Source organism: Panicum virgatum, chromosome 9K (genome assembly GCF_016808335.1).
Source record: "Panicum virgatum strain AP13 chromosome 9K, P.virgatum_v5, whole genome shotgun sequence".
Classification (NCBI taxonomy): domain Eukaryota; kingdom Viridiplantae; phylum Streptophyta; class Magnoliopsida; order Poales; family Poaceae; genus Panicum; species Panicum virgatum.
In genome coordinates this window covers 56,995,911-57,133,841 of record NC_053144.1, presented here as the reverse complement: position 1 = coordinate 57,133,841, position 137,931 = coordinate 56,995,911, and the positions used below count along the sequence as shown (strand labels likewise).

Genomic DNA, 137,931 nt, shown 5'->3' with positions numbered 1-137,931 from the left:
GGACGGGCCGGGCTGTTTTCTGGGTTTTTGGGCTGGTTTTCCTTTTCTAATTCTAACTCTATTTCCTATTTCTATTTCAAACAAAGTTTGAATTCAAATAAAAATTTGAATTCAAACCACATTCAAACAATTAAAACTATGCACCAGCATGAATGCAACACAAAAATTTAAACCTTTGATAAAATTTTAATTACTTATAGAACAAAATTTAGATTAAATGCAAGTCTAACACAATAAACCTTAGAAATTTAAATAAATCCAATTAAATTTATTAATAAATGCTGAAATTTAAATTAGGGTGTTACAATTTATGAGAGGGAATGGCACGATTAAATGTGCACGTTGTCCCTCGAGGCTCCAGTCAAGTGTTGAACGTCCAATCCACTCTGCAAGAAAGAATCAAAAAAGCCCAAAGATCGGACAAAGGACTGATGGAAATCCAGAGGCAGACTGGAGAAAATAAGGCACCAGACTTTAGAGTGGATAATAGAGGAACGCTATGGTATAAAGATAGAATTTGTGTGCCCCAGAAAGGAGATTTCAGGCAAATAATCATGGATGAAGCCCACAACTCGGCCTACTCCATTCACCCAGGATCCACCAAAATATATATGGACTTAAAACAGAAATATTGGTGGAATAGGATGAAGGCAGATATTGCACGATTCGTCGCCCATTGCGATACTTGCCAGAGAATCAAAGTTGAACACCAAAAGCCGGCAAGATTGTTGCAACCCCTACCCATTCCGGTTTGGAAATGGGATGAAATAGGAATGGATTTTGTGGTAGGTTTGCCCAGAACCCAGAAAGGACACGATTTCATATGGGTAATAGTGGACCGACTCACTAAAGCGGCTCACTTCATACCCGTACGGACCAACTATGGCGGAGAGAAGCTAGCCAAGCTCTATGTGGAAAACATAGTGAAGTTGCATGGTGTGCCCAGTCGAATTGTCTCAGATAGAGGGACCCAGTTCACCTCTAGATTTTGGAAGAGTTTGCATAAAGCCATGGGCACCAAGCTAGACTTTAGCTCCGCTTATCACCCGCAGACTGATGGTCAGACAGAAAGGGTAAACCAGATTATGGAAGATATATTGAGAGCATGTGTCCTCACTTATGGCAAAGATTGGGAGCAGAGTTTACCCTATGCCGAGTTCTCATACAACAACGGGTATCAAGCAAGCTTGGGCATGTCGCCTTTCGAAGCTCTTTACGGAAGAAAATGCAGGACCCCTCTGATGTGGTCAGAAGTTGGAGAACGTGCCCTAGTCGGGCCCGCACTCATAAAAGAAGCAGAAGAAAGAGTTGCAGAGGTTAGAGAAAAACTGAAAGCAGCCCAGTCCCGACAGAAGAGTTACGCCGACAAGAAAAGACGGGAAATAAGTTTCAACCCAGGAGATTTCGTGTATCTTAAGGTATCACCCATTCGAGGAACCCGAAGATTTCAGGTACAAGGAAAATTGGCCCCTCGGTACATTGGACCATACCGAGTTCTGAAGAAAGTTGGAGCAGTAGCATACCGTTTGGAGCTACCAGAAGAAATGTCAGATATACATCCAGTTTTCCACGTCTCGCAGCTAAGAAGATGTTTGAGGGTACCCGAAGCAGAACATGTGTCAGTAGAAACGATAGATCTACAGCCAGACTTACGATATCAGGAAGTACCGGTCAAGATTCTAGACACTGTCACTAGGAGAACCAGAAACTCCGAAGTACGGATATGCAGAGTTCAGTGGAGCAGACACGGAGTGGAAGAGGCTACCTGGGAACGCGAAGACGCTCTAAAGAAGGAGTTTCCCCACCTGTTTAGGAGCCAGCAGAATCTCGAGGACGAGATTCATTTTAAGTGGGGTAGGTTTGTAACATCCCGAAAATTCACCAAATTAAATCGTGCGCTAAAACTGTTTTTCGTCGTTGAGCTCGACTCCCCCGTAAACCCTAGTCCCAGAATTTCTCCTGAACAACCCGACACCCGAATTCAATTCGCGTCCCATCTTTTCCCTTCCAACGCGACGCGTCGCGACCGGCCGCCGCGAATATTGCCCCCTCTTTTTCCTCTCTCCCCTCCGACCGCGTGCCCCATCTCCCGTGGCCCGCACGCCACGCGTGGCCGACCGCGGCCACGGTCGCCGCTGGCGCGCACCGCCCCCTCCTTTTCCTTTCTCTTTTTCCCCTTTTTCCCCATTTCCTTTTTCTTTTTCCTATTTTCTTTTTCCCTCAGCCCTCTTCTTTTCTTTCTTTTCCTTTCTTCCTTCTCCTCTCTTCCTTCTTCCCCGTCGCGCGCCTGAGCCGCTCCCAGCCCGGCCCGCCTGCCCCGCGCGCGCCTCACCTCCCTCCCGCACGCGCACCACCCGCTCCCGGCCGTGCACCGCGCCGCACCGAGACGCCCTGAGCCACGCCCCCTTCCCCACTTCGGCCTGCCCTGCTCCGCACGAGCACCTCGCTCCCAACCGCCCCTCCCGCGCGCGCCCCGGCCCGAGCTCGCCTGCCTCGCCGCTGTGCGGGCACGCACGCACCGCGCCCCGGCACGCCGAGCCGTGTGCGCGCCCCGGGCCACGACGCCCGCCCATGCACGCCGTGACACACCCCGCTCGGCCGCCCACGCCACCACGCTGCACCGCTCGCTGCCCCGCCCGCTCAGCGCTGTCCACGCGCACGCGCACGCGGAGCACCGAGCCGTCGCGAACGCACCAAGCCGCAACGCCGTGAGCTCCGCCGAGCCCACGTGCGCACCTGGCCGCGCCGCGCATCGCCCGCCACTGCCTCCCTGCTCGCCCACGCTCTCCACATGACGCGCGCCGCCCGCCGCGCAGCTCGCTGCTCCGCGAGCGGAGCCACGCGCGCCGCCCGGCGCTGGCGCCCCGCTCCGCTACTGCTCCACGTGCGGCGCCCCGCCACCATTGCTGCCGCCTTCCTGTGCCGCATAGCCCCACCGGTCCCGCTCGCCGCCTGCCCGAGCGGTCACATCGCCGCTGTGCCACCTCGCCGGCCGCACCGCCACGTCCCGACACAAGCAAGCGCCCGCACGCCATTACTTCACCCCGCGCCGCTCGCCGGACCGCCCCACTGGCCGCACCTACCCACTCCACCTCACCGACCTAGCGCGCCTATAAAAGGCCCTCGGCGCCGCTCCTCCACACCCCAAGCCGTCACAGCCGCCGCCCGCCTCCTTCTGAGCCACAGCAACGCTGCCGCCGTGAACCGCTCCGCCCTTTGCCGCCCGCTCCCGCCGAGCCGCCTCTGCGCAGCACCCCAGCCAGAGGTGAGGCTGGGGATCGATCCCCCGCAACCCTCTCTCCCTTTTCCCCTCGGTCCCGGCCGCCCCCGAGGCCCGGAGCGGCCGGATTGACCGCCGCCGACGCCCCGAAGCCGCCTCCTCTGTTCGGCGTCGGGAGGAAGGGGGTGAATGGCCGTTTTACCTTTAGGCCCCCCCTCTCCTCCCATTTTAGTAAAGAAACCTTTCTTTTTTTGCCATCTTACAAAAAGAACCTTGCCCTTTGTTCTAATTTCAAGTAAACCCTTCCACATAAAAACATAATTCTAAAGTATACCCTTGACCCTTCCAGTTTAGTCCAAATGTTTCTAGAAATTACAAATAGGCCCCTGCCTTCTCGAGAGATAGCTACAACTAGGCCCCTGACCCCTTGTCCGATCCCCGAACCTTTACTAAACCTATTATTTCATGCACGAAACGAACTCTGACCGACCCGAAACTTTACCACGCCTCTTATAACTTAGTTTCGGCCATGCCATTAGAAAACCACTCGAAAATATTACTCCGTACTCCATATTTTATGTGTTTCTGTTTCGAGCTCAACGATAAATCTTTAAGTTCTGTGTCTTGATTGAGTACTTGTTTGTGTGCGCTGTAGACCACGGAGTGAACGAAGGAGAGCCCGTCAACGAGCAGTACTGTGAGCAGGAGATCGAGGACCCGTTCCGCGACCCCGAGCCCGAAGGACAGGACCTCCCAGAAGGCTTTGAAGACGGCAAGTTCAATCCCATCCTTTGATGTATGTTTCTGTCCTAGTTTTTATAAACACATCCCAATGGCCTGCTATATAAAATTGCATATGTTTTGCTTGCATGAAAACACGGTTGGATAGCCACCCCTTGATTTGTGATAACCGTTCCTTGACCACCTAGACTAATGGGCCACTAGTTCTGGTGCACATGCGCACAAACCAAATCACCTATCACACGCGACATACTAATCCAGTATGCACTAGTCACGTCATTTTAATTTTCGGAATTAAATGGTAGCTACACACTATAAGCCATATCTCACACAAATAAACTCTGATTCCATGGATTCTTTTCCCTAAATTCCTATAAAATCATATACTACCCACTCATCCTATTTTCGACTCTCCCTAACCACAGTTTAGCCCTTAAACACCTCCTTAACCTATCATTTCATGCGCCAAAAAAAAATTCTCCGAGTGCCTCCAAATCCGATCACGCCATTTCTAATATAGTTTTGGCCGTGCCATTAGGAAACCACCCAAAAATATTACTCCTATCTTCATATCTTAATTATTTCCGATTCGAGCTCAACGATAAATCTTTATTTTTCTGTGTCTTGACTGTGTGCTTGTTTGTTTGCGTCGTAGACCACGGTGTGATCGAAGGAGAGCCCGCTAACGAGCAATACTGCGAGCAAGGGAACGAGGACCAGTTCCGCGACCCTGAGCCCGAAGGACAGGACCTCCCCGAAGGCTACGAAGACGGCAAGTTCAATCCCATCCTTTGATGTATGTTTCTGTCCTAGTTTTTATGAACACAACCCAATGGCCTGTTTTATAAAGTTGCATATGTTTTACTTGCATGAAAACACGGTTGGATAGCCACCCCTTGATTTGTGTTGACCATTCCTTGACCACCTAGATTAATGTCTGATTTTGCTTGGACGTTAATCGATATTAGAACGCTTAGGACTCTACTCATAATATAATTTATTTGATAAAGAAAATGTGTGCGTGTGGGAAGGGAATAAAATGTGGATTTTCGAAAGATGAGTATGGACGGGATGGACGGCATTTCTGTGTGAACTGCCGATTGGTGTGCTTATGCCTGTGTGGCAGGGCAAAGAAGGGAGATATCCATCTTGTCGTGTCTAAGGACCGAGTTGGTGTGTCATCTCACCTAACTCCACTATCGTGCAAACCACTCGACCGTTGAATGGGCAACGGCGTAGCATAAATCCCACTAGTTGGTGTGATAGCCATCAGGAGGGCTGAGAGCAACGGGTGACCAAGGAGAAGGGATATGCTCAGTGTGACTTATACCCCGATTATACCTCAGAGTCGGGTCGATGACCCCTTGGTGAATCCCGTGATGGCTAGTCAGGCTTAGCTAAGGTGGGTAATGGCTATGTTGGGATCTACACCGATACGACGGTGTTCGAGTTGTGGTATCCTACTTATGGGTAAAGTTGCACACCTTTGCAGAGTTAAAAACTATTCGAATAGCCATGCCCACGGTATTGGGCGAGTTACGGTGTGGTCACATAACTAGTGTTTCATTGGGATAGGCTGGTGTGAGTTGTTTTGAAATTGTGTCCGGCAGTTGTGTCGTGTGCTACGACGGACGGGGAGTCCGGTAGCAGTTTAAAACTTGAACTCCGTGTTACTACAAAAACTAATTTTTCTAAAAAGGTTTTCTATTAAATGAACCCCTGCATAAAGTATTGTTTTTTTGTAAATTAAACCGTAACCTTATCCTTGGTTTACCTATGCATATTATTCTGATATAACCCCCTCCGTGGGTGTGGTTGGACTTGCTGAGTACGTTTGTACTCACCCCACTCTTACTTTTTACAGAAGAAGACCCAGACTTCGTGCCAGACGACGCTGAGTAGGGTTATCGTTCTACACCCAACCTTGCCTGTGGAATCAGCCCTGTTCGAGATGCCTTCGCTGTCGCAATACTCTAAGCCCGTGCTAGACCCCATGTGGTTTGCGGTATGGTGTTATGTCGTAGCTTGGTTACTTATTATTATTATCTGTATCGAGTGTCCTCTAAGGTTTGTACGGTTTTGAACCATTTGATGTAATAAATGTGGCATCAGCCTCCTGGGACTGGTGTTTTGTATCACATTTAAGTCTTCTCTTATGAGGGGACGCTTCAGAACCACACGTAGGCACCACGTTATTACAAGGATGTACTCCCTTAGTCCTATTTAGGGGTAACCTTCGGCCGCCTTCTGTAAGCCATGCACATTCCCAGCCGGAGTGGAATTGCCACCTTTGAGTTCTCCACAGTTGTCGGAGGCGAAGGCATCCTGGACGTGCCTGAACTGCATCATCCAGCATCACCTCGGGAGCTCGGGGGGCCCTTCCCTGCCTAAGAACTGTCATATGCCTAGGTAGCATAGAGACGAATTCTTTGGCTTTGAATGGGAGTGGCCCAGCCGCCGCCGTCTGCCGCCGGAAGCCAGCCCGATGATCGCTCATCACGAGCTGGGTGCTCATTTGGATGAGCACAGAGCGTGGAGAAGGGAGGTCGTTCGCCGGCTCGACCTTGGTGCTGGTGTTAGGCCCCCGCGCCTGGTGGCGGGATCCTGTCTGCAGCAGCACCGAGAGAGACTCGGTCCTGGCGAGGGAGGAGCCGACGGTAGACTTCCCCCGGGCCACAGCGGTCGGCTCCAGGCTTCACATTGAGAGAAAGCCTTGAGCCGACGCCATGCCGTCGCAGGGGAGTCCTTGTGGTTGCTTGAGAGAAAACCTTGAGCCAACGCAGAGGTGTTGTAGGGCGACGCACAGCAGGTGTCTCCACTGCGCGCCGCCGCGTCGGCTCTGAGGTGTCGCAGTGGCGACGCACAGCAGGCGCCGCTACCGTGCGCCACCGTACCGAGGGCGTCGTCGTCTCGGCGCCGTGGCACGCGGCGTTGGTGATGACATGCCCCTCTTCATCTTCTCGTCGAATACGTTGCAGAGGATGAGCTCAGCCTCAAAAGCCTGGAGATCTAGCCAACGCCTGCACCTTCCCCACGGTCGGCGCCAAATGTCGTGGGCTTTTGGGGGTACCCACAGCCGGGTGGCGGAACGCACCCGCCTATTCCCCAAGGGGAAGTACTTGGGGAAGTACAAAGCGATTAGGCCAATCTAGCTTGGGGGCAAGAACGCAAGAACACACGGATTTAGAGTGGTTCGGGCCGCCGGAGCGTAATACTCTACATCCACTGTGTGATGTATTGCTCTTAGTATGAATGAGTCTATCCTCTGCCCAGCCGGGACTGAGTCCTTCTCTAGCGGGCGCCCCCCTTTTATAGTGCAAGGAGGACGCGTACACAGTCGTCGGACCCCGACAGGTGGGCTCAACAAGAATGTATAATATACTACGTAGGAAGTTTTAATGGAGTCTACAGCGGTTGAGAATATCTTCTCGGATACGCTTTATTGCCCTGTAGACTCTCTAACCGAGGGGGGTTTCTCAATTGTCCCATCGGCGAGGCGCCCGTTGGGGCAATGTAGTTTGCGGCGTAGTCTGTCGAGGCTGCCGTGTAGGCGTCATAATGGGCGAAGCCGAGCCGCCGCGTCCAACTGGCATAGTAGACTGACATAGGCGGCGTGGGCGGCGCCAACGACTGCACTGCGCTCCTTGGTAACACGCGACCAATAGTGCAACCTGGCAAAAGCCGCCTCGGGCTCTGCTGTGGCAGAGCGCACTCCCGCCTACCGCATTGAATGCGGTAGGTAGGCGAGTCTCCCAGTGGAAGCCACGCGGCCCCGCGCAGGTGCCCGCACCTACGGACATGTGGCGGCTCCGGACCAGCCCCAGGCAGGGTGTCGGTTCCTCACTGCTGAGGGATCCGGATAGTATATGGGGGTCCGGGACCCGGCGGGGGTCCGAAACTCCTTGGGAGGTCCGGGGCCCCCAGCTATTTTGGCTGAGGGCTACCTCCTCCGGGACATGTGGCGTCACCGGACCCTCCCCAAGCGGGGAGCGGGTCCGGGGCCGTTTGCTAAGAGAGTAGGGCTCCGGACCACAGGGTCCGGCTGCTCGACCGTCATGACGTAGTTAAGGATAATTACGAGACTCTTGCCTAGACACAACAAGGAGTGACGCTTTCTGGTCCATCACATCAGATCATTTGAGGTACAACTACTTCAAACCCATGAGTCCATCATGAGGCTGACTTTTTTTAAAAAAAAAAGAAACAACCACCTGCTTCTCTTCGATATCCAAGAAAACCCACTTAAAAAAGATAGGACATCCCAAGAAAACACGGGTCAGAGCGGTTATCCTACTCCACGACACCCCAAATCCCCGTTCCGTTTCCGTTACACCGGCCGCCCTCCTCCTCGGCCCTCGCCTCGCCGCTGCGGCTCCGCCTTCATTACCACGCCAGCCGCACGGCTCGCCATTGCAGCACCACCAGTTGCTTCCTGCCCCGCGGCCGCGGACCGTAGAGCCTGGCGATGGAGAGGCAGAGGAGATCCTCCTCCTCCTCCTCGTCATCTTCCTCCTCGTACCACCTCGTGAGTCCCAGGAGCCTCCTCCTCCTCTCCTTCGCCTCCTCGTCGCTCCTCTTCTCGTTTCTCTTCGCGCTCTTCGCCCTGCGCCACGGCCGCCCGACTTACCTCCCCTTCGCTTCTGCCCCCATCGGCGTCAATGCCTCCGCTGTGGCCATTGCGGGGGCGCCGGCTCTCGGGGGTTCCGTGGGCGGCGCGGAGGCGGCGGAGGTCGACGAGGCGGTTCGCGGTAGGCGGAGCAGGGATTGGGTAGCGGAGGGAGCACGCCGACAGGTTGCCGGAGACCTGTCGCCGGCTCCGGCCGAAGGAGGAAATGGTGGAACACCCGCGAATGGTGAGGTTTTGGAGGGGCAAGAGGCTGGGAGCTATTCGATTGGAGCCTTGGATTTGGCCATGGAGGCTAAAGAAGTTGTTTATGTCGACGGATATGGCGAGAAGTTGGTGAAAGATTTAGTGTCCGAGAAGCCGAACTCCGCGGAAGGCAAGAATCTTAGCAAAAAAGATGTTGGTTCAGCAACGGAGACTCCTGTACATGTTGGCAATGCTTCTGCTTCCCTGGAAGTAACTGCGACAGCAGAGAAATTAGAAGGAACAGAGCCTGTGAGAGCTATCAATCTCTCCATGGAAGCCTCAGGTGCGGCAATGGATGTGAGAGACGAATCCTTGCAAGATGTTCATGCGGGGAATAAATACAATTCCTCTGCACAAGCAGCTTATGCTTATCACCTAGGGGAGCAACGGGAAAACTCAGATCATCATTCAGCTGGGAAGAACAACTCTGGAGCAGCTCCAGCTGATACAAATAAGCAAGATCCTAATCTGATCGAGGAAGCAGTCATGAACAAAACAGATTCTTTGCAAAGCGATGCAGTACATTGTGATGTTTATGATGGGAGTTGGGTGTTTGATGAGACCTATCCACTTTACACGAATGATAGATGCCCGTTTATAGATGAAGGATTCAGCTGTGGAGCAAATGGAAGACTTGATCACAGCTACATGAAGTGGAGGTGGCAGCCTAAGCATTGCAATATCCCAAGGTGCTTGTTGTATAGTTGTATTAGTTTATTTGCTCAGTCCTTTGGTTGCTTAGAGTTTGAAGGTAGCTCTATGTTGCTAACTTCATGCAACAAAACTTAGGTTTGATGCTAGGAGAATGCTTGAGATGCTGCGAGGAAAGCGACTAGTGTTTATCGGGGACTCCATAAACAGGAACCAGTGGGAATCCATGATGTGCTTGCTAAGAACAGCAGTGTCAGATCCTTCAAGGATTCATGAGAGTCGTGGCCGGAAGATTACTAAAGAGAGAGGAGATTACAACTTCAAGTTCTTGGTTAGTATGATCTATATCTGATGTAGAACTAGTGCATCCATCAATATCTATGCTTCTAGATAGTAATATTCTTGGTATGGTTGTTACAGGACTATGATTGTAGTGTGGAATTTCATGTGACACATTTCTTGGTGCATGAAGGCAAGGCAAGAATTGGCCAAAAGCGGACAAAGACATTGCGGATCGATACCATTGATAGGAGCTCATCAAGATGGAAAGGTGCTGATGTGCTTGTGTTTAACACTGCTCATTGGTGGTCTCACCACAAAACAAAATCTGGGTGAGTATTGACTAATGTGAATGACAGTCACTTCAAATTAACCATGGAACAAGTACAGCCATCGTTGTTCTCAGTTCTTACAAGACCAGTAACTATATCATGCTATTGCTATTAAGCATCTGGTTGTTAAAACTACTTTGCAGGGTGAATTATTATCAAGAGGGGGATCATGTACATCCCCATCTTGATTCCTCTACTGCATTCCGAAGAGCACTAACTACTTGGGCATCGTGGGTTGACCGTTACATCAATCCACGGCAAAAAGTGTTTTTCCGAAGCTCATCCCCATCACATTTCAGGTATGTGACTGTTCAATATATATAACACGAGTAAATTTCAGTGTTGGTGCAGTCTCCTCTGCGCAAGCAAGTTAATGTAGCAATTGATCACTAATTTCAGCGGTGGAGAGTGGAATTCAGGGGGGCACTGCAAAGAGAGCACGCGCCCCCTTAATGATACCCGCGCTAGGCAGGTGCCTGAGATAAATTTAATCCTGGAACAAGTCACAAAGCAAATGACGACTCCTGTAACAATTCTGAACATAACCAATCTGTCTGGGATAAGGATAGACGGTCACCCATCTGTATACGGCCGGATGGTGGTAGATTTAACAGCATCAAGCGTTCAGGATTGCAGCCATTGGTGCCTCCCGGGAGTCCCGGATACATGGAATGAGCTGTTATTCTACCATCTTGTATTGTCGCAAGAAAAGGATGTAACAAGTTAATAACTGAATTAATTGACATATTTTTTTGTTTAGGTAGGATCTTTATTCTCGTCTGTAAATGTAAATTTGATCTGGAAATAGAGCACAAATGTGCAATCATGCTTGTCCCTGCCATGCATTGCTGTCAGGTTCAGAAGTACCTGCAACAATAAACTGAAAACCTTCTGATTGAACTGGTCAATGAATTTGCAATGAACATTTGGCTCATAGATTTCATTTTAAATGAATATATTTAAAAAGCCATGGATATAACCATCTCAGCTATTAGTTCCTCAAGCGGCTCGACAAACTTTTCACTAACACAGTAAAGGTTGTCACCTTCCAACCTTTCACGAATGTTTATATTCGTTTCTCTCTCTCTCTCTCTCTCTCTCTCTCTCTCTCTCTCTCTCTCTCTCTCTCTCTCTCTCTCTCTCTCTCTCTCTCTCTCTCTCTCTCTCTCTCTCTCTCTCTCTCTCTCTCTCTCTCTCTCTCTCTCAAACTTGATGCCTGAGTTTATTTACTAAGGAATATGAATTATGCTTACCTACCAACAAAGCCCTTGTTAAGGATCTAGGCCTAAATCACGCATTAATTGAAGTACTGATTTACAGCAGATTGTATCCAAGGCCACTCTTCAACTATCGAGCAACTTTATGTGCACGATGGTGAGAGACAGATGCTTCGTCCTTCTTTGATCCTTCTGGCCTCCTAGCCCAGGCTGGAGCCTGGTCAGGCCCGTAACGATAATCATAAAAGAGTTCTTCGCTAGCCTCAATATGTTCTTTTGCATAGATACCAACACGATGGTCGCCAGCCACCAGCATCACCTGGAAAGTAATATGAAGTTAAAACCAGCAACACGATAAAGAATTTTCGGACAGCTCTCAGTAATTGCAAATCTTACCTTTGCATAGCAATTGGGGTTAGAAGAGTGGTTTGCAAACTTCAATTTGTCCCCCTTGCGATAAGCATCCAATACATACTGTGTGGATGTATTGAATTAAAGTTTACTTCTTTGAATTAAACAATATTCCAATACAATTTGAGAAGAGGGGCAAGAGGTACCTGATCATTTAAATCAAACAGAAATGACGAGTTTGCCCGGTCATATATTTTCCCACGCTTGTCGGCTTCCTTGTGAGAGATCAATTCGCCCGTATATTCCCCAAGATAATCATTTTTATTTACAGGGTTCTACATATAGCAACAAAAATAATAATAAACTAGCCAGAATAAGAAAGTGCATATCACACTCAAAGGTTCTTTCAGTTATCTGACCTTAATGAATGCACCCCAACCTGCAATATCAGATCTTCCTAACAAAATCTGATCCATGGTCAACAATTTACGCAGTTAGGGATAGTCGAGCACAATGCTTAAAAAAAACACCCAAACTCCCAAAGTACACTCTGTCTCACCCTTTGCTGTTGTTTCAAGAGGAGCTTCATATTTCCGCACTGATAACCATCGCCCCTTGAAGGTGGCTCACCTAATGAACCATCTCCACAGCTGAAGAAAATGAACATCAGGTCATGCGTGATACACTATAATAATACAGATCAGAAATCTGAATACAGAATAATAGAACAAGATAAGCAGTTAACAAAACTTAAAGTTTCTCGAGTCTGGACCCGATTTCAACATCTTCATGAATGCATAGAGATCAGTTGTTAATTAGCCAGTGCCGATTACCTCACCCAGCAGTTCCTGCAAACATCAGGATCACATTCACGATTGGCAGCAAAACAGGGGCACTGTCTGCTTCTGCATTGACTTTTTGCACAATGGCAGCCTCTAAACTTGTTTTTGCAGCTCTTCGAACACCTATTGATTAAACAATCATGACTAATGAGAATTCAGAAATGAAATCAGTATCATTTTTTGCTTTATATTTTCATTAGTAAGGATATGAAATCAGTGTAAATTGATAATAATCACTAGGCAGGTTAAAGGAGGGATAGAATTCTACTCAATAGAAAGGGAAAATTAAGCATAACTTCTAACGTACCCACAGTACTTCTCACAGCAAGTTCCATTTTCCACACAGGGGCAATCTTTGCCACACATTTGCTGGCACCCACACGGGTTATATTGTGTGTACCATTGCTTCCCATCACCAATTCTTTTTCTAACAGTTGGATGCCCTGCAGACTTCCAAGTATATTTCAGCTTTCGATTTCGGCCCCTCCGACGGTAGATTCTTGTTCTGGTAGCCATGTCTTGCTCCTAGAAGGCATGGACAAATAATCATGTTTCTAGTGTAACAATGCCAACAAAAGAACAAAGCTTGATTCTTTTCGAGCGAAAAGCTGAAAAAGAAAACCCTTACTGTGGTAGGAACTAGGAATATATCAAATTTATAAAAAAGACTGAACAGGGGCTTAAAGCTAACAAAAGAAAAGGAAACTGTACAAATGGAGAGGAAAAATTAATCGAGGGTAGCAAGCCAATCTAAGAAAAGACTCCCAGCTGGTCATATATTTACTTTTTGCTTGTCAGTTTTTCTTGTGCAGTAGTAGCAAGGCTATATCTTAATCGTTTCACTGTGGGACCAGGGTCTTAAAGCTGATCTACAGCATGGTGGTAACCAGAGTTATCAGAGCCAGACCACCAGGTGGTTTAATCAGGGGAAATGAAACTCGATAACAAACCACATTGAGCTGATCTACACCAATGGAATCAGAACAAACCGGGTTTGGATTTTGAGAGAACAGGAACCAGTCCAGCTCAAGCAGATGCTGCTTACTACAGCTTCATAAAAGCATCTGGAGATGGGGTTCAAAACAAAGCAAATCCAGATTGGTTAGCAAACCAGCTAAGCTTAGGCTGTTATGTGCGCAATAGGGAATATCAATTTGTAAGACCTTGGGACATGCACATATGATTATTGGCTAGTTCTTTTTTTTCTCATCTATTTATTATATAATATATAAAATAAAACTCTCTTTTTTTCACGGATGTGCCTGAGCACGTATTTCATTAAGAGGAAAGCAATACGACCGAAACAAATCTTAATAGACAGAGGCTATTGTTACGGCTTGTATATTGGATTGATGAACACAATAACAGGGAGATAAGAACCAACTCGCCCTCCCACAGGAGGCTCTGAGTTTAGGGTTCATATTCTGCTTAATCGTCATTCTTGCCAAAGGCTAATACATCTAGGAATCCTAGAGCACCTAACACACTACCAACCAAATATCTTACTGGCCAGCTAATCCAGTCCAGTGATCCAACAAACTAAATGAAAACTCAAACAAACTCCCAAATCGAATCCTAGCCACTAGCTGTCACCTGGGCCTTCTTCTTGCTGTGGAATTTCCTCCCAAAGAACGTATCCACAACAGATCCAACTGCCCCAGTTTGACCTGATCAATCATCAGTTTGGATCTGATAACATGGGTGGCGACAGGTCTGATTCCATGTTTGAACTGTTTTCTATCACTGTATAAACTAGCAATTTCTTGGCTTTTCTCTAGTTGGGTCAAAAATATTACAATTTTGTTCCAAAAAAGCAAAACAATTCTTTATCCTGATGAAATACCCTAATTTGCAATCCTTATCGACCAGATAGCTGGCAACCCGGAGCCATTATTACCAGTTCCAAGTACCAACTTCAATTGTTTTACAAAAAATTAATAACTTCAAAATCATGCAATAGTTCTATAGCAAATAGTAATAAATACCTCACAACAACATAGTAATAGTATGAATTACGAATAATATAGCTACATACACTTCACATACTTTTAACCTTTCTGATCTGAGCGCATACCAAATGGTGAGATAAAGCATAAAAGCTAACAGTGCAAGTCATCGCATACCATGTAGTCTTGTTCGGTTTCTGCAAAGTCACCCAAGGTGGATTTACTCAAGAGAGGTCTCTTTGCCATCATTGCACCATTGTTATACATGTAGTTGGCCACTTCCGTGCAGGTCTTGAGCCCAGATAGTAGGTTTCTTGCTATGAGACAACTGTGACCAATGCACAAAAAGGTCATACGGCTAGGGGGCTTAAATTAAACTAATAACGAAACTTTGTTTCAATAATCTCAGAAAATAATAACACTACAAGAAAAGAAAATGTTTTGTTATAAACACCATATGCTTACCTATTCTTTCCAAATATCTCTATGCCCTTCAAGTAAAGATCTCGCTCCAAGGAACTCCAATGAGAAAGACTGTGCTCCAAGAAATTCTTTCTTGAAGATAATTTATTACTGTCACTTCCCACATTTTCAGTAGTACTAGTTGTGCTTCCCCCACAGATATCTTTGTTTGATGTCTTCTTAGTGGACTCATCAAGGATTCGTAGTTTATCACCTCCAGATTCTCTAGGCTCTAGCCTTGTGTCACGAATCTCCGGAATGGAAAGTTTATTAAGTATATTGCTTGCAAATGAAATATCAGAAGTGAAAACCTTCTGCCTTTTGCCAGGAGAACGCTCCCTATACCTGGGTCCATGTTTTGAAATCTTGTGCTTCCCTAAATGACTGAGAGGCAAATCAGAGGACACATTTTCTGTTTCAGAGGTATCAGCAGAAGGTGGTGTAGTGCTTTTTTCAGCACTAGCAGAAGAAATTATATTTAATCCGCTAGTTCCAACAAATGCCATGGACATAATGTTGTCTTCCTCTCGGTTTGAATCTTCAGATTCAGACAAGATGTTAACATCAATTTTGTGTGAGACAGATCTTGATTCCATAGTATATGTTGCGCAGCCACCATCATCATGCATATCTTGAAATCCTTCTCTCTTCTGGGGAAACTAAAATTAGAATTAGCCTGGCACATAATATTGTCGCTACTATTTACAAAAATACATATAAGCCCACTTGGGCAAATGTACTAACAGTTGAAAAGGTATTAGATATCAATCAGTGAGCAGATTTAAAGCATACTATGTCAATGTTCCACACCAAGAAAACTGACAGTTCTCAGAATCGACGACATGGGAAAAGAAGCAAGTTTCAGTGCAAACTTACTTGAGGATTACCAAAAAGAAAATGCTACTCACAACACTTGCTTTAGACGTGGGCACAAGACCTATGGGGGTCGATAAATGACCAGCTTAACCTTGACTAATCTTCTCTAAATTGTGTATATATGGGGAAAGAAGTTAGTTGATTATGCAATTAAGGAAGGGCGTGACTGGAAAAAATAGGTCAAAGTTGTCTAGAAGTTGAAAAACCATTTGAAGATTACAAAAAAAAGGCTAAAACGGGTATTTTGAACAGGAGGGAGTAGTACATATGGTAGTAAATTTTGTGAGGAGACATACTCGAAGGTAGCAGTGATCACCACATGGCCTCTTGTTTTCATCAGGCTCAAAGCTGTAGGGTTGCTTCTCACACTGACAAGCAAAATATTTCCAAATACTTAGAGCAGGGACAAAATAGAGATTGCAAATGCAAATGGTCAGTTACTTACTGGGAATACCAAATTCTGCGAGCAACCATGGAGACGGCAGTCAAAAACCTGAGCGAACAAATGTCCAAAGTAAATCTCAGCCTTGCAACTTTAGTTGAACCAATTGGCAAAACATAGCTGTGGCAACAGGAAGTGAAGCAATAGAAGGCCAGATGTGGAACTATACCAAGCATCTGCGGCAGAAGAGATTATCAAAAGAATCCAGAATGGCATCCATAGTTTTGTCAAGAGAAAATTGGCTCTGTATCTTATCAGAAGATCCAGAGAGCTTCTCATTTTTCTCAAATAGGAATTCGGATCTTTCCTGTCATGTTAAGGAAAGAGCAGGGTCACTATCACATTGTGTGCATCTTAAGTACAAAAAAATATAACTGTACTGTAGGTAGATTTAAAAGTGACTTTACTGACTTAAAAATCTTATTAAAAGGTAGACGACCTCAATTTCTGATGGTGTTGCATCAATAAACTGGCCGAGAACATTTACAACCTCTCGGTTTAACCCATGCTCCTGAGTAGCTTTCCTGTAGCAGTTGCATAAAATCAGATAAACACGAATTAGGAAAATAAAGTTCACATTCTCATTCCAGTGTGCAAAACTAACTAAACTCCATGTTTAGACACCATAGGAACTGTAACAGTATAGCTTGTAGGCTTTGTTCCACTCGCACCATTTTAAATAGACTGTATTGCATAACCCTACAGGGTATGTAGGGTACTCAAGGAAACCAACAAGTGTAAATCTAGGATAATTATGCAAGTTGTGCAACTGACTGTATAAACCAGTTGCAACCAATCTCCACACGCATAGCACAGCTGGTTTCTTCTGTGAATGTAGTGATAAGGTTCTGATATGTGACATATTTTAGATCTAAGACATCTTACTTTAATCTTACAACTCTGATGAAAGAAACTAAGAACGTGTTCAAATTTTTAAATATTTCAAAATTTAGCTGCTTGAATATGTTATTATATTTTTTGCGAGGTTATTACCATATCAATTGGTCTTCGCCCTCAGTGAAAAAGTGTTTCTCTTCCTCTGGTTCTGGAATTTCATCATCGCTGTCACTGCAGATCAGAGCCTCATTTCCAACTGGATCATAGTAGATTCTTCTCCTACCAACTGACTGATCATCGGCCATTCTTTGGTTTCTGCGCTGTTTTAAACAAGAGTAAAACATCAAAGGTAAAAAAAAAGATGCAATACTTATTTTGACATGTTATATCAACAATATTGCATGCACATAACTACTCATGGAGTTAATCAAGCAAATAAACTCAAGTGGACTGCATGAACCATCACCCATGCAGTCAAATCTTCTTAGAATGATCATGAATATCACAAAAGTAGTGGCCTTTGTCATCCACTATTCAAGGCGTCGTATTTGTGATGGTAAACATATATAATGAATATCGCAGATGCTCATGGAATTCCCAAAGTAAAATCGGGAGAGGAAATTTGCTCTTTTTGTACAAAATTTTATACTTTATCAAACGACTAAACTACTCTCAAATTGGTTTCGAGCATCATATAAGCACATGCATCATCGACTATCCAATCCATAACCACATCCTAACATCAACTTGGCACGTGAAGCCATGAGCTCCAATAAAATTTGCAAGGCAATTTAATAATATGTAATCAAAAGGGGGGCAGCAGCACTGTACTTGTCCAGGAAGATCCAAGTGGTGTACGGAGGAATCCTGTCAATCGACGGCAGCTTCACGAACCGTACGACTGTCCTCTGTGCGGCACCGCCGGAACCGGAGAGCACGAGCGTCCCGGCCGCCGGGTTCTCCTCCTGCACGGTCACCACGTCCCTCTCCCCCAACCCGTTCGCCAGGTCCGACTCGACGGGCCTGGACTGTAACTCCGCTGCGCGCCGCGACAGCGCGTTCCCGCCCTCGGAGCCCCTGGAAGATACCTCCGCCGCCGCGGCCACGTCGAACAGCGCGCAGGTGTGCCTCTGCAGCGTCTTCCTGTTCACCTCCACCTTCTCCTGCAAAGGGGACAAAACCCCCAATCCAACGCCGCCGCCTGATTGAGCAATCCAAACCCACCGCTCCTCCGCGAAACTCCAGCAACATGATCGGGTCGGGTGTGGGCGCTCACCTTGATGTTCGCGAGGCGCTCGGACTGGATTTGGCGTACCAGCTGCATCAGCTTCCCGTGGATCGCGACTAAGGAGGCAGCATCGGCGTCCCTGCCCATCCCCTGATCCGGCCGCTGCAGAGCACCCAAAACAGGGAAACATGAAGCGGAAGAGATCGACCAATTGGATTGGGGAGATCGGGCCGGCGAAGCCGGCAAGCGTGGAATCGAGAGGCCACGCTCACCTTAGAGCGCTGGGAGGAGGAGTCGGAGGCCTTTGAGGACGACGCCATGGCAGGCGCTGGCGCGACCTGCCTGCGGCGCCCCACTTCGCCTTCGTCTCCACACCTCGCGCTACAATAACCCCCTCTCTGTTCTGTTCAGCCCCTGTCCCACGCGACTCTTGCGATTGCGAGCAGGAAAAAGGTAGGGGCCGAGGCAACGCGGGCTGCGTGTATATGGGTCGGTGACAAGTGGGGAGGACCGGAGGATGGGCCCAAATATCAGCCGCAGGGTGGCCTCTGCCGCCTGCGGACGCGTTGGGGCCGTTCCCGGCGCGGGGCGTTTCGGTGCGCTCACGTGGCTCCGCGGCGGGGCTAGCTGACGGCTGCCGGTCCGAGCGTCACGCGCGGCGCGGGTGCGCCTATTTATTGAAAAGTTTGCAAATTAATAAGTATTTCTCTCTCACATCGCTCCAACACTAGTCTCCAGCCAACAGCTAGTTAACAATATTTTTCTCCCACACCACTCTAGCTCCAGCCTGCCGAACGCAGTGAATAGAAGAAAGTACTGATAGGCTCCGTTTGGATGTTGGTATTGGAGAGCTTGGCATTGAATTGGATCCAATGCCAAATCAGTCTAGGCATTGAAATGGACACAAATGCCAAAACGATTGTTTGGATGTGGATGGAATTAATAGATAGAATTGAACTAGAGACAAATGCCAATTCTTGTTTGGATGTGCATACCATAAATTTGGGACTTCACCATCGTCCCATCCTCATCTCCTCTGCACTGCTCGTCCTCACATTGTCACTCTAGGCCTCCAAGGGAGCGGAGCAGCGGCGGTGCAGTGGAGCGGCAGTGGCGCGGGTGGAGCAGGGGAGCGGCGCGGTGGTTGAGCAGTGCAGAAGAGCAGTGGAGTGGCGCGGTGGCTGAGCGCGCAGAGGAGCATAGCGGCGGCGGAGGGAGTGGCGCGGTTGGCGAGGGACGAGGAGGCGCAGGAGGGGTGGGAGGGGAGAAGCGGCACAGCGGCACAGGGGGTGGAGTAGAGCAGGGCGGAGGGCTTGAGGGAGCGGAACGGCGACGGTGGGCTCGGGGGAGCGGCGTAGCGGCCGATGGAGCAGGATGGGCGTGGGGGAGCGGAGGGGCACGGCTGTCGGCGCAGCAGGAGGGCCGTGGGGAGTGGAGGCTCGGGGGAGCAGCGCGGCGGCCGGCGCAGCAGTAGGGCGTGGGGAGTGGAGGACTCGGGGAGCAGGACGGCGGCCGGCGGAGCCGAAGGGGCGTGGGGGAGTGGCGGCCGGTCGAGGGGCCGCCGGTGCCGAGGAAGATGAGGGACGGGCCGGCACCGAGGAAGAAGAGAAGGGGCCGTCGGCGCCGAGGAAGAAGAGAAGGGTCCGTCGGTGCTGAGTCGACGATGGAGATGAAGGGGACGCCGAGCCGTCAAACATGGGGAAGGGGGCGCCGAGCTGCCGGACACGGGGAAGAGGGCGCTCGCGTCACGCGGTCGCCTGCCTCATCTCCAATTCCGCCCAATACGGAGGGTTACGGCTCTGTATTGAGCGCGAGGGGGCGCAGTGTTGCGAATACCGCTTCGGCATTGATGGTGAATTCCAATTCCAAAGTCTATGCCATCCAAACAGCAGCATTTGATGCTATCCAATGCCAATTCCAATTCTGGAGCCTCAATGCGAACATCCAAACGCAGCCATAGATATTTTCGATTATAATAGGCTTTTCGGTGAAAATCAGCTAATCCACCTGACACCTTGTTTGTTTGTTTTTTTATTATTTTCTCATCTATGGTAAAACTGTATTAGAAATATGAACTACGAGAAAAAATGATAAGCGAGAAAATTTTCACTTATAACCTAAACGTGGCTCACAGAAAAAGAAAACGAACAAAATCATGGTAAACCACTTCAGAGATTTAAACGGCAAAAAATGAAAAGCGAAAAAGTCTTCATTAAGCTTACAATGTAAATGTGATTGAGAGAAGCAGAAATAAACTAGACCTTAAACATTTGCTGCATATTATATGTTCACGGCATATATCTAGTCTAGTCACTTGGATTCCAACAAAATTAGATTTTTATTTTATAATTTTTATATGATTTATTTTGATTTTCAAAAATTTAGCTAGAATAAATATAAAAGAAAAGGAGAAAAATCATTTATTAAAAAAACTAGTTAGAAAGATCATATGTCCGGTATTTCGAGTTTTTTTTATAACAGTCCGGTATTTCGAGTTGGATGAGTCCAAGTTGGATGAGTTCAAATGGATGGCTTTGCGATCTATATGGAGAAACGCGGACTTGTAGTCCCCTAGTCCAGATTCCTCTAGCAAAATAGGCACAGCGCAATACAAACGGCAGCCCAACGAATTCCAGCCCAGTAGCCCGCTAGACGGACACCCACCCCACCATACGCCGGAGTGATGTGAAAAAAAAATACTATTAATTAGTTGGTGGCTGAAAGTTTACGCTAAAGCAGCTAAAGCGGTGAGCGGTGTGAAAAGAAAATAGCCCGAGGTTGCTTCAGCTGTCCAACAGAGTGCAATCCGCCTAGGGGTGGTAATGGGCCATGGCCCTAATGGCCTCTTCACAGCCCAATAAAGCCCTTAAAATTTTTAGTTCAAAAATACATATGTTTAGAGCCCGGTCTTTTTAGGGTCCGATTCTTAGATTTTCTAGTTCAAAATGTTGGGCCGTTTGCCACCCCTGAATCCGCCCGCGCTTCTCCAACCAATAGCAACACTCCACGTATACCCATCCACATCATCTCTCACCTCATCCGTCACCGATAAGTGGGTCCAATTACTCGCCTGTCCCACGGCCAGAGACCTAACCGGCTCCATTAATATCGCCCACGCGCTTCCACTACCTCTCGTCCTCTCTCTCCTCTCTTCGATTCCCAATTCGAAGGCTACCCAACCTGCGCCGGTTGGCGGCGGCGCCGAGGCTAGAGGGTTCCCTGAGGCGGCAGCGATGGCGGCCACGGCGAAGTACAACCGGAGCAACCCGGCTGTGAAGCGGATTCTGCAGGAGGTCAAGGAGATGCAGTCCAACCCCTCCCCCGACTTCATGGCCCTCCCCCTCGAGGTCCCCATCTGAACCCCATCGCTTGCCTTATCCTCAAGATTTGCCCGATCTGATCTTATCTCGGCCTTAGTCGAACGTAAATTGGATCGTTGTCCTCGTATTGTGCTATTCGGTGTTTAGGGTCTCGATAAATTGGTTGAATGTGAGTTTTACATACATTTTTGTTCTAGATCTGTTAGCTTTAATAATTCACTTGCTAATCTGATCAATTAACCATAGATCGATCTCTGTTTGGTCCTTGCCGTTGTAGCAGTAGTGGGAGGTGTAGCTATTGTATACATTCCGAGCATTTTGGAGGGGTTGGGTGGGGATCGAGTGTAGTAGGTAATACATTTTATATCCAACTTAGGAGATTGAGGTTATACATTTTATATCCAACTTAGGAGATTGAGGTTATACATTTTATCTTCAAATTAGGAGATTAAATATAACCGTTTCTTTGGCACTCATAAGTCAGCTGTAACATAATTGCATTTGAGCAGGAGGACATCTTCGAGTGGCAATTTGCTATCCTGGGCCCTCGAGACAGTGAATTTGAGGGTGGAATCTACCACGGCAGGATCCAGCTGCCCTCCGACTATCCGTTCAAGCCACCTTCCTTCATGCTGCTCACAGTATGTAATCTCGGTGTTCTAAGATCCTTCTGTTATCTCACCATGTTTGTGACCTGCTGCTAATCTTATATGTTTCTTTAATCTATGTGATGCAGCCAAGTGGACGCTTTGAGATTCAGAAAAAGATTTGTTTGAGCATATCCAATTATCACCCTGAGCACTGGCAACCATCATGGAGTGGTGAGTAGCCTTAGGCATTTCTTGTAAATGACTGCTGAAGTACTATGGAAGGTTCCCAAAGGGCCCTTCTAGTGAGCTGAAAAGCACCTTTATTCATAGTCCACTCTGGTATAGTCTTGTGGGCTATACGAGCATGGTGCAAAAGAAATTACTTTGTTTTTCTTTTGGTCTTTGGAATCCCCATGGGGCAAATACTCACCCTATGGATGGGTCAAAAGTGAACACAGATTTCTTCATTCTTAAGTTTTTGTTTGCTTGTATGCATAGAAGTTTGTAATGCTAATAGGTGGCCGTTGCCGGAAGCCGTCACATGAGGCCAAGGGTGTATCTGTGTCTCAACATAACATTGGACTGTTTTGCAGTCTTCCTTTGTCTACTCACTTATGCATTTAACATTTCTTGTGCTCACGAGCAAAGACAGCACAGCAGTATTTTACTTCTCCTTCATATGTTGGCACCATTTTTTTCATAGTGCACATGCATATTTATGTGCACTATACGAGCATGGTGCAAAAGCAAATGATTCTTTGGTTCTTTGAGGAATTGTCATATGGCAAGTATTTATCCGCATGACCAGGCCAAAGGAGGATCATTTACTTACTATATGTGTGCTATGTTTACTCGTTAGTTGGAAGCTAAATGCAGGCTGGAGTATGCTGTAAATTCCCTAAATTAGTATAACCCTGATTAGGAACACTACAAGGACTCTATGTTTTTGACGTTCTGTTTGCAATTGTGCTTAGTTTTATTTGTATTCTATTGGAACATCTTCTCTTATTAAGTAAAGAAATAGGCTGAATAGTTAAATATGTATGAATTTTGCATGCTTGTTTGTAGATGAGGTTGGCATTATATTTGCAAACCAATTGATGATTATAATTGTGGAATTGCTTTTGGTTGCCCAATGGTGACAATGGTTTTTTTCTATGTTTTCTTTTCTTTCATGGCTTTGTGTCCAGTGTTTCATTGCTAAAACTAAACAATTCTTTTTGCAGTGCGAACAGCGCTAGTAGCCCTGATTGCATTCATGCCAACAAACCCTGGTGGGGCATTGGGCTCACTGGACTACAAAAAGGAAGATAGACGAGCACTTGCTATAAAATCACGTGAAGCAACACCGAAATTTGGCTCCCCAGAACGCCAAAAACTAATTGATGAGGTAAAATTCCCTGCCCAACCTCAAGCTCAAGAATGCATGCCATTTTTTTTATCTCTGACAATGTACTTGTTCATCCACAGATCCATGAGCAAATGCTCAGTAAGGCTCCTCCTGTTCCCCAAGCACTACCGAATGGGCCAAACGAGGAGTCTAACCAATTACCTGCACCTGACTCTTTCGTTGAGAATGCAGACAGGGCAGATGAAGGTGGCAACACAGTTGGGTCTGTGTCAGACTCGTTGAATGACCTTACTGGGCCTGAATCTGAAACAGGAGTTGCAGAAAACACTGTTGAACCCCCAGTAGCTGAGGTTACCCACCGTCATCTGCCTGAAGCGAGCCACAGAGAAAACAGTCCAAGAGTTCCTTTGGCGCCGCAGAATCCTGTTGTAGCAATCCAGAAGCCAAAGCATGACAGGCTGTTGACCTTGGCTGCATTTGGGCTTACCCTTGCTATTATGGCCCTCGTGGTCAAGAAGTTCTTGAAAATCAATGGCCTGGCAGGTTTCATTGAGGGCAAGTTCTGAGTAGGTTTGTGCATACGTTGGATAAGAGATGCCCCATTCCTTGTGAGTGGCTATGCTATCCGCCGCTATAATTTATATAACCCCCTTAAGGTTTGTAAATGGCTGTTGTCTAGTTATAGATGAAATCAAAGTGGGATGGTGCCATCAATACCCCATTGTATGTAGTACACTGATTGAAAATTGCTGAGGCTTTGCATCATCTGTTGGTGTACTAGTGGATTGCGCGCTCGTAGATTTTTGGCATTTTTTTGTGGTTTAATTATGTAATTATAATGATTGATGTTTCAAATGCATGATGCGATTTTTCTTGTATCACGTGTTGTTTTCTTACCTTGTTTCATTCATTGGCATTCGAAGGAAGATTTGTTTGTAGTAGAAGTATCATGCTTTTCTAACAGCCATAAATGAAGAGAAATTTGGAATAGTTGGCACCCTAGAATATAAATTCAGGAGTTGATATGTTGGTTCGCTGATATCCGAGAACTGGTACATAAGGTTCATCAGCTCATTTACCGTAAATGACAAATCACACAGGTAATACAACAAGAAGATACATTAGGAACCAAGGTTGCATATAGTACAAGGTCTAGGAAGTTAAAAGGTGCAAATAAATAGAAGTCATGGCAGCTGGTAACCATGTTTAGCATCAGCATGGCATACTAAAGGAAATGCTGGTTACGTGGTAAGCTAAGCACGTAAGCTAAGTTGCTCAATATGTAGTCCAAGAGGGCATTTTAAAATGGACGAAATCTGATTCCACAGATGATTGCTCTTGTCATCCTGTTTCATCCTGCATAAAAATGATGTTCTAAATATAAGATCTTAGTTTAGGTAGCATAAAGAAGATCAATTTTTGTGTTCTTTTTCTGGTGTTAGAAGTACCATTGGAGCAAGCTATTCTGCAATCTACAAAGGATACTTGGTTTAATAGTTTGCAAAGAATCTTCGAAGGAACAGGCATAGAATCACCAGGTAGCGTCCAGCTAGGAACACAACAGCTTCAATCGTTTGGATTATTGTTAGTACGACAGGGGGAATCAATTGAAGCATCAAGGTCCTGGACGCTCTTTCCTTCAAACTTGTTTCTGTTTGGGGTAGACAAAGGATAAAGACGACTACCCATAAAAGTGTTCATGGTGTGACGCAGTCTTAGTTCATAATAAAAGGTCAACCACATTTAATCGCATACGGGGTGGTAGAAAGATGTAACTTTATGTATGCGATAAGAGCACACATCCATTGTGGTATATGGGGTATTTCCAGACCACAGCAGTTGAAGATGAAGTGAAGCAACCTTTTCCAGATAAAAAATGCTGCTGTGGCCACTACAAAAGCTTGGAAGACATACCATTTCTCCACGGGTATATAACTGAACGGGATCTGAACTGACAAAGCGAGGAAAGTGTCCACCAATGGGATTGTCATCTCAAGGGAAGGGAGCTGAAACATGACTGGAGCAGTAAAGCCAGTTGTTTCTTCAACTTGTTCAGTAGTTCCAAGAGGCAACTGGGAGTTGTCTTCTGCAGTTATGGTTAGGGATAGCTCAGTAGCTCGGTTTCTTCCAATTCTGTTGATGAGCTGTGGGATGGGCAGACCTAAAAAACAGCGAAAACAAATAATATGGTCATTTCAAAAGCAAGTAGTATGAGCAGTGAAAGTCAAACGCTAGGCTGCACAGGTAGTGTCTGAGTAGTGGGTTAGAGAAATGTAGTGTTCAGTTTGTTTTAAAATCATTTGCTTAGCAGGGTAAGCTGTGGTGGTAAGTAGTTGAATATGAATGTCTTTTGTCAAGAAATATTAGGTGGTAGTAGATTTCTAAAAAATTTCATTGTATCCTAATCAAATATACATGCAGCAAGAACCAATATGTATCTGTAGCGCGGTGTGGAACTAAATAGTTCTGAATAAGACGGAACAAATAAGGTTTAGACAGCATTCATGCATTTTCTAGTATAACATCTAAGTACAACTTTGCGTAACTAATAGAGATGCCACTTACAGAGTAACTTTGGACAGTGCAGTTTTTAAGTCAAAGGAAAGGCTTTACTGTGCAGGTAGCTAATGATTTATATGCATGTGGTTGACAGGTTTCTTGTACCCCCAAAGTTGTCAGATTTAGATAAATTTTAGGATGATTTGCTGACAGGGTAGGCACATATATTTCATCCTCTGGAAACTGAATAATTGGTGTAAATGGCACATAAAAAAGTATGTAACAGGTATTTGTTTGTTTCTTAGTGGACAAACCTGGCTATTGGCCTGCTGTGATAGTAGCTACAGATGTAGCTTGGTGAGGTAACGGTCCGCTAATCATCGGAGCACACGACGAAGTCTGATCACAAAGATTATATCCAGTTTCTTTGTTCACCTTGCATACACCACCTTCTTTGTTGTTGTGAAGTTGAGCAGGGGTTTTGGCCTGATTGATGAAAGTAATTAGTGTTGGGAAATGGATTTCTGTGAAGGAAAAAATACACAGTTTATTTATTGAAGTTTGTGCAGGTCCCTTTCGTCAGATTTTGAAGGGGCTCAACCATTAACAGATCATGACCTGCAATACTACTTTAAATCCTCCACATGTTAATATGAAAGGGTAAGTTATGAACAAAGTATCGTATGGATAAGCTGCAGAATCCTATATTCAATTAAAATAACAAACCCAATTTTAGAATAAACCCACCAAAGAAAAAGGCATAATAAGCTATTAATGCAATCACATGGCATTGTCTACATAATGCGAATCAAATTAGTAGAAAATTTTACCTTCTCTGCAGCCGATTGAAGCTCCTGGATTTCATTTTCATGTGCTTGCGCTTTCTGGTTTCTTTGGAAAGATCGAAGAGATGGTAGACTTTGGGAAATGAAAGAAGCATAACATACCTTTGCATAAGCTGGGAAATGAAATTTAGCATTCTTCTTTTAATGGCAGTAATAACAGAACGAGGTCGGGGATGCCAAAAACTTCTGTATTTATGCAGTCAGCCACATAAGTGGGGGGAAACAACAAATTTGCGGCAGAGGATCTGTAAAATCCCTTTCAGTGCTTAAAAAGAAGTTTTGCTGGAATACCATTGGATTTCCTAGAGAGAGGGGTACCTCGGATTCCATTGCAGAAAGAGGGAAGAAATGGGAAGACCATATTCTGTAACTTAATCTTTGGAAAAACTCTAAGGAGAAATTGGAAGAAGGCACAATGAGGAGAAACATCAGATCGAGATTGAAATCAAAGAAAGAAGAAAATACAAAACCAATCTAGATGTGAAGAATCTGTTATAAAAAAGAAAAGAACATAGAAGGAGGGTGGGGGGGAGTAATTGGAAACCGCATGAGCACAAGCAAAATCGAAAGGACGGAAACTCGATCTGAGCATCCAAAGATATGGGCATGAAACACACGTTGCAGAGCGCCTGAATCAATGTTCGAGCTACATAGGAGCAGCCAATCGAATGGATCCTCATATCATAGAAAGAAGAAGTGAAAGAGGAAACAAAGGAGAAAGCGACAGTAGTAGTAAGAAAGAGGAAGAACTTACCATAGAAGCCAAGCGAAGCAGGATCCCCCGGCCAGATATGGTCGCCGACCACATACGGCGTCGAGGCGTCAGCTGCAGAGGGCGACGGTGTGTAGGAGAACATGGCCGATGAGGCGGACGCAGCCACGACAGTGGGTGTGGCGCGGAATTCCTTGTGGCCTGCCCATCACGGCGGCGACGGCGCACAGGGAGATTACACCTAGCTTGTGGGCGCGTAAAGGCGACAACCATCGGTTCACGCGTGGGCACAGCACAGTGGCAAACTCGTCGTGTACCTAGGCGATGGCAGCGGCGGCGAACTCTCCCACTGCGACGCAGAGGTATGGTCGCGGCCCGCGGAAGTCGCTGTGCGGTGTGCACGCAGCAGGGCGCGCCGAGAAGGTGCGGGTCCGGGTCGTCGACTGGGCCGGGGCTGGAGCACGGAACTGGGTATCCGGGCGGCGAAGCAGAGGCCGCAACCGCGCAGGAGGAGGTGGGCGTGTGGACTGCGCGGCGGCAGGCGATGAGGCGAGGCGCAGCAGGGCACGCCAAACAACTGCGGGTCCAGGTCGTCAACTGGGCCGGGGCTGGAGCACGGAACTGGGCATCCGGGCGACGGAGCAGAGGCCGCAACTGTGCAGGAGGAGGTGGGCGCGCGGACTGCGCGACGGCAGGCGGCGAGGCGAGGCGAGGCTGCCGCCGTGAGCCACGAGGACCGCAAGACGAGCTCAGAGAAGAGGGCGGAGCTTGAGACATCAGAGGAACTATCGGGAAGGAGAGGGAGGAAGACGGAAATTTCCCGGAAGATGGGCTTCCCTAGCACTGCAGTGTGTGAACGGAAGAAATCTTTTGGCGCAGCTAGTCAAGGAGAGGAAGGAAGACGAAAACTCTCTAGAAGATGTGCTTGACCTGCACTGCAGCATGTGAACGAAAGAAATTTTGTCCAGCAGAGACGAGCAGACATCGAGACCATCGGAACGAGATCGCATGGCCAAAAAAATTTGAGCCGCCGTGGCCACATCGAGAGGCTACGGAGTCCCGCACGAATCATATATAGAAATACTGTGGTACGGCTTGTTTATATGTTGCATTTTGTTTGGCTGCGGTGTGGTGTTCCATTTGATTTCGATGAGGTCATTATATTCTCATACTCCTATCTAGAATGTCTGTTTGCGTTTTCACCAAATGAGCCAGGCAAACCAGCGGAGTCTATTTATTGCGTGCGGCTCTGCGCGCAGTGGTCTTCCTTCGAGCTCGCGATGGTGATGGCCGGCGAGGTTAGTGGAGGGGGACTGCCGGAGGATGTGATTTTTTGCTAGGGGTGCAAATGGATGACTTTTAGGTGTATTTTTAATTTTTTTAGTTTAAAATTTTGTACTATTTTTTTAAAATAAAATTAGAAGTGCACTAAGAGTATCTCCAGTCGGGCTTTCAAATTTAGGCTCTTAAAATTGTATTTGCAGACCGGCCTGGATAAAATAGAGGCTCAAATTGAGGCCCAACTCCAGCCGGGCCTGGAAATAAACCCTAAACTCCTACTCCAGCCACCTCCGCGCCATCCCAGCCCAGCCCAGCCGCCACGCCCGGCCGCCTCCGCGCGCCCGCCCGTCGCCGTCGCTCGCCACGCTCGGCCGCCTCCGCACACTCGCCTGTCGCCGTCGCCGTCGCCCGCCACGCCAGGCCACCTCTGCGCGCTCGCCCGTCGCCGTAGCCCGCCACGCCAGGCCGCCCTCCGCGGCTGCGGCCGCGCCCCTCCCCGGGCTGGCGTGCCGGCCCCGCCATGGACGCGCCCTGCTGTCCTGCCTCCGGCGCCGTCTCGATCTCCTCCTCCCGAGCTGCCTCGGCAGCCTCTTCCTCCAGGTCGTGACCAGACTTGGCGCCTCTCCTCCCGTTACTATCTTTGACAGTACTATGATTAATCAAAACTGTCTCAATCTTGTGCAGTTATTGACAGGATATCTCTACTGTCATGATGTGGTATCTAGGATGCTCATTTCAGATGCCATAGGCTGTTTCCCCTCTCCCTCAATCCTGCAACCTGGACTCCTACTTGAAAGGTAAACCTTGGAATTTGATTTGTGCATCTAGTTGTCGATTGAGGGAGGAAGGTAGTAAATTTCTGATAGTGAGCGAGGGAGCGTCCTTGCCACCAACTTGTTGGCTGAGGGATATGCGATGTGTTTTATCCAAGATATGCACATGTTCAGATGTGTGAAAACAGTGTACTCTGTTTTGTATCATTCATCTCATGGACTAGACAACTATCTGGCAATGACAACCATGAGCATGGAATTGTAAGCTCTGTGGCTCAAAATTAATGTTGATGGTTCAATTTCAGAGGCGTCTGTGGAAGCAAGAATTGGAGTTGTCATCCGTGACCTTCTGGCCAGTGTCAAGCTGACAGCATCGAAGACAATATTCAACGCTTTGAATGCTGAGGAGATGAAAGCTTTGGCATGTAAAGATGACATTGGCCTGGCTGGTGAATGGTTCCAGGAGCCAATCATCATGGAATCAGACTGCGCGGCGGCTGTCCAATATTTGAAGGAGGTGAAGGTATTGAAGCCTGCATGTGAGCATGTCTCCATCATTCAGGAGGCTTCTCATGCGGCTAGTAGATTGCTAGGTTTTGAGTTGAATCATGTAAAGAGAGAAATTTAGTAGCCGATGATCTTGCACAAATGGTGAAGCGTCTGAACCACAGTGCTGTGTAGCGAGGCTGTTATCCTGCTTGTATCGAGCCATTGATTGCTCTTGATTGTAACATTTCCATGAGTAATCAATAAAATTTCTCTTTACTCGAAAAAAAAAGCTTTTGCAAGCTCCTCTTATGCTCAAGTCATACTCTAAGCTGTCTGAGTTTGTTTGATAAAGTAGGAATTTTGCTGGAAGCTGTATGCCTGTATGCCCGTAGTGGCGCTTGCTTGTACTCTTGTACTCTAACTCATTCATTCAGACTTGCATAGGCACAAATAATTCAGACATTCAGCATTTGTGCATGGCCACAGTACCACTACTGTGGACAAAATACTGAGAGCTGGGACAAAATACTGATGGTGGACTGAAGTGTTGTATTACACTTTTTACTCACAGGACAGCAAGAGCCTGCATGAGGCCAATCACTTCTGTAAAAAAAACAATGCAAATATCTTGCTTGAGCTGTATTCTATCCAGAACTCTGTAGGAACTTTTCCTGCTTGTTCTTACATACTGTTGCAAACTAAAAAAAAGATGGTCGTAGTTCTGAAATAGGATGCCATTTTCCAGAGGTTGTTAGTGTTGGCAGTTTTTTAAAACTATGGCATAATGCTGTTAGTGTTGGCAATGCATCCATTGGCTGTTACTGCAAAGTTCAGATATGGAGAAGTATAATTTCCCGGGAATGCACTGTTTACAGCAGAAACTGAACACACTCACACACTGAACACAAACTCCATTCAAATAGAACTCCATTCAAATAGACACGCCTGCACACCCACACAAATGTAGTACACTGACAGATGTAAACACTTGCCATTCATTCAGCTGACAGAAGCTAAAAAACTCATTCAGCTGGGAATTGCCATCAGATGTAGTACACTGACAGAAAACTGGATGATCAGATATTTTCACCATCAGGTCCAAAGGTTGCAGAAAATTATTGAACTCAAGCACCAATGCCTGACTTCTTCACTACTCCTGATTCCCGATGCGTCATTTTCTTTCTCCATGACTTGAATCCGGCGACCTATCGCAGACGATGCATATAAAGTTACCGAGCTGCCCACCATCGCCTCTTGGACTTGAATCTGAATCTCATACTGCAGCAGCCATAGGGTCTGGAAGCAAAAAGGGCTATGGCCGGCGGCATCAAGATCAAGCTCGCCGTGGACAGCTCGCGGGACCTAGATGGTTTTTGGCTGGCCTTGCTGGCGACATCTTATTCTGCAAGCATGCCTCATAAGCTTTGCCTTTCCCCGGCTGGCCGCTGCGCCTGCGCCCGGCCGCGGCCGCGGCCACGCCGTCGTCCTCGTCCTCGTCGGCCGGGTCCGCCAAGTCGCCGGCGCCGGGCAATGCGGCTGCGGCGGCCGTGGGGAGAGGCGGCGGCCGGGTGGAGGCGTGCCGGGCAGGCGGGGCGGGGCGGAGAGGTGATGGGACATGGGCGGCGGGGTGGAGGAGTGTCGGGCCAAGGGCGGCGCGGCGACGCGGGGAGGTGTCGGGGGAGGGCAGAGCGAGATGGGAGGGAGGAACGGGCCCTCCCCTGCCACTGTAGTAAGTTTGGGAGCTCATCTAAAATGAAAGTCCATTTATATGTTCTATTAGAGTTGAAATTTCTTCTAAACTATTAAAAAATAGAATAGAGGCTCAAACAAGAGCTTGGGTTGGAGTTGATCTAAGAACATCTCCAATAATCCCTATTTCTAGTCTCTACTTTTCTAAATAAAGACTCTTTTTATTTTTAGGGGCTATAATTTTTATCATCATCTCCAACAATAATTTTAAAATTTCAGCCCCTACTCTCTTATGGTAGATGGGACTCATCTGTGGAGTCTCAACTATTTTTCTCTTTCATTTTTTTTCCTTCTCTGCTCATTTCTCTCCTTTTCCTTTTGCTCCCGATGCATCTCTCTTCTCTCCCATCAATCTGTCTCGCATCTCTTTCTCTTCCCCCGATGTATCTTTCTCCCTCTCCTCCCGATTCACCTCTCTTGGCTCTAGACTCCATGGACCATCGCCTGTGGGGGCAAGCCTGTGAGGCTCGGGGACAGGTTGCGCTCCATGCCTGAGCTCGCGCCGCTGCCTGGGTGAGGCCGAGGCTCCATGGACAAGCTCGGGCTGTGTTCGGCTCCAAGACTGAGCTTGGCATGCTGCATGGGGGAATGCCAGCGGGCCTCCATGGTCGAGCTCAGAAGACGGCGGAATCAAGCTGTTGGCGACGGAATCGAGCAGACTGTGACAGGAGCAGCGCAGAAGAGCTCGAATCGATGGGCATGCACTCCATGGCCGAGGTCGGGCGGCTGGCCGCCGCCGTCGCCGGCACCGGCGGGGCGTACGAGCCGCAGCAACGGTCCTTCCCGGCCTCGTCCTCCGCCGCCGCGGCCGCGCTCGCCGCCGAGGTCCTCCCGCCCCCGCAGCCGGCCAAATCCCTGTGGAGGACGACTCCCAGCCCGAGCCCGAGCCCGACGGCCAAATCGGCGGCACCGGCGCGCCGTGGCGCGGAGGAGTGGGGCAACGCCACTGCCACGGTTCGGAGCAGTAAGAGCACGGGATGCACCCAAGTTCACCTAACCGGTGGGAACCGGTCCGGACCGGCCCGGTTAGTGAACCGGCCGGTATCAAACCGGCCATAATTCAAAATTTGAATTTGAATTCAAAAAAATGAAAAATCTCAGAAAATCCCTAAAAATACTACACGGTGTGAAGAATCTAATGATGTAAAACTTTCTCAAAAATTCGTTCATTTAGCCTAATTTGAGGAATTTTAAAGTAAATTCAAAAAATAAAAATAAAAAAAAGAAGGCCCATTAAGACCCATGGCGGTATGCATGCTTAGATAGGGTTCCTTGTGACCCGGGGGTAGCACCCCAGAATACCTCCCTATCCGGCCGCAGCCGGTGTCTGTCCGCCACCCCGCCGTCCCCCAGGAGGCGACCGGCGTCCGCGGCCGGTTAGCCGCGATGCGCGCCCGGTTAGGCCGGTGCACCCCCGGATCCGGCGCGTACCGGTGCCCGTGGCCGGCTTACCGGCCGGTAAGAGCGGTTTACCGGTCGGTGTCGCCGGTTACCGACCCGACCGGGAGAGAAGGTAAGAGCTCCAAATTTTTGAGTAGGATGCTTGGTTAGGGCATATTTAGGTGTATGATTTAGAATATTAGATGATTTGTTTTAGGATTTAGGTTACATTTAGGTGTATGGCTGAAAAGTTATAGGTTTTAGGTAAGATTTAGGTGTACTAATTTAGGATTTAGATAAGATTTAGGATTCTATTTATCTGATTGAGATGTTTTTGTTGTCCATTTATGTAGGTAGAAAATGTCTGGGAGAGATAGAGATGTTGTATGGGAACATGGTGAAAATCTTTATCCCGGATGGCGATGCAACTATTGTCGTACGCAGAAAGGAGAAGGTGGTGCAATAAGATTGAAGCAACATTTAGCTCACCGCGTGGCGGAGGTGGTCCATTGCAGGAATGTGCCACCTGATGTGCGGGACTTCTTTCAGCGTGAGTTGGATAGGGCAAAGAAGGCAACTGCTGACCGGGCCCGAGAGAGGTTGAGACGGGAGAAGGCTGCAGCAAATGGGCGAAGACCGAAGAAGGTAGATATACTCATGGAAGTTTTTCAAGTATGGAGTGGTGGGATGCATTGAAATATATCATCGACACGGTTCAACCAATATACAAGTTCCTTCGCTTCGCTGATCAGGACAAGAAGCCGAACATGTGCGAAGTCGTGATTGCCTACCAGACTATGAAACAGGAGCTGTAGTCTTTCTTTGGAACAAATGTTTCCACACTGAAAGAGTATGTTGAGGTGGTGGACAAGAGGTTGGGTGACGTGTTCATAGGCACTTATGTGGGTCCAGGTAAGCACGTATGTTCGTCTATTTTTAAAATCTATTGACATAATGCTTATTTGAAGTGATTTATTTTTTGCAGCTGCTGTCCTAAATCCGAGGTATGCATATACGATGGATCCAACTCAACAAATGTTTCGTGGACTCAAAGATACGTTTCATCGCATGACGGATCTCGAGAGCGCCGTTCAGGCATTGCAGGAGTTTGACGTGTTTCGGCAGAAAGTTGGTGAGTATAGTAGTGAAATGGCAATGTGGATGGCGATGGACCCAAAGACATCCCCATGTAAGAGTTATTCCATATGAAATTGTTGTTTTCTCTATTCAAATATATTGCTTACATACTCGGTTGCACATGCAGCGTCCTGGTGGATGATGTTCGGATCAAGTACTCCAAAACTGCAGTACCTTGCCATGAGGCTTGTTTCACAATGTTGTTCGTCCAGTGGATGCGAGCGGAACTGGAGTACTTTTGCCTTGCTGCATACAAAGGTTCGCAATCGGTTGTCGCACAAGAAACTTAATAAGCTTGTCTATGTCAACTACAACCTTCGTCTCCGACTTGAGGAGGTCTCCGGCCCACTGATGCGTGAAGAAGGTGATTTCATTGACCAGCTAGCCCATCTTTCTTTCTATGATGAGAATAATCCGGTGCGGGAATGGATGGAATATGGTAGATCTAACCGGGCTCCAGTTCTGGACGAGGATGATGATGACGGCGACATCCCTCTCCCGTCCCATATTGTCAGAGATCAAATAAACGTGTCAGATCTACATGAGGCTACGGGGAATGATTCCATCAGCGATTGCGCACGTCAAAATATAGGTGACACTCACCTAGGGAAGAGAAAGTTGCAGAAGGGGCCTAAGAAGGGTGACTCGAAGCGTCGAAAAGGCAAACAAACAGCAAAACCAGTGAGCAGCGACACCGAGACTGATGATGGAGAAGGTGAGCGTAGTCCTCCGTATCAGGAGTCCGAGGATAGCAGCTCGGCCGATGATGGTGATGATGGTGACAGTGCTGATCCTAATGCTGGTGGTGGTGGTAGTGGTGCTCACGCTGCTGCTGCTGCTGGTAGTGGTGGTGTTCGTTTCACAGGTATACATTGCACATATAAATAGACACATATTTCTGACTATGAGTATTGACTACTAATTATGAAATTTGGTTGATTGCAGGGGAGACTCAGTTCACACATGCTACTCAGGACACCGACCATGGAGTACCGCACTCGCAGAGAAGAACAGGTGGACCAACGGACTATGACAGTCCACAACACTCTTCTTCCTCCTACAGCGATTCCAGGCACTCTTTTTACTACCCCATTCCTGACATCAGCATGCAGCCACCGACGAGATGGGTGTACGAATGGGAAGACCCCCATTTTTATACTATGTTAGTTCAGAAATGGCAGACAACATCGGCGTGGACGGGCCAAACTTGGCAACGCTACAAGGCTGAGCTGCTTAGAGTGCGAGGTATCGCTTTGATGTCCACCGCCGAATACCAAACCGCGTCCCAAATGGGGGTCTTCCCATTCCTACGTTGAACTTTCATTTCATGTGTATAGGTGTATGACTCCGTATTTGTATGCACGCTTATTACTATTGTATTTGTATGCATGATTATATATTATTGCTTTGGTAGGGTCATTTACGTTAAAATGTGCATGGCTAATGCCGAAATTTCCTTTTATTTCACACCGTGGATCCATTTTTTAAGCGTCGGAAAACTTCTCGAAACCACCGGTATACCGGCAAAACCGGCCGGTAAACCGGTCTAACCGGCCGGTATACCGGTCGGTTTCGCTTCCCCGGAGAAATTTGAATTCAAATCTGGGTTTGTCCGGTATTCACCGGTTACCGGTCCAACCGGTCCGGTAAACCGGAACCGGTGGCCGGCGGTTACCGGAATCCGGTTGGGAAAAAAACCCTGGATGCACCACTGCCACAAGATCCGGTTGTGGAGTTCCGTCTCCTCCACTCGCAGGCAGCGGAGCTCGGGGTCGACGATGTGGGCGCCGGGGCTTCGGGCGGGCGGCGGGGATGCTGCAGCTCGGGGCCATCGGCGGGGGCGTTGGAGCGCGGGGCCGGCGACGCGAGCGCTGGAGCTCGGTTGCCGCGGCTCGAGGCCGCCATGTGCCCGTTCACGGCGGTGTCTTTGCATGGGCAGTCCTTCTTGCCAGTCAAGGCGGCGTCGGCTGACGGGGAGGCGAGGGCGGCGGCGCGGGGAGGCGACGACGTCGGCGCGATGTGGCGAGGGCCGCGGGGTGGAGACGCGCCGGCCGGCGGGTGCGGGGCAGCAGGGGAGAGGAGAAAGTGGGGGTGGGACCCACAGATGAGAGGGGGGATACGAGGATCCTATTCCTAGGGCCTCGAGACTATATATTTTTGAGGGTATGAAAAATAAGAAGCCATTTAGGAGGTTCACTGGAGTTGGTTTTTTATCTAAACTTCTAAAATTTAGAGTAAGGGCTTGAGCTGGAGATACTCTTCACCCATTTACACCCGTAATTTCTGCCGAACGCTGTGTTTAGATCCGCGAAAAACGGGTAGAAAAGGACACACCGGACACTGTAGCATACTGTAGCACTTTTCGTTTGTTTGTGGTAAATATTGTCCTATTATATGCTAACTAGGCTCAAAAGATTCGTCTCGCAACGTATATTAATATTATGCAATTAGTTTTTTTATTTACTTATATTTAGTACTTCATGTATAGGTCATTTGTTATATTTAATGTTTCGATGTGATTTTGATGTGATGGAAAGTTTGGAGGAACGGGAGGGAAGTGAACACAGCCGAACTTTGAAAGGGAGTAGGGACTGGCAGTGAAGGCCGGCGTTGTCAGGTTTTGCAGGGCAGTGGCGGTGGGGACAGCCGGCTGGGGACGGCCGCGGGCGGTGGCATGAGCCGCTGGAGACCAGCAAGATGCGGGTGGCGGCGTGAGGGTAGTTCAGCAACAGCCGCCCCTAGCAAACCAAAGGAGCTGGGAAAGCGGTGCGTCCAGATAGTTTCATTGTGAAGGGGGGGAGAAATACAGATGGCCCCGTTGCCTGTTGGGCAAAAAGGTTATATCCCCAGTTGCCAACGTCATTACATTATGCCGAGCGTAAACCAACATTTAGATACTGCTAATGTTAATTCAATTGCAATAGCTATCGCAAAAGATGGACATCCGACTGTAAATCTTGTTTTATACAGTACAACCTTTGAATCCTCGGGGTGCAAACTTTGCAACATAATCTAGCCAGACTAATAGAAACAGCGTAGTGGAAACCTTCTAATGGATACAACAAAAATGTTTGACAGAGATCTAGCACTTAATGACTAGCTGGAAGCTGGAAGCGGTTGAAGGGCCTTGAGGGGATTCATAATTACTCCATCAATGAGGCCATACTCCTTCGCTTCTTTCGCACTCATAAAGTAATCACGGTCAGTATCTTCGTTGATCTTATCCAGGGGCTGTCCAGTGTGGTATGCCAGGTATCCATTCAAGTTAGCCTTGTGGTGCAGCATCTCATTAGCCTGAGGAAAATAATCAGAAAATAAAAGGTTGGCAACCGCTGGTGATTCAAATAACAGTTTTGCATTAATTGTTTGCCAAAAGCGGGCCTCATTAGCTTGTAAAACTATGCAATATTTAACAGGCGTAAACCAGCTAGGTAGGAAAAAAGAGAAATAGTATGGGCAAAAGTTCTTTGCGAGAAATGGGAACAGGAATATCTTCATTGTTCAAGATGATGTCCTGGTCTAGAAAAAGTATGGGCATTATCCACTTCACAAGTTTACCTGGATCTCAAGATCAGTCTCTTGTCCTTGGGCTCCTCCAAGAGGTTGATGGATCATTATTCTTGAGTTAGGTAAGCTGTATCGCTTTCCTGCATTACATTCACCAGTTCTATGACTTGTACACCCAAGCATGGATGTTACTTGTAATGCAAATAAATATTAAATAGCAATTGCTAAATGTTACCTTTAGTCCCAGCGCTAAGTAGAAAAGCTCCCATACTGTCAAAAACAAATATAGAAAAGGCAGAAAGGAGTGTTTACGAATCTCAATTAGATAGTGCAAAATAACATCATGTGAGGCATTTGAAGCTAAGCCCAATAGTAAGACATGGTCACAGAATATCAGCAATGAATAATAGGCATGTTTGCACCAAACAACCCTAAAACTGAAGCACAAATTAGGTATCCACTATATCGAAGCCATTATTCTATACCTATAACTAGTTACACTGAATACTAGGAGCTGTGATTCATATCATACAATATAAACTAAGCCTAGTTCAGGAGAGCATTTCTCACTCCTAAGTTTTGTTTATAGCAGAAATATGTGTACCAACCAAATTTAATTTGTATGCATTTCTGCGCAGATAATTACTGAACTGCTCGATACAAAAGGTCAATTTGCAGAATAGCATAGCTTCAACAAAGGCTGCGTGCAAAATGGAGCTGGTCGCTACTTTCAATCTATCTGGAGTTGACAATCATACAATTTGAGACTCCAATCAGCTAAACTGAAACTATACAAGTTTAAAAACTCAAAGCATATGCGAGTTTGCTTTGCAGACAAGACCTTTTTAAAAAAACAAACAAATAAACAAGATTTAAACTTGCACAGACAAGCCATAAACATTCCAGGTATCACAACCCAAAATTTCAGACCAGGCAGGTTAACTAAATTGAACATTCCCACATTTTAGGAATACACCGAAAAAAGGGTACAGAATCACATTGGGATCCAAACAGGAACTGAAACCCAGACTTAAGCAATCAAACATGAATATCAAGATTATAGCACGCAAATCTGAATCAATTACTGATCATTCAACAGAAATATAGGTTTCGTACCTTGCAGCTAATCCGATACAAACAGTGGAAACATCAGGCCTGATATGCTTCATTGTATCAAATATAGCCATTCCTAATGGGAAACCAAAAAAAGAACATTTATGATTTAACTGAAACAACTGGTGCAAGCATATGATATAGTAATGGTAACAAATGTGTAAGATGAGATATTACCAGCTGTCACTGACCCTCCTGGTGAATTCACATACATAATGATATCCTACATTAAAATCGACGAGAATCAAGCACTATTGGAAGTAAGAAACCATATTTTGGATATAAAATATCATGGAATTGAGTCCCTCGCTAGATGAAATGGCAAATATGCTCCACTTAGAAGTTCAGTGGTCACAATTGTATAACTAAATTACAAAACTACCTAGGTTGGTAGAAGCACACTAGAACTAACAAATTAAGTTTATTGGTGGTTCACTGTCTGGTATCAACAAAGGTTCATTTTAGCACAATCATACTCTATATTCACATGGGAATTAGAGCAGGAAACAGATTTCTTCTTCATTTTCACCTTAGTGGGATCGACGGCGTCAAGATAGAGCAGCTGGGCAACAATGATGTTAGCCATATCATCCTCCACAGGGCCACCGCACCGGATAATCCTCTGCGCAAACACAGATACATGGTCAATGGTCATACAGATGGTACATTGCATACAGTAAAACCCCTCCTAGTTAAGGACGCTAAACACTTGCACAGAATATAGTACTGTCGCACATGCTGGAAAAGCTGGCTGACGACGCTCTGGAACCGCTCCATCACCATGGGCGATGGCCCACGTTCCTGCCCCGCCGCGTACTCCACTGGGAAGTAGGGCGACCTCGGCACCACCAGATCATCCCTACCACACGGATAAAAGCAGCATCAGAAACCCCACGGCCCTAATAAAGCCCATTCCTAGCACAAGACGCAAAGCTCAAGTCAAATTCCACCTGATCGACCAAATCCCACGCCGCTGAACAGTCCCGTACGCCCCCGCGCCCCCTGCGACGGCGGCGGTCACGGCGCGAATGCACCTCCTGTTCCTGCGAGAAGCGCATGGAGACGGGTTAGTGCCGGCAGAGAGGACGGGAAGAGGAGGGGGAAGGCGAAGGGAGAGGACGGGAACCTGAGGAGAGGCAGGGATCTGGTAGCGGGGTTGGTTTTGGGGTTCGGGCGGAGGAGAGGGGCGGTCAGCGAGGAGGAAGAGGCGGCGGTGGCGGTCGCCATGGATGGGGTAGGAGCTCGAGTGGGGTTTTGGGCGGAGGGGGCTTTGGTTTGGTAGTGCCTCGTCTTATCCGCGACCGCGAGGCGTGCGAGACTGTAATAGAGGAGACCATGGGTGGAATCGCTCGGGAAGGGGGGTTTAGATTTGCCCGAAACCGTGGGCTTCGGCTTTTCTTAACTCGGAAGGCCTATTATGAGATTTTTACGAGACGAGGGAGGATCAGGGTTTGGAAAGGAATGTGGCCACTTAAGCATTGCAATTCAACTTTGTAAGCAATACTTATGACTCCATTGACGTACTACTTCGGTGACAAAAACTAGCGGCAAAGGCTTCATGCAGATCATCAAATAATGAGTCTTAACTGCTTGCTTTGTTGGGCAGGTGTGCAACACCTCTTTCGTGGAACTCACAGCTCAGCGACATTATTTTTTTTAGAAAAAATAAAACATGGCATAACAGAACATTCGACAAACATAACGATTCAGTGTTCTCCTACATCTCATAGTCTGAACAAACAAGAGAGCTTGCGACTGACAACTACAGAGGTACAGATGATCATAGATACGCATACACTACAGCATTTGGTAAATATAAATGAGCAAATACATATACTACTACAGCTAAAACGACGCTACAGATAATTACGCCCAGAGTGGCCAGGTGTTCCATTAGATGACCTAGTGTACTATGCTTTGGTACTGCAGTCTAGCCCTCATGAAGAGGGTTGGTTAGGTGCTCTGCAAGGCTGATCACAGCTCCGGCTGGGTGCGATAGGCAGCCTTCAGGAAGTTATCGAAGGGGCTGGCTGGTGGAAGCTTCACAATGGAACTTGGCTCTGCTGACATGTGGTGGATGCTCTCGAAGCCACAAGAGTTTACCTGGACAAATGTAGATTGTGTGAGAACAAAATATAGGAAGACGGCATTCTTGTGGACATGTCTAGAATGCCTCCATCTCTATACCTTGGGAATAATGGAATGAGGGGCAGTGGGAAGACTTGGCATAGGATTGTCGGGAGTCGATTCATGGCCATTGACAAGCCAGCTTGATAGCTTCTTCCTCGTGCCCAATCCAAGGGCTTCACACTGACTAGTCATTGTATCGTATGGAAGGGGTGAGGTTGAAACAGATGCACCTGCAACCTGGCCAGCCACATGCAACGCCTGGTAACAGAGTGATATTCAGAAACTGGTACAAAAATTCAAGAACAAACAAATCCTTACAGTAGTTACAGATAGCTTGGCCGAGTGATAAAGTATACAATGATGCCTAATCACAAATACTTCAAAAAAAAGTGCAATGTGAACTAGCTAACAAGTAAACTGAACTAGAAGTACTTACTGATTCCAGTAATTGACCAACACCTAAAACATGTGGAACAGACTGTGGTAGAGTAATCTTTGAGATGGAGCTAGCTGTGTTGGTAATTGGTGATTCGTGCAAGCCGCAATCTACTGAAGAGGTTCTTGAACACTCCTGCGATTGAAAAGGACCTGTGAGGTGATCTAAAAACAATTTTTTGTGACACAAAAACAATAAGAAAATGTAACATTGGATCATTCCTGACTTATGCAATACCTTTATCCAATGAATCATAACGTAAGCATTTAATGTAAGCAACCTACCTCATCAAAAGAAAGGGATTCATCAGAAAATGCCTGCCCATTGAAGTTTGCCCAGTCCAGTACTGAATTTGACCCAAACAAAGGCATTTCTTCAGGTGTGAACATCTCAGTGAGCTCCTTTGCTAGTACATCCCTGTCCATCTGGTAACACAAATTTCACTAAAAATTGCATGGCAAAACAGGAAAAAAGGGAGGAAATAGTGCATTTGACATTGTTTTCAATAGCATGCAATCGCATTAAGACTAGAACCCAGGAAATTGGGAAAATTACACCACTCACGTACAAGACTAACCTCAGAGAAACTAGAAAGTGCAGAAGCAATAACATCAAGCACTCGCTGATCATTAATCCCTACTTTTGTCCTGCAGTCAGAAAGTATGGATCTGGCAACCTCCTGGTCACTTTCAGAACCATAGCTGCCCAGATCTGAGTGCAACCTTACATAGAGTTGCAAGTCTTCACCAATTCTCAGGTATGGGTCAACCTGCAACACATTCAATGACACATTTTCACTAATCAGACGTGAAAAGTGAAAGCATTTCTATTTGCTAAATAGCACAGAAGCATAAACTGGCATACAGATAGCTAGAAAATGGGGAACGTGCCAAAAAAAACATAAAAGATAAATACAGCATGAAGTGTTTCGTGTGAAAGGACATATATCATACTATTCTCTGCACCAGAACTTACTTTGGGAGACGTAAAACACCTTAGCAAGTCTGACAGTTCAGTGATGTGACAAACTTTTCCAGTAAAAGCCAGCATGCTTGTTGATAGGATAAAAATAGAGCGTTGGCAAGAAGCAGGTAGGACTCCTGGACAGATTGCACAAAGAAAGACATGTGACTTTGCATGAGAAAGACAAACAAGTAGGGTTCAGAAATCCATAAATTTTATAAAGCAAATCATACCACTTGGGGTTAAAGCAATACTTTGAAGCGATAGTGGCAATTGGAAAAACTGGACGATATTACTGTTGCTTGAATTCTGCAGCATCAAGAAAAATATAAAATAACTTGGTCATAATTATAAGGATTTTGAAAGCAAATGCAAGGATGCTTATTGTGGTTCCAAAAATGAATCACTGACATGTCTATCAACTCTCTTATAAAACAAAATTGGTACCCAAAATGTGAAGAGAGAAGATAGATGTCAACTTTGTGTCTTTGTGAACTTTTTATGTCCATAGACTTCAAAAGGATATTTTTCTTCCAATGAATTCGTACCTTAAGGCGGGAAGAAAGAACTGTGAGGCTGTATGAATGACCAATCGCCTCATAATTGAAAGGAGTATTATCTGTTTGATTGGCCTGAATCCAGAATGCAGACAGCAATTGGTTGGTTTGATCTTCAGTTAACATGGCTATGTTGGCCTCCTGAAACATTTGTACGAGGAAAAAGGTGGTGATACACCTTAACAAATACAACTGATGGCAAAGGGAAAATTTTGTAAGAAAGGTAAAGAAACAAAGGATGACCACTTTAATCAAAAGTATACCTCTACAGAGCTGCTTAACTTTGCATATCTTTCAATGATAGAGAAAATTAACTTTGAGAAATAAGCTGAATTTTTCTGCGACCAAACATATTTGTTATCCTCTTCATGTGTGTTCCTTTCCTTTACATCATCATGCATCATATTTCGAGGCTTATCTGAACTCAAACTATCCTTTTCCCTTCTTAGCTTCTCCAGTAGAGCGGTAGCAGAAGCAAACACAGATGTATTCCGAGACTGCTTTTTTGTTTCATATAGGTACTCTGATTCACTCCTCAGATGGCTTGGTCCTTGGACAATAATAGCAGAAAACATGTGGTGCGCTCCCACACGAGTGTCAATATCAGGATGTACCATGGACTTCAGTATCTGCTGGAGGAGTGCTTCTGGAAATACCTACAAAACAAGCAAAATGAAAGTTAACAGCAAAGATCTTCAAAAAGCAGGATTCCGCAAAAGATAGAAAAGGAGATTAGGCAATGGGAGCCAGGGAGGGGATATTATTTGATCCATAGTAAGATATATACACAGTTATGAACTATTGCATTCCCTTTTATTCTGAGACATCAAGAATCTAATAAAAGTGGATACTTAAAGATGGTAGCATAAATTCAGAACTGTCAACTGACCATAGGAGTGTTAGATGATGCTGATGTCAACGAGATTATGTGTGAAAGGATCAGCAAACTTCCAAGTGTTGCTCTGGCAACAGTTGGTATTGAAGGCAAATTCTCCAATGTGATTGCCATCATGTCATAGAGTGGCCGCACATCATTGATCTAGTAGAAATTCCAGGAAATAAGAAGTAAATAAGAGATGGGGAAATTTATGATAGAAATGGGAAGTATAGATACCAAGAAAGAAATAGAGTGGAATAAAAACAACATACTCCTCTGACAACTTCCATGAGACAGTCCTCCAAGAAATTCTGAAGAGATTCATTCGAATTCAGATCTTCAACACTGCCTAACTCCACAGCCTCTAGTGTTTTCCTTAAGTGCTTGCACAAGTCACCTGCTACTACAAGTTCAGCAGCATATCCTCGGGATCGCAGCTGTCGTGCCAAGGATGTTGCTGTTTGAATAATATCTGATTTTGTCTGCACATCACGTGAAACATTTTTGTGATCCAAATGCCGGATGACAGCAGTTAAAATCAATTGCTCATTGCCTGCAAGAAAAGAACACATTAGCAAGCAGGGATAATACCATGAAAAACAGGGCATGGGAAAAGGATATGTGGTGCCAATTAATAATGTATTCGATATAAGGTCACAGCATGCAGGGTTTTGAGGATAATGTGATACGGAATGTGGATGCTCCAGATCTTCCATAAAGCCCAATTTGTAACGAGATAGATAACCCATTCCAATAAATAATAATTAAGCTGTACTCTCGGAAAGATGATTGCAGGTTGCCATTGTAAGAAACAAAGGAAACCAGAAAGATACTCTAAAGTACCAGAATAAAAAATAAGAAATTATGTAAAAATGTTTGGCAGAGATTTCATATAGGTAGTAATGTTGGTTGGTATTTTTGTTATGCAAGCAATTCTAATTTCTGAAACAACTCTTTTGGGGAATAAACAAAATACCTGAACTCTTCTCTGGATAAGCCATATCAGACAAAACAAGCAAAGCCAATCCATGTCGAGGGGTCCACTGTTTCTTAGTATCAAAATATGAAAGCATTGGATCTAGGACGCGTCGCATAGTTGTACTCTCTTTGGCCAACTCTGCAAGCTTCTGCACACAAATATGTGACCATACTTCTGGAGACTCGCGTTCATCCCTGCATTTCCATTAAAGGACATCGCAATCTATTGTGTAAACTATAATGGATCAGGTGAAAATGGAGTTGCATGATTACACGTGACAAAAAAAAGGTATAAAAAGGAAAAGTAGAAGGGCATGGCCCAAAGTTCAACAGCATGGCATGCAACAGCATACATTTTCAGCACAAAGTTCAAGAAAGGAGATAAAGAAGCATGCATAAAGAATTAATAATAGCCTACCTGGTAAGAGCTGAGGAATTCCTTGCTGGCCGCAGCCTAACGGTTGCACTGCTGATATTCACATCATTACCACCACCTATGCCAGGTCTACCCTCAGATCTTGCTATTTCATCAACCCAATTGTGTTGTGATGCATGTCTGTCACCACCAACAACAGATTCCTCCGTTCTATAATTTTCCAAGACCGATTTCACTATCTGCCAAATCCAAATGAAGTTAAATCATGAACTGCCATCATTGCATTGAACCACTCAAAAAGTTTCAAAAAGAATTTCAAGAACAAGCCAAAAGTCCTATTCGCGTCAAAAAGAATTTTCAGGAACACACAAAAAGCTTGTGTATCAAAAAGAAGAGCATCAGCAAAGTTGGCCAGTTTGGATTTCTACATGTGCCACAAAATCAATTTAGCATGTATCAATAGTAGTTTTCCGAAAAAAAGGAGGTGTTCTAATTTCAATGTGAATCAACTTCAATGACCATATAAAGGTAAACAAGGCTGAATCATAGAACCAATTTGATTTTTAAGATATCACGCTATAATCATTTAGGCAGAGGTTGGAAAAGAAATGATAAACAATAAAAGGATACATTAAGCTAAGAATTTCCATGTATCAAACAAGAAAAAACAAAGCTATATTTTGCAGCCTAAAATGGTTGATAAAACTTGCAGAACTGCAGACAAAGCAACTCCGCTGTGGGACTGAAACGAAGCAAGTCCAATCAGACAACATGACTATTGCTAGGCATGCAATAACCTTGTACAGTCAAGCAAGCTAATGAAAATGCAAACAGAAGCAATTTAGAACTCAGGAAAACTAAGCAATGATGACAGGATAAATGCTATAAAAGAAAATGACAGTAACTACCTCATCAAAATCAGCAAATATGTATGAATGCTCCTTCATGAACCAGATCTGTACAAATATTGTGATAATCAGTAGAGTTGAACTTCCAAACAAAATTGCTAGAAACCATCATGGGCGTAAAGAAGGGGGAGTGTGGGGTGAAAAAAGTGAAAAGCAAAATATTCATCACCATTGCTGACAAACACTGCAAGCTTGCTGCCCTGAGAAGTCTGTGCTCCTCTCCCTGTTGATGTGAAAGTGCACATACTTTGCGAACCAAGCTTTCAATATTGCGTGCATAAGTGTTGTCTACCTGATAATATGCCAAAGAAAATGAATCCTAGTGCATACCACAAAAGAAAATCATGATGGCCAAGAATATGAAAATTTAAAGCACCGAACATGTCTAATTGCCAATACCCCACCTGGCTGTTGATAAAGTTTGCTAAAGTTTGGCACCCAAGGATGTGAACATTCTCTTGCTTGCTTTCCAGAAGCTCAGTAAGGACATTCACTAGGCTGATGGCAAAATATGCCCTGCACCAACATGCGCACAGTAGCATGCATAAAAATTGAGCCATAGAAAACTCATGGGAAGCTATTAGCATTGCAATAAATGGTATATTAGTGCTGGCCAAGAACTTTGCAAACTCACATCTGCTCTTTACAAATGAAGAGTAGCTTGCTGTAAGCTTCAGTGATGATTCTGACAAAGCTCACGTGTGCCGCGCGCAGCTCCTTGTGAGTCCTCTGTTCTAGAAACTTGGCAATCTGGCAGGCAAGCAGTGAAGGGGAAACAAGCAATGATTAACCACATACTTCAAAGGAATCCTGTAGCGGCAAAAAATCGTCAAAAAATGGCAACATCACATGCCTTTGGTATGCGCAGGGGGTTCTTTGCGGCATACTCACACAGCTTCATAATTTTCCTCTCATTCGGAGCACCATCCTGCAAAAGAAAAACAGCACAATAGTAAGCAGCAGCGGTACACTTGAATGCTAACTTCAGTATGGGTAACAATGCCGTCTTAAATCAACATCAAAATCCACATTATCCACAGAATTTAGGAGAGATAGAATACGACACAATTGACAGAGAAAATATACCGCAAAGCATTTTATAAGGAAGGTAGTTACCGACTACTTGCAGATCCAAAATAGAACAATGCGTCGAGCGACTGAACAAACCAACCAGCAACCAATGCCGCTACCAAAACTCTTAAACTAGACCCTCGCCGACCGGACCGGAGCGAGAAGAGAACCGAGGGGGCGCCACTCACCGGCGTCTTGGGGAATATCTCGGCGAGCAGCTTCTTGTAGCGCTTGACAGGGCGGCGGGAGCTCGGGCGCAGCGCGGGGCAACACACGCACATGCTCTCGCAGGACGGCAGGAGCTTCGCCGAGAGGAACCCCATCTGCCCCGCCGGACCCGCGAGAACGCCGCAGCAGCACGCGTAGATCTCACCCACGCCCCTCCGACTGCAGAGCGCGCGCCCGAACTCCGACTGCTCGCTGGTATCGCAGGCCGCCCTCCCAACTCCAACTCCGCCGCCGTCGCCGCCGCCGACCAAACCCCAAACCCACCCCGCGGAGACTCCCCCCAAAACCCAACCAGGAGAGGCGCTACGGAACCGACGGGTAGGAAGGGGAATTTGGGGAGGGGGATGGTTGGGCTGCGAGGACAGGCGCAGGAGAGGAGAGGGGGGGGAGACCACGTGAGTGAGAGGGAAAGAGGGAGAGGGCCTCGGTGGCAGCGCCAATTGCAGCAGCCTTCCCTGTGTTCCTCGCGCGGAGCGACGAGCGCTTTCCACACGCGCCACTGAGAGCGCGAGAGAGATGGGCTTTGCGCCTTTGCCCGGTGCCCACGCCACGCACTTGCGAGCTTGTGACTGGGCGCGACGCGACACGGCGACAGGGACTTGCGTTTTGAACGTCGATGGGTGCTCGACACAAAAGGCAACGTCTTCCATGGAAAGTGGAAGCATGAAGGAGGGTATTGATTTGAGAAATGGGAAGCACTCGAGTTCGATCTCAAAACAGGATCATCAGAGAAAGAGAAGGCCGTGAGATCATACATTATTAGATTACGGGTAGAGTTGAAATCCCTGGTGCTCCTGAGAGAATCTTCTCGTAGCAGTATACCAGTATTGGAAAATTGGCATAGTTTATCCGTCCATCCCGTTAGATTAAGACGTCGTTGATGTAACCTAGGACTCGGGTACTAGTTAATTAGTTGCCGGTCGCTCCAGGTTTGGTGCGCCCTAGATGATGCCACGCTTGTTTAATCATGTTGGTCAGTGTTTTGTCAGGACATTGGATTCTCTTTAGGCGCTGTTTAGTTCGTTTTACATGTTTTTGTAAAAAAAATTTGCGTGGGAATCTTGCCAAGTTGAAGTACTAAATGAAGTCTATTTATAAAACTTTTTGCACCGATGGGTTGTAAATCGCGAGACGAATCTAATGATGCTAATTAATCCATGATTAATCAATAATTAGCGAATGGTTACTGTAGCATCGCTGTTGCAAATCATGGAATTAAGTAGGCTCATTAGATTCGTCTCGCGATTTACAGCCCAACCATGCAAAAAGTTTTATAAATAGACTTCATTTAGTACTTCAAATTAGCAAGATTCCTTTGCACTTTTTTGCGTTTACGGTTTTTTTGCGTTTACGGGGTGGTAACTAAACAGAGCTTTAGTAGCTGGGTTTTCTTTAATGAGTCAGTTGGATCCATGCCACTACAACTTTTTGAAATTGGATTTCATGTTGAAATCCATGCCATTGAGTGGCATGATTTTGAACATGAAACCCAATTTCACAGAGTTGTGGTGGTATGAATCAAATTTTCCCTTCTTTAATACGGCCATGGGTAAGCTCGTGGACTAATGGATCACTACTTTTTGTCATTCAGCAATATGATAGTATGAGCGAGCAAGAAACTTTAGGGTTTTTATCTCTTTGCTAATTCACGACATGAATCTAATAAGAGTAATTAATTCATAATTAGTGGGTGTGTACTGTAGCATCATTGTAGCAAAAATAAGGATTAACCAGGCACATTAAATTCATCTCACAAATTTGCACCCATCAATGAAAAAAATTATAATCAGACTTTATCTAATACTTCTAAATACTAAGATTCTCTTTAATATACTAGAGTTAAAGTTTAGCCCCGTAGAAGCAAAGGGAGCCTTGAGCGTCCGCACATATTAAACAAGTAGTGAATCCATCTCATGGTAATATAAACAAAGTCCCATTCCACTTACCTTTTAGTATGCTGGTTCTAGAGAAATTCGCAAGAACGTCCAAGGATAAAAGACATACTCCTTCTATTCCACATTATGAGTTGTATAAATTTTTATAGATGCACAATAATTATTATGCACCTAGATATGTCTAGAAACTATATATCTAAAAAAGTTAAAATGACCTCTAATGTTGAATATATGAAGCACTACTTTGTGAACAAACACCTCGAAGACCTTGAAAAACAAAGTACTACTGATGAACTTGTCACAATCCTCTCGGCTCAATTGATTATGTTGCATTTTGAAACAGTAGCGGAACCAAGATTTTGATCTAGGGTAGTCCTAATTCTTGCATATGTCAGCTTATTCTATGATTTGTACCGAAATTTATTAGATTATTAACTAGTAAAAGAGAAAATCTTAAACTTAGGGTACTCCTAGACTAGTTTCCAAAAAAATTTGGCAAAAAATGTCACATCGAATGTTTGGACACATAAATGGAGTATTAAATGTGGATAAAAAAACTAATTGCACAGTTCACGTGTGTCGGTACCCCAGAACTGGGGTACCCCCTTGCAGTGACTAGACAAGAGCCTTGTGGTTATCCTTAACTATAACCAAACAGCCGGACCTCTGTGATCTGGAGCCATGTTCACATGACAACGGTCCCGGACCCGTCCCCCGACTGGGGAAGGTCTGGGAGCACCACGTGTTCCGGAAGAAGCAGGCGCTCAGCCCGAACAGCCGGGGGCTCCGGACCCCCGTAGAAGTCCGGACCCCCGCGGAGTCCCGGACCCCCCATGGGGTCCCGGACCCTCTTGTATAGTAACCGGACCCCTCGCTAAAGGAAGGAATTGACACCCCGCCCCGGGGAGGTCTGGAGCTGCCACGTGTCTGCAAGCACAGACACGTATATAAGGCCGCTTGGTCTACAAGAGTTAACCTAACACTGCATTCATCGCGGTAGGTGGACGTTCGCATTAATATAGCAGAAGCCGAGGCGATTCTTTGACCAGGGGACACTATTGATCGCGTATTACCAAGACGTGTAGTGGAGCCGATGGCGCCGCCCACGCCGCGCCTGTCAGTTTGCCATGACAGATGGACACGACGGCTCGGCTTCACCCATTATGACGCCTACATAATAGCCTCAACAGGTCACGCCGCAAGCTACGCTCCCCCAACGGGCACCTTGCTGACGGGACAAGAGAAGACCTCCCTTCGTCAGAGCCTCAGAGGGTCAGCAGGGGATGGAAGCATATCGGAGGAAAGATTCGTAACCACTGTAGCCATTTGAGTACTCTGCGCAGTATGCAGCACAGTCACGTTGGGCCCACTTGTCGGGGCCCCAACGTCCTATGTATCCGCACCCCTTGGTCTATAAAAGGGGGCGCCCGCTAGAAGAAAAACTCAGGCTGGGTAAGAGCCAAGACCCGACAGAGGATAGATTCATACACAACAGAGATCAAAACCTCATCCCAGTGGATGTAGGGTATTACGCTCCGGCGGCCCGAACCACTCTAGATCGTGTGTTCTTGTGTGCTTATCTCAGAGCTAGATTAGCCCAACGCCTAGTACCTTCCCGAGCACTCCCTCTCTGGGAATAGGCGGGTGCGTTCCGCCACCCGGCTGTGGGTACCCTAGAAATCCCGCGACATTTGGCGCCGTCCGTGGGGAGGTCAGGCGCTGGCTGGATCTTCAGGCTTCTGGGGTTGTGTTCATCCTCTGCAACGACGAACGAGAAGATGAAGGAAGGCAGGGTGTCACCCACGCCACATGCCGTGGCACTGGGGTGCCAACGCCCACGGTGCGGCGGCGCACGGTAGCGGCGTTTGTTGTGCGTCGCCCCTGCGACACCTCAGAGCCGGCGCGGCAACGCACAGCGGAGGCGCCGCTGGGCGCTGCCGCCCCTACGTCGGCTCAAGGTTTTCTCTCAAGCAACGGCCACGCTTCCTCTGCGGTGGCATGGCGTCGGCTCAAGGCTTTCTCTCAACATGGAGCCTGGAGCCAACGGCCATCCCGGAGGAAGTTAGCCGTGTCATCGCGTCGTTGCCAGCACCACCCGAGGTGCTTGGTGCTGCTGCAGACAGGGCCCCGCCACCAGGCGCGGGGGCCCCTGGCGCTAGCACCAAGGACAAGCCGGCGAACGACCGCACCTCTCCGCGCTTCGCACCGGTCCTTCTGCTGCGCAAGGGCGTCGAACTGGCTTCGGCTCACTATGAGCGGCCATCAAGCTGGCTTCCATCGGCACACGGCGATGGCAGGGGGCCTCTCCCATTCAAAGCCAAAGAATTTGTCTCATGCTACCTAAGCATATGACAGCTCTTAGGTAAGGAGTGGTCCCCCGAGCTCCCGAGGTGATGCTGGATGATGCTGTACAAGCATGTCCAGGGCGCCATCGCCCCAACGACTCAGAAGTGCCCCCAAGATGGCAGCTCCACTACGACCAGCAACGTGCACGCCTTACGGGGCGACGGCTGTAGGTTATCACTAAGATAGGATTGAGAGTGTTTCTCCTTTGTAATGATTTGGTGCCTACGTGTGGTCCAGAGCGGTAAAGGTCCGTCCTTGTAAACCCGGCCTCTGGCATCATCGCACAAACAGGCGACACCAGCAAGTGGTCCAGAGCGGTAGAGGTCCGCCCTCGTAATCCCGACCTCTGATGTACACCACGAGTCAAGCAATAAGGGAGATTTGCTTCCTCGGTCCTGTCTTTACTTTAACCTAAAAGCACTTCTCCGTTCAGCATTGCATGTTTTCTTTCTTCCATGTGGAGTCCTTCCTTTTTTGCTAAACAATCCAAATTGAGCTGCTAGCTTGTGGTCAAGGTGGGGACACCCCTTCTAGCTGGAAGGCAGTTCGGACCCCTAGGGACCTCCTCAGGAGAAGTGGTGCCGTATCCTGGGGTAGAGAAGCTCCGCGTAGCTTAGCCTGGTAATGTACCCTAAGCTTATGTACTTCCCTGCCCTGTTACGAGTTCCCTAGTATCCGAGGCTGCTGTCCCTAGAGGTCCCGGGCTCCTTTCTAGTATAAGGCTTGGTTTCCTACACCTTGCTGCGAGGTTCGGTGGCATAATCCATGGGATTGTCAGCAACGTCTCGCCGCGGTCGCCAAGAGCCGGGTCCGGGAAGAATGTTTGCTCCCTAAGCAATCCGAAGTCTGTGTAGCTGCTTAGCTTGGTTCCGCATCCTAAGCCTACACCTTCGTCGCCCTGTGGAGAGCACTCTAGTACCTGGACCTGGCAACCGGTGTACCGGTCCTAGGGGTTCGGAGCGCCCGCTCTCTGCATGAGCTCACCAACGCAATCAAGTTGCGTAGGAACACATCACGATAGTAGGCCCCACCCGCGGGTTCGTACCTCTCCCGAGGTGGGCCCGGGGGCCACTGTCGGTACCCCAGAACTGGGGTACCCCCTTGGAGTGACTAGACAAGAGCCTTGTGGTTATCCTTAACTACAACCAAACAGCCGGACCCCTGTGATCTGGAGCCCTGTTCACATGACAACGGTTCTGGACCCGTCCCCCGGCTGGGGAAGGTCTGGGAGCACCACGTGTTCCGGAAAGAAGCAGGCGCTCAGCCCGAACAGCCGGGGGCTCCGGACCCCCCGTAGAGGTCCGGACCCCCGCGGAGTCCCGGACCCCCCATGGGGTCCCGAACCCCCTTGTATAGTAACCGGACCCCTCGCTAAAGGAAGGAATTGACACCCCGCCCCGGGGAGGTCCGGAGCTGCCACGTGTCTGCAAGCACAGACACGTATATAAGGCCGCTTGGTCTACAAGGGTTCACCTACGACTGCATTCATCGCGGTAGGTGGACGTCCGCATTAATATAGCAGAAGCCGAGGCGATTCTTTGACTAGGGGACACTATTGATCGCGTATTACCAAGACGTGTAGTGGAGCCGATGGCGCCGCCCACGCCGCGCCTGTCAGTTTGCCATGACAGATGGACACGACTGGCTCGGCTTCACCCATTATGACGCCTACATAATAGCCTCAACAGGTCACGCCGCAAGCTACGCTCCCCCAACGGGCACCTTGCTGACGGGACAAGAGAAGACCTCCCTTCGTCAGAGCCTCAGAGGGTCGGCAGGGGATGGAAGCATATCGGAGGAAAGATTCGTAACCACTGTAGCCATTTGAGTACTCTGCGCAGTATGCAGCACAGTCACGCTGGTCCCACTTTGTCGGGGCCCCAACGTCCTATGTATCCGCACCCCTTGGTCTATAAAAGGGGGTGCCCGCTAGAAGAAAAACTCAGGCTGGGTAAGAGCCAAGACCCGGCAGAGGATAGGTTCATACACAACAGAGATCAAAACCTCTCCCAGTGGATGTAGGGTATTACGCTCCGGCGGCCCGAACCACTCTAGATCGTGTGTTCTTGTGTGCTTATCTCAGAGCTAGATTAGCCCAATCGCCTAGTACCTTCCCGAGCACTCCCTCTCTGGGAATAGGCGGGTGCGTTCCGCCACCCGGCTGTGGGTACTCTAGAAATCCCGCGACAACGTGTATATTGCGAGACGAATCTTTTGAGCCTAATTGCGCCATAATTTGACAATATTGTGCTACAGTAAACATTTGTTAATGACAAATTAATTAGGCTTAATAAATTTATCTCGCAATTTATATACAGAATATGTAATTTGTTTTGTTATTAGTCTACGTTTAATACTTTAAATGTGTATTCATATATTTCAAAAACTTTACACCAACAACTAAACACACCCTTACAATGCTAGTGTGCTACTGCTACCCACCCGGTTCCGCCACAGCTTTGAAAGGATTTGGGAGAGAGAGAGGGGGGGGGGAGGGAGGGAGGCACGTGAACTGCGAAGGTTGACGGGATGTGAACTGTGAAGGTACGTCCACTTAGACACTTAATAGGTCACCTGATCAAATTCTTAAGGAAAAAAAGTGTTTACCATTGATCAATGATCAACTAGATTAAAAAGGACCAATCCCGGTAGTCCTTGGAATATGTCATGAGCACCACCCAGAATTTAAACACACATCATTTGCACAACATGTAGACATCATCACACAAGCACAACCGTACATAGAGTTTGATTTACATAGAGGAGTTCAAGTACAAGGACATCGAGTTTCAGAGTTTTGCAGTGAAAAATTCTACATCACATACACTCCATGCATAGTACAAAATAAGAAGGTTAACACTATATGCCAATAGTGCCCTTCTAATAGCCACCGGCCATCTACTCCTCACCCGCACCTCCGTCCGCGGGGTAGAAATACCCAAAGACGACATCCGGCTGTGTCTCACCTGCAACAACTTTAACGAGAGCACCATGAGTACGAAAGGTACTCGCGGGGCTTATCCGATATGGGTATATACTTGCCCGACCTCAAGGAGAATGCATTTGGTTAGTAACAAGGATAGGTCATGGTATTTAATTTTTGTATAAAAACATCTAACTTTAATCAAGTTGTAATAAGCAAAAGACATGACATCTATGATCTCTATAACATACATCAATACAATTGCATAAGTAAAGTGATCATAATTCATAAACTCAATTCCCATGAACTCTTTCACGAAGTCTACATTGGAGCGAACGTCAGAGAGCGTGCTCATGAACGAGAGCGCGGCTATTGCAATAGATTATTAACCCTGCAATGGTGTACAACCTTTCTCACACAAGAACAAGACAAACGACCATACCCACGGCCAAGAATAAGTGTTGATTTATGCCTCAACCTTTTACACAAACACAACTAGCTATGAGCGAACGGTCGGGAAGGACAAGTGCACCGGAGCTGCCGATCACACTCCATCACAATTCGCACCGAATCCGATCAAGACAAGGTGTGACTCAAGCTAATTAGCTTACTGTCCCATCATTAAGCATGTGGTTTGTACGAAAAAGTGCTCAAGAGACCGGCGACTAAAGAGACGGTCCTTAAGCAACTCAAACAAGTCTAACCATTTGAGCATCCCAACATGGCCCTACAATACTCGCCCAAGTCCGAATCATTCTTCATAGTTGCTCATCTTTTATCCACTCTTGACTAATCATATAAAATTACACATACATCCTATAGCTCGCGAGTGGTGGTGCCCTTGCCACCTCTCATCTTGTACCGAAGCTAAGCATAGCTATGCATATAATTCGTGACACCTAACAAAATATACTCAACTATGAGGGAATATTCTAAGCAAGGTTGGTAATGCATCAATTAGATTCTAAGCAAATAAGGATACATATAGTAACTCATGCACAAACAAGACACATATACTTTATTGATCCAAAATAGGGTGTAAGAGATGCATAGGTGCCTGCCTTGATTCCCAACGGAAGTGTCGTCTCCAACGATCTCAAGCTCAACCTTCTCTTGCTCCGGCGTCACGGTCTCTACACGAGTGCAATGATGCTTGATAAATAACTATGCCATGAATGATTACAATGATATGCAAATGATATGAGAAAGTTTGCGTTAACATTGCAAAACCATGTTAAAAGATACTAGACATATAGTACATATGGGTATTAGACTTAGGTAAGTGCAATGCAATTAAATAACTAAAAGTGGGATGTGTTATATGGGTGCTCGGATACTCTGGATATGTGTCCGGATAGTCCGGACAGCTAAAACCCGGAAACTCCGAGTTGCCCGGATACTCCAGGTTTTTCTGCGCTTCTTTGTGTAGAAAAGGAAAAATGATCATTGCCGGTGATTCCGGCCACGATTTGGAGTGGGGTGTGTTCCTAGAGGTTCTTGGGAGTGTGGGGAGTCTATCTTGGTAACCAAAACATGCATGCATTAGGGTTTCAAAGTTCTAGGTCATCCATGGTGAAAATGCTCTAGAGAACTTCATGGCTTCCAAATCCAGGGCAATGGTGATGGATCGGGGAGGGGATGAGCTTACCGGCGATGAGTGGAATACCGGCAAGGACTTCAAGATGGAGTAGAGGGCTTGGTGAGGTTCGAGGTTGTCCTTCTTGCTTGAAGCTTGAGAAAGAGGAAGAAAAAGATGGAGGGAGAAGCTTGGAGAAGCTCCTAACTCCAAGAAAGAAGATGAAGTCGAGGCGGTGCAGCTCATCGGCGTTGATCTCCGGCGTCCTCCGGCGATGCTCCGGCGAGGTGGAGAGGCTTCAATGGTGGTAGAGAGAGTGGTGGAGCTCCTCCATGACTTTGGTAGAGAGAGAGTGGAGTTTGAGTGAATGAGAAGGGAGAGAGAGCAACAACTATTGCTCTGGTAGAAAGAGAGCTCGGGCTGATATGTGGGTCCGCAAGGGGACACGTGACGCTAAGTTTCTGCGCGTTTGACATGCACCTGTCCTGCCAAACCCGAAAACTCCAAATATAAGCCCGGAAACTCCGAGTTTAGGTTGCTAGCCCGGAAACTCCGGGTATAGGCCGGAAACTCCGGGTTTGACTAGATAATTCTTCCTTGAAATTATTTGATGATGCATATGATGTCATGATGAACCTATAATTATTCTAGAGATGTTACAGGTCATATGGAGAGGACCAAGATGATTACATATTTAATGTCAAGTACATGTAGAATTTAGTTTTGAGCAAGAAAAGCACATTTACATGTGGAGATGAACCATGACCATTATTTGACCCAAAAACATCCACATAGATTGGACACCATGAGTTGAACCTTGATGGGTGAAGTCCTGCATCCACGACTCCACCCCCCCCCCACACACACACTAATGTTGTTTTTCCATAGTTTTCGTTTTTTGCGTGTGTACTGTATAGTTCCATATAAAATCCATATCTATCTAGCTTCGCTTGAAAAAAAATATGAATTCTTAAAATGTATCGTGTAGCGAGGGAACTCTGTTTGGTCTTAAAAACGCCCAATAATAAAGTGACAGATCACCAATCGTGTCTATAGACAAGGCATCTGATAATTTCGTCAATCTTAAAATCTGCTGGTCCAGTTTCTCGAAGATATTTATCGAGGTTAGGTTGCATTTATAGCGTATTCATATAAATGAGTATACGTATGAGTATGAGTATGAGTATGAGGGCGTGAGCGTCGTCTCCGTAATATATTTCGACAAAAAATCACCAAGCTGCTGCCAAAATCATACCAAGAGTTTTACACGTCACCCTTTATTTATACTTGTTAGATGGCAGCATATTCTGTAGTATTAATCAAAGGGGTGTTATACATTTTTGTAATAATTTGGGAAACTGTGGCTAAGATCCGGGCCTGGCATCCTGCATATTCAACAGCAGGCCTCATCTCATCGTCCAAAAATGGCACGCAAACGACCCATAACGACACGGAAGGCAGGAGGCCTCGACGACGACGACCCACGAGCGTCTGGTCCAATCCAGCCACGGCCTGCACGGCCCACACCACCCGAGAACGACGAGCCAGTGATCCAGCGAAGCCGAGCAGCGCCAATTCTCCGCTGTCATCGTCTCCGTCCTCCGCCCGTCACCCCCGGCCTCGCAAACCCTAGCTCCGTCTCGCCGCCGGCGCCATGTCGAAGCGGCCGAAGCTCGAGGGGTTCAGCATCCCGCGGCCTACCTCCTACAGTTTCGAGCGCTCGCAGCCCGTACCCCGGCTCTACCGTCCCACTGACGACCCGGACCTCGACGACATCGCCTTCTCCGACGACGCTCCCACAGACGCCCCCGCCTCCGCTGCGGTGGCCAGCAAGTCGGAGGATGGGGAGGAGATCGACCCGCTCGACGCCTTCATGGCGGAGATCCAGGAGGAGATCCGCGCGCCGCCCCCGCCGCCCAAGCCGGAGTCGCTTCGCCGCGCGGACTCTGACGATGACGAGGATGACCCCGTCGAGAGCTTCCTGCGGGCAAAGAAAGACGCTGGGCTCGCGCTCGCCTCCGACGCTATGCGCGCCGGGTACGACTCCGACGAGGAGGTCTACGCCGCTGCCAAGGCCGTCGACGCCGGCATGATGGAGTACGATTCCGACGACAACCCCATAGTCGTGGACAAGAAGAAAATCGAGCCCATACCAGCACTCGACCACTCGGCCATAGAGTACGATGCCTTCACCAAAGATTTCTATGAGGAGAAGCCGTCAATTTCAGGTGAAGCATTTGGTGCCTTTCATTCTTGTCTGAATTCTGAAACTGCAATACTATTTAGTTTGGCACATGTAATGTTGGCTGTTAACTAAGTGTTCCTTGCAACTTACGTGCTTAAGCTACTTAAATCTGGCCTTGCGTATGATATGCAATTATGCAGCAACTGCTACGAATCCGTACTTAGCTTAGGAAAATAACTAATGAAGCTATGCCCTGTTCCGGGATCACTCTTGTTTTGATTGTGTGCTTATAGTGCTGGGTTAGAGATTAAATTTATGTGTTATTTTAGAAAAAGGTCCTTAGTCAGGCAATTACTTTCTCTCTCTTCTGATGCTTATGCACTTGAAAACGTTTCGTATGCCCTTTGGTATAGCTCATTACAACCAGAAGATCAAATGTTTCATGTCACTTGGGTGGTTGTTCAATCAGGAATCAAAATCCCCTTAACACCTGATTGTGACGGTGTTGTACATGAAATATTTCGCTTTCAGTACATTACCATTTGTCTATGTTTATGCTTTATTTGCTGGACCCCATTAGACCATGTTGCAATGAATTATGCTTACCGATCTTGGACTGAAGCTAACCTCCACTCACTGGTTAGCGAAGGCACCTACTAGTGTTCCAATTATATAAGGCTTGTCTAGCTCAGTTATGAGATTGATCTTGCCAGCTCAACTGTAGCTAAAATAAAATAAATGGTAGATGTCCTTATTGCCCATAAGCTCATGATGCAATTATCCCATAACTAGATTAAAGTAGATGCATTAGTGGCCATTTTCATAGCATTGGATAAAGTAGAAAAATCTGCAGAGGCTTGCACGATATGTGTTCAGGCAAAAGTTTTTCTTCCCTGTAAGCACCAAACTTTGATCTGCATTTCACTCCAAAGGAGAAAATTTCAATTGAATGTACTTGTTGTGTTTAGGTTTTTCTTTCCTTCCTAAAATAATATTTACTTAGAAACCAAGCTAATTCAACTGGAGCCTTGCAAGTTGCTAGTATTTTTCATCATGGCTGATGTGGTGACTACCATGCACGGATTGTTGTTTCTCATTCTTCATGATCTGAGTTATGATGTATTGAAATCTTTCTTTGTTTCGTATAGGTATGAGTGACCAAGAAGTGGCAGATTATATGAAAAGTTTGGCAATTAGAGTTTCTGGTTTTGATGTGCCAAGGCCAATAAAAAACTTTGAGGATTGTGGGTTTCCTGTACCGTTAATGAATGCTATTGCCAAGCAGGCTTATGAAAAACCAACAACAATTCAGTGCCAAGCTTTACCTATCGTACTTTCAGGCAGAGATATCATTGGAATTGCAAAAACTGGTTCAGGCAAAACTGCAGCTTTTGTACTCCCTATGATTGTACATATTATGGATCAGCCTGAACTTGAGAAAGAAGAAGGACCAATAGGAGTGATTTGTGCTCCAACAAGAGAACTGGCACATCAGATATATCTCGAAGCCAAGAAGTTTGCAAAGCCTTACAACCTTCGAGTTGCTGCTGTATATGGTGGGGTTTCCAAATTCGACCAGTTTAAAGAACTGAAAGCAGGCTGTGAAGTAGTCATTGCAACCCCAGGGAGATTAATAGACTTGCTAAAAATGAAGGCATTGAAGATGTTCAGGGCAACTTATTTGGTTCTTGATGAAGCTGATCGCATGTTTGATCTTGGATTTGAGCCACAAATAAGATCCATTGTTGGTCAAATCAGACCAGACCGACAAACCTTACTTTTTTCTGCTACAATGCCATACAAAGTGGAGCGTTTGGCAAGAGAAATATTGACTGATCCTATTAGAGTTACAGTTGGTCAAGTTGGCAGTGCTAATGAAGACATTAAACAAGTTGTCAACGTACTCCCTTCTGATGCTGAGAAAATGCCTTGGCTTTTGGAGAAATTGCCTGGAATGATTGATGATGGAGATGTTCTTGTCTTCGCATCTAAGAAGTCTAGAGTGGATGAGATAGAGAAAGAGTTGAATCAGAGAGGATTCAGAATTGCAGCACTTCATGGTGACAAGGATCAAGCTTCTCGTATGGAGACCCTACAGAAGTTCAAATCTGGGACTTACCATGTTCTGGTTGCAACTGATGTTGCTGCAAGAGGTCTTGACATTAAGTCAATTAAAACAGTTGTTAACTTTGATATTGCAAAAGAGATGGATATGCATATTCACCGTATTGGAAGAACTGGCCGTGCTGGTGACAAAGATGGCACTGCATACACTCTGATTACACAGAAGGAGGCACGCTTTGCTGGTGAATTGGTTCATAGTTTGATTGCTGCTGGTCAGGATGTACCCAATGAACTCATGGATCTGGCTATGAAGGTTAGTTATCTTATCGATGATTTTTTGTTTATTTGGTGGCTTACAATGTAAGTTATAGACTTGCATGGAATTCTAGTTGAATACTTTATGCAAACTGGATGTTTGCAGCAATGTAGATACTATGTTGTTAACTTACGCAGTCACTCTTGCACTTAAAATAATCCCATGTGATTTGAATTGCAGGATGGAAGATTTAGAGCAAAACGGGACTCCAGGAAAGGTAGGTTGTCTTTATTTATTTACAGAGTAGGAAGCAGGTCATCTGGATGAGTCTTTTATGGAAACATGTACTAACAAGTCATTATGCTGATCAGGTGGGAAGAAAGGTGGCAAAGGAAAAGGTGGGGGTGGGGGTGGAGGTGCCGGGCGCGGTCGTGGTGTGCGTGGAGTTGATTTTGGCCTTGGCATAGGTTACAATGCTGAGTCTGGTTCACAAGTGCCTGCTCCAAGAACTGCTGCTGTAAATTCGTTGAAGACGGGGATGATGCAGCAATTTAAGAGCAGCTTTGTATCTGGATCTTCGAATACACCAAGCAGCAGTGCACCTTCATTTGTAAGACCAGCACTTCGCGGCTTTGTGTCTGGGGGCACCATAGGAGGAGACGCGAGGTCAGCACAGTTGGCTCCTTCCTTTGTCCCTGCATCCCGACCAGCACAGTCGCCCCCCTCCTTCATCCCTGCATCCCGGCCTACAGGAAATAGCAATGAAAATGGGAACCAAAATCCAGAAAGGTAGGTAACTCGCATCGTGTGCTATTGCATAATAATTTCCTTGTGGATCCATCTGTTTATATTTTGTGTCATCGTTCAATATCCAGTTTTATGAGTCAGTTTTGCATGCGTTGCAGTTCACGTGATCGGTCCAGGGAGAGGAAACGGCCATCGGGTTGGGATCGCTAGTCCCCGTTACCCAATTGTGATATCTTTTCCCCCTTTGTTAAAGCATATTGATGTACACTGTAGATCAAATGATGTGAAATTGTGAATGATAAGTGTTGTTTTTACTTTGCCCTCTATCCTAAGTCCAACAACTGTTGTATCCGGCCGTTGGGCCACACGGTTTTCCCAGCTGTGATCATTTAACTGCATTTTGCAGCCTGGCAACTGCTGCATGTCCGGATGGGGATGATTCTACTTTCTTTCTTTTAATGTACAGGATACTTCTACTTTGCCCATGAACATTCAAGGTCACGAAATGTACCACCGCAACCAAGGAAGCAACAAGCAGAGTGGTCGGGTGATCTATCCATGATCCACAAGCTTTTTCCTGCACAATTACTTACCAGAAATAGTGTATGCGTATTCTATCTTGTCTAAGATCTTTTTGTCTCTATACGCGTAGAAGAATGCTATTCGTCTCCATTGTTCTATGGTCAACTAATCGTTGGCATTGTAAGTTATGCATACTTTTCTAAAGTTTTACATACTTGGATTATAGAAACTTTGGTAGCCTGCCAGATTATTGACATATCTAGAACGTAGAAACAATTTTGCTGAACTTCATGCGCTCTGTTCGGCTAGTTATGACTGGTGAGAAAATAATATTGTTGGTTGGCTGGTGATGACTGGTGAGAAAAAAATACTGTTGGTTGGCTGGTGCTGATTCGTTGAGAGAGAAAAACATTGTTGTTAGTTGCCAGCATAACAAAAAAAAAAGAGGGATGGTGAGTGGTGGCCAGTGACCGACCGGTCAATTTTCTCCAAAGTAGCAGGTTTCCCAACAACCCGAGGGGAGGGGTGTTCGGGTGGAGTAGCATTCCACAGCGCAGTTTGTCGTGGTGCCACAAACTCGCAATGCACCAGGCGCTTTCACTTTTTCACGGAAAAATCTTCGTACACGCGCGCGCCACTGGTTTTTTTTTTTTCGAGTTCCCGCCGATCCCGAGACACGGCGGGAAACCGGGAATTCACATTTACCTGACGCGCGGGCCCATTCCCAACTGGGGCCCCTTAATTTTGCAGAGCTGCCACCGTCGGCGGTCGGCCCCCAGCCCCCCACCTAAAAGCCCACCGGCGACGTCGTTTGCCGCTCTCTACTACTCCAATCAGAAGTTCAGAACCCACCCACTCGCGGAGGCGCACCACGCAAGGACGGGGGAGGGAGAGCGCGCGGCGAGGCGCGAGCGGTCGCGGCGATGCCGAGGATCCCGGTTGCCGAGCGGCCACGGTTGACGCTCGAGGATTACATCGTCTTCTTCACCACCCGCAGCGGCAAGGGCCTCAGCCTCCACCACCTCAACGAGGTCCGAGCTCTCCCCCTCCCTCTCGTCGTAGATCAACCCATGTCCTTGGTCGCGTACTCGCGTGCGCTTGTCCTGAGCTCTTCTCCCTTCTCCTCGTCGCAGATCATCTACATGCACGCGTTCACCAAGCTCCACCGGGTGCCGAAGGTACACATCCCCCGTCCGATCCACACCCGTCGTCCTCAATCGAGCCTTCAATTGTTCGGGTATTTGATCACTGACGCCTCTCGTGCCCCTGACCGCAGCCGGCGATGGTGGACGCGCTCGGCTCGGTGGAGCTCCTGCGCCCGCGCCGCTCCACCGTGCCTCTCAATGCCACCGCGCCGCCACCGGGCGCCGCCTCGGCCGCGGCCGCCGCGCTCTCCGCGGGCGAGGCCACGCGCGACATCGACGACATCGGCTGGCGCGAGTGCCCCGTCGGCTCCCTCCTCTCCGTCCGCGCCGGGCTGCGGTCGCCCGCCGCGGCGGCCGCCGAAACCCCCGTGCCGATCTCCGCGATCGCCCCCGGCTCCACGGAGCGCATCTCCCCGCCGAGCCTGCTCAGCGCCTCGGCGCCCCTGCCCCCCGCCCTGCCGGCAGCGGCCAGGAAGAAGCGCTCCCGGACGGGCACGGGGAAGGCCGCGATTCGGACCAGGCGGCGGCGCGTGGTGGAGCTGCTCACGCTCCCGTCCGTCGAGATGGCCACCGCCGGCCTAGCGACGCCGCCGCCCCCACAAGCTCTGCCCACCGGCCCGTCTGCCGGCGAGCAGGCACCGGCATCTACTTGATTTCTGCTTCTGATCATCAGTACTACAACAGCATGCACTAGTGTTAGGTTGGGTTCGGTTGTCGTTGGACTAGATTCAGTTTCCGGTGAGACCTTGTTCCGTCCTTTCGGTAGAGAAGACTCAAATGAGTGATCTGTAAATTATGATGGTGATTTGGAATCGGGCGTGAAGGGTCAATGCTTTATTCAGTTGAAAGGAGTTGTGATCGACAGATTATGGTGGTGTTGAGGGATCACTGTGAAGGTTCAAAGCAAATTAAACTTGGTGACGTTGAAACTTGGAAGATGCTTTTTCCGGCGAGCGTTTTTTCGCTTCTGGTAGTGTATATGTGTTTTTTTATAACAGTAGTGTATGTGTGTTGGAGACTTGGGAGTACTACTGGCAGTCCGATTGTTGATCCGGAGCCAGTGGCTGTTTCTGAATCTTGGTGGACCGCACTAGGGAGAGCAGTAGCAAGTAGCAACACGCCTGCACGCTGCATGCAGACCTCCTCGCCTGCGTTGCTCGAGTTCTGGACCAGGCGACCGGCATTGAAGTCCTCCGCTTCTGTGATCGCTGGCCGTCTCGTCTCGTCTCTTCCCTTTTCCCCATCTACCATTTTCTCCGAGTGTCGTGCCTCCTATGCTGATATGCACCGAAAAGGCAAAAACGCAGTGAACGCAAAGCCGAGAGGAGGAACGACGCGATCGGAGGACCGGAGGCCAGAGAGGAGTGCGCCGATCGCCGAGGACCTCGCGCATCGCATGTGAAGCGTCGTGCATCCATATTGGGGCATTGGGCCAGCTGTAATGGGATTGGGAAGGACGCACACGTCCTCTGCCTCTCCGGCGCCGGCCGGCCCGGCCGTCACGCACCACCCAACCACAACCGGGGGGAGTTGCGTGGCTCACCTGCTCACCTTGAGACCACACCGCGACGCGCGCCCAATCCAACGGCCAGCGTCGTCTGCGGTTCGCGTGCCGCGTGCTCCGCCGACCCGACTGCCCCCAAAAGAAAGCCGGTAAAGGGCTGAGCTAGCCGACACGCCCACGCTTTCGTTCAGGCTACGAGCGTGGCTTGCATTGCATCGCGAAAGGAATTGGCTATTGCCTATTTGGCTCTGCACTGCGGATAGACAGACGGCAGGCACCAGGCAAAGGCAAGCAGACGGAAGCAGCGGAGGGACGAGGATCGGGGGAGAACCAGCGGAAGAGGGAGGCGGAGGAAGAGACTAGGACGAAGAGGAAGGCGGCGACCGGCGAGGGAGATGAAGGGAAAGCCCCTGACGCTGGAGAAGTACCATCGCTTCTTCCTCGACCCATGGGGCACCCGCATCACCATCGACCAACTCAACGAGGTACTTACTGTCAAATCTCCCTCTCATCCGGTTCGTTCTTCCTCCTCCAATTTCTCCTCGCTCTTCAGGGTTCCTCCTGCATGCGTGTTGATTTTCGGTGTCCTAGCATTTCCTCTTCGTCGAGCTTTGATCGGTTCTTCATCCCCTCAATTTTAGCTTATTTATTCAATCTCTACAGATCCTGTTCATACATGGGTTCATCAGGCACCACCATGGGAGAAAGGTAAATCGCGCACCAACCGACTCGCCGCCCCACAAAAACATCCATTAACACCCCCCCCCCCCCCACACCTGTTCTGACTTCCGAGCTGTTTTCGTGTGACTGACGCGCATGGAGCTGTGCTTGCGAGGGGCCCTCCGAACAGGGCAGGATCATGGAGTGCCTGGTGGGGCAGGTGGACCTGCTGCCGCCTCGCCGCTCCACGCTGCACCCTGAGGCGCTGTCCGCCGCGTCCCCGCCTTCGGCGGCCGCCATCACCGCGGCGCAGGCCAGGGGCGACGTCGCGGCGATCGGTTGGGTCGAGTGCCCCATCGGCTGTGTCGCCGCGTTCGGCGCGCCGGAGCCGGTGGAGCGCGTGCCCCGGCCCGCCGATTTCGTCCTCGCCGGGCGCCGCCCGCGGTCCAGGCGGACGCGCCGCTCCGCGTACGGGCCGCCCAGTGACGTCGCCGCGTCCACGAAGGTGAAGGCGGGCGCGCCCCGGAAAACGGCGAACGCGATCATGAAGGAGGAGCAGCAGGAGCTGTCGTCGCTGCCACCGCCGCCTCCACCGCCGCTTTGGATGCGGTCTCCCACTCCGCCTCCACCGACTTCGCCGCCCCCGCTGCCATCTCCTCCGCCTCCGCCACAGGACGTGGCACCGCGGCCTTCGCCACCGTGCCAACCTCAGCCTCCGTTGACGCCGATCCCCGTGCCACCAGCTTGGGGCACGCCCGCGGTGCTGTCGCATCCTTCGCAGCTGTTCTGGGGCTTGCCGCTGCCCACACTGCGAGGGCCAGCGCCGGGATGGAGCGTACCCAGGGTTCCGCCGTCTTACCCGGCGCCGTTCTGGGGCGCACCCAGTGTGCTGCCGACATTGCCGCCGCATGTGCCCTGGCGCTGGCCGCCCTCCCCGGCGCTAGCAACGCACCCGCCCATGCACCTGCTGCGGTCACCACTTTCCCTACCGCTACACCGGCCACAGCCACATTTGCAGGGGCAGCAGCCGCCTCATGCACTTCCTCCGACACCGCCGCCTCCCAGGCAACACCACCAACCGCCAAATTTCTACGGGCAGCATCCACCTCCTGCTCTCCTTCAGACATCACCACCTCCTATGCAGATGCAGGTGCGCCGCCCGCCGCCGCATTTGCAGGGGTAGCAGCCGCCTCCTGCGCTGCTCCAGACACCACCACCGTTCCCGGTTCTTTGTTTGTTGCTAAAGTTCAGATCAGACACATTGATAATGAATTGAAGATAATCAGGTTTTTTTTTGTTTGAACTCTGAAAGGTCAACAGCTGTTTGTGACTGCCTCGTGACTTCTGTTTTCTGCCCCTGAGGTGTATTAGTTTTACCACTTCTGTATCAAAAAATATGAGTGTGAACATACTGTCAAATCGGATGAAATGAAGTACTATCCCTCTTGAGATTCCTCAGTTTGTACTATCAAAAAATTATTCCCTCTTTGAGATTCCTCAGGTCGTGCCATCCTGGCTTTTATATATCTTAACGGATTTTTTAAGCTGATATCTTAAGGGGATTGAAGTAATGGCATTAGCATTTGGAAGGGTAACTTGATATTTCAGTCAAATCTGAATAAATTATGTAGGCACAGTCTTATTTATGTACAGGGCTAAACTTCTACTAGGACAGATGGTGGCAGAACTACGTACACTTGGTGGCGATAACAATTAACAGGTGACTGCTAATGGCAGCGGCCAGGGTGTCGTTCTCTTCTTACAGTAATGCCATTGGCATTAGTGATTTTTACCGGTGGAATAGAACAAATTGATCTGGAAAAGTTATGGGACAGGGAGAAGAGGAAGAGGCTTCCTGGGCAGCCGCCGTTTCCTCCTCTGAGAAACAACTCCCCTAGGATCAGAACCTTCAAGAACCGCATCCAGCTCTGCAGGGTCGAGGGCGAGCCTCTTTTTGATGAAACCGTCCAAATCAAAATCACTTCCTGGAGCCTCAACTGCTTTGCTGCCTCTGTTACCAGCATCATTGCTGGAAAGGCCAGAGGTATCTGAACCTCCAGTCGCTGAAGTTTCTGAAGACTCAGCTGCAGAACTCCTGGTGGTAGGAGGACTCGGATCTGCTGTGCTTTTAACAGTGTCCTGCCTTGCCGGCATGGATGGCTGGTCTAGGTTTAGGAGCTTCTTCACGCTGTCTAGGGCAGGGTCGATGATGTCGAGGAAGCCCATGACCCAGGATGCATCATCTACAACTTCGATACGCTGTCAGCACGGACAATGATCAGTGACACTGTTAATTTTCTCATACTAACACAGGTAACTTGAACATAAACAGTTCTTGCCTACTGTATCATCTATGGTCGACACAGACAATAGTCTTGTGCGGATAATAAAACAATGCAATATATGGACAAACAACGGTGTTGCTCCATAGACAGCTAGAACTACAACAACAACAACATAGCCTTTTTTCCCAAGCAAGTTGGGGTAGGCATAGACAGCTAGAACTAACCTGTTGAAAGTATAGATTCCGAATTTCTTCAGCTCGAACTGGATCCCCCTGTTCCTCCTCTAGTGCTGCCCATGTCATCCATGTCACCTCACTTTGAGAGTTTATGCTCAGGGACGATCTCAAAAGTCTTCTGGCAGCGATATAGTTACCAGCACGCTGTTCCAGGACTCCCCAAGCCTACAAAAGCAAGGCAGCAACTATTACAGAATAGCAAATGGAACACTGGCCCATAAGCACATAACAGTTCTGAAATCAGCACCCAGAATTGCTGCAATAAATGGCAATTTGAGTCCCTTAAAGATCAAAGACAACAAGATTCCAGTCCGGTTAAGCATATAAAGTTGCAGTAAACTAGATTGTACACTAATACAAGCATTCATATTTGACAACCATGATACACTAGTTCATCAAGCACGCAAGTGAACTTCTACATGTACATAGCATTCAAGATGAAAGCCATCGCCGACAGTTTAACAGGTGCCAGACTTGAACTGAGTGATATGCCTTACCTGAAGACAACGAGCAGCACACTCATTTGTCGAATTAACTGACAAAGCTCTCTGATAGAGGGCCCTTGCTGTTCTTGCATTTCCTTCCTTCCACTCCATCCACCCCCAAGCCTACAATGTGATCTACCGCTGAGTTTCAGATATACCTCAAATAAAATAGCTTTAATGTAAATCACCACTACGACAATTAAAAACAGTACAAAAACTGTTTCTGAATCTGATCCTTTTAGGACTTGCAACCATTTAGCTGTATATATCAGCCGCAGTTTACTTGAAGATGCAAGACTTTTCACTGAAAGATTTATCTCACAGTTTATCACTTTATTGTTGGGGATCTTTAGGCTCACAGTTTAGCAAATATGCATAAAAAATCAAAGGTTCAACAGATGAAATAAAAAATACTGATTCATAAGTCGGGAACTGGGTATTCCCCGAACTTTCCAACCCCGCAAACCATTGGATTGTATGAATTCATTTTTGACTGGGAAGATAAACTTCTTCCCTACTTGAGTTAGCACTGCACTGCAACTCTAGTGGTAAGAAGTTTCTCCCGAAAAGGAACCTCTAGTGTAAGAAGTTCAAGAAGCAACATCAGAAACCAAAGGCAACAATAAATCCATGCAGATAAAGGAACCTCAAACAGTTTTTTTAAAGGAAATAACATGGAAGTTACATAATCAGATAAAGCACAAAAGTCTTACTATCCAAACAGGCTGATGCCTTGGGTCAATCTGAGATGCTTTTCTGAATAACACACGAGCAACATTTGCTGATGAATAGTTATATTCCAGCAGTGCAAGTGACTGGAGAATTACTGGGTCCCTGGGGTTTACAGCATGCCCAATCTTGAGCAACTTCCTTGCCTTGTCAATGTTACCCTCATTTGCCTCGAATAATGCCCATACATGCCATGAAAACCGGTTTTTCGGACTAGCCTGGACAGCTTTCTGCACATGAAATTGAAGTTATACTCCAAGCATTGGAAAAATTTAGAAAAATATTACACATGTGAGGAACTATTGCATTCATATGTTAATAATGGGCATAAGAACAACTATCAATATAAGTTACACAAATTAATCCCACAGCATTATATTCATACTAGTAGAGACTAGAGAGAATATCTTCAATGAAAATTTAGAATAACTGACAGTAATTCCACTACTACTTACACTTCTTCTAAATACACATGAAGATGAGGAGGATGCATTTTGGAATGTGCAAAATCACACCAATAAAATCATAAGATGACAACAGTGGTTAGTCTAGAAGGGGAAAAGAAATTATCGTATTCTAGAAAGGGAAAGAAATTATCACCTCGAAGAGCTTTCGGGCCATTGTATTGTTTCCTGCACGCATTTCAACCTGAGCCCACGCCTACTAGAAAGTTATCGTACATGAATCCACAGTTTGGTACAAAAGGCAGCTCTCCACTTTTTCGCAGAAAAAAAAAGAATAATTATGAATCAAATACTTACAAGCCAGCTTGCACAACTTTTCGGATTGGATTGAGTGGCTTGTTGGAACAAAGTCTGAGCTTGTTCAAAGCGCTCTGCTTTAGCTTCAAGCAAAGCAAGAGTTTGGTAAATATATTCATTTCCTCCACAATATTTTAGGGCTTTCCCAAGTAGGTTTCGTGCCTTTTTTATGTTTCCTTGCTTTATTTCTAAAATTGCCCACCCATGCCAAGCAGCAATGTGCTTTGCATCAGCCACAGTAGCAGCATCAAACAGCTCTCGTGCTCTTCGAATATTTCCACCTTTGCTTTCTAGGACTGCCCAACACTGTCAGCAGTAGAAAAAAAAAGGATAAATGATGAATTCTGCATGGCCTCATGCTTTCATTTATTCTTAAATGGCTTGAATTGTAGATGCATGAAATATAAACGGTTATGGTTGTAACAGCACAAATTGGCCTGTTGATGGATAATGATTCCAGCATGTTGCATAATTTAGTCATAAGGAACAAATTATTTCTTAAACGATAAGAGATTATACTTTCAGGTGTGTAAATAAATTTAATAATAACCCTGATACGAGATATCAGTCCCTTTTAATGTCAAAATATTTTATGAAAGGATATTACTCAGAGAACCACTGTTGTCCCTACAAAAAAAAAACAGTGTCCATAGTAATGTACTGTGCTTCTTCATCATCTGTTTTGAGAAAAAGCAGACAAGCAGTAGACCTTCATGGAATGCAATGCGCTGACTGAAGCCCAAACACCGAATACCACTGATTGCTGAATTATATGCAAGTCAACAAAATCATACATTTAGGATAATGCTGAGCTCATTACCTTCAAACTTTAAAGGAATTTTAGAGAGCCTCCCAAACTAGACATATCAAGTTAACATGCCAAGATTACCTTAATAGTAACATCCCAAATGCGAAAGGTACTAGGAAACTCGTGTTCCACATCTTGCGTAGTACTCTACAAAGTTGAGCATATGAAGTGATCATGTACAAACCTGCCAAATGTATGGGTTTTCGCCTTGCGTCGCCTGGCATCCCCTCTCATACACCGCTCTAGCTTTGTCATACCTCGACTGCTTGCTGTAAAGCTTCCCCAATGCCACATATGGACGTCCGTCTTCAGGCCAGAATGAGATACACTGGTTCAGAAACAGAGCATCAGATCCGTCAGCTCAGAACAATATGCAGATAAGACCCACGTATAGTTACTCAATGGAGCACATAAATGCACTTATGCACATCTTCTAGTTCCATCTCGCCTTAATTTGCTAGCTAGAAACCTTGTGCTCGTGTACTCTATGGACTCCCAGTGCGTAATGCTACAATTCTCTACGCGCTCACGGCTCACCTTGTCTAGCAGCTTCTCTGCTTCAGGGAACTCAAATTTCCTGGTGTGCACCTTGGCGCGGTAGAGCCAGAGCTCGAGGTTGATGGGCAGCGGCCGCTCGCCGGCCGCGGCGGCGAGCTCCCCGTCCGTCGCCGGCTCGAAGAGCGGCACCTTCTTCGCGATCTCCGCGAGGCCCCTGTCGAACGCCCCGCCCATCGCCTCTCCCTCGAAGCGGCCCCCACCCCGCTCGGGCCCGCCCGCCGCGGCCGCGGCCGCGCCAGCCGCTGCAGCCGCGCGCGCGCGCCGGAGGCGGAGGGAGAAGTACGACGACGACGAAGACGACAAAGCTGTGGCCGCCGAGGCGGGCGGCTTCGCGCCGGGGCTCGGGAAGTGTGGGGGCGGCGTGGAGGGGGACAGGAGCCGCATCGCCATGAGCTCAATCGGAGTCTGGCTGCCGCAAACTGAGCGGGGCGCGCCTTTGAGAGAGAGAGAGAGAGAGGGAAGGAGACGAGGGGGTTGGATTGACGGGAGTGCCCTCGCGGATGCGGTGCCGTTAATGCCGTAGCGGGCGTTGGAGGGGCAGAAGCGGGAGGACGGGATGGGGTCGCGGCTGGAGGTTGTCAGCGCGCCACGTCGGCGCAGGGTCCCAATCACCGCCGGGGCGCCGGGACTACTGTCACTCGACGATTGTGCGACTTGTAGCTTGAAATATGGGCGGCCTCACGGCCGTGATCTGTGCCGGCGCCCTGCGTGCGTCGATATTTTTGTCTACGCGGGTGGCGTATTTTCTCTTGCCGAAGGCGGTTGCCCCTCCTCCAGCACGGCAATAGTGGTCGCTTGACGCTTGGGAGTCGTGAGAGTATCACTTTCTTCAGTATCTTCTTTTTTTTTCTTTTTTCCCGAGACTTTCTTCAGTATCTTCTGGTAATGAAGTTCCTCACGTGTCTCGCGCTCCAGGGTTATACGAGGCCAAATGCCCGTCACTTTTTAAAGACAAATTAACTTGGCAAAGTGAAAGGAGAAACCGCAGACCTCTAGTTGTATACTCCTATATGTAACGGGAGATGCTCATAACAATCAACGCATTGAGCAGAAAAATAAATAGTTTGAGGTCACGGAGTCTATCAATAAATCTAACACATAAATCCCCAAGGTTATCAGTGCAGCCGTGATGAACAAATAAAAATTGGAAGCAGCACAGAAGCAGAAGCATATATATAAACAGAAAAGGCAGCAGCACACAATTGCTGCAGAATCATGACATCGGGAGGTGACGGTACTCAGAGCACAAAGGGATGTTCTCTACTGCTATACAATACAGCAAAACCATACAGTTGCCTGCATCCAAAAACACGGAGATATTTTCCCGCATCTATAAAAGTGAAGTTAAAAATCCCAGGGGATAGTAAATCATCCAGAGTGGTGACAACGCCCCAGTACTGAAGTCTGATTGCCTTGTGTAATCTATTGCTCTGAAACTATGTAGGATACTATAGTATAAAATAACCTCAAGTGAATGCTTCTTATATTTTGTTTCCCAACCCCAACCATCAAAATAAACAAAAGTAACTGTGTAAGAATTTGAGCACCATAGGCAGGAACATCTTGATGAAGAAACCATCATAGTCAAGCTCTCAAGACATTTCCAGTATCTAACTGTTACCACCCTACCGCCGTTTCCTTGCAGGTCGCTGATTCTGGATATGATCTGTATTACATGCTACAGCTAATGGCTCTTTCATGTCACCATCCTCTTTTTTGGGAGCAATAGCCTCTTTGAACCTTTCCCTTCTTTTTTGCATCTTTTCCATTACCTCAAGTATGTGTTTGTCACATTCTCTTGTAGCTTCGTTGGTGTGGGCGGCATCTTTCGCCATTGCATCATTCAACTGTAACTGCTCTGCTGAACTTGTTTCAATAACTGATTTCAGAATTTCTCTTGGTTTAATCTTGCTTTTAGAAATGATATCATGATGGTCATGTTTGATCAGTTCTCCCTCCTCAATCTCCCCATCTTCTTCATTTTGCTGATTTTGGTGTGCAGATTTCTTTGAATACTGATTACCTAAGTGATGGTAGCCCATATTCTGTTTCCGCACATTCTGATGTACATGCTTCGGTTTGGAACTGCACAAATACTTGCCCACAGGAAGATGTCCCTTTTGATCATCTTCAATCACACGCCTTAACTCATTGCCTCGCCTCTCAAACTGCAAAAGATGACAGTATAGCATTGAGGAATAGAAGTCCAATCGATGAGGAGAATATGTGCAAGGATATGGTACAAACTACCAATTTTCACCAAAATAGCAAATACTAACAAATAATGCGATGAATTTGGACATTTGTGTTACACCCTAGAACATGCAATTGTGCTGTGAGGTTTTAGTACTACTGCTTATCACGATAAAAGGCAGAAACCCCAAGAAAATCTGCAAGGCATTGCCTCGCTCCATGTGGGAGTTCTCCAAAAGACCAAAACAGCCAAGTTGATCTAAAGATACATTAAGAAGCAAGCATGCACAACAACCTACCAACTTTCCAATAGTTATCCACTTGTCCTGCCTAACATTTGATGAGCAAGATTAGAAAAAAAAATATAGCAGCATTCAAGCAGAAACCAAATGGTTATATTGTTGACGTAACTAAATGTTGCAACAGAAACCAAAAAACATTCTAGCAAAACCATGATATTATATCAAAGAACACCAGAGAGTATTCTTAGAGTTAAATTATGTCTCTAAAGAAAATGCAGTATGACTCAGACTGAATTTGGTTTCTGAATTCTGAAACGTGAAGAAATTGGAGAACAGAGAGTACTTCTCAGCACTAATTACTGCATCCCATCAAGTATTTGATTTGACCTAGATCATTTTTGGGTGAGCATTTCAGCTGTTAACAGCTCAGTCTCGCTACATATTTTCATGTTCATTGGAAACTTCAGGTGAGATGTTCTTAGAATAATGTATATGATTAGTTTGACAGAAATATTGATATAATTAAAATACCAAAGTATGAATGAATTGCAGGTAAGTAAATATAAGCTTTAGATCAGAAATAAATGAAACAAGCCAGAATACACTGGTGCACAATCATAAGTTCATAACATAATCACATAGCACTAACCCAAGCCACTATTGAGACTCTTACAGGTGCAAGTTATAATGGCATAAGAATCAATGAAACAGTATGGTAATAAGGCTAGCAAGCATCAGGAGATGCTATTAATCAAATAAATTGATGGTCAGCCATATTAGAAGGGGGTATATTGAATGTACAAAAACAATCAAATTAAAATGGTAGTCCAGAGGAAAAGTAAAGTGCAACACAAGTTTAAACATTGAAGTCAACTTACTAAATTCCTGAAAATTGAATGTTCATTGAACATAGGACAACATTAGAGTTAACCATATTCAAGTACAAAGATCACTGTAAAGTGGCTAGGTGCTTAAAAGTTGAGAAAACTTCTGGTTAATAGATCCTAAGTGTGACTAAAGCACCAGCAACAAAATATACCTTAAAAAGATCTTGATTAAGAAAACAATATAACAGTTTTTTTTTAAACTATAGAATAGTTTGCCCAGTAGTTCCATTTGAATAGGTGAACCTAAACTAAAATAAAGACCTATTGTGGTATTGTTACAATTTAAAAAATAAAGAAGCTAAATATTTTTAGTTACTGAAGCTCACCAAATCAATGGCTAGAACAAAAACAGAAAAGGTAGATCACTCAAAGTCAAAGGGAAAAAATAACAAGATAGGTACATTGTGTATCTTATGTTGCAAGTATCAGTTAAATGTCAGAAGATCTGCATTGGTAGTGAAAAAGGAACACGAACCAAAAGTGTATAGCATAGCAAATTAAATCAGCCCAAATATGAGATAGTCATACAGGGGTGCACCTACCCTATCACACAAATCCCACTCCTAGGGCCTAGATAAGCATCTAATCTTAATTTTTATTTGTTTAGGTTTCGAGTTAGAAACAAAATGTTGATTTGTGTGGACATGGTTCAAATCTCAAACATGGTTGGAAATGTGATGCCCATGTGGCAAAAATCCTCTAGTATTTTAGGCCACATCAGCAAAACCATACTCACAAGCAGCTTAAAATGTATAAACTGACCTAGCTTCCTTAGCACTGACCACAGTTGTACATGCAACCAGATGACAATAGAAAGAGCTCAACTCCAGGGAGCAGTAGCACATTAAGAAAGTAGTTTGTTTTTTTTGTCTTTAAGACACAATGGACGGCAAATACATCAATAAGAATTAGAGCCATGATGTCATATCTTGCAGTATTACGCAGAAAGATAAACACAAAAATCTCCACATAAATCCACAATGGTGTATTCAAAACTAAATTTAGCCTCTTAACACCATGAGCAGCTATTATGGGTTATGGTCTATTATGCACTGGCGTAGGCATAAGTAGTGCCCCTGCACACAACCTTTTGAACAAACAGTGTAACCACCCACATAGATGCATACTCCCTCCATCCCCAAAAAAAAGTCATTCTAGGATTCAAAATTTGTCCCAAAAAACAAGTCACTTTACCCGATTTAGAAAGTGCATGCACATGTAAGAATCAATTACTGCCAAAGATGGGTAACAAATATGGGCAAACATGGTCATTTTACCTTCTTGCTAATCTGTCCTAAAATTTCTAGGATGACATTATTTTGGACGGAGGGTGTATGCAGTTATTTGAACAGATACAAGCAAGAGAGGACTGGCTCTAGCCTCTGGGCCTGATTTATAGAAACAAGAGAGGGATTGCTCTAGCCTCCGGGCCTGGTTTAGGCACTGAAAAGACAATATGGCCAAGTCCCTTGTGCAGCGTGCTTGCTAGCTGCAGGTTTCAGTGCAACATTTGAGTTTTTATCCCTTTGTTTGCAATTGCCAAGAAAAAATAAACATGTAACATATGCCTAATGAGATAAGGTTTTATCATTGACTAACAAAACTTCTAAATGTTGGAGTATATTGAGCCCATGTATAGAGGCCCATGTATAGGACCTATATATCCCATAAGTCACCATTCTCTCCTATCCTCTCTCTTGCATGGTATCAGCCTAGTTCATGGCTGCCGCCGCCGCCTTCATGGCCGGCAGGCCGCCGGCGCCACCCCTCCCTGCCCCCTCTTCCTCTACTCCGGCCGCCTGGGCTTCTTCTGCTCCGGGCGCCGCCGTCCCCTGCTCAGATCCGGGCCGGGCCGCGGTCGCCGCCGCGTCCTCTGCTCTGGGCGCCGCCCCCTGCTCCCGCATGGTGACCCCGGCGCGGGGCGCGGGCGGATCCGGCGCGCCGCACGTCGCCCCTGCTCCCGGCGCGGGGAGCGCTGCTGCTGCCGCCTCTGGTTACCGCCGCCTCCTCTGCCCTTGCTGCGGCCTCCTCTGCCCAGGCCCAAGAGCAACCCCTAGAAGCTGCCAAGGGCGACGGCGGCTACGAGGTCGTGGAGCTCGACGCCGCCGAGCTGCTCGCGGAGCACGTCCACTTCTGCAAGATCTGCGGCAAGGGCTTCCGCAGCGACGCCAACCTCAGGATGCACATGCGCGCGCACGGGGACCGCGCAGGAGGTGCGGGAGGATCCGCTTCTACTGCGCCCCCCTGCTGCGCCGGCCTCCAGCAGCAGGGCGTGCCGCCCGGAGCCCCTACAGCTGCTGCCTCTGCGTCTGCTCTGGCCGCGGGCGTGTGGCCTTGCCCGGCCCGATCTGCCGCCGCTACTCTGTTCCAGGGCGCGCGGGCCGCCCCTCCTCTGTTCCAGGCCGCCGCCCAGGCACCTCCTCCGCTCCAGGGCGCGGGCCGCGCCGCCGCCGCGCAGGCCGTCACGCCCGCAGACTTGGCCGCCGCCGCCGCCTTTGTGGCCGCCGTCGCGCCCGCCGCGCAGGCCGCCGCCTACCTCGCCGCCGCGCAGGCCGTCGCGCCCGCCGCGCACGCCGCGCGGGCTGTCGCGCCCAGGGACCCCGCGCGGGCCGCTGCCTCCCTTGCCGCTGCGCAGGCTGTCGCGCCCGCCGCGCACGCCACGCAGGCCCAGGTCGTCGCGCCCGCTGCGCAAGAAGGAACCCCTCGTCCTCAGCCCCAGCCGGCGGCCATGCTCGCCGCTGCTGCTCCCCTGTTAGCGCCGTTCTGGACACCGCCCGCTCCACCCAGCCAGCAGCCGACTTGGCGGGGGGTGGGACCAGACCGCACTGGCGCAGTCCTTCAGCACCATAGGGCGGACGCCGCCGGTCTACACCGAGTGGATCGCCGACTCGGGTGCCTCCTTCCACACCACCCCACATGCCGGTATCCTCTCTTCTGTCCGACCCCCACACCCCTCTTGTCCTTCTTCCATCATGGTTGGTGACGGGTCTTGCCTTCCTGTCACCGCCGTGGGTGCTGCTCCTGGCTCTTTCCGTCTTCCCAATGTCATTGTTGCTCCTCAGATGGTTCATAACCTTCTTTCCATTCGTCAGTTTACAGCTGATAATTCTTGTTCCATCGAGTTTGATTCTTCTGGCCTCACTGTAAAGGATTCGGCCTCCCGGCGTCCGCTACTCCGGTGTGCCAGCACGGGGCCCCTTTACACCCTTCGCCTTCCTTCTTCCGCTGCACCACTCTCGTCTTCTTCTTCGCCCTGGCCGTCTTGGTCTGCCGCTTTTGCCGCGACTCCGTCTTCCACCACTTGGCACCACCGTCTTGGTCACCCTGGACGCGACGTTCTGGCTCAGCTCGGTCGTAGTACCGATGTTCCTGGTACTAGGGCTCCTGCTCAGCCCCTCTGCCATGCGTGCCAGCTCGGTCGTCATGTTCGGCTTCCTTTTTCCTCTTCTTCCTCGCATGCGACGCATGCATTCGACCTTGTTCACTGTGACCTGTGGACCTCCCCGGTACTCAGCCTCTCTGGCTACAAGTACTATCTGGTGGTGGTCGATGACTTCTCGCACTACTCTTGGACGTTTCCTTTGCGTGCCAAGTCTGAGACCTTCCCCACCCTCCTCCACTTCTTTGCCTGGGTGTCCACTCAGTTCGGCCTCACCGTTAAGGCCGTCCAGTGCGACAACGGGCGGGAGTTTGACAACTCCACCTCCCGTTCTTTCTTCCTCTCTCGGGGTGTTCAGCTGCGTATGTCTTGTCCGTATACCTCTCCTCAGAACGGCAAGGCTGAGCGGATGATTCGTACGACGAACGACGTCGTGCGCACCCTTCTGATCCAGGCCTCTCTGCCCCCGCGCTTCTGGGCTGAGAGCCTCCACACCGCCACCTACTTGCTCAACCGTCTTCCGTCCACTACTTCTCCTGCCCCCACTCCACACCACGCTCTTTTCGGTACCCCTCCTCGCTACGACCACCTTCGGGTCTTCGGGTGTGCGTGTTACCCTAACACCTCCGCCACCGCTCCTCACAAGTTGGCGCCCCGCTCGACTCGTTGTGTGTTCCTCGGTTACTCCCCTGACCACAAGGGGTACCGATGCCTTGACCTCACCACTCGCCGCGTCCTGATCTCCCGACACGTCGTCTTCGACGAGTCGGATTTCCCCTACTCCACCTCTACACCTTCTCCTGACCCCGAGCTGGAGTCTCTGTTTCCGACTGACCCGGTGGTTCAGCCACCGTTACCTGTCTGTCCTTTTCCTGCAGGTTTTCCCGGCACGCCGGCACCGTTTCCGGTTATCCTTGCTGCGCCGAGCGCGGCCCCGGTGCCTGCGGTCGCGCCACGCGCGGTCCCCGGACCTCCGGTCGTGACGCGCGCGGACCCGGTGTCACCCGCTGCGCCACGCGCGGCCCTGGTGCCTTCCCCTGCACATGCGCGGTACACTCAGCCGGTGCAGGTGCACCGGCGCCGCTCGGCGCCGACCCCGACACCGCAGCGGTACGCTGAGCCGGTGCAGGTGTACCGGCGTCGACACCGGCGCCGCCTCCTGCTCCGGAGGCTCCTGCGACGCCGACACCGGAGCCGTCGCCGCCGCCGCCACCTCCGGCTCCCTCTCGAGCCGAGCCGGAGGTGTACCACCCGCCGGTCATCCATCGGGATCCTCGGCATATCCATCCCATGGTGACTCGGCGGATGGCGTCCCAGGCCGCGACTCTCTCCGCCACCGAGGGAGAGCCGCGGGTCTCTCCGGTACCATCCTCTGTCCGCGACGCCTTGGCGGATCCTCACTGGCGTCGCGCGATGGAAGAGGAGTACGCGGCTCTTCTTGCCAACCAGACGTGGGACCTCGTGCCGCGTCCGTCTGGTTGCAATGTGGTGACTGGCAAGTGGATCTGGACGCACAAGCGTCGGGCTGACGGCACACTGGAGCGCTACAAGGCTCGCTGGGTTCTCCGGGGGTTCACTCAGCGGCCTGGTGTGGACTATGACGAGACTTTCAGCCCGGTCGTGAAGCCCGCTACGGTGCGCACGGTCCTCTCGCTTGCGCTCTCGCGCTCCTGGCCTGTGCACCAGCTGGACGTGAAGAATGCGTTTCTTCACAGCACTCTCTCAGAGACTGTATACTGCTCTCAGCCAGCGGGATTTGTGGACTCGAGTCGTCCGAATATGGTCTGCCGGCTCAACAAGTCTCTCTATAGACTGAAGCAGGCTCCTCGGGCTTGGTACTCTCGGTTCGCCACGTTCTTGATGACACTGGGATTCACCGAGGCCAAGTCCGACACGTCTCTCTTCATCTACTGCCGTGGGGATGAGACTGGCTATCTGCTGCTATATGTCGACGACATTGTGCTCACAGCTTCCAGTCAACAGTTGCTTCAGAGTGTCATCTCCTCACTGCAGCGGGAGTTCGCTATGAAGGATCTCAGTCAGCTCCACCACTTCTTGGGCGTCACTGTTGAGCCTCGCCCGTCTGGTCTTCTCCTTCACCAGCGGCAGTACGCACTTGATATTCTGGAGCGGGCTAGGATGACTGATTGCAAGCCCTGCTCCACTCCTGTCGACACTCAGGCGAAGCTGTCTGCTGATCTGGGTGATCCGGTGGCTGATCCTACTGCCTACCGGAGTCTGGCCGGCGCTTTGCAGTACCTCACCTTCACCAGGCCGAACCTCACCTACGATGTCCAGCAGGTCTGTCTCCATATGCATGATCCCCGAGTCAAACCTTGTTGCGCTGAAGCGTCTCCTCCGGTACGTCCGTGGCACTGTGGACCTCGGCCTGGTACTTCACCGCTCCTCCTCTGCTGAGCTGGTGGTCTACACTGACGCTGACTGGGCTGGCTGCCCGGACACTCGTCGCTCCACTTCCGGCTACGCCGTCTTCCTGGGCGGCAACCTGGTCTCTTGGTCGTCCAAGCGGCAGCCGGTTGTCTCCCGCTCCAGTGCCGAGGCGGAGTACCGGGCTGTCGCTAACGGCGTGGCGGAGGCTTCCTGGCTACGACAGCTCTGGGCGGAGCTCCACAGCCCGCTCGCCAAGAGCACTCTCGTCTACTGCGACAACGTCAGCGCCGTGTATCTCTCCACCAACCCCGTCCAGCATCAGCGGACGAAGCACGTGGAGATCGACCTACACTTCGTGCGCGACAGAGTCGCCATCGGCGATGTTCGGGTACTCCATGTCCCGACTACCTCCCAGTTTGCTGACATCTTCACCAAGGGGCTGCCCTCCTCGGCCTTCTCGGAGTTTCGATCCAGCCTCAACGTAGCCGGTGGCTAGTTGTGGTTGCGCGGGGGGGGGGGGGGGTATTTGCCCTTTGTACTCTATTTGTAATCTCTTCTTGTCCAGTCATGAACACCGCTGCGTCGGTAGTTCAGACTGCGGGGGGTGTTAGCTTTCTTGTTGTCCAGTCTTGAACACCGCTGCGCCGGTAGTTCAGACTGCGGGGGGGTGTTGGAGTATATTGAGCCCATGTATAGAGGCCCATCTAGAGGCCCATGTATAGGACCTATATATCCCACCCTTATAGGGTTTGGAGGAACATAAGTCACCATTCTCTCCCATCCTCTCTCTTGCACTAAACAAAGGAATAATGAATGGAGCCATGGATGATAGATGCATCAGTTTGTACTTTGTATGATAGACATGTTTTAGTTTGAATGATGTGCAATGGCAGAAAGAATAAATATTTCATGGTCAATAATGGTCCCTTTAAAATAATATTCAATAGTTAAGATCTGACCTTCTCCGAATCTAAAGAAGGAACTCATCTACAAGGCCTTCTTAAGCGCTATCATACCGCTTAATCACTAAGCGGTGACTTAGCAGCTTGCTTACCACATTTTAGAAAACTGATACTAACTAATAGACAACCTAACATTTCGCATGTGACTCATAGAAGACAACCTACACAGTAAAGATGGACAAACACGTCAAGCTTACTGAAAGTCAAAGAAGATTATTTACACCAACAGAGCCTTTAGTCCCAACTCCCAACCTAGTTAGGGTAGTCTAGAGACAAAAGCCACACAGACCAAGCAATAATGTTATAATATAAAAATAGCAATATATTACTTGTAGTCACATAGCAGCAAAAGAACTTGGTCTGTAGGTCATAGTTGTGATGCATGGATTGATAAGTTCCAAGCATTCCTATTAACAATTATTTGGATTTTGGATATGTTTCACAGCAAGAATCCCGCAACTCCTATTGACACAGAGAAGGTTATTTGATATCAAGCAAACAATGTCAGAAATATCACAGAACTGGACCAATTTGGACAAAGGCTAACACTACAGGTCCAGAATCCCATGGAGGGTTACTCAGGTCTTTGTCAGAAAATACTAACTATTGTTTGCTGGCATTTGAAGATGGATTTGAAATGTAACACATGTATCCCAACAAATTGAACAGCTTAAACCAGAAATTCAACAGATTAAAATAGAATTGGCAAATATTGACGAGGAAGTGCTTTAATGATATCCAAAGTGCTTGCATTTAAGAAACCTGGGGCCATGGTTAGCAATGCCCAGATAGTCAATACTCCACTAATCCTCATGCCACTTTATGATCTGTGCAATCCAGTTTAGGATACCTAAAAGCATGACTCAGTTTTGTTTTGTGTGTGTGCATGTGTGCTAGCAGAATACATCATCATGCCAGATATAAGAATGTAAAAGTAAAAGGGCAGATTGATAGAAAGTTGACATGTACAATTTGTTGGATTTTTTCCTCCTGAAAGTTTACCTTTATTTTCCTATCATTCAATCGGAAGTTATCAGAATTCTCCAGCTCATGCCTTCTCCCAACACAAATGTTTGAAACAGTATTACTATTTCTCATATCACCAAAATTACAAATGGCTTTTGTATCAATTTCCTCTGTAAACTTATGCAGCTTCAAAGCATAAATCCTCCTATCGCTGACCATGGATTGATCATCCATCGCTCTTCTTCCTTTCAGAACTGACAAATCAGCAAGATTTTTTTGGTTCATGGAACCCAGATCAGCATGAAGCTTCCTCTTAACTGGCAGAATAAAACGACCTGTTTCAGCAACAGTATCACTGCACAAAGCAGATTGAGGAATGCTGCCATTGTTCTTTTGATGATACACATCATAATGATATTGTACCATCTTAGCATTGCGGATTCTTTTGTTATCTATACATCTGTTTCTTGAGCTCTTAAAAGGGAAGCCAGTAGCAGGCAAGTCTCTCTCAGAATTCTTGAGGCTAGGATACAGCTCAAGATGGTTAGCTAGTCTGCAACGCTCATCATTGCTTTCAGCAAATCTTCCTTTGTCTCTGTATCTCCCTCTGAGCTCAGGACCCTGCCATTCGCAAAATCCATAGTCAGTGTAGTGGGGAAATTCATCCACGCTATGGTCATGCCTGGCTCTTCTCTTTTCCTGACAATGCCTTTCTCTGTACATTTGTCCATCATCGGCATCAGACACATCAGAATTTAGCACTGAATGGTATACATGATCATGATGTTCCTGCCACTCCTTGGCTGAAGAGAAGCACTTCTCAACATCTTCTCCTTCACTGAATTCATGTGAAGATCGCCTATGGTGGTGACTAGAATTGCTAAAGTAATGCTTGTCATTTTTCAGGGCTACTCTTTCCAGAGGTGAATAACCTTGCTTCTCATAAGATTGATTGTGAACTGCATTGCGATAGTTGGTCCTCAGGAAAGATGAGCTAGATTTTCTCTTCTCATACCTACTAGGGTAGCTATCTGTTGATTTTTCTTTTTCAAGTATAGCATACTTCCCGCCATCTACGCTTTGTCTCCTCAGTTCTTTTCTTGTTTTATGTCCAGATTTAAGGAGGTTGTCATCACTTTTGCAGTCAACAAAAGAATCACTGGACTTGCCCCGTCCAGGAAAAGAAGCTTCACCCCTCCAAAAAGGTTTAGTTGCCTTATGATTTCTATCATCAGTAGGTGAAGGGGTATAACTATGACTGCGAATTTCACTGTTTTCTCTGTCTGACTTACTTGAATGGCGGTAAAAGTCAGATTTGACATGCTCATCCTGAAGTTTGGTGCCTTCAAAGAAGACCCTGGAATCTGAATGTCTATTGGCTCTTTTGAAATAGAAATCTCCTTTTGATTCTCCAGAAAGCGTATCAGAATAATCAGGACTAGAAGATTGGCCCCTTTCACAAGAAGAATCTCTTCTATCCAGTTTGCTGCCACTGCACTCTGAGGAACCTCCACCATGCACTTCCTTATCAACCACCCTGTCCGCCACATGGCTGGAGCCCCTCAAATATCTGGCACCAGGATGGTCAATGGACATTCTGCATGCAGTGCAATTGAGAAGACAATCAGCTCAGGAATCAACTTGAGAAACACATGGTAACCACCCTCAAAATGACTTTCACTATGCATACCTTTCAGTGGTCACACACTTCTGATTTAATTTTGAGCTGTCATCTGAAGTGGACTGATTTGAGGGTGAAAGTGTCATGTTTACCTGCTCAATCAGATTACTTGTTAGAATATAGCCAGAAGATATTGCTGAACCATATAAAAGGCCTTGATGAAACATACTTGAATCACAACATCTGAATCCCTCTGTATTGGACGCCACAAGTCTGCTGACGGAACACGTTCATGTGCACTGCCTTCAACATGGATTGCTCTACCCTTTGGCTAGATTAACAAAACTAAGTTAGCCCTGTTAGATTACACGTGAAAATATGATAATTCAAATACACTAAAAAATGACTTCATATTACCTTGGCAAGGCCATTTCTTCCTTCAAATCCAGAACAATTTGCTACCTTTGACATTGCTTTGACAGATTTTAGTTTCAATGATTCCTGAATACAGAGATCATAAGGTTTTGCTCAACAAAAAAAAATGGTATGCGTCCAAGGCTAATGCCTTACTTGATCCGGTCCTGATGTTTCATTTGCATGTGATCTGGTCCCTAACCTTAATTGCTTCTGCACAAAAAAGTTGTGCATTTAGCTCAATTTTCATTTGACAACATAGAAACTGCTATACAAATGTCAACAGGAAATAACATGATCAGAGTACCATGCTGCACCAATATCTTATCCAGCCTTCTTCCTCCAGATTAAAATTGAAGTAGTCACTAAGATTCACTCCTTGTTGTCTCCAAGGCTTGTGTTGAAATGCTTCAATGTCTATGTCGAAAATTGTGCTGAAATAATATAATGCAGTGTTAGGATCTGCACTCAAGCTAGTGCATCTTAACTATCAGTTCATGACAGGAAGCCATATGGACAGGCCAGCCAATTCATGCAGCTTTCAGTTACTAATAACCCAATAAGCAACAGGAAATTCCTCTTTTTCTCTCTTCTGATGCCTAAATAACAAAAAAGCCACACCGCACCTGTTTCTTGTCAAGAATAAATTAGAATCGCGTTGAAACATATGCTGGCGACCTCGGTCAACTTGCGCCATGTTAGGTAACGTCATTTTCTCAAGAGATCCCTTGCACTGGAGTCCACCAACCTGGAACAGCGCAGTCCAACACAGGAACTATCATCCAAATTGGTTTGCTTAGGAATACATAAATCATTACATCAAACAACTCCAAAACAGCAGCTTCAATCTACATGTAACCACACAGAAGAAACTGAAATAAAGAGCAAATTCGACTTAAAGCTCTCAAGAGGTGTGCCTAGGAATGGCAAGAACCCACATATTCATGCAATGTGCTGCAGATCAGTACTGGAGAATCTAGAACCTCCCCTGAATAAACTACACCTACAGTATTTGAAGTTCTAACCCACTACGGCACCAATAAGAATGTTAATACTACCAATTTCAGCCAATTCACCGCATACCGTTGCCCAGCCGCCATCGTTTGCAGATGAACCCTTCACGCGGCAGCCCGAATCCTCCCCCTCCTCAGCTTGGCACTCCTCACCTCGACCCACAGGAGGCGGCGGCAGCGGCGCGCCCGCGTCCTCGTTGAGGACGATGTGGAGGCCATCATCGCTCTCCTCGTCGCTGCTGCTGTAGCCCGCGGTCCCGTCCCCCAAATCCACTGCCTCGTTCGCGTCCACCTCCGGTACCTCCTCCTCGCCGTCGGTGGCCGGGTCGGAGTCCCTCGCATTGGAGCCGCCGCTCTCCCCCGCGGCGGCGAGCGCGGCCGTGACCTGCTCATCAAGGTCCGCGTAAAGGTCCTCAACGTCGTCGTCATCATTGTTGCTGGCCGCGGATACAGGGGCGGCGGCGGCGGCGGCGGCGTCCTCCATTGGGTCGGCCATGGGGAGGCGGCGCAGCAGAAGGAACACGAGTGAGGTCCTACCTGCTAAGCCATGGGTGGCGCTGATGCAGGTTGCGCAAAAACCTTGGAGCGCCGCTGCCCAATTAGCCTACGGAGTAAAACCCTAGAACGAGGACAGTGGTCACTGGTTCGCAGTGCATCCCGTGTTCAGCTTCTCACGGACCGCACTCGTTTGGATATTTTCTCTGGTATAAACGTGCTACATCATTCTGCAGAATTTTGGAGAACTGAAAGTATAGCATGATATTTTTAAAATTTTGAACTAGACTTGACTCAATTTAGTTTATTGTTTGTTAAATTACGGGAAGGAAATTCGAATTAGTAGCTTCGTTCTACATTCCTAGAAATGCAAGTTCGGGCCAACTGATAACCGAGCGCTCGAAAGACTGTCGGCCTATTCCTATGCTTCACAATTCGAACAAAACTAAGCTACATTTAAATTTTTCACGTAGCAGTAGCCCAGAGTTACATAGAGCATTTACAGAAATCGTTTCTTACAATCAAAATTTGGCAGTCTGTAATTTTGTATCGCTTTATGTTTTCAATGTGTCCTACACTAGATCACATCAACCGCAGGTTCAAAACTACAATGCAGCAATCTGTCAACTTGGAATCGTACAAAGGATCCTACACATACAGATGAAACAGCACCGCTTGCTGCCTCGCGTAGTATCAACTAAGTCCAATCAATGGCGTTCTTCAGCAAACTGGATCTGTTCAAGTGGTGTAAACTGTGCAGTGCTCCTATTCTTAGAAACCCGGTAGCCCACAAAGATAGACAGGCAAATGGCTACCACCGAAAGGAGCAAAGCAAAGGCGGTTGCAGCATCCCAAGAACGATTAGGCGCCGGCCTGTAATATGCAGCCTCAGACGAAGGCTGTATATCCAAAATTAACCAGTTGCAGCTGGCTGAGTAATGCTCAGAATCACTCCATTCTTTGCCGTCAGTTGGGTACCAGAAGGCTACGGCCATATTGCTGGGCTGGCCTATTGTGAACTGCGCATCCTGCATCGCCAAAAGGAACATTTCAGTTACTATATTTTGTCAAGGAAATGATGCTATAGAACTTCAAGCAGTTCGTAAAATTAATGAAGGGTATCAAATTTGCCATTCCACAGGCTTACAATAGATACGAACGCATTGGCCCCTTAAAGGTACTAGTAAGTTGGCCTGTGCTAATGCTACTGGTAAAAAACAACACATGTAATATTTATGTGTAATAATAATATACACTAAATAAAACAAAATGGTACTAAGTACATTTTAGCAACAAGGTCAATGCAATTTATGTTTCTGAACTTCTGAAAATCAACTAAAATGTTTATAATGGCATGCTGTACTGTTGTCTATCCACAAAAAAAAGTTGTTAATATCTTTTAGGCATAGTTTACGCAAAATATAGATTTGTGAGATTATTGAAGCCCCAATAGCTATTCTCCTTTTTTTGCCATTTGATATCCACGAGTAGCTACTAGCTATCGTTCGTGCTACAGTGCCTTCATGTAATGTAATAGTAGATAAGTACCTGCTGAAATTGATCCATTGTTCTTAAGGGTCTTGAGAACTCAAAATAATATGTGCCCTTCTCATCTTGTTTTCCATAAGGATTATCATCATCAACAAAGCCTGGAAGAAGATTTCACATGATAATCAGATGATAAAGTTTAACTTGGACGTATATTTGTTTGGGTCAACATTTATATAGTGACACGCAAAAATACATTGATGACTTGCTAGATCTAGGGTGTGTTTGGCATGGCTCCAACTCCACGAAATTCATGGGGTTCTTTGAGCTGCTCATACCCAGCTCCAAAATTTTAGGAGCTACAGTTGTAAATAAATCAAGGGTCTTTTGCTGAGTCATTATACTTTTATTTTAGATTTAAAATTAAAATAATAAAATATTTTGATGTATTTTACAAACTTCAGCTCCAGTATGGATCTTAGAGCTGGAGCCGTGCCAAACAGATCCTAGATGGTATTGGAAACTCATTGCTCGTTATTAATTTACATAGTTGCTAGCAGATGGGAAAAAAGGGGACACTAAGAAGATGAAAGCGTGTAAACTCAAGTTCCCAATCCTCAGAAGACATCTCCCATATTATGTGCCTTTGAATCCATAAACAAGCCAAGCAAAGATAAAAAGAAGAGTCTGATGGTTTTACCTGAATGGACAGTCAGTGAACTGTGCCACCAAGCCCCGTGCCAATCATTTTGAGCATTTGAATTGTTCTCTGCAATAAAAATTGTCCAAAACAAAGTTCAATCACAAAAGGTCCATAAATTCGTACAAAAACAACCAAAGATACAATTCACATACAATAATTTCTGAATTTTGTAAGCATGGGTACCTTTAGGGCCGACACCATCAAGGTATCGGCAATGCGGATTCCATGCATAGACATCAACAAGGTGACCAAATCTAAACAAACGCAATTTTTAACAGTAAGTATCTACATCATACAATACACAACTGCACAACCACATTTAACAGGTCGAACAGAGTTACCTGTCACCTCCATTTCCAACAGCATTATCTATGTGATTGCCACCATAAAGACGTCCAGGAATGGCATTTCCAATTTCGAAGTGCATAATGTCAACCTCATGGCCTCTACAACTTTTACTCGTGCAAGAACCTCGCATATCTTTGCATCCTCCCATCTAAATGGTCAAACAGTGCCATGTTGATACACCAATAAGAAGCAGTACAAAAAAATAAAACTGACATGCAAAAAGGAGTTCACCATACATAACAAGGAAAAAGCAAAATGCATGAATCAGCAGCAACCCTTGTAATGTATAATAGCTGGGAGAGATTCAAACTTACATTGTAATATGTGGCTTTATCTCCAACTTGGAACATCAGAGAAACAGAAGGGCACTTGTTACTTTTCCTGTGTTGATCAACAAATCAATCAAAACCACAGGTTAACTGATGATGCAGGGGTATGTAGTCCAAACTAATTGTGGAAGGCCAACATCCTATTCAGAATCAAATAATTTTCACAAGGCACAATAAATCAAATCAAATCCAACCACCAACATGCCCTTAAAGTCTAAGGCAATGGGGGAAATGTCAAGCCAAGGCACACTTGATCCAACTAAAAAGCATCAAGCCTTAAATAACATCAATGCAGTAAAAAAACTGTTGTGATACCACCATTTAATAGAACAATTGAGAGCCATGCATAAATCTATAGGCCTCCGTCAAATGTCAAGGTCAATGTTCGCAAAGAGAGATCGAGATGGGTTAGTGCAGCAAGACAAACTAGCAGACTGGTTGTTTAACACCTCCAATCCAGACATCCAGCACAACATCTCTCTGGACTAAATGAGTGGTCATAAAGAGCACTACAGCTTCCACTATCATTCTATCGCTGCACTAGTACAGATGTAACACAAAAAGACGGCGAAAGTACCCTTTACTGTAAGCGTAAGCCCCATCAACCTGCAGCATGAAGAAGACGTTGACGCCATCATGCACAGCCTGCATAACCCAGTCCAAAAGTTAAACAAATGCATTATTTTGGAATTTGGAGACATCAAGATTTCAAACTAGTATCAAACACATGAATCAACTCTTCAGTTGAAAATCGAACTCGATCATCAAGCTACTCCAGATAAATCTAAAGATCTTACTACGCCTAGCAGTCAAAATGCTACAGCGTAAGATCGAAGTCCATGATTCAGCTCATTGATCACCTTTTCGATTTCGACAACACAGTCAGTTCTAAATCCAACGGCGTTCAACCAAACTTCTCGAGATCCACACGTTTCCCTATGGGCGACAGGGGAAGAGATCTTCCAGACCCAGACGAAGAGAGCCTGGAAGAGACGAACCTTGATGGCGACTTTGCCGCCGGAGTAGACCTTGTCTTCGTCTGGGTCGAGCGCCGGCAGCAGGGCGAACTCCGAGGCCTCCACGCTGTCCCAGTCGTCGCTGTGGCCGTCCACGGTCACCTCCCCGGGGCGGAACTCCGCGAGAACGCGCCCACCGCCACTGGAGCACGTGGGCGCCTCGCCGTGGTGCTCGTGCGCGGCGGCGGCCGCGAGGAGGGCCGCGGCGGCTGCCAGGACGACCAGGAGCCTCGTCATGCGGGGACCCGCGGATCAAGGCTTCGTGATCGTGCGGAGCCGGAGGCCCTTTCCGTGGTCGGGGACAGCGAGAGCCTCAAGGTTCGTCTAGTCAGCCACACGGCGGCGGCGGCGGCGTGCAGACTGGAGAACGAGGAGGCGTCCGTCGCCGGCCTGGTTGGGGCCTGGAAATTTCGCATCTGCCCGTGAACGGAAGGAGTTGACGAGATTACCCCTATGCTTTCGAATTGCTCCATGGCCCCGGGGAGTATAGAATGGGGAGGGTTGATTGGGGATTTGGGAGGCGTGGACCGGAGAACATCGGCTACAGTAGCTATTTGACCGCCCACGCCATTACTCCAACGGAAGCAGTTCATCCGCAATCACTCTGTTCATATGTATCCAGCCAAACCAGCACCAGCTACCAGTACCAGTCAGCCAGCAGTATTTTTTTTCTCATAATAAATTAGTACCAGCCACCAGCCACAGCCAGCCGAACACAGTCAATACTGGAGGGAGGGACTACGTGTGGACCTTCCGTTAGCGAGGAAGGGTGCCCTGTAATGGAGGAGATTATAAACTTACTAGGTGATTTCTCTGCACGTTGTTGCGAGTTTTGAGGGAGTTTTTTTAATAAATTGTGACTAAATAATGCAAAAAAAAATAAGTAAAATAGTATGGAGAGTATACTACATTACAATATAGTACTTAGATCAATAAAGGAAACTTATCATTGAGCTAATGAACACAGATGAAATTAATAGAACTGATATTCACATACAAAATAGATAAATGTTATTTAATACATAGTGATAATTTTGGTTTAGAGATGTAATCTTAATTGTGGCCGGCTTACATGCATGAATGTTTAACCTCTTCTTTGGTTAATTAATAAATAGGAGAAGAAAAAATCAAGAAGACATACATCTAATGGACAGAAGATGTGCACGAAGTTGATCGAATGAATATGCTAATTATGATGATGTGGAAAAGAGAAAGAAATAGCATTTATGACACTTCTGGTGATCAATTCTGCGGTAGTAATATGAATTTGACTTGCATGTTATATTATGGGATCGGGTAAAAATATGTAAGCTAATATAAGAAAAATCAATAGAATAAAATATTTGATCACATACATTATAGAGCGTATGTATATGACTTTGCTTTAATAGATTAAAGATTAAAAGTGCTACGTACACATAGTAGAGATGGTATGGACATTTGTTTTTCAATTAATAAGGGAACATAGATATATTGTAGATATATTGCATGAAAGGATTGCAAGTTAGGAATAGGCGATGAAAAAATAGCATATGCATATGACTTTACATTAATAAATTAAAGATTAAAAGTATTGCACAAAGTAGAGATGACAAGGACATTTTTTTTAACTAATAAGGGAACATGGATAGATTACTTGAAAGGATTGCAAGTTAGTGCCACACTTAGTGAGGAATGAGGAGGACACATTGCATGAAGAGATACACTTTAGTCGGGAGCTAATTGTAAAGTTAGTGGAACACTTAGTGGAGAATGATGTGGACACCTTGCATGAAGAGAGAATACACTTAATGATGACCAATTATATAGGATATATAGATATGGAGTGTTACCATAGAAGCGCGATGTGAAAACATAAAATTTAAAAAACAAAATTATGATCCCCTTGTGTAACCATAGAAGCCATGACCAATATAAAATGAGAATACTTCATAAGCTGAATACAACTTGCAGCATTGTCAAGATGATGTGGAGGAAAGGGAGATAAGAGAAATATGTGGTATTTAACGAAGCTACCATCATTGAGCAAATATAGTGCTAGACAGCAATGATTATAATTAATATCTACTAAAGGCTAGTTTCATTTATGCAGGAAAAAAAGATTAAGCACAACGGACAACTTATGTGACAATTTAATACTAATTTAATTTAAATTTTGTAAATACCTTCCATAAATCAACGATTAGAAAAAAAATCAAGGCAAAAGTACCTATTGGTACTAACAGAGCTCTTGGGTTTTATGTTAAATCACAATATTCACTCTGTTCTGCTGCCAACCAGCAACCAGCAACCGTGCTTTTTTTTCACACCAAATCAGTACCAGCCATCAGCCAACAACCAGACAACAGTACTTTTCTCTTATAGTAAATCAGTATCAGTCACCATCCACAGCCAGCCGAACAGTCAAAAAACACTATTTGTGAATGCGATACCTCCTACACTTTTCATGTGAATCGCATGCTTTTCCAGATCACCTTTGATTTAGCTCTAGCTAATAAACTCTATGAAATGGTCTGTGGACTAAGATTTCTTTTCATTCTCTTCATTTAGCCAACAACCTCTTTTCCATGGATTTTCACAGTGCTTTTCAGCAAAGTAGCAGTGCGGGAGGCTCGTGAGTTCTTCTCCAGAGCCCAGTTTGGCATCCATTTGGCGCCCCTACCACTTTACCTTGGATTCTGTATGTGGGTATGCTCTTTTCCTTGTCCAAAAGATTACTCTTCAGTTTTCCTCTTTTGTATACCTGGCGATGTTCAATCTTCTACATGAGTTTCCGTGTCCCCAGCAGTGTTCTTGCATTCCATGTATGTCTGTACGTAGTTTACTGTTTAAAACTAGAATCAGCATAACAAAAAAGATTACATACATAAATGAAGGATAGCAATTGACAGTGCCAGAAAGATGGATTGTAGCCATCTCGACGGCAACCGCAGCCTGAAGAGCAACAGTTGATGATGGTAACCGATCAGCTGCTGTGGGATCTTCATGACAACCATCATACTGTAATTAGGGATAAGCTCGGTGAAAGCGTGCTTACGAGACGTGCATGCATGATGAAACGGGCCTAGTAAAATCTCTATCTCTACAACTAATAAGTTAAAGAAGGCGACGGTACGTCGCCCCACCCATCGCCCCTCCCGCACCATCGTAGTTCCGCTTGCGATTTTCAGCCGCGTGATCTCATCGCTTCGCCGCTCCGCTCTTTTACGCCCTTGATTAGTCTGACAGCCTGCGCCCCCTCCTCTCGCTGCATCGCGTTGCCGCCGCCCCGACTCCTCCGTCCCATCGTGCTTCTCGCTGCAACTGTCGCGTTGCCGCCGCCCCCGACTCCTCCGTCCCATCGTGCCGGCCTCGCTGCCAGGGGCGGAGCCAGGAAGTTGATTTTTTTCATTATTAAGGGGGCCAACTATATAAATTTATATAAAAATTTAATCAAAATTTAAATTTCTAATATAAATTTGGGGACCATTGGGGGGCCAGGCCCCTGTCCGCCCTCCTGTCTCCGCTCCTACTCGCTGCGGTCCAGGATCGGGCCAGACTAGTTTACGGTCGCCCGTAACTTGGCTTCCATACGGTCGATTTTCAGACCGTGTGCCACTCAGCCATCCTTTTTCCAGCTCGTAGCATCCACCTAATCATTGACGTCACAAGAGCGCACACAGAGCCCAGGCTGACAGGCCACTGCCCCTCACGTCACCTCTCACCTAGTCTAAGCCTAGTCGTCTCGTTCCCCTGCTCCACTCAAACAATATATCAGCATATATCAAACAAATATATAACAATTTTGTGTAATGAAAATTTTATTGATTAGTTTTGTATAAAAATATGATAGAGAAAAATTCTAAATATAAAAATTCCATAAAAAGTTGAATGAGAATATTTTGCGACAAATTTTTGAAAGACACGTCTGAAAATTTTTCTATATGAAAAAATTCTGTAGCTAAAAAATCCGAGCAAAAGAATCTCAAGCAGAGAACTTGGAGATAAAAGTTTTTTTTGGAAAAACTTGGAGATAAAAGTTTGAACACAAAATTTCAAGACAAAAAAATACAGGAAACAAAAAAACTGGAACAAAAAAAATTTCAAGAAAAAATGTAACACACAAAAGTTAGCAAAAGAAAAAAAAGAAATAGAAAAGGTGGAATGGAAAAGAAAAGATGGAAAAAAAAGTGAAACTGGGAGGCGTGAAGGGAGCTGCCGTGCGTGACCCACCGGCCCCCCACGTGCACGGGCAGCAGCTGCGTCGACCGCGCGGAGCGCTCCGCGCGGTCAACCGTAGAACCAGTTTCCGGTCCAGGATCGGAGGTGGACTCTGCCACTTCGTCGGGCAAGTCCCATGCGACGAGCGCGCTTTCACTTCCACAATCCCATCCTCTTATGCCTCGATCCGCCCCCGTCCTCGTCGACACCGCCTCCGGTGACGGCACGCCAAGTCGCCAACCCATGTGCCGCCGCCTCGGTCCACCATCAGTAACCACCACGCCTCCTCAACGGGTGGGCGATGGCTCGTTCAACCATTACTCCTCTCCAGCGAATCCACTCTTAGCTCCTGTGTCTGGCGGACTGGCGTCGTTCCCGTGTTGCTCCGTGTATCTAGGTAGTCAACGTGGGACTTGCACGTGACCTAGGATGAGGGCCTCGACACCGTTGGGTTCGTCGAGGACCAGGCTGTGGGGTTACACTTCCATTGCCCATCAGAGCCAAGGGGAAGCGCCGATAAGTGTCAATTTTCCCAGCATCCCTCACCCCTCCTCTACTAGGTTCTGATGATGGATGGAGTTTGTCGGTACCCTGTAACAGGGATACCCACTCTTACTGCGGGAAGGCAGGACCCGCGTAGTTATCCATAACTGCGCGCAAAGGACGGAGTAGCCAGGCCCCACGGGTCAGGCTCTTTCCTCACCAAGCCAATGGCCCCGGACCCGTCCTCCGCCGGGGTATGGGTCCGGAGACGTCACATGTCCCTAAGGAAGGGAAACTCCGAGCTGACAGCCGAGTCCTCGGACCCCCCATAGGGGTCCGGGACCTCCTGCCTCCATCCGGACCTCCCTTACCGCGTGGAGGTCCGGTGCCGCCACGTGGCCCGGAGGCACGGGCGCGGATTCGTGCGCAAGTCTTCCGCTGGAAGACTCGCGCACCCACCGCATTTAATGCAGATGGTTGAGGCGTGCTCTGTCGCCATAGCACGCGGGATAGCCTTTGTCAGGCCTTACTTTGCACTGCGTATTACCAAGGTACACATTGTAGCCGCCTGTGCCGCACCCGCGCAGAGCCCGTCTGCCGCATTAATTGGATACGACGGGACGGCACTTTTCCATCATGCCTCCTACGCCGCAAGCTACGCGGCCCGTTCAGCTACGTGGCAAGCAACGCCGCTAGCTATACCTGGCGCCGCTCCGACAAGACAGCGTCTGGACACGCCGGACGGAGGATTCCGGGAGCAGGCAATGGAATCCAGAAGAGGGATCTCTTTCGCCTGCGACGCCATGATTATGAACAGTACGTTAACTTGTACTGCATCGTTGGGCCCACCTGTCGGGGTCCCAACGTCCATGTACACGCCCCCTTTGAGATATAAAAGGGGGGCGCTCGCTGTACAGAGAGAGGCTCTCCAGACACACACAAGCTCTCGCGAACTCTCTCGAGGCAAGGCAATACAACACACAGTGGACGTAGGGTATTACGCTCTGGAGGTCCGAACCACTCTAATCCCGCTGTGTTCATCGTGTTCTTGAGCGAGATCGAACTAGGACTAGCTAACCCCTGAGTACACACCCTCTGGGCTTAGGCGGGTGCCTTCCGCCACCCGGCTGTGGTTTGCAGCACCACGATATTTGGCACGCCAGGTAGGGGTGTGGATATCCTGGGGCCATTCCCCCGGGCCGTCGGCGGGTACCGGTTCCTCTACGTCGCCATCGACAAGTTCACAAAGTGGCCGGAGGTTACCTCTGTGGTGAATATCACAAAGAAATCAGCAGTCGCATTCCTCAAGTCCATTGTCTGCAGATTTGGCGTCCCAAACCGCATCATCGCGGACAACGGGACCCAATTCAAAAGCAGACTCTTCCAAGAGTACTGCGAGGACATCGGCATCCAGCTATGCTTTGCGTCCGTAGCACATCCCCGCAGCAATGGATAGGTTGAGAGAGCGAATGTAGAGATCCTCAGGGGACTCAAGACCCGCACCTACAACTGCTTGAAAAAGCATGGTGCCAAATGGGTTGATAAGCTTCCATGTGTACTATGGGGCAACCGGACCTCGTAAACCCGGCCTCTGGCATCCATCGCGCAAGGCCATGTACATCAAGATTGCAAAGGAAATAATTTCTCCCAGTTCTGTCTTTGTGTTAAAATTTAATTTTGCATTCTAATTTTCGAGATTTTACCTTTCTAACCCCCGCGTGGACCTCTACTCTTGTTGCTACAACTAAGATCTGTATTGAGTCTCTGGACTGCCGTACAGATCCGGACCCTCTTGCAGCTGGAGAGGGGTCCAGACCCCTAGGGACCTGCTTTGGAGAGGGGGTGCTCGTTTCCTGGGGTGGTCCGGAACCCTGTGTAGCCGCTTAGCTGGTTCCGTACCCAAAGCCTACACACTCCACCACCCTGTAACGAGTGCTCTAGTACCTGGAGCCGGGTAATTAGGGGCCCGGGCCTCATTCCAGCCCAGGAGTTGGCTTCCTAAATCCTACACGGCATGTCCAGCCCTATATCTCAAAGGATCGAGTGCAACAAAGTGACCTCACCCACTGCTGCGAAGGGTCTGGGACGATGAAGCCAGGTCCGGAAAGATCGTGCTGTTTCCTGGAGTGGTCCGGAGCCCTGTGTAGCGCCTTAGCCTGGTTCTGGACCCTAAGCCTACACACTCCACCACTCTGTAACAAGCACTGAGCTACCTGGACCTGTGCATCTAGAGCCCCGGACCTGGTACCAGCCTGGGACCGGTCCAGGATGAGTCCCGCGGGCCTGCTTCTAAGCTGTAACTCTGAAATGGTACACATGTTAAGCCCTGACTGGTGGTAGCCAGCCTCAAACCATTGAGACTACCTACCAGGGGGTCCTGACATCCGCTTCAAAGGTTTCATGCAGATCAAGGTCCAGTCTCAATGGTAGACAGACTCAAAACAACTGAGTCTATCTCCCAGGGACCCCAGAGCATCCGCTTTGTCCCAAGACATCATGAATGGATTCTGCATGTGTCAAACAGCTAAGTTGCAGTATCATTACTACCGCATAAGTGAATTTGATTCTTCTCTCTGTAGTTCTGTATGCTACACAGGGAACAAGACGCTTGCTCGCCTTGCAAACTATGCGGCACCTATGCCCAAGGAGGTCCGGAGTATCTTCTACGGCTCAGGTGGCAGACAGGTCCAATCAACTGAACCTATCCTCCAGGGGGCCAGGGCGCCGGGGTGCTGCATACCGCAAATCAGCAACTGACAAACAGCTAAGTTGAAGTTTTCTTCTATTTCAAAAATTTCAACTAATACAATGTTTGTTACATAATGCAAAAGATACAAAGATACAATCCCCAACTCAAGGGTCTGCAGGCTCCCGCTTGAAGTAGGCGGCAACGAAGTCGACGACCTCCCGCACGCTGTCCCGAGCGGCGGCCTCCGTCTCCGTGACAGGACCATTGACCACGGGCGTCAGCGAGATGGCCGGGTCGTGGCTCTGGAGGCAGGTCAGGATGTGCTCCGCCACCATCCGGATCAGCTCGCGACCCTCGGCTTCGAGCTGACCAGCAAGGACCGGCTCTAGACGCTGGAGCCTATCCGAAGCAGAACTCAGCACTGGGAGGGCGTCAGCTATCGAAGCTGGCGGCTCCGCCACCTGAATTGGGCTCATTCCAAGTGGCACCAGTGCTAGGCTTGCTTCGGCCGCCCAGTCGGCAATCTGCTGGGCCCCCACGCGCTGGTCCTCCTGGTGCTTCCGGACCGCCTCCTGGACCGCCTCTTGCATCCGGGAGTCCAGAGCCGCCTTGGCCACCTCCACCTCACGGGACCTCTCCTCGAGCTCGGCCTTCCTCTTCTCCGACCACTCCTTCAGCTTCTTGAGGGAGTCCCGCTGGCGCCCAAGTTCCTTCTCTATGCCGGTGGCGTGGGCCTCACGCTTGGAGAGGGACTTCCGGTCCTCCTCCAGCTCCGCCTCGGCAACGTCCAGCTTGCTGGCCCTCTCCTCCAGCTGTTTCTGCCTCCCAGCCAGGGTCCCAGAGAGCTCATCCAGCTCCTGCCTGCGGATCTCGAGACCCTGGCTGCGAGTCTCCAGCTCGGGCTGCTGGGCCGCGAGGCGACTCTCGAGGTCGGACCGCTGAGCCGCAAAGCCAACAACCTCCAAGGCAAAAGTCTCCTCCCGCTGGGCCAGGGTCTTCTCCCGGCTCGATACTGCAAGCTCCCGGTTGAATACCTTCAGAAGGTTGGCTCGATAGGCCTCCTGATCGGCTTTGAGCTTCGACTGGGTTTCCGCAGCACGGGAGGCTTTCGCCTTTGTGTGCGCCTCCAGGCGGGTGTGCCAGTTGGAGAGGCGCTGGCGTTCGCTCTCCAGGGCAGACCACTCCCGCCGGAAGGCCGCCTCGGCTGAGGAGGTTGCCTCCACTATCGACCGCCGGACCTGGGTCAGCACCTGGGGAAGGGGAGTCGCTTCCTCCTCCGGGAGTTGGAGCTGCAGGAGCCGCCTGCCAAAGACCACCTCCAACTCCTCCTCTGCAACAGGACCGGAGCTGGAGGTGGGGGTTTCTGCTGCAGCACTTGTCTCCGGCGCCTCCGCCACCGACACGTCGGGTGTGGCTGCGCCCAGCACCGGCGCCTCCGCCGCCGATGCGTCGGGTGCGGCTGCGCCCAGCACCGGTGCCTCCGCCACCGCAGTGTTGGGGGCGGCAGCGCCCAGTGCCGGCGCCTCCACCGCCGATGCGTCGGGTGCGGCTGCGCCCAGCACTGGTGCCTCCGCCGCCGCAGCGTCGGGGGCGGCAGCGCCCAATGCCAGCGTCTCAGCCGCCGCAGCGTCGGGTGCGGCAGCGTCCAGCACCGACGCCTCCGCCGTCGCCACGTCGGGTGCGGCTGCGCCCAGCGCCGGTGCCTCCGCCGTCGCTGCGTCGGGTGCGGCTGCGCCCAGCACCGGCGCCTCCGCCACCGCTGCATCTGCTGTGCCCGCCACAGGCGCCCCCGCTGCTGTAGCGTTGTGTGCTGCTGAGTCTGGTAATGACGCGCCTGTCAGCACCACATCGGGCATCACCGGGCTGGCAGAGGTCGCTGTACCTGAGGATCCCGCACCCGCCGTTGCCGCTGCTGTCACCGCCGATGCCGCGGTCGCCTGGGCACCAGCCGACGAGCGGGCGATGGTAGAAGAACTGCTGGGGCGAGGAGCCCTGGCAACAAGCGGAGAAACCTTCAGCAAAAAGCAGAGCACCTGGTATAGGGGGAGAGAGCAGAATAACATTAACCCAGAAGTGCCGGGTACCAGCGTCCTCGGAGGCCCGACCTCCGCTCCTGCTGCTGCTGCTGCTCCTGCAGCTGCAATACAGGCGCAACCCGGGCTTGCTCCTGCTGCTGCTGCTGTTCCCGTGGCTGCGGTGCGGGCGCAACTTGGGGTTGCACCTGTTGCTGCTGTTGCCGCTCTCGCGCCTGCTGCAGCTGCTCCTGCGGCTGCTGCTGCTGCTGTTGCTGCCGGCGGGAGGTATCTCTCGGCGGCGATGGTGGCGGCGCAGTCGCCCCGGAGGACCCGCGAGGGCCGGCGGCCCGGGAGCTACCCTGGCCCGCGCCCTCAGAGGTCCTCTGACGCTTCGTGGCGGGCTCCGTGACTAGGGTCCCGTCACCCCTGAGTAGCCTGCGCCGGCCTGCATCCCCGGACGATGCACCGGAGCTGCTCTGTACCTGGCTGGAACCGGCTGTAGCGGCGCTACTGGCCACGACCTGCTTCCCCTTCGTGTTGGCGCCGGACCCCGCGGTGCTCTGTGTAGCTTGATCCCCTGATGCGCTAGGGATCCGGAGCCCACGGTTCAGATCGCCCCCGGTCTGGCGTGCTGCCAGCCCCCCATCATCAAGAGTTGGCAGGGTAGCCAGCACCGCCACCCTCGCGGAGTCCTCGCAGAGGGGGACAATACCCTGAGGGAGGATCAGGTTCTCCGGGATGAAGGCGTCTCCCGTCACGGCCCGCACCAGGACCTCCAAGGCTTCCTGGGTCAGGTCGCTCCCCTCTCCGCGGTGGGTCCTGCTGCAGTCGTTGAGGCCGGTGAAGCTCCAAGCAGGGCGCGGCCGCTGCTTCAGGGGGGGCGATTCGGCGCTTCAGGAAATCTCCAAGCACGTGCCACGAAGAGAGGCCTCTCTCCGCCAGCGACCTGATCTTGCCCAGCACGGAGTCGAATTCCGGCTGCAGGGACGGCTTGGCCCTCCAGGATCCACGGTCGGTGGCAGGTCCCTCGGTCGGCAGGGCGAGGCGCTCGTTGGCATCGGTGGTGGCGATCACCCAATCCCTGCGCCACTCCTCCCACTTTCCGCCAGTAAGGCCGAGAATGTAAGGCGTCGGCAGGTCACTCCTTATCTGGAAGTAGTACCCCCCCACTTCATCCTTGCTCCTTCCGGACCCCACCAGGACGAAGAAGTAGCGGAAGAGGATGACGCAGGGCCGCACTCCCACGAACATCTCGCACAAATGCACGAAGATGGACGTCAGGAGGAGGGAGTGGGGCGTCAGGTGCTGAAGTTGGAGGCTGAAGTCTTCCAGCAGCAGTAGCAGGAACGAAGAGATTGGCAGTCCCACGCCGGTGGAGATGTGCGAGATGAATAGCACAAACTCCCCAGCGCGGAGGTTGCCAAGGGGAACCGAGCCTGCTCGGACCCCCCAGCCGGTCTCCTGAGCGCTCCACCCAAGCAGGCGGCGCACCGTGTTCAACTGCTCCTCGGACAGGAAACGGCGAGGATGAGCAAGGGATGCCATCTCTCTGTGGAGGTGAGGAGCAGCCTGCGTGGGGGAGCAAGGGGCAAGGAAAGCTCGAAGGCAAAGGGGCGCAAAGGTTGGAAGGAAGAAGACGAATACGGGAAAGTAACCACGGTATACGGTTCACCCCGTTATAAAGCCTGACTCAACCGGCGCGCCCCGGAACCGTCGCTGGAACCCAAGCGACGCCGGCACCTGATGTTAACCGCCCAGTCCCTGACAAGGGGGCCCAGGCCCATCTGTCAGGGAGGGCGGGTAACCAACAAAGGTGTGAAAAGGCGGGATCTGAACTGTCGCCCACGTGCGAAGCGAGGCGGAAACTGAGCTGACGTGCGCGTATTAAGCGCTGGCGTGGCCGAGCTTTTCGGGAACTGCGCCGGTGGTAAATGTACCGTTTACTCCGACCGCAACAATGCCGAGCGTCGCGCGCGTGACGAGGTGAACCACTGTGCGTGGGGGCCATGAGTCAGTAAGCCGTTGTGATGTGATGAGGCAGCAAACAACCCGACGGATGGACAAAGCCGGTCGAGGCCCCTGCAGTAAGAAGCTTCAAGCTATGCAGAGCCAAATCTCAGTAGTGGCCCCACCTGCGGGTTCGTACCTCCCCCAAGGTGGGCCCGGGGGCTACTGTCGGTACCCTGTAATAGGGATACCCACTCTTACTGCGGGAAGGCAGGACCCGCGTAGTTATCCGTAACTGTGCGCAAAGGACGGAGTAGCCAGGCCCCACGGGTCAGGCTCTTTCCTCACCAAGCCAATGGCCCCGGACCCGTCCTCCGCCGGGGTATGGGTCCGGAGACGCCACATGTCCCTAAGGAAGGGAAACTCCGAGCTGACAGCCGAGGCCTCGGACCCCCCATAGGGGTCCGGGACCTTCTGCCTCCATCCGGACCTCCCTTACCGCGTGGAGGTCCGGAGCCACCACGTGGCCCGGAGGCACAGGCGCGGACTCGTGCGCAAGTCTTCCGCTGGAAGACTCGCGCACCCACCGCATTTAATGCAGATGGTTGAGGCGTGCTCTGTCGCCACAGCACGCGGGACAGCCTTTGTCAGGCCTCACTGTGCACCGCGTATTACCAAGGTACACAGTGTAGCCGCCTGTGCCGCACCCGCGCAGAGCCCGTCTGCAGCATTAATTGGATACGACGGCACGGCACTTTTCTATCATGCCTCATACGCCGCAAGCTACGCGGCCCGTTCAGCTACGTGGCAGGCAACGCCGCTAGCTATGCCTGGCGCCGCTCCGACAAGACAGCGCCTGGACACGCCGGACGGAGGATTCCGGGAGCATGCAATGGAATCCAGAAGAGGGATCTCTTTCGCCTGCGACGCCATGATTATGAACAGTATGTTAACTTGTACTGCATCATTGGGCCCACCTGTCGGGGTCCCAACGGCCATGTACGCGCCCCCTTTGAGATATAAAAGGGGGGGCGCTCGCTGTACAGAGAGAGGCTCTCCAGACACACACAAGCTCTCGCGAACTCTCTCGAGGCAAGGCAATACAACACACAGTGGACGTAGGGTATTACGCTCCGGCGGCCCGAACCACTCTAATCCCGCTGTGTTCATCGTGTTCTTGAGCGAGATTGAACTAGGACTAGCTAACCCCTGAGTACACACTCTCTGGGCTTAGGCGGGTGCCTTCCGCCACCCGGCTGTGGTTTGCAGCACCACGACAGAGTTCTTTGCGAGCTGGGCTGTCACGGCTTCGTCAATTAATTTACGCAGGTGAGTTATTCATCACGGCAAGTGGTTCCAATTTGGTCCTCATCCTTTTGTGCTTGGGTTGCTGACTTTGTGTTTGATGAAATGCCCATGTCTTGCAGGCAGGTATAAAATTTCACGAGCTCTGATAGCCACTTGGTTTATTGGTGAGCTGCTAACGGTTCAATCCAGTGAACAACATGGGCATTGCTTTTGCTTTCAATTAGCCAAAATAAGCTGTCTGCACTCAAGCTTTTGTCTTCACTTTAGAAATCGAAGTCAGCCTTTTGTTTGTTTGTTGAAACTCCTGTATGTACCTCATTTTTTTTAGTGTTGTGTGTGAAATAGAACCATTGGGGTCATTTTACCAAGTGGATCTCTGAGATGAAGTGAGAATTTGCTCAAGTAATATACAACAGGAGGCACAAAGACTTGGTGATATATGTGATGATCTAGCTTGGATGAAGGGATGTCCTCTGTTTGTGATTGGTTGTTTGGAATGAATTTCATTTTCTTAACCCAGCGATGTATGCACAATTTGGTGTTACACAATGCAGCAAAGCTATTTGGTTCTGATGTTGGAGAAGTTTGTGAAGCAGTTTAAGAAGTTTGCAGGCGCATTGCTTTGCCATGTCCGACCAATATTGATTCGCCGTAGTTTAGCTTTGCTTGAGTTTGTTTGTTCAACAATATAAATGAATCGACAGATTTTACTTACAAAGGAATAAAAAAATTAGAATGGTTTCTGCAAAATCCTGCATCTGTCAGAAGGTAATTTATGTTTTTTATGCAACTCTTCTTAGTTTAAGTTATACTAAAAATATTGCTGTCAGTCACTAGACATCATCAGCATAAATGTGGCACCAAGCGAATTTTCAATCTTTGAAATTTTGTCAAATCTCTAGAGTTTTTTGAAATATTATCAAATCTCTAGAGGATTTTTTTTTCATCCGTGCCATGTCTGATGTGAGATTTAGTAAGCACCACATATTTGCATGCACTTTTTTTTTTCCAGATGGAAGGCTGCAGAGGTGCCTCCCGGTATCGAACCCGGGCTGCGGCGTGCGAGGGGGTGCAAGGAGCCACTCGAGCTCAGTGTCTAATTGGAACAGTAAGTTTTAAAATATTTTCTTATTTGTTTTCTACAGTCTGTAAACTATGTAGAACCCATCACTAGCACTCCTACAACCATAGAGGATCCCATCGGTATGAGTAGCCATCTTGTTTGCTCGCATACTTTGTCCCCATTTCATCTTTGATCATCGATCTGTGTCCCCATTTTATCTTTGATCACTGATCTGTGATTATGTTGGAACACTCCTATTTTATCTTTGATCAATAATTTATTTATTGCGTGTAAAATTATGTTTGAGCACATATAGTTATGCCTATCGTTGATGTGCACACATTTATAAAAAATTAAAGTTTTTCCCATAGCAATCCATGAGCATACACCTAGTAATAGGCAAAAGTCCAATTTTCACTCTGGAATTACCGCAAAAGTCTGATTTTCAACCTTTAACTACAAAACCAAACAACATAGGCCATTCAACTGTCAAAACCTGGCAAATTTGGCCCTTGGGGTGGTTTTAAAGGTGGTTTTGCATTTTCTAAAAAATTTAAATAAATCTAATTACATCTAAAAAATCAAAACTATTTCACTTTAACACAGAAAAATATGAAACTAGTACCAAAATTTTTCTAAAAATGTAACCTATCTATTATTACTCCATTTGAATCTTAGTTATTAAAAATAATAGACATAACTGTAAGCAACCAAATATTATGAACATAAAAAATTAGATCTGAATAGCTCACAAGTCATGTGACAATACATAGATTATATTTTTAGAAAACTTTTGATACCCATTTCATAATTTTTTTGACTTAAAATGAATTAGTTATAAATTTTTTAGTATAAAATTGAATATTTTTAATTCTCACAAAATGAAAAACCACCTTAAGGGCCAAATTTGCCCAGTTTTGACAGTTGGATGGTCTATGTCGTTCGATTTCGTAGTTGAAAGTTGAAAATTGGACTTTTGCGATAGTTGGAGGGTGTAAACCGGACTTTTTCCAAAATAATATTAGGCCATCAAACTCTCCATCCATGTAGGGGATGGTTTTCATAGAATATCTTATAAAACTTTTAACTTACGTGGCACCATAATAAATAATTGAGTGGAGAGAGAATGAAACCAGGTCTCATGCAAGACCGAGTGTCATCACGAGAACCTATACGCTAGATACTATTAAGTCGTGCATTGGAAGTAAGGTGATGTCGGTTCTGGAAGTGGCCAACAAATAAACTACTCGACTGCATGCGTGTATTTCGTGCATTGGAATGGAAATGGTCTAGCACATAATGGCTTGAAAATTTAGACTGATTCGGGCGGGAAATGCCCTACGTCCAGTGAGGGGTGGTTCTCTGTTCGTGTTGCTCGAGCCCAGGTGCTCAAAATGGAGGGGAGCTTACAAGCTTTCGAGTGGTGAACTATCGGATCTCTCTTTTCCTACACCGAGAGTCCCCCCCCCCTTTATATCTCAAGGTGGGGTCTCCATTTACATATTTCTATCGTGGAGTCTTGGCCGAGTGGGAAGTCCTTCGTCTTGGTCAGTCGGCGGGTCCCACGCCACCGGTCGGGCGCGGAGTAGTTGTGTCCGGCTGGACTTCTTGGATGATGGGTCGTTGTGCTGCGGTCCCATCCTAGTCAATCGGGACGGTCCTCGCGGTCAGTCGGGAGCTCGGCGGTCGTCTCCCCTGGTCGTTCTTGATTACGTCACACGTCCTGCCTAGTAGGCTTCTGACTTGAGGGCGGCATGCCCATTGAGGGGGTGTCCTTCTTTGGTCTGACAGCCTCGCCCTGTCTCAATCCTGGGCACAATGGAGTGGTGGCAGTGTGGTCATGATGACGGCGTGCGGGATGCGCCAGTTGTGGCGGGAGCAATGCCAGTTGGCGCCAGTTGCGGGTCCTGTTGCGCGTGGAGCGAGGCATGTGACAGGAGTGGGCGAGGTGTACGGCGGAAGGGGGCTAGTTTGACCAACATGTCCACCCCTCCGAGTGGGGTTCCCTATGTGCCTGAGTCAATCCGCACTGTACGGATCGAGCTTGCCCGATCCTAGGTCGGGAGGTTGTCACATGGCCCTCCTAACGGGGTAAGGAACTCAGCGGGTCGGCTCCTCGGTCGGTGACTTTGTTTAGGTTTCGTGGGCTTGCTCGGGAAGGTCCAATGGAACTCTAGGTCAAAGATGTTGTTGTGGGCCCATTGGGGACCCTGGGTCCCTGGCCCCATCAGGTGGTGTTCTCATTATACAAATATGATAGATGGAGAAGAGAGAATAAAATTAATAGTAAACCACACAAGACACCATGGATTGTAGTGTAGTTTCTAAATGTAGTGTTTTGATAATGGGAACATATCAGGTGCAAAATCAATCCCTTCGTGCAAACCGTACAAACTTCAATCTAGACCACCGGATTAACATTCAAGAGGGGGTTGATTTACAGAGCCGGTGGCCCAAATTGAAGTTTGCACGGTTTGCACGAAAAAATTGGTTTGCACCTGATATCTTCCCTTTGATAATATGACAACATAGATACTACTGATTGTGGGTTGGATTGCTCTTAGGATTATAAAATCACAGGGAAAGAAACCCTTCTATATCATTCAGAAAAAAGGTGGAAAGCTTTATGTATTTTTTTTGTTTAAGCAAAAGATCTGTGTTCTTGATTGGCCGCGCTCCTTATATGATACTAAGTGAAGTGCATGGGTTGAGGTTGAGGACAGTTTATTTTTTAGAAATATAGTAAAGATGTAGACATTCAGAAACATGCACGCACGTATGTAATTCTACCTCTATAAACACCTCCGAGAGATCGAGCCGGTAGATCATCAAGCTTAAAAAAGTCATAGGAGACGTCTTACTATTGACGAAAATGACATCTACCACTGAAAGAATAACATCAATTAAATTCTAAAATAAATTTAGAAAAATACACAGGAACTAAGCCGAGTCGGGACTCGTTCCACCAGGAACGACCAGCGCTGGCTGAGCACACTTCGGTTTGCACACGCCGCCGAGTACTCCACGGCGCATACACATAATCCATAATCCAGACCTCGTGACTTGCAGCCCACCACCTGCTCCCGCCCCGCAAGTCCGCAACGCAAAGCTATGCGAAGGGCCAAGGCGGGCGCGGTGAGATCTCTCCGTGCGACCCCACGCGACGGGCGATGGGAGTTGGGACGGCCCGGCTGAAAAGCCCGCGCGGCTCTTTCTTCCTGCTTCCTGCTGCAGGTACGCATACTCCTGCTAATGGGGCGGGGCATGATGGATTTTTTGGGTGGATTTTAATACGGGTACTATTGGATGGGTGGAAACGGGTGATACTATGAAATGGATTGGGGCGGGTTGGGTTGATGACATAGACGGGTTGGGACGGGTTGGGACGCTATGGTAGTAGATCGGCACGTAAGTCGCATATCATCTTCTATCGTAACTTCGGGTTGGGGCGGGTTGGGGCATTGGGCCGACGGGGTGGGTCGGGGCGGGTGGTAGTTAGGACTCTTGAAATATGGGTAGGGGCGGATTTGGGGTGGGTTCAACCCCATTAGCAGACCTAGGTACGCACGCTACGCTTTTCTTCAACCGCCGTATATTCCTCTCCTGCAAAGGGCAGGGCAGCCGGCATCGCCACGTACGGCCTGGGGGCCGACAGCGAGGGGCGCCACATGGGCCGCGGCCGGCGATTGGCCCGGCCGCGCGGCCGCACGTGGGCGCGCAGAGGCCGGACCCCGGTGGGGTGTAGCCGTCACGTCGCGTGGGTGCTCCAAGGACACAACGCACGGGGATGACGGCTGACGGGGGGTGGTGCCGCGGTGGTTGGTTTGCCGGCTTGCCGCCTCGCGGCCGCGCGCGTCGCCGCGGCCGGCCGCTTTCGAACGTCCTTGCCCCCGTCCCGCCCGGTCTCCCCAGCTCGGCCGCTCCGCTCCGCTCTCCCTTTCCCCAAATCAAAAACAATCCTGGTGCCGCCTGTACTTCGCCAATGAATGCGCAGTGGTTATCTAGTTCGCGAAACCGACTAGCGGTCCGATGGGTTCTGGTTTGGACGTGCGACGACGGGCGGTGGTGGCTACATCGACCGGTCTGCCACTCTCCCGTCAGAATAATACCGCCATACCGGTGGGATTGTAACAGTTTCTTGCCACTACTGGCAAAGCAGATTCGAGGTCGAGATGGCAACGTGGTATTTTTCCTTGCTCCACAGCTAAAGCGAGACGTTTGATTTGATTAGTTGCTGCAGGCACGAATTCCAAAAGGGCTCTGCCTGCGTGGTACAGTGCGTTCCAGTGACGGTCAGTTCTTGATCGGGGGTTCTGACCCAGGGGATGAGAAGGAACCATGGCATGGTGCCATGCCAATTGGATGGGTGCAGAGGAAAAGAATCCAATGTCACGTGGTGCCTACAAAATGGTCCAAGGGTATGTGTTACGGGTTGGGACGTGGGGGGTAGAAGGCGGGCGAGGCGAGGCTGCTGGTTGTTGACGACGGTAATTGGATGATGTCAAATAGTGGGGGTGACCTTGAGCCACTGGGACAGGTAGGCCGCATGCGCCGATCGCTATCACGAGGAAGGAGAGACCGATTACTGAAGAACCATGGATCGATCTAAAACGGTTGGTGCGGCAGACGTATAGTATGCTGTTAGTCGTCTGATAAAATCTGAATTTTCAGACGTATGAAAAATACAGTAGCATCACTAAATTTAGGCGTAAGACTAAGAGCATCTCCAAGAGTTTAGCTAAATAGATTTGATTAGGTAAAAAAATAAAAAGATTCCTAAAAATAGCATCCAACAAACTAGCTATCAGGCTGGCTAATGTATCTGAGTAGGTATCCCAAAAAAGTCGGGAGGCAAAAATACCTCACCCATCCCTCTCGCTATCCCACCACCCCTCCTCGTGTGACGCGCGCGGGCCCCGCCGCCACGGGCCGGCCCCTTCGGCGCGCCGCCCCCTTCCCGCGACAGCGACGGCGGACATGGCCTTTTCCTAGGCGACAGCGGCACGGCGGGCGGGGCTGCGGCCGCGGTGGGGATGGCGGGCGGGGCAGCGGCAGCAGTGATGGCGGGCGAGGCCGCAACCACGGCGGCGACGGCGGGCGGGGCCGTGGTGGCGGTGGCGGGCGAGGCTGCGGCCGCGGTGGCGCAGGCGGGCAACTCGGCCGCGGTGGTGACAGCGGGTGGGCCGTGGGCGCGGCCGCGGCGACGGCGGGCGGGGCGAGCGCGCACGACGTCGATCTCCGGGATAAGCGGGCCGTTGGGGGAGCGGAAGCGGGCGGCGGCAGTGCTAGAGGCGCGGGAAGAGAGGGAGCGGCCAACCATGGAGACAGGGTGGGAGATGAGAGGGAAAGGGATGACATGTGTAGGGATGGCAACGGGTACCCGAAACCCGATGGGTTTTTGCTCCATTAGGGTGCGGGCATAGACTAAATTCTATACCCGCGGGTTTCTTAATGAGATAAATTTCTTACCCGTCGGGTTTGCGGGTGTGGGTTTGTTCTTCAAGTACCCAAACCCGCAAACCCGTGGGTACAATAAACCCGACAACATATAACCTAAAATACTAATGTCACAAGGTTTTGTATCAAAATAAGGTCCAATCACATACTAAGAGAGACTTAGGCTCATGTACTTCCATTTCCATCGATGATTACCTATTCATAGACTCATTTGGCTATAATGCATTGTGTATTTATTTATATTTTCTATTAAATTTTGTTGCTTCTTCTATCGGGTACGGGAAACCCGCGGGTACAAAAAAACCCGCACGGGTACGGGTACGGGCATGAAATCATACCCGCGACGGGTATGAGTTTTTTAACGGGTACGATTTTATCCTGGCGGGTGCGGGTTTGGGTTAGTGATACCCGACGGGTTTGTACCCGTTGCCATCCCTAGACATGTGGGACCCACACGTAAGTGTCTATGTGTGTGGAAAGTTGAATAAATGGATAGCTAAACTGTTAGAAGGTACCACAAAATAGAGAGGCAATCTTAGTCAACGGACTAGTTAAATGAGAATTTGGCTAATGTTATTTGCCTAATCTCTTAGAGATGCTCTAAGAGTATCTCTAAGAATCTTTCTAATTTCACTCTCTAAATTATCATTTGAGGAGCTTTTTTATAAAAATTGCTTTCTATATATTTTTACTCTCCAATAGAATTTTTTTATCTTGTATACACGTTAGAAAGCCATTTTCATTACCTATCTTTGACTAGCGATAAATACAGAACAGATGATGACTATATTTGGATAACCATCTGAATAAGTTATTGAAGGGTATTTTTCCATCAAAATCTCTGTTCCAAATAGCGAGCAAAAAAATATACTCTCTTTGTTGATCTGATCTGTCTTTTTTTTTTTGCAAATAAAGAGACGAAACATATTCCCCGTAGCGCTAAAAAGAGAAAAAGCAGCAAGGGTGAAAGCATCCACGGCCACTTCAGCTGGAAGCTCGTCGTCGTCCCCAGCGCAAGCGCAATCCAAAAGGGCAAAACCTGAACCCTGCCCAGATCCCCCCCACTACCCCATCCCTATCCCAGCCATGCCGTCGTCATCGGCTCATCGCCTTGCGCGTAATATCCTTCCTCCACTGTACCTGCCCCCACTTCTTATTTTATCCTCGTGACTCAATAAGCGCAGGCAGCCCCCCGGAGCGGTGGAGCAATCGGACGACGAACCCCGATCGAGTGGGCGAGCGAGCCGACGAGACGAGCGCACAAGAGGACGGACGGGGCCGCCCAATCCAGAGCCCCAGGCCTTTTTCCCCCCTCGCCATGGCGTCGAGCAGCCGCGCCACGCCCACGCGCTCCCCCTCCTCCGCGCGGCCCGCGGCGCCGCGTCACGCGCACCACCACCACCACTCGCAGTCGTCGGGCGGGAGCACGTCCCGCGCGGGCGGGGGTGGGGGAGGCGGAGGCGGCGGGGGCGGGGGCGGCGCGGCCACGGAGTCGGTCTCCAAGGCCGTGGCGCAGTACAACCTGGACGCGCGCCTCCACGCGGTGTTCGAGCAGTCGGGCGCCTCGGGTCGCAGCTTCGACTACTCCCAGTCGCTGCGCGCGCCGCCCACCCCGTCCTCCGAGCAGCAGATCGCCGCCTACCTCTCCCGCATCCAGCGCGGCGGCCACATCCAGCCCTTCGGCTGCACGCTCGCCGTCGCCGACGACTCCTCTTTCCGCCTCCTCGCCTTCTCCGAGAACGCCGCCGACCTGCTCGACCTGTCGCCGCACCACTCCGTCCCCTCGCTCGACTCCGCGGCGCCGCCCCCTGTCTCCCTGGGTGCCGACGCGCCTCCTCTTCTCCCCCTCGTCAGCAGTCCTCCTGGAGCGTGCCTTCGCCGCGCGCGAGATCTCGCTGCTAAACCCGCTATGGATCCACTCCAGGGTCTCTTCCAAGCCGTTCTACGCCATCCTACACCGCATCGACGTCGGCGTCGTCATCGACCTCGAGCCCGCCCGCACTGAGGACCCCGCGCTCTCCATCGCCGGTGCAGTCCAGTCCCAGAAGCTTGCTGTCCGCGCCATCTCCCGCCTCCAGGCGCTACCCGGCGGGGATGTCAAGCTGCTCTGCGACACAGTCGTGGAACACGTCCGCGAGCTCACGGGTTACGACCGTGTCATGGTGTACAGGTTCCATGAAGACGAGCACGGGGAAGTTGTTGCTGAGTGCCGGCGCGATAACCTTGAGCCCTACCTCGGGTTGCATTATCCCGCCACAGATATCCCCCAGGCGTCCCGCTTCCTTTTCCGACAGAACCGGGTGAGAATGATTGCCGATTGTCATGCCACGCCGGTGAGAGTCATACAAGATCCTGGGCTGTCACAGCCACTGTGTTTGGTTGGCTCTACACTGCGCGCCCCACACGGGTGCCATGCACAGTACATGGCGAACATGGGTTCCATAGCATCGCTTGTTATGGCGGTCATCATCAGCAGTGGTGGCGACGATGAGCAAACAGCACGCGGCGGCATCTCGTCGGCAATGAAGTTGTGGGGGTTGGTTGTGTGCCACCATACATCACCACGGTTTATCCCTTTTCCATTGAGGTATGCTTGTGAGTTTCTCATGCAGGCTTTTGGGCTGCAGCTCAATATGGAGTTGCAGCTTGCGCACCAGCTGTCAGAGAAGCACATTTTGCGAACACAGACTCTGTTGTGTGACATGTTACTGCGAGATTCACCAACTGGCATTGTCACACAGAGCCCTAGCATCATGGATCTTGTGAAGTGTGATGGCGCTGCACTCTATCATGGAAAGTACTATCCATTGGGTGTCACCCCTACTGAGTCCCAAATTAAAGATATCATCGAGTGGTTGACAGTGTGTCATGGGGACTCAACAGGGCTCAGCACAGATAGCCTGGCTGATGCAGGCTACCATGGTGCTGCTGCATTAGGGGATGCTGTATGTGGCATGGCAGTAGCCTATATTACGCCAAGTGACTACTTGTTTTGGTTCCGGTCACACTGCTAAAGAAATCAAATGGGGTGGTGCGAAGCATCACCCAGAGGATAAGGATGATGGTCAGAGGATGCACCCACGATCATCATTCAAGGCATTTCTTGAGGTAGTTAAAAGCAGAAGCCTACCATGGAGAATGCAGAAATGGATGCAATACATTCCTTGCAGCTCATATTGCGCGACTCCTTCAGAGATGTTGCAGAGGGCACTAGTAACTCAAAAGCCATTGTCGATGGACAAGTTCAGCTTCGGGAGCTAGAATTGCGGGGTATAAATGAGCTTAGTTCCGTAGCAAGAGAGATGGTTCGCTTGATTGAGACAGCAACAGTCCCTATATTTGCAGTAGATACTGATGGATGTATAAATGGTTGGAATGCAAAGGTTGCTGAGTTGACAGGCCTTTCAGTCGAGGAGGCAATGGGAAAATCACTAATAAATGATCTTATCTTCCAGGAATCAGAGGAGATAGTTAAAAGGCTACTGTCACGAGCCTTAAGAGGTATATCTCATTTGTCTTTCTTATATAATCGCTCTTTCTTTTGTATCATGTCTGCTATAATTGCACTGCAGTCAAAGAAAAGAATTGTATTTATTGATGTATATAAAATCACAGAAGTGTATAAATACGATGTATACATATTTATTGGATCAAGTATCGAAATATATGATATATATACTCCTTGAAAATAGATGTACTCGGTTTCATAGGCTTACTTCGTTTTTTGTGCATAGCATGAATAAGTATAGAAAATGGGGGCCTGTTAGAAACTACCATTAAATCTTCTCAACCATTTTCATCGAAGCATCTTAAAACTAGTGCTTAGAACTAGTTGACAACTATGCTCAAATGTGAAAAGTAAGTGCGTCAAACTTGTACCAGAGATGAGCCCCGATTTATGAACTTGCTGCTCGTACAGGTGATGAAGACAAAAATGTGGAGATAAAGTTGAAGACATTTGGGCCAGAGCAATCGAATGGACCGATATTTGTTATTGTCAATGCTTGTTCCAGTAGAGATTACACAAAAATATTGTTGGTGTCCTGTTTTTTGTTGGACAAGATGTCACAGGCAAAAGGTGGTCATGGATAAATTTGTCAACATACAAGGGGATTATAAGGCTATTGTACACAATCCAAATCCTCTAATACCCCCAATTTTGCATCAGATGAGAATACTTCTGTTCAGAATGGAACACGGCTATGAAAGACTTACAGGATGGGTCGAGAAATGAAGTAATTGGTAAGCTGCTTATTGGAGAGGTATTTGAAATATTTGTCAACTTAAGGCCCAGATGCATTGACAAAGTTCATGTCGTCCTTCACAATGCTATAGGGGGACAGGATTATGAGAAGTTCCCCTTTTCATTTTCCGATAAGAATGGAAAGTATGTGCATGCCTTATTGACCGCCAACAAAAGGAGCAGTATGGATGGTAAGTCCATTGGGGCCTTTTGTTTCTTGCAGATTGCAAGTGCCGAAGTACAGCAAGCCTTTGAGATTCACAGACAACAAGAAAAGAAGTGTTATGCAATGATGAAAGAATTGGCCTATATTTGCCAGGAGATAAAGAATCCTCTTAGTGGCATCCAATTTACCAACTCTCTGTTGCAGATGACTGATTAAATGATGAACCAGAGGCAAGTTCCTTGAAACTAGCTCCGCTTGTGAGAAACAGATGTCCAAGATTGTAAAGGATGCCGGTCTTCAAAGTATTGAGGACGGGTAAGCATTCTAATCTTACCTTTTTCTCTCACTCATACTCTAATATTTGCATTGAATAATTACATTTGATTCATTTACTTTTGTTTAACTGCACCCAAGAGTAACCATAATCTGAACTTCAGTGGCACTAATCTTTCTGTCAGTAGTAGGAATTAGAGAAGTTCATCAGTCATCAGACTCGCAGTTCTGTTTTGCTGTTTCTACCGTCCCTTGCGCCTAAGTTATTGTCAACATTAAATGAAGATTATTACTTTTTGGCATTACCCTTTAAGACAGTTTTATATTATCATTCATGGCATCTGTGCACTGCTCTTGCTTTGGCAATATATGAAAATATCTAAGACCAGCAAGCATTTGATGGTAGAACACTGCATATTGTAGGCATGCCATTGCAAAGATGAAGCCAGTCCAGATTGATCTACTTCAAAAGCTGCATTAGTGTTCCTGAAACCCCAATAATCCATATTACTGCAATTAAGACTTCTATGGGGTTGGAAACCATCTTTTATTTTAAACTAAGTACCAACTTACTAAATGATGATGGGGTGTGTTTCTGGCTGTAAGTATGCCATTATGGCTGTAATCACTAACTAATGGTTGACAAAATATGGCTACTCAACCGGTACCAAGTCAGAAATTGATGGTTTCTACAATTCACAAAGGAACTGGTGAAAATGGTATCGTTTTGCCTATATTTTTAGGATAGCGGAATACTATACCAGTACATGCACTAATTACTATGTATACTGAACGAGTCACGATTATATTAAAAAGGCTATTTTTTAACAAACAAGAAGTTGCGCACACTTGGGTTTTCTGCTTATTGGTGTTTATATTGATTGCTACCCGCATTGTGAACCTTTGCACCCTAAATGGTATGTCATGGAATTTTATTAGAATTAAGGGAATTGCCTTGGATAATGTAAAGAGTGGGTAGAGGTAGACCTAAACTGACGCGGGATGGGTCGGTTAAGAGAGACCCTTAAGGATTGGAATACCTCTAAGAGATAGCTTGGATAGGAGCGCTTGGAGACTAGCTATCAATGTGCCTGAACCTTGAACTTATTTCTTTCGGGTTTCATCTCTAGCCTACCCCAACTTGCTTGGGAAAAAAGGCTATGTTGTTGTTGTTGTTGTTGTTGTTGTAAGGGAATTGCCTTATGAACTGTGTAGTCTGAAATGCCTGCCATCTTTTTGATGAACTTCATATGTTATTAGGAGATGCTATATTTTATTTGCCTGCACAGAAATTTAGAATCCCTTCAACAAGATATCAGTTGGAATAACTAAGTACGCTATCATATAGTTTTATTGTTGAATTATTTGCTTAATGTATTTTCTTTGTAATCTAAGACACTGTTTTACTTTGCTCTTGACTTTGAACAGCTATTGTTATTTCCACAATTGATTAGCTGAAAATTCCTTGATTCTGTTTCTCTTTTTGTAACAGCTCTTTGGTGCTTGAGAAAGGTGAATTTTCTCTTGGAAGTGTCATGAATGCTGTTGTCAGTCAAGCAATGGTATTGTTGAGAGAGAGGGATATACAGCTTATTCGGGATATCCCTGATGAAATCAAGGAAGCATCTGCATATGGCGATCAATATAGAATTCAACAAGTTTTGTCTGACTTCTTGCTAAGCATGGTGCAGTTTGCTCCAACCGAAAATGGCTGGGTAGAAATACAAGTTAGACCAAATTTAAAACAAAATTCTGACGGAACAGATTCAACGCTTTTTGTCTTCAGGTTAGCTGCTTACTCTTTGATTGATTATAAAGCTATCATAGAATGATTTTTCCCCTTTAAGGAATTTGGTAGGAAACAAGTACAGGAATTACTTCGATTTTAGCTGGTTGGTTGCATATATTGTTTGGTACCTTTCAAATATACGGCCGTGATGAATTTGACAGAATCTTCTTGTTTGTATCATGGGGTGCTTTAAGTTGTTACATCTAGTTTGCACTGACACTGAACCAAAAAACTGAGAGAATTTATCTTTGCTGAGCTATTATGATGAACTGACTGTTTGGATGAGGATTTGGACTCGAATCCCTAGGATATTTATATATTTCAATTTAAAACTTAATCATAAGATTCTCGTACCTATACCCATCATCCAAACAGGGCGTGAGTAACCTACCTCTGAAATAGCAGGCACTTGTGTTATAGTACTATACCAAATAAAATAGATTACTTTCATAGGTAGAGAAAAAATACTTGGATTAACCTAAGCAGATGAAATTCTTATCTATTTGGCTTGTTCTTTTGGAGGTCCTTTTACATTGGAGAGAAAACTGAGTTCTGATGACCTTACCTATTGAAGTTCAAAACTGTCCTATAAAATGATGCCATCGACTGTACTCATCTGGTTCTATGAGATGAATTTAGTGTTCTGATTCAACTAAATGATAGTCTTTCTTTAACTCGTGCTATTTTAACAATCTACATTTGTTTCAATGTTTGTTAGATGATTCAACTGAAACAGTGCATTCCAAATGTTAGCAACAATAAAAAAAACTAAATGCCTGTTGTCTCAGCTGCACTGAATTCTGGAACTAAGTGATTTCCTTTTTAACTCTATTTCTGTAGGTTTGCATGTCCTGGCGAGGGCCTCCCCCCTGACATTGTACAGGATATGTTCAGCAATTCTTGCTGGTCAACCCATGAAGGCATTGGGCTAAGCACATGCAGGAAGATCGTCAAATTGATGGGCGGCGAAGTCCAATACATCAGGGAGTCGGAGCGGAGTTTCTTCCTCATCATCCTCGAGCTGCCCCAACCTCGGCCAAGAGCTAGTAGAGAAGTCAGCTGATATGTTAAGCTCAGCGCTGACCTTACCCAACTGCTTGGTCAACTAGGTGACTTGAGCTTCCCTGATAAGAGGGAACCTAATCTACGAGAAGCCTGGAAACACCAATATGACTCTGATGGAGCACATCAAAGCTGCCACGGTGATTATATGATTCTCAGTGTCTAGAATCTGTTTCCGGTGCGCCACTGTAAGTCCGGATGACCAAAGATCCAAGTTCATGGTGGCTAGTAATTTATACAAGTGCCTGGCAGCAATATGGTTCTTAGGGTAGACCCATGACCAGCTCCACGTAGTACATAATTTGTTATTAGCTTATATGTATATAATCTGTCGTGTATACTATGCATAAGGAGCTTGTATCAGCTCCCGCGGTTGTATTTTGCAGGCCTTCGCAGGCTTACTGCACTTGAGCATTTCGTTTCCTGGGAATTTCAGCGTTCTGTTTTAAAAACATATACTTGACCAATAATTAGAGGTACTAAATAAAGTCAATTTACAAAACTAACTCCACAATCCTGCGCTACTTCGCGAGACGAACCTAATAAGGCCTTTGACCGCACGATTAGAGAATAGTTACTGTAGCCAATCATCGATTAATTACTGCAATTAGATTCGTCGTGAAAAGTTACACCCATTCGTGAAAAAATTTTGCAAATAAATTTCGTTTAGTACTTCATACATGTGAGATTCTTTTTTCGGGAATTGTGTGCGCTACTCGTGCTACGCAAACCAAACAGGGCCTGTTGTTTGTTCTGACTCTGGCTGGATATTCTTGTGATCTGTCCTGTCCTCTGATCACTTGCGTGCAAGTTGAGTTGGAAAAAAGAAATCGATTTGGTGACCATCTTTTCAACGCTTGACAACCGAGGCCAGCTGCGGAAACAATTTTCTAACAGTTTAAGCCGCCTGGGGCCGGCCACCCTGCTGCCGGGCGGCCCGGGGGCCGGCCGCCCCGCTGCCGGGCGGCCCGGCCCCCAGAGACCTGTGTGTAAATATTTTCGCAAAAGTTTTTACACAAAAGCTCCTGCCGCCCCGCAGCGGGGCGGCCAGGTCCCGGCCGCCCGGCAGCGGGGCGGCGGGGGTATATTCCTGAAAATTTCGAAAACGAAAATATATTTTTGTAAAAAACGAAAATAAAAAATAAAAAAACCACGTCGATCCATTTGCTTTGCTTCGATGGCGGCTGTCGTGGGGCGAAGGAACAGGGGCTAGGCCGGTGGATATAGCACCGAGCACGGTTCATCTCCTGATTCAGTTTGGGACGGAACACATTTTCTGAATCTGTGATCTTTATGCACAGGAAAGGTTAGCCATTTCAGCCAGCGACCCCTAATCGGAACCCCGCATAAATGGCAGACCTGGGATCTCTTCATGTGATTATTATTGTAAAACTCAAAGGGCAGATTCATCGAAGCGCGTTAACCCCGTTAGGGGCCGCTGTACAACCTAGAGATACTCGGCCAGGACCAGGAGTCCTGTTTACAGCAGATTACATGAGTTCAATCTATCTACAAGACATACAAAGGACTCCCGGTCGACATACAAAGGATTCCCGGTCTAAATATTTATCTCTAGTTGTTCTAAACTAGCATAGTGCATGTGTGTTGCTACGGGTAATATAATAGACCATATAATACAATCAATTTTGTGTTCATTCACTTTATGTACAGACTGTATTGTGATTGTGCAAGGCATTGATTGTCCGTATTGCAATTGGGATTCCGATTAATTTGTGCGGGTTCCGATTAGGATTTGGATTGATTTGATTTGTCCGGACTCCGATTAGAATTTTGATTAGCGGACAAAAAAACATTTGCTTGTTTTAAAAATCACTATACTTTGCATAATTTGACTTTAAAATATATAATATTAAAGAAAAACTAATTGTATTTAAAAGAGAGAATCATGTGCGGCGGCGCGACCACAAGACGACAATCGAGACTCGCGGCTCGTAGCTTCTCTCCGCGGATCAACACGAGCTAACATGCAAATTAAAGGAAAGCGATTAGGTCGATTATGTTGATGAGAATATGAACTCAGTCTCTTTCCTCTATCTCCCCGGGCTCTGTCTTCCCCTTCAATTCACCATGCACCCTTCTAGGATCCTACAATCAGCACAGCAGGCTAGCTGGATTAGCAGCTAGCTAGGCAGCAGGAGTGCCTTGAGGGCGAAAGAAATTCAGGTGAGGCTTTCCCCACTCGTCACTCTCTAAATTCACTCTCTAAAAAGAATATTTCATTCTGGTCATCGAGATTCTCTACTCTACATTCAGTTTCTCCGCGCTCGTTCACTCTCTATATTTCTACTCTATACCAACTACCAAGGCGTGGGGCCCACGTGTCATAATTTTTTTTTCTTTTCTACCCCCTCTCCCCCGCCCTCTCTCTATATCTCCCTCCCTCCCTCCTCTCTACCTTCGCCACCGCGCCCCTCCTCCCCCGGCCACCCCCGCCGGCCACCACCTCCTCCGGCGGTGCGGCGGAGCCAGGGACCCGTCCTCCCTCCTCGCGCCTCCTTCCAGCGCGGCCTCCGGCCTCCTCCCCCTCCCTGGCATGCGCGCGGCGGTGGCCTCCTCCCCCTGCCCCGGTCCATGCGCGCCGGCCACAGCAGCGGAACTCGAGCCCGCCTTGCCGGCCGCGGATCCCTCCGCTCGTGCTCGCCGGTCGCCGGCGGCGAGGGCGGACTCGGCCTCGAGCCTGGGCGGGTGGGCGGCGGAGGTGCAGGGGCCCGCCCTCGACGACGGAGGCGCGGATCCACGGCGGAGGCAGCGGCGGAGCTCCCCAATCCTCTATGTCCCCTTCCCTCCCCCACTCCCCGTCTCTCTCTTTCCCCAATCTCCCCGCCGGCGCTCCTTGGGCGCGCCCCTCCTCCCTCCCCCTGCTCCCTCCCCGCGCCGGCCATGGGCGCTGCCGCGGTCGGGAGGAGGCTGCGGAGGCCCCGGCACCCCTCTTCTCCTGCTCGGTCGGGCGGAGGCCGCGGCGGCCGGGCGCGCTGTACGCCTGCAGGAGCGCGCATGGCCGGCGAGAGCTCTAGCTCGGCACCCTCTCTTTCCCTCCCCGTTCTCTCTCTCTCTCCCCTACGGATGTCCCTCCCCTGCTCCCTCCCGCAGGCACGCCCCCCCTCCCCAGCGCCCTTTCCCCTCCAGCCGCACGCGGCACGGCGGAGCGGTGCGGACGGCGGCGGCGGTGCCGTGGCGCGAAACGACCGCGGGCGGTGCGGCGGCGCGAAACGACCGCGGCGGCGCGAAACGACCGCGGCGGGGGGCTGTGGGCGGGAGGAGCAGGGGGCGTGCGCGCGCGGCGGAGGAGCAGGGGCCCCGCACGTGCTCGAGCTCCCGGCCTCCCTGCAGGTGCAGCAAGGCAGGCCCGTGGCGGCGGAGGCGGCTTCCGAGCGGTTGGGGGGGCGCGGCATCGATGCCAGGCCCACCCGTAGCGCGCGAGCGCTACATGTGCTGGGAATGGCGCGTGCCGAGCCGTGCGCTAGCTTTCAGCATCGCATAGAGAACGCCGCTGCGGCGTTTTTTTTTCTCTATCTTCACTCTCTATATGGCATAGAGAACGGCTTAGAGAACCCACTGCGGGCAGCCTGAGAGCAGGGGACGCCTGGCCCTCTGCACCATGGCGGCCGGGCACGATCTATAAACACAACAGCGAGTTAGACGGTCTCACGAAGCAAACGTCCTGAGGAAGAGTTGAGATAAAATGAGAATAAGGCGTCAAGTGATTGATGGAGTGCACCCAACACGCTGCACTATAATGCATACATGGCGGCCTCCAACGACATAGCGACGACGATGAGGAGGGTGACATGGCCGCTGCTTTCTGCTCGACTCCGACGATTCTTGTGCTGGATATAGAAACGATAGAATTGTTTTCGTTGGCTTTGTTATTGTTAGCACTGCGCAAGAGGCTGGGAGTCCGTGTCTACTCTGATTAAGTAGAGTCCATGTTGGGGTGCCAGGAGCAGGTGTTGCCGTATCTGACTCCATATATGATATAGGCCCACATGTCAGTGTTTTGACGGACCAAAAGTCAAAGTACCGCAGAAACGGTTTGATCTTTATAAGTAGGTAAAGATTATGTGATACAAACACGTACTCTATCTCTTATTCTAACAATTGTTTGGCCAAATCTTAGGAGAGATCAAACATAAGCTTGCTTCTGAAAATACTGGAATGGTACGTCATTTAGCTGCTCCATCACTCTACTCGACCACTTTGCTAAACTAGCTAGCTCGGGTTGGGAACTCAAAATTGGCTATCATGTAATCCTTGACATGAATTATGATCCTAATGCTCTCTTCATAATCTAACTTGATCCTTTTTAAATCTGATCCTTAATTATCTAATAAGCTAAAATTTGAGATTCTTTACTACTTCTGCATATAGGTTCACAATCATCAAATGGAGCAATGTACGTGCACCTGACATGTCCACTGCGTACCGAGGCATATGGCCACTGACACACCCACATACTGTACTCGGGTACATACTTGATGACAATTTGGGTGTTCATCTGCATCCTTCCTATCATGCAACTGTGCAAGGGTATGCGGCAGCTGGGCAGCAGATGCATGTGGCGAGGTTAATGCTGCGTCTGCGTGTACAGGGCACACGGGGTGCACTTTTTTCCCCCTCTGTATGCAACTCATGCCTCGCTGCTTCCATGATCTGGTTGACACTTGCATGCACAATGCATGGCGCCTTTCGCCCTTTGGTCGTGGTCTTCGTCTTCTGAAGTATCAACTGATTAACTCATATTGATGGCGGTGGGCTCAACCTATCTGTGGGTAGGCATGTTTTGGATCAGGCCAGTCGCCAGAGCACGTTTCCGATCTCAAACTTGGCGTCATGGCGTTTTTCAAGTCTATGTTTTCCAGGAAAGACATATAATTATATATTGTAGAATGAAACTCTCATCCCCAATACATGGGATTTATATTTTGTTTAGAAGACATGCGGCGATACTTTTTTTTTCCAAAAACTTGTTGATACTTAATTGTCACATGGTGATTAGCCGCGGCAGCGAGCGACGCGCTGGTCGAGAAGTCTGCTAGGGGCCATGACTCGATCGTGAGAATAAGGAACGAATATAGTGAACAAATGAAGTGGAAATGAAAAGGGAATGAAAGAAATATAAATGAAAGGAGTAATATCAATAATCATATTTCATATATTACCTTTATACTGCCAATACTATTCCCTCCCACTTTTATAAGAGCATGTACAACAGTTTAGACAGTTGTTGTTGTCTGTTTGAGATATACATATAGCTAAATAGACAGATTTACAATGAGTTGTCTATTTTGCTATCTGTGTAATATTTAATGCCTCCTCTGGTTGGTGTTGTTTTGCGTGGGAGCACGGGCAGAGCAGTAGACGAGATAGTAGACAACCACACACTCTTTATTTTCTCAGTTAATGATAGCTCATTTTGCTAATGTGTTGTCACACAGATTGCTGCTGACTGTTGTACGTGCCCTAAAGCATAGTATAGCATGGTATGGTCTTGCAAATAACACTTTGACCATTTATTTATTATATATTATATCACTTATGATTATAAACGTATATTCATTGTAAACTACTCCCTCCATTCTGAAATGTAGGTCATTCTAGGTTTTTGTAGACAGATTATGGAAGTAGATAAAAGACGTATGTACCCCTCATTAATATGCATTTTTATCCTACCCGCACCAAAATCAAGAAAATTAGCATGCCTTTTTATCAATGTTCAAGAAAACGCTAGGCGCTAGGCAGGCGCTAGCCTACTGACTAGCGCCTAGGAAGATTAAACGTAGATTAAACGTGATTAATCGTTTGTGTGTTTTTTTATTTTTTATTTATTTTTGTGCTGCTGAGAGCAAGATTAGTAGTAAGTACTAAGTAATACAGAGGTAGCACACATAAAGACTAGAAGACTGCAGACCCCGATCCAATTCATCAACCAACAAGGCAAGTATCACTAGCAGACATCCATGCAGTAGCAGTCATACAGAGAATAAACAATCCAGTGAAGGAGAAATTAACGGATTAACATGGGGAGAGATTGTAGGAGCACCTTGATTGGATCTATGTCGAGGAGCAGAGGACGCAGGTGTGCAGCAGGGGCGCATGGCTTTGCCGGCGACAACGCAGGGGACGGACCGAGGAGAACGCCGCCGCCTGCACCAGCACTCGATTTCCCTCCAGGATGTGCTGATTTCTTGAGCAGCTCCCTCGATTCCCCTCCAGGCCGTGCGATTTCTGGAGCAGGGGCGCAGGGCTCCGCTCGCTACCGGCAGGAAGCGGAAGAACAACAACAGGTCATAGCCTCGCGTGTGCGAGGAAAGAAAAGGTTCGTACCTATCTAATCCCTGCCGCCCGCTCTGTTTTGGCGCAGTCCGCCCGCAGCCCGCCCTTTTTTCCTGCTCGCACTTTCCGCGCGCGCGCGGGCCGCCGCCCGACCCTCCCGCCCAGCGACGCCTAGCGTCGTTTTTTCACGCGTCCGCGCCGCCTACGCTCCGCCTAGTGCGTAGACGCAGCGTCTAGGCATGCCCAACGCTTAATTGGGCGCCTAGGCCCTAAACGAGACGTTAGGCCGCCGTCTAGCGTTTAATCTCGATTAAACGATGTTTAATCACGTTTTTTTGAACCTTGCTTTTTATTCCCATGGCCCATCCGTAATTGATTTCTTTACAAAACTAGCATCAAAACCAAGAAGATTAGTATGATTTTTTTATTGAAAGAACTTAGGATGCATTACATTTGAGTACAAATTTTAAATCCTACAATGCCTTACATTCCAGGACAGAGGGAGTATATTTGACAACCAATCCAATCATATAATGTTTAAATTATAAAAATAAAATATTAATAGTCAAATTATTGGTCAAAGGTTGTAAATGTTGAATCTTGATATGCATGTGCGTCTTATAAAGTGGAAGTAAGGAATATCTCGTACCACCAATCATTGTTTTAGTAGTATAGAATAAATCTAAGACGATACAAGTTTGAATCTTTACATATGAATCTTTTTGTATGGTAGTATTATTGTACACCGTAAAAGTTCTCTATCTGTATGATCACAAAACCAGTGCTAATACGAAGGGTAGATGGATGTCTAAATATTGAAAAGATTGTTAAGGTGATTTCATCTATGTGAAATTAGTCTATCCTCGTTCTTCATTAAATTGCATTGATGCCATGCCATCAATTTTTGTTTATGTGACAGCTCATTAGTCAAAAATAAAATTCTCTGACGAGCATCTTCAAGAGCTCTTGTATTTTTGGTGAGTTAGCTAAAAGAAGAAAAGAAAGACAAAAAAAATTCCATCCAACAGAAACTCTATCTACCTTGTCTTCTATCGTTTTTTATCAGAGGGTGCTGCTGGGCATCTTTACCTAGTGCTGAGCGCTAGCCATTCTTTTTTGGATTTTAGAGAAACTGTTGTATTTTATCCTTTTTTCGCTAGTTATTTCGTTTTACATAATAACTATAATATAATTTTAACTATTCACAAATACAAAAACTCTTGGAGTTGGAGATGCACAGCAAGATCAAGCAATGCGGCCTCGCCAATTCCAAACTGCGCAGGTGCTGGGCTAAGCTAAGGACCTGTTTAGTTCCCATCCTGTAAACGCAAAAATACAAAAATACAAAATTTTGTGAAGGAATCTTGCTAATTTGAAGTACTAAATGAAGTCTATTTACAAAACTTTTTGCATGGATGGGCTGTAAATCGCGAGGTGAATCTAATGAGCCTACTTAATCCATGATTTGCAACAGTGATGCTACAGTAATCATCTGCTAATTATTAATTAATCATGAATTAATTAGCATCATTAGATTCGTCTCGCGATACACAACCCATCTGTGCAAAAAAAAATTATAAATAGACTTCATTTAGTACTTCAAATTGATAAGATTCCGTCGCAAAATTTTTTTTGCGTTTACACCCCGTGGAACTAAACAGGGCCTAACTATCAAGGCCGGCCGAGCTCCTCGAAGCATCCGTCATTCAAAGGACACCCGACCAGGGCTGCTCGCAGTTTTACCGCTCAACTGTGACCACGGCGCAGGACGATGACTCCACACGGTTCAAAGGCCATACAGATCTTTTTCTGGCTACCTACAATTCTCTCACCCAGCGAATCAGCGATCTACACCGTTGTTAGCTTGTGCCGGCCGGCCGTGCCTGCGTACAGTACAACTGCCACTGCCAGGTAGAAATACGATAACGGCAGGGGGCTTTCCCTTTCCTTTCCCCACTATGTTACCCTGCCGCACCGCAGCCAGCTACCTCCGCAGGCCGCAGCGACCGCAAACCTGCGCGTCTCTGCGGTGTACGAAAAGCGCCGCGGCAGCATGCATCAGGCACAGTGGCATGGGCACCGTATCCATCCCCAACATTTGTACTCATTCACCGTTGCGCGAGGCAGTAACATGCATCTGCATGCTCTCGCGCGCTCTGGCTCGCCTCTTGGGCGCCGCGCGCCCGCCCGCCCGGTCAAGCGCGTGAACATAAATGCACCGGCGCGGCGCGGCGCGGAACAGGGGGCGCCGCGCCGGCTGCCCATCGGATAGTCACAGCTCACAGCTCACCAACCACATCAACTTGGCTGCGAACGCCCATGCATGCTCGTGCTCGATCTGCCTGCCCCTCGCTGCATGCCCATGGCAGGCTTCTTCGTCCCTGCCTCGCTCTCGATCGGCGCAGCGCGTCTCCTCTGATTGCCAGCTGGCTGCCTGCCTTTGGAAGCTGAGGCCGCGACAGTTGAGACGTGTGACGTTTGATATAGCGCTAGCCTAGCTAGCCTGGTCGATCTCCAACCACCTGCATTCACTCACGCACACATGCATTCACTCACGCACACATGCAGCCTGCTAGCTTTCTCCACTGGCCAGTGCCCACTCACGCACACATGATCCGTCGGGCTCCCGCTTATATAAAGCGTGCGGCGTCCTTCGCTCCGAGCATCACAGCAGCAGCAACAGATTACAGATCAATTCACTTAGCTTCCATTCGGTGTCTCATGGGGAGGGCAGCGAGGCGTGTGCGGGCAATGGCGCTCGCGGTATTGGCCATGGCGCTGGTTCTCGGGGCGGCCGTGGAGGCGCGGTTCCTTGAGACCCAGAAATTGGGTGGTGGCGGCGGCTTCGGCGGAGGCGCCGGTTTTGGCGGTGGTGCTGGACTCGGTGGAGGTGCTGGGCTCGGTGGAGGAGGTGGTACGGGTGGTGGGATTGGTGGAGGGCTTGGCCATGGTGGAGGGCTTGGCGGTGGGTTTGGAGGTGGGAAGGGTGGAGGTCTTGGAGGAGGAGGTGGGTTTGGTGGTGGTGGCGGAGCAGGTGGAGGGCTTGGCCACGGTGGTGGCCTTGGAGGTGGCGGGGGTCTTGGAAGTGGAGGTGGTCTAGGCGGCGGAGGCGGAGGCGGTCTTGGTGGGGGTGCCGGCGCAGGTGGTGGTGCCGGAGGAGGGCTTGGACATGGTGGTGGCCTTGGAGGTGGCGGGGGTCTTGGTAGTGGTGGTGGCCTAGGCGGTGGAGCAGGTGGTGGTTTGGGTGGTGGAGGCGGACGTGGTCTTGGTGGGGGTGCCGGCGCAGGTGGTGGTGCTGGAGGTGGTCTCGGTGGTGGTGCAGGAGGAGGGCTTGGAGGTGGTGCTGGAGGTGGCCTAGGTGGAGGGGGCGGCCTTGGTGGCGGTGCAGGTGGTGGGCTAGGCGGTGGAGCTGGAAGTGGCCTTGGTGGTGGTGCTGGCTCTGGAGTAGGTGGTGGATTCGGAGGAGGTAAAGGTTTTGGCGGAGGCCTTGGTGGAGGTAGCGGTGGGGGGCTCGGCGCTGGTAGTGGAGCAGGAGGCGGTGCCGGGGGAGGTTTTGGCGGTGGTGCCGGAGGTGGCGGTGGCCTTGGTGGTGGCTCTGGAGTAGGTGGCGGATTTGGGGGAGGCAAAGGTTTTGGTGGAGGCCTTGGTGGAGGTAGCGGTGGTGGGTTTGGCGCTGGTGGCGGAGCAGGAGGCGGTGCTGGGGGAGGGTTTGGTGGTGGTGCCGGTGGAGGGTTCGGTGGAGGTGCAGGAGGAGGCGCTGGCTTGGGTGGTGGAGGTGGTGGAGGTTTCGGCGGTGGTGCTGGTAGTGGCAACTGATGAGAGGTGTATGCATCAATTCATCGGGCCTTAAAAGAGGAATGTGATGCAGATATATACTAAGTATATATGATTGAATATTATGCTTGTATGTTTAATGAACTCTACAGTTTTTGTTGTTGTGTGCTTACAATTACTTAATCATCTTCTTCGTAAAGGAATAAAGACATTGAGGAGTTACGTTTGCAATGATCAGTTCTTCTATTTGTGATTATATGTTCTTTTTTTCATATTTTGGAGCCTGACGACTAGTCTATGTACAAATTGTTTCTTTCCGGAGTTCCGAGCAGATTTTCTGAAATGACGTATGCGCCAGTGCTATGTACAAACCACGTTAGCAGAATCCACAGTGCTCCAACGTTTTTTTTGTTGGGAATGGCATGATCTTATTTGTCATGAGCCTTTACATCTAGGCCTTGTTTAGATGCGTAAATTTTTGGGTGTAAAGTACTGTAGCACTTTCGTTTGTATTTGGTAATTATTATCCTGTCATGAGTTAATTAGGTTCAAAAAATTCGTCTCGCAAATTATAAATAAATTGTGTAATTAGTTATTTTATTTAGCTACATTTAATATTTCATGCATGCGTTGAAACATTCAATGTGATGAGAATTTTATAAAGTTTTGAAATTTTAAAGGCAACTAAACAGGCTCTAGACATTCTGGCCTATCCAAGTTTGCATATATATGCATCGATATGTGTGTGCTCTGCTCTATTCTATGGAGTACCAGCGTACATGCAGAGTGTAAACTCTGTTTCGATCGACCTCTGGACAAAGCGCGTCGCCACTCACCAACTGTCGGTCAGGGTAAGCAGCATGCCGTCCTTCAGCGTACCTACAGTCCGTAGCAGGAGAAGTCGGTTGCTAGGCTAAACGGAGCGCACTAATCCTGTCCCTCTATGCTCCAGTAGTCCAATGTATTCCCAACAGGCAATTAGGCGCACCGTGTACTAGCAATCGCTTTTCGTGCATGTTCTTCTGTTTCGTGTGACCTACACACCCGATCGACTGGTCTCGTACTGATTCGATCGAGCTCAATTTTTGTCGTTGGCTTTGTCAGGCAGACGCGCGGACGAGAGCGCAAGCCTGAAACCATTATTTGAACTCCACCTTCTCTCCGTCGAATCCGGGCTGAATTATTCAAACCGTCCGGCGAACGTCGGTGCTCGCCGCTTTTCCGCGACCGGCCGGCGACGGGGGGCGATGCAGGGGCGGTGAACGATTGTACGATACTGTTACTGCCTTGGAACATCTCACATGGCAGGCGCATCATCAGCCGCCATTCTTGACGCAACGCCTCACCGATCAGAGCAGGTGCTCCTCTGCACACGCAGGACTCCGATCGCCGATCAGCTGTCGTTGCTTGTTAGGTGGCGACGAGCATCTGTCTGGTTACTGCTACCTGCTGCCGCTAATGCTAGACCTCTCGATCGGTCTCGAGCCATGTCTCCATCGCCATGGAATCGATGCAAAGTAACTGCGGTATTAGCTGTTGCTGTCATTCTGTAAGTAAGCAAGTGTAGCTAATAAGTGCATGACCATAGGAGTATATTTTACCACAAGTTAGCTGGGCCGATAGATTCTGACAAGAAGGCCCGCTCGATCAAGGTGCTAAAAGATTGTGGCACCTGTTGGAACTCATGTACTGAGCAACGTGGTCTTGCGCACGACGCACTCTGCGCGCGACGCGCTCCCCGCCTCGCGGACGACGTGCTCCACTCGGCTCCGTTCCGCACGGCTCCATGCCCTCTACGCTCCGCGCGCGCTCGCCACGCCCTGCATGGCTCACCCGCGGCTCCTGTAATCTAGCTGAGTCCGTTAGCCTAGCCTAGCGATCTCTTGTAAACATGTATATATATACTACACAGTGCATCAATACAACCTACGGTTGATCCAAATCCTTCTCTACATGGTATCGGTTACCTTTGATCCTCTTCTCTAGCTTCCGCTCTCCCCCTTTCCTGCGCGCCGCGCCGCCATGTCGTCGCCGGCGCACTCCTCCTCCTCCAGCTCTTCTGCCTCCTCCAACCTCCTACCCGATGCACCACAGCCCGCTCCCGCCGCCGTCGTGCAGCAAGTGAACATCCATTCCCACGTTCCGTTCTCCTTGACTTGCCGACCGCGAACTACGAGCAATGGCGGTGTCCGTCCTTGGGAAGTTCGGCCTCGACGAGTTCGTCCGCTCGGCGCCGCCCATGGCTCAGCACACCGCCGAGTGGCGGCAGATCGACCAGACGGTCGTCAATTGGATCTACACCACCGTCAACAAAAGTGTCTTCGACATCATCTACCGCCCGCGCGTCTCCGCGTTCACCCTCTGGGCGCCGTTGACGATCTCTTCCACGACGAGATGCACCGCGCTGTTCTCCTGGAGACCGAGCTGCGGTCCATCACGCAAGGCGACGCCGGCATCGACGAGTACTGCTCCCATCTCAAGCACCTCGCCGACAAACTTCGTGACATTGGCCAGCCCGTCTCGGAAACGAGCCAAGTGCTCAACCTTCTCCGCGGCCTGAACCCCAGGTACCGCCACGTCAAGCCGGTGATCACCTCCAGGCGCCCGCCCCACACCTTCCAGAGCGCGCGCTCCTTCCTCGCCCTTGAGGAACTCCAGCTGAAGCATGATGACAAGACGGAGGCCGGTCAGGCGTTCCTCGCCGGCCACGGCGGTCCTGCCAACTCTGGCGGATCCGCATCTCACGGGAGCTCCTCTGGCCATGGGGCCCCTTCCTCCGGCACCGGCGGCTCCCCCGGCGGCGACACCGGTGGCAACCGCGGCTACCGCACCAAGAACAAGCGTCGTGGCTGCGGTCCCAACGGCGGATCCGCGCCCTCCGGCGGCGCAGGCGCAGGCGGCACAGGCGGTGCCTCCTAGCGCCCACCGGCTCCGTGGATGGGCAACTTCAACCCCGGGACTGGACTCGTCCAGGCCTGGGGCATGCCCTTCCGCGCGCCTGCCTCTGGCGTTTTGGGCCCCCGTCCACCGTTCCCAGCCCAACAGGCGATGATGGCACACCACCAACCTTCTCCCGCGCCGGGCTCTTCCTCCTCCTCCGTCACGTCCGCCTGGGACACCAGCGCCCTCTACGCCGCCCTCAACAACGCCGGCGTCGCCACCCAGCCGCCAAGCTCCGTAGATTGGTACCTCAACACCGGCGCCTCCTCGCACATGTCATCCGCCTCCGGTATCACTTCCTCCCCTCGGTCTCTTCCCTTTCCTTCCTTTGTTACTGTCGGAAACGGCGCACGGTTGCCTGTCACACATACAGCCGACGCCACCATTCCTACATCCTCCTCCTCTCTGCATCTCCATAACGTTCTTGTTACTCCTTCTCTAATTAAGAATCTGATCTCAGTCAAACAGCTAACCCGTGACAACAATGTCTCCATTGAATTTGATCCCGTCGGTTTCTCTGTCAAGGATCTGGCCACTCAAACGGTGATGCTCCGATGTGAGAACTCCGGCGACCTCTACCCTCTGCGGCAGCCACAGCACCAAGCCCTCACTGCCTCGTCGTCACCAACGGTGGAGCTGTGGCACAACCGCCTTGGGCATCCAGGCTCGCGCGCTCTCCATCAGATTCTCCAGTCCTTTGATTTCCAGTGTAATAAATCAGCTGCTCACTCGTGCCATCATTGTCAGCTGGGCAAACATGTTAGGCTGCCTTTTGCTTCTTCAGATACACCCATTTATTTCCCTTTTCAGTTAGTGCATTCCGATGTTTGGACATCTCCAGCTTACAGCAATTCGGGCTATAAGTACTATGTTGTTTTGATTGATGCCTACACTCATTACATATGGACTTTCCCGATTCGCAATAAGTCTGATGTTCAGGACGTCATTCGCACCTTCTTCTCCTACGTTCATACTCAGTTTCAGCTGCCCATTCTTGCCCTCCAGACTGACAACGGACGCGAGTTTGACACTCACGCCTTGCGCACTTTCCTTGCTGCACAGGGCACCTGCTTCCGCCTCTCTTGTCCCTATACCTCACAGCAAAATGGGAAGGCCGAGCGGATCTTACGTACAATTAACGATTGTGTTCGCGTGCTACTAATTCACAGTGCAGCTCCCTGTTCTCTTTGGGCGGAGGCCTTGAACACGGCGACATACCTCATCAACCGGCGCCCTTGCCGCGCCACGGGGGTCATGACGCCACACCAACTTCTCCTCGGCGCACCACCCCTATACGACGAGCTTCGCGTCTTCGGCTGCCTCTGCTACCCCAACGTCATGCCAACGACGGCGAACAAGCTCAGCCCGCGCTCCGTGGCGTGCGTCTTCCTAGGCTACCCCGGCGACCACCGCGGATACCGTTGCTACGACATCGAGACGCGACGTGTCTACACCTCGCGTCATGTTACCTTCGTCGAGAACATCTTCCCGTTCCGGAACGCGACGTCCCCACGCACGCCAACGACGTCTACACCCACGGCTGTGCACACCGACGACGACGCTCCACCCACCTCGACGACGCCGGGACCCGCGCGCCCTCACCGCCGGGTGTACTGTGTCGTCCCTGCATCCCCACCAGCGGCGGCGTCACCGTCCTCGGCTGCCACCGGTTCCTTGCCACCGACGCCACACGTCCCCATCACGTCGGCCCTACGTTCGTCGCGGGACTCCAGCCTCTCGCCAACGCCAGCCTCGCCCACACCGATGACGCCCGCACCTGTCAAGATGCGCTTAGCACCGCAACCACCATAGCATCCCATGGTGACGCGTGCTAAGGCCGGCATCCTCAAGCCAAACCCCAAGTACGCCCTCGCGAGCACCGCGCCGGCAATGTCACCCCTCCCACGCTCCGTCCGTGAAGCTCTCAAGGACGACAACTGGTGCCAGGCCATGCAGTTGGAATTCGACGCTCTCCAATGCAACAAGACTTGGACGCTGGTCCCTCGACCTCCTGGCGCGCAGGTAATCACAGGCAAGTGGGTGTTTAAACACAAGCTTCGCTCCGACGGCACTCTCGAGCGCTACAAAGCTCGGTGGGTGGTGCGTGGATTCCATCAGCGGCCGGGGATCGACTTCGGCGAAACTTTCTCCCCCGTCGTCAAACCAGCGACCATCCGCACCGTCTTGACGCTTATCACCGCCAAGAACTGGCCCGCTCACCAGCTGGACGTCTCGAACGCGTTCCTCCACGGCAACATTTCGGAGCGCATTCACTGCCAGCAGCCGACGGGGTTCGAGGATGTGGACCAGCCAGACGCCGTATGCCTTCTCTCCCGCTCGCTCTACGGCCTCCGTCAAGCACCACGTGCCTGGTTTACCAGGTTCGCGGAACACGCCATCTCGCTCGGCTTCCTGCAGTCTCGCTCCGACTCGTCGTTGTTCGTCTACGGCTAGGGCGCGTCCATGGCATATCTTCTACTGTACATCGACGACATCATCATGGCTGCCTCCACGCCGGCGCTGCTTCATCAGCTCATCGGCAACCTCAAGTCCGCGTTCGCTGTGAAGGACATGGGCCCCGTCAGCTACTTCCTTGGCGTGGATGTTCGCCGCACCGCCGACGGATTCACTCTCTCACAGACCGCCTACACCCTCGACATTTTGGAACGCGTCGGGATGGCCAACTGCAAGCCAGCAACCACCCCGGCCGACTCCAAAGCCAAGTGCTCCAGCAGCGACGGCGTGCCCATGAAGGAGGCATCCTGGTACAGAAGCATGGCCGGTGCACTGCAATACTTGACACTGACTCGGCCAGATATATCTTACGCCGTTCAGCAAGTATGTTTGCACATGCATGCGCCCATGGAGTGTCACGGTGCGATGCTCAAACGGAACCTTCGGTACATCAAGGGAACGACGACGCTCGAGCTTCACCTTCATGCTGCCAAGTCGCCGACGATCACCGCGTACACGGACGCCGACTGGGCAGGATGCCCGGACACCGCCGTTCTACTTCTGGGTTCGCGGTCTTCCTCGGCGACGCGCTCATCTCGTGGTCTTCCAAGCGACAGACAACCGTCTCCAGATCATCCGCGGAGGCGGAGTACCGTGGCGTCGCCAATGCGGTGGCTGAGTGCTCTTGGCTCCGACAACTTCTTGGCGAGCTTCACTACGCCGTTCCGAAGGCGACGGTGGCCTACTGCGACAACATCTCCAGTGTGTACATGGCTCGCAACCCCGTCCATCATCGGCGCACCAAACACATCGAAATCGACATCCACTTCGTTCGGGAGAAGGTAGCCATTGGTGAACTTCGCATTCTTCAGATTCCGAGCGCCCGTCAGTTCGCAGATATATTCACCAAGGGTCTGCCGATGGCGTTGTTTGAAGACTTCCGGTCCAGCCTCTGCGTCGGTTCCACGAGCTGAGACTGCGGGGGGGGGGGGGGGGGGTTGGAACTCATGTACCTGAGCGACGTGGTCTTGCGCACGACGCGCTCTGCGCGCGACGCGCTCCCCGCCTCGCGGACGACGCGCTCCACTCGGCTCCGTTCCGCACGGCTCCACGCGCTCCACGCTCCGCGCGCCCCGCTCGGCGTCGCCCGCAAGGCGCGCGCGCTCGCCACGCCCTGCATGGCTCACCCGCGGCTCCTGTAATCTAGCTGAGTCCGTTAGCCTATAGCTCTCTTGTAAACATGTATATATACTACACAGTGCATCAATACAACCTACGGTTGATCCAAATCCTTCTCTACAGCACCTAGTAATTTTTGTTGAAAAAATATGACCATGGAGGCATGGAGCCGATTAATAACCTCAGTATACATAACTGAAGAACACAAAACGTTTTTTTAAAAAAAGAAAACCGGCCGACCGGCATGTACTGATAGAGGAGAGTCAAAACTTTTTCCGGCTTCAGACTTCCTTTCAGGTACCTCGGCTTGGTACAATACACAAGCGCAAGTAAAGTTGTAAAGCTATAGCTGCTCGATCTCTTGGATCGTTTAACACTGTGAACACCAATCTGATGATTTGAACACTATTTTTTCCTACTTATATGTTAGCAGCTATTACAAAAAAGTATAATAATTAATATGGTACGCAGGTTTTAAGTTGTGAAATTTTTTAGATCAAATGGTGGAAGCATTTAAATATCGGCTACGATTCTAAGACAGGTAAGACTAGATGTGGTACAGAATATCATGATAGCAACGCCATGATCACAAATAAAGAAAAGTGTCGCTTTTACTAAGAATTTTATGAATTACAAACAGATATATATATATATATATAGACTTATTCCTTTTGTGAGACATTTCCAGATAAGCCCATTGATTGATTACTGATAGTGGCGTCTGAGATACGAGTATTCAATGAATATTATGGAAAAGCAAAATATTAATCTCCACCCTTGTTTTAAGGGGGTATTTGGATCCGGCTAACTAAACTTCAGTCCCGCCACATCAAAGATAATGTTGCCATTTATAAGTACCCTACAATTAGAGGCTGCTTTTGAGTTTCCACGTGAAGTCACCTAAGATTCTAGGTGACACTCTAAAAATTAGAAAAAATTCTCACAAAAATTAAAAATATCCGGCCATCAATCTTATTATTATTAATTGGAACCTCCTTTTGAGCCTCCATGTGATGATGTGAAGCCACCTAAAATCCTAGATTGATAGTCTAAAAATAGAGAAATAATTCTCACAAAAATTAGAAACATCCGGCCATCAATCTTACTATTACTAAACATGTATCTAAATTACCCACCACTGCTATTATAAAAAAAATCTAAAGTAAATCCTAACCTGTGTAAATTATTCACCTATGCCATTATAAAAATAATGTAAATAATACTAAATTTTTATATAAATTATTGAATTATATTATTATAAAAATTTAAATTTACCACTAAATTTGAATCTAAGTTATATAATTATAATAAAATATTAAAGTGCACCAATATAAAATTCTAAATTATTATTTCTGTCATTATTAATATATTGTTTATATTATTTTTTATATAAAACAATACTCACGATGTGTCATCATTTATTCATTTATGATGGAAGAGATAAAAATATCAATTCACAGATAAATGATTCAATTAAATATATTAAAAAACATATGGATGTGTGATGCAAAATAAATCTATTGCAACTAGATAATGATAATACATTTTAATGTATGTGTTAGAATATTTAATACTCCCTCCATTCACTTTTGATAGCTATATTTCAAAAACTTAAATGTTTAAAAATAATAGTTATATTTACTATTAACATGGGCTATGACAATAAATAACACTAGTTACAAGGAGTTCTCAGTTAAATCATTGGAGGACCAACAAAAAAGTCTGCTGTATTTATTAGATTGATAAGCACATTTGTGGTGTCCTTGGTCATTGTGCCATATGGAAATATAGCTATCAAAAGTGAATGGAGGGAGTAGATGAAATAGGATGTAAGATAGATAATTATAATTATTATCTATAAAATTTATTTTTATATTAACTCTAATTAGTCCGTCCATGAGCACGGGTTGATAGGCTAGTTAAATAAAGTCTAATTACAGAACTAGTTGCAGAATCCTATGCTAATTCAAGAGATGAATCTAATGAGTATATCATTACATGATTAGCGGATGGTTACTGTAGCATCACAGTAATAAATCATGAATTAATTAGACTTATTAGATTTGTCTCGCGAGTTAGCAGCTGTCTCTGCAAAAATAGTTTTATAAACATATTTTATTTATAATACTCCTAAATAATAAGATCTCATCTGATGTGATGGGGACAAAATTTAGTAAGGGGATCCAAATCGGGAAAGATCTGGTGCATGACATAGCACCAAGGCCACATGAAATTCCAGAGAAAAGTGATCCATTTCCACGATATAACATGCTAATGATAGTAAACTAGTAACATGCGTGTACTGATCGTTGTGCTCCGTGCGGAACTTCTTTATTTCCAGACCATCTCCTCACGTACGCGTAGGATGAAAATTTTAACCTGCCGTACGTTCAAAATTTTTCACCTCGCCTCCGATCACTTTGATAATTGATATGGATTCCGGACAGGCGATATTTTCCCCGTGGAACTTGGCACGTCCCTCGCCCTCGCCTGTTCATCACAGCACACCGGTCATGCATCCCTGCCCCCCGCCGGGCGATCCCTCCGGCAGCCGAGGTCGCTCCGGCATGTGCGCGGGTGGTTGCGCCGTCGTCTCTCACTGCGCGTGGACATAAATGCAGCTCGATCATCTATTCTCATCATCTCCCCGTCGACGTGCAGGGGGCGGGCGCACGTCGCTGCGTCGACCAGCGCCGGTGCCGCGCCGCGCGGCGCGGCGCGCGCCACACCCGTCACGATCGGTGCGGCGGGCGCGAAGACTTCAGCGCCCCGCGCGCGCCCACGGTGAACTGGGCCCGCCCGCGCCCCGCTGCTCCCCGCTACCTCTGGTGCCTGCCCGCTCACCACCTGGCTGTCTGAAAGCTGAGACGCGAGGTCGCGCGCGCGCAACTACCTGCATTAACTCAACAGGGTAGGCGACTAGGCGCCACTCTGCCCCGCTATATAAGCGCACCGAGCGAGCTCGGTCCTCTTCGTCCAGCTCCAGATCAAGCAGCAGGGTTACTACTAGCTACTTGACTCTAGTAGTGAGCTAGCTCTCGGTTTGGCCGACATGGGGAGGGCGCCGAGGGGTGTGTGGAGCATGGCGCTTCTGGGGCTGGCCGTCGCGGTGGTTCTCGCGGTGGCCGCCGAGGCGCGGTCCTTGGAGAAGCAGAGCTTGTGCGGTGGCGGGTGTGGGCTTGGTGGCGGAGGAGGGTACGGCGGCGGCGGCGGTGCTGGGCTTGGTGGTGGCCTTGGGCACGGTGGAGGGCTTGGAGTTGGGTTCGGAGGAGGGAAAGGTGGTGGGTTCGGCGGGGGTGCAGGTGGTGGAGGCGGCCTCGGGGATGGGGGTGGTTTAGGTGGTGGCTCCGGCGGAGGCAGCGGGCTTGGTGGTGGTTATGGCGGTGGCGCTGGTGGAGGAGTTGGCGGTGGCTCCGGGGAAGGCGGAGGGCTTGGTGGTGGTTCCGGGGGAGGTGGTGGACTTGGTGGAGGAGGAGGCGCTGGGGCTGGTGGTGGCTACGGCGGAGGAGCCGGTGGAGGCACTGGCGGTGGATACGGCGGAGGTGCCGGTTCCGGGGGCGGCTATGGCGGAGGTGCCGGTGCAGGAGGCGGCTATGGCGGAGGTTCCGGTGCAGGAGGCGGCTATGGCGGCGGAGCTGGTGGAGGCAGTGGCGGTGGATATGGCGGGGGCGCAGGCTCAGGAGGCGGCGCGGGTGCAGGAGGCGGCTACGGTGGAGGAGCTGGCGGTGGCGCCGGTGGTGGCTACGGCGGAAGTGCTGGCGGTGGCGCAGGTGGATGCTACGGTGGCGGTGCTGGCACTGGTGGTGGCTTTGGCTCTGGCGGCGGTGGAGGCTATGGCGGTGGCGCCGGGGGTGGCATCGGCGGCCGTGTCTGATTCAGCCTCTGGCATGCATGGCGATCGCATGCAAGTGTTCTGCGCACACCCTTGACGGTGTCGGTGAGATGCGGAGTCAAGCATGTCATCGCTGCTACAAGTCTATACCGAGCACACTCTCTGCGAGACGACAGTGATAAACAGAAAAATAACGTTGCAACTTGTTTAGTCAATGGTAGCTGTACAACGGTCGTTTATACGGTATATATACACACACACTGTTAGCGGCAAGGTGAACGGATCGCATCGCATTTGTACTGTGTCTTGTATTGTATCTCGTCGGAATAAACAAATTATCATGAGCTAGTACATGGAGTTGCTTGCTTGCTTGCTGTGTGTTGGTGCTGCAAAAGTGACAAGGCCGTTGCAAATGGTACGATGCCGCCAAATTTTTTTGACACGAGGAAGACCCCATTTCCATTAAAGAACGGAAATTCCACAGTTTACAAGTAACCAGAACAGCCGGATCGAGGAATGACAGAACAAGAACTAAGCAGTTTAGAGAGTTGGAAGGACTGACATTCAGTCCCCAACTCCCAGCAATCAAAAGAAGACCCTAGGATTCCTAGGAAGCGACCTCAACACAAAGAGACCTAACGTTCACGGTACTGAAACCACCCCAAAAAACAGAAGACACGGAAAAGAGCAACAGACGACATCACGCCTCAGCATCAGTCGAATCATCCATATCGTCAACTTGAGAGTGAGCCGGCGGCAGCAAAAGCGGAGGATTGGGGTGTTGCTGCTGAGCCATCATCCGACTAGCACAGGAAAGCAAGAGCTTCACTCCCTCCACGATCTTCCCTTGCATCTCCGCTCCGTATAAACCTGCCCACGTATAAACCTGCCCAGTAGGACATAAGCGCACAAGCATAAGACAGGATCTCGGCTGGATTTTTCAACCTTTTATTTTCGAAGCAAGCTGAGTTTTGTTTTTTCCAGATGGCCCAACAGATGGCCGCAACACAAAATGTATATACTTGTTGTCCACCAGGTAGCCAGTGGGAAATCCATTGTTTGTATTG

General features: G+C 48.6%; 14 protein-coding genes, 3 long non-coding RNA genes and 1 pseudogene across 27 annotated transcripts; 12 read left to right on the top strand and 6 right to left on the bottom strand.

Annotated features, from left to right (window-relative positions):
• Positions 1-8,255: 8,255 nt before the first annotated feature.
• On the top strand, positions 8,256-11,001 carry LOC120652613 (protein trichome birefringence-like 6). The gene is made up of 5 exons (XM_039930481.1): positions 8,256-9,520; positions 9,621-9,813; positions 9,903-10,093; positions 10,237-10,392; positions 10,493-11,001. Exons 1-5 carry the CDS (start codon positions 8,427-8,429, stop codon positions 10,818-10,820), a joined length of 1,962 nt encoding a protein of 653 aa, XP_039786415.1. The 5' UTR covers positions 8,256-8,426; the 3' UTR covers positions 10,821-11,001.
• Positions 11,002-11,031: 30 nt separating this feature from the next.
• LOC120652612 (histone-lysine N-methyltransferase EZ3-like) lies at positions 11,032-18,746 on the bottom strand. 4 transcript variants are annotated; one of them, XR_005666623.1, is made up of 18 exons: positions 18,567-18,746; positions 18,343-18,456; positions 17,898-18,229; positions 17,223-17,381; positions 16,669-16,753; positions 16,399-16,536; positions 16,233-16,280; positions 16,084-16,155; positions 14,915-15,570; positions 14,627-14,777; positions 12,811-13,028; positions 12,495-12,626; positions 12,221-12,311; positions 12,081-12,128; positions 11,868-11,996; positions 11,707-11,784; positions 11,299-11,629; positions 11,032-11,190 (listed from the first exon to the last, which is right to left on the bottom strand). XR_005666623.1 is itself a non-coding variant. In XM_039930480.1 (17 exons), the coding sequence occupies exons 1-17, from the start codon at positions 18,612-18,614 to the stop codon at positions 11,441-11,443; spliced, it is 2,688 nt and encodes an 895-aa protein (XP_039786414.1). In that variant the 5' UTR covers positions 18,615-18,746; the 3' UTR covers positions 11,285-11,440. The 4 variants fall into 4 exon arrangements, 1 of the variants encoding a protein (XP_039786414.1); XR_005666624.1 differs by having other exon boundaries at positions 14,915-15,561; XM_039930480.1 differs by lacking the exon at positions 11,032-11,190 and having other exon boundaries at positions 11,285-11,629.
• A 2,630-nt stretch (positions 18,747-21,376) lies between these two features.
• LOC120652611 (ubiquitin-conjugating enzyme E2 32-like) lies at positions 21,377-24,433 on the top strand. Its single transcript, XM_039930479.1, has 5 exons — positions 21,377-21,641; positions 22,124-22,255; positions 22,351-22,435; positions 23,431-23,594; positions 23,675-24,433. Exons 1-5 carry the CDS (start codon positions 21,528-21,530, stop codon positions 24,119-24,121), a joined length of 942 nt encoding a protein of 313 aa, XP_039786413.1. The 5' UTR covers positions 21,377-21,527; the 3' UTR covers positions 24,122-24,433.
• Positions 24,434-24,816: 383 nt separating this feature from the next.
• Positions 24,817-28,509, bottom strand: LOC120652610. 6 transcript variants are annotated; one of them, XR_005666621.1, is made up of 5 exons: positions 26,885-28,509; positions 26,369-26,540; positions 25,470-25,716; positions 25,004-25,236; positions 24,817-24,911 (listed from the first exon to the last, which is right to left on the bottom strand). It is a non-coding gene; the product is annotated as an uncharacterized LOC120652610 (long non-coding RNA). The 6 variants fall into 6 exon arrangements; XR_005666619.1 differs by having other exon boundaries at positions 25,004-25,206; positions 26,885-28,506; XR_005666620.1 differs by having other exon boundaries at positions 25,091-25,206; positions 26,885-28,502.
• A 5,255-nt stretch (positions 28,510-33,764) lies between these two features.
• On the top strand, positions 33,765-34,599 carry LOC120652609. The gene is made up of 3 exons (XR_005666616.1): positions 33,765-34,195; positions 34,269-34,472; positions 34,548-34,599. It is a non-coding gene; the product is annotated as an uncharacterized LOC120652609 (long non-coding RNA).
• A 2,710-nt stretch (positions 34,600-37,309) lies between these two features.
• Positions 37,310-40,372, bottom strand: LOC120652608 (ATP-dependent Clp protease proteolytic subunit 5, chloroplastic-like). The gene is made up of 9 exons (XM_039930477.1): positions 40,167-40,372; positions 39,991-40,083; positions 39,776-39,899; positions 39,570-39,662; positions 39,218-39,263; positions 39,044-39,116; positions 38,163-38,197; positions 37,979-38,067; positions 37,310-37,714 (listed from the first exon to the last, which is right to left on the bottom strand). The coding sequence occupies exons 1-9, from the start codon at positions 40,265-40,267 to the stop codon at positions 37,517-37,519; spliced, it is 852 nt and encodes a 283-aa protein (XP_039786411.1). The 5' UTR covers positions 40,268-40,372; the 3' UTR covers positions 37,310-37,516.
• Positions 40,373-40,678: 306 nt separating this feature from the next.
• Positions 40,679-48,138, bottom strand: LOC120652607 (protein SEMI-ROLLED LEAF 2-like). Its single transcript, XM_039930476.1, has 19 exons — positions 47,525-48,138; positions 47,119-47,193; positions 46,900-47,015; positions 46,670-46,781; positions 46,435-46,557; positions 46,266-46,313; positions 45,400-45,596; positions 44,980-45,176; positions 44,276-44,556; positions 44,016-44,165; positions 43,390-43,782; positions 43,118-43,267; positions 42,803-42,878; positions 42,582-42,706; positions 42,184-42,375; positions 41,891-42,031; positions 41,607-41,741; positions 41,228-41,428; positions 40,679-41,143 (listed from the first exon to the last, which is right to left on the bottom strand). Exons 1-19 carry the CDS (start codon positions 47,657-47,659, stop codon positions 41,015-41,017), a joined length of 2,976 nt encoding a protein of 991 aa, XP_039786410.1. The 5' UTR covers positions 47,660-48,138; the 3' UTR covers positions 40,679-41,014.
• A 9,654-nt stretch (positions 48,139-57,792) lies between these two features.
• LOC120652606 (DEAD-box ATP-dependent RNA helicase 24) lies at positions 57,793-61,982 on the top strand. The gene is made up of 5 exons (XM_039930475.1): positions 57,793-58,532; positions 59,638-60,866; positions 61,050-61,086; positions 61,181-61,598; positions 61,715-61,982. The coding sequence occupies exons 1-5, from the start codon at positions 57,959-57,961 to the stop codon at positions 61,764-61,766; spliced, it is 2,310 nt and encodes a 769-aa protein (XP_039786409.1). The 5' UTR covers positions 57,793-57,958; the 3' UTR covers positions 61,767-61,982.
• An 864-nt stretch (positions 61,983-62,846) lies between these two features.
• Positions 62,847-64,159, top strand: LOC120652604 (uncharacterized protein KIAA0754-like). 2 transcript variants are annotated; one of them, XM_039930474.1, is made up of 3 exons: positions 62,866-63,109; positions 63,212-63,256; positions 63,355-64,159. In XM_039930474.1, exons 1-3 carry the CDS (start codon positions 63,002-63,004, stop codon positions 63,874-63,876), a joined length of 675 nt encoding a protein of 224 aa, XP_039786408.1. In that variant the 5' UTR covers positions 62,866-63,001; the 3' UTR covers positions 63,877-64,159. The 2 variants fall into 2 exon arrangements, with proteins under 2 accessions (XP_039786407.1, XP_039786408.1); XM_039930473.1 differs by having other exon boundaries at positions 62,847-63,256.
• A 725-nt stretch (positions 64,160-64,884) lies between these two features.
• LOC120652603 (vegetative cell wall protein gp1-like) lies at positions 64,885-66,883 on the top strand. The gene is made up of 3 exons (XM_039930472.1): positions 64,885-65,212; positions 65,391-65,435; positions 65,578-66,883. Exons 1-3 carry the CDS (start codon positions 65,123-65,125, stop codon positions 66,568-66,570), a joined length of 1,128 nt encoding a protein of 375 aa, XP_039786406.1. The 5' UTR covers positions 64,885-65,122; the 3' UTR covers positions 66,571-66,883.
• Positions 66,884-66,963: 80 nt separating this feature from the next.
• Positions 66,964-71,682, bottom strand: LOC120652602 (protein high chlorophyll fluorescent 107-like). The gene is made up of 8 exons (XM_039930471.1): positions 71,229-71,682; positions 70,876-71,019; positions 69,884-70,189; positions 69,723-69,782; positions 69,107-69,352; positions 68,406-68,516; positions 67,897-68,073; positions 66,964-67,646 (listed from the first exon to the last, which is right to left on the bottom strand). Exons 1-8 carry the CDS (start codon positions 71,637-71,639, stop codon positions 67,212-67,214), a joined length of 1,890 nt encoding a protein of 629 aa, XP_039786405.1. The 5' UTR covers positions 71,640-71,682; the 3' UTR covers positions 66,964-67,211.
• Positions 71,683-72,710: 1,028 nt separating this feature from the next.
• LOC120652601 (FIP1[V]-like protein) lies at positions 72,711-90,208 on the bottom strand. Its single transcript, XM_039930470.1, is given in 17 exon segments — positions 72,711-73,417; positions 82,306-83,866; positions 83,960-84,042; positions 84,120-84,221; positions 84,308-84,391; positions 84,461-84,517; positions 84,612-84,738; positions 84,931-85,052; positions 85,388-85,702; positions 86,628-86,840; positions 87,361-87,461; positions 88,001-88,069; positions 88,187-88,257; positions 88,345-88,499; positions 88,666-88,732; positions 89,258-89,325; positions 89,679-90,208. Coding segments are annotated over 17 exon segments (4,026 nt in total). The 5' UTR covers positions 89,934-90,208; the 3' UTR covers positions 72,711-72,841.
• A 12,101-nt stretch (positions 90,209-102,309) lies between these two features.
• On the top strand, positions 102,310-102,776 carry LOC120648823. Its single transcript, XR_005665099.1, has 2 exons — positions 102,310-102,359; positions 102,458-102,776. It is a non-coding gene; the product is annotated as an uncharacterized LOC120648823 (long non-coding RNA).
• Positions 102,777-109,918: 7,142 nt separating this feature from the next.
• On the top strand, positions 109,919-116,845 carry LOC120652600 (annotated as a pseudogene). Its single transcript, XR_005666615.1, has 4 exons — positions 109,919-112,359; positions 112,778-113,582; positions 115,033-115,326; positions 116,170-116,845. The product of XR_005666615.1 is annotated as a phytochrome B-like (transcript).
• An 8,093-nt stretch (positions 116,846-124,938) lies between these two features.
• On the top strand, positions 124,939-126,696 carry LOC120652599 (glycine-rich cell wall structural protein-like). The gene has a single exon (XM_039930469.1). It carries the CDS (start codon positions 125,248-125,250, stop codon positions 126,499-126,501), a length of 1,254 nt encoding a protein of 417 aa, XP_039786403.1. The 5' UTR covers positions 124,939-125,247; the 3' UTR covers positions 126,502-126,696.
• Positions 126,697-128,638: 1,942 nt separating this feature from the next.
• LOC120648163 (keratin, type I cytoskeletal 9-like) lies at positions 128,639-129,378 on the top strand. The gene is made up of 2 exons (XM_039924906.1): positions 128,639-128,824; positions 128,878-129,378. The coding sequence occupies exons 1-2, from the start codon at positions 128,639-128,641 to the stop codon at positions 129,376-129,378; spliced, it is 687 nt and encodes a 228-aa protein (XP_039780840.1).
• LOC120648822 lies at positions 129,374-130,317 on the top strand. Its single transcript, XM_039925467.1, has 2 exons — positions 129,374-129,688; positions 129,925-130,317. Exons 1-2 carry the CDS (start codon positions 129,397-129,399, stop codon positions 129,957-129,959), a joined length of 327 nt encoding a protein of 108 aa, XP_039781401.1. The 5' UTR covers positions 129,374-129,396; the 3' UTR covers positions 129,960-130,317.
• A 5,575-nt stretch (positions 130,318-135,892) lies between these two features.
• LOC120652598 (glycine-rich cell wall structural protein-like) lies at positions 135,893-137,217 on the top strand. Its single transcript, XM_039930468.1, has one exon. The coding sequence runs from the start codon at positions 136,085-136,087 to the stop codon at positions 136,904-136,906; it is 822 nt and encodes a 273-aa protein (XP_039786402.1). The 5' UTR covers positions 135,893-136,084; the 3' UTR covers positions 136,907-137,217.
• The last annotated feature ends 714 nt before the right edge of the window (positions 137,218-137,931 follow it).

Bases quoted from the DNA above. Each gene is read 5' to 3' on its own strand.
- LOC120652599 (XM_039930469.1), top strand. From the start codon at position 125,248: ATGCAGCCTGCTAGCTTTCTCCACTGGCCAGTGCCCACTCACGCACAC.
- LOC120652613 (XM_039930481.1), top strand. From the start codon at position 8,427: ATGGAGAGGCAGAGGAGATCCTCCTCCTCCTCCTCGTCATCTTCCTCC. The intron at 9,521-9,620 runs GTGCTTGTTGTA...AACAAAACTTAG, and splicing joins AAGCATTGCAATATCCCAAG to GTTTGATGCTAGGAGAATGC. The intron at 10,094-10,236 runs GTGAGTATTGAC...ACTACTTTGCAG, and splicing joins CACCACAAAACAAAATCTGG to GGTGAATTATTATCAAGAGG.
- LOC120652598 (XM_039930468.1), top strand. From the start codon at position 136,085: ATGGGGAGGGCGCCGAGGGGTGTGTGGAGCATGGCGCTTCTGGGGCTG.
- LOC120652611 (XM_039930479.1), top strand. From the start codon at position 21,528: ATGGCGGCCACGGCGAAGTACAACCGGAGCAACCCGGCTGTGAAGCGG. The intron at 22,256-22,350 runs GTATGTAATCTC...TATGTGATGCAG, and splicing joins CTTCCTTCATGCTGCTCACA to CCAAGTGGACGCTTTGAGAT. The intron at 23,595-23,674 runs GTAAAATTCCCT...GTTCATCCACAG, and splicing joins GCCAAAAACTAATTGATGAG to ATCCATGAGCAAATGCTCAG.
- LOC120652608 (XM_039930477.1), bottom strand. From the start codon at position 40,267: ATGGCGACCGCCACCGCCGCCTCTTCCTCCTCGCTGACCGCCCCTCTC. The intron at 39,117-39,217 runs GTAATATCTCAT...GTTTCCCATTAG, and splicing joins AGGAGGGTCAGTGACAGCTG to GAATGGCTATATTTGATACA. The intron at 38,068-38,162 runs GTAACATTTAGC...AATGTAATGCAG, and splicing joins ACTTAGCGCTGGGACTAAAG to GAAAGCGATACAGCTTACCT.
- LOC120652607 (XM_039930476.1), bottom strand. From the start codon at position 47,659: ATGGGGTTCCTCTCGGCGAAGCTCCTGCCGTCCTGCGAGAGCATGTGC. The intron at 45,597-46,265 runs GTAGTTACTGTC...TGGATTTGGCAG, and splicing joins TATTTGCTGATTTTGATGAG to ATAGTGAAATCGGTCTTGGA. The intron at 41,144-41,227 runs GTATAGAGATGG...ACATTTGTCCAG, and splicing joins CTCATTCCATTATTCCCAAG to GTAAACTCTTGTGGCTTCGA.
- LOC120652612 (XM_039930480.1), bottom strand. From the start codon at position 18,614: ATGGCGTCGTCCTCAAAGGCCTCCGACTCCTCCTCCCAGCGCTCTAAG. The intron at 16,537-16,668 runs GTCGTCTACCTT...TTAACATGACAG, and splicing joins CAACACCATCAGAAATTGAG to GAAAGATCCGAATTCCTATT. The intron at 11,630-11,706 runs GTAAGATTTGCA...ATTACTTTCCAG, and splicing joins ACCCCAATTGCTATGCAAAG to GTGATGCTGGTGGCTGGCGA.
- LOC120652604 (XM_039930473.1), top strand. From the start codon at position 63,002: ATGCCGAGGATCCCGGTTGCCGAGCGGCCACGGTTGACGCTCGAGGAT. The intron at 63,257-63,354 runs GTACACATCCCC...CCCTGACCGCAG, and splicing joins AGCTCCACCGGGTGCCGAAG to CCGGCGATGGTGGACGCGCT.
- LOC120652603 (XM_039930472.1), top strand. From the start codon at position 65,123: ATGAAGGGAAAGCCCCTGACGCTGGAGAAGTACCATCGCTTCTTCCTC. The intron at 65,213-65,390 runs GTACTTACTGTC...CAATCTCTACAG, and splicing joins CCATCGACCAACTCAACGAG to ATCCTGTTCATACATGGGTT. The intron at 65,436-65,577 runs GTAAATCGCGCA...CCCTCCGAACAG, and splicing joins GGCACCACCATGGGAGAAAG to GGCAGGATCATGGAGTGCCT.
- LOC120648822 (XM_039925467.1), top strand. From the start codon at position 129,397: ATGGGCAACTTCAACCCCGGGACTGGACTCGTCCAGGCCTGGGGCATG. The intron at 129,689-129,924 runs GTATCACTTCCT...TTCTCTGTCAAG, and splicing joins GCACATGTCATCCGCCTCCG to GATCTGGCCACTCAAACGGT.
- LOC120652602 (XM_039930471.1), bottom strand. From the start codon at position 71,639: ATGGCGATGCGGCTCCTGTCCCCCTCCACGCCGCCCCCACACTTCCCG. The intron at 69,353-69,722 runs GTGATAATTTCT...TTTCATGTGCAG, and splicing joins TGGCCCGAAAGCTCTTCGAG to AAAGCTGTCCAGGCTAGTCC. The intron at 68,074-68,405 runs GTAAGGCATATC...TTGCTTTTGTAG, and splicing joins GTGCTGCTCGTTGTCTTCAG to GCTTGGGGAGTCCTGGAACA.
- LOC120652606 (XM_039930475.1), top strand. From the start codon at position 57,959: ATGTCGAAGCGGCCGAAGCTCGAGGGGTTCAGCATCCCGCGGCCTACC. The intron at 61,087-61,180 runs GTAGGTTGTCTT...TATGCTGATCAG, and splicing joins AAAACGGGACTCCAGGAAAG to GTGGGAAGAAAGGTGGCAAA. The intron at 61,599-61,714 runs GTAGGTAACTCG...CATGCGTTGCAG, and splicing joins GGGAACCAAAATCCAGAAAG to TTCACGTGATCGGTCCAGGG.
- LOC120648163 (XM_039924906.1), top strand. From the start codon at position 128,639: ATGGCGGTGTCCGTCCTTGGGAAGTTCGGCCTCGACGAGTTCGTCCGC. The intron at 128,825-128,877 runs GCGCCGTTGACG...GTTCTCCTGGAG, and splicing joins TCTCCGCGTTCACCCTCTGG to ACCGAGCTGCGGTCCATCAC.